Source organism: Staurois parvus, unplaced genomic scaffold, assembly GCF_062004578.1.
Source record: "Staurois parvus isolate SC_StPar_1 unplaced genomic scaffold, SC_StPar_1.0 ptg000120l, whole genome shotgun sequence".
Lineage (NCBI taxonomy): Eukaryota > Metazoa > Chordata > Amphibia > Anura > Ranidae > Staurois > Staurois parvus.
The window spans coordinates 8,107,565-8,236,008 of NW_028317916.1; the positions used below are offsets into that span (position 1 = coordinate 8,107,565).

Genomic DNA, 128,444 nt, shown 5'->3' on the forward strand with positions numbered 1-128,444 from the left:
CCCAGTGAGCCTAGCTGGGATATCAATGAGTAGCAACCACATGGCAGGTCTTCTTAGATGGGCAGCAGCCCTCCAGGCTGAGATCTCCTCCTCTAGGACACAAATCCCTCTGTTCCAAACAACAGGCTATTTATGGTCCCTCTCAGCCACCTTCTGAGTGCCTCTCTCCAGGGATTGGCCAGGGCTGCATAATTATTCAGCTTCTGATTTGACTCTCCCAGCCCACTATCTTCTAGAACTCTTCCAGACAGAGGGGGGAAGCAGTTAACCTTGCAGCCAGTGAAACAAATAATCACAAGCATCTCAACTGACTACAGTGAGCCAGTAACTAAATGTACCTAACATAGCACCTATCTAGAAGTGTGCTACATATACAGTGTGTATATATATATATATATCTGGTAGTTATATAGCGCTGTCAGTTTATGCATCGCTTTACATACATATATTGTACATTCACATCAGTCCCTAACCCTCAAGGGGCATACAATCTAAGGTCCCTAACTCACATTCATACATACACATATTAGGGCCAATTTAGACAGGAGCCAAATAACCTACCAGCGTGTCTTTGGAGTGTGGGAGGAAACTGGAGTACCCAGAGGAAACCCACTCCAGCACAGGGAAAACATGCAAACCCCAGGCAGGTGGTGCTGTAGTTGAGATTCAGAGCAACGACCCTAGTACTTCCAGGCAGAAGTGCTAACCATTAAGCCACTGTGCTGCCCAATACAGCTGAGTCTATGCTGTGTCTTGCTGCTAAACACTGAATAGTGTAGCCTCACTCGTACCTCCTGATAGATTTTCTGCTTCTACTACAGAGAAAGATAAGCTACATTCTTGGTCTTCCCTGCATCTAAGCTGCACCTAGAATATATCAAGGTCAAAGAACCTATTTAATAGGCAGGATCCTAGCATTTCTGGAAGAAAGCTAACAGTGGAACAAGGTCTTAGTTTTTAGACCAAGCTAGACCACAGTGTTGTATATAAAAAGCTCCTGTGGTGAGCTTTTTTCCTCCAGTTCGATCATACCTGTGCTGGCCATATGCCAAAGTGAACACCTTGGATGCTATTATTGGAGAGCTGTAATCCTTAAAGGGACCTTTCCATCCAGACAGAGGCGATGCTCTGTGTCTTGAGGAATACATATAATTTGGTTATACTGCCTGTAATATAAGCAGCCATACTCTCTGGTGAGTGCAGTGTGTTTGGTGGTGGCTCATATGGTGGATTTGCATATCACTTGATCAGAATTCACTTGGACTCACAAGATAATGAAGTCATAAGATCTTTTGTTATAGTTTACCCTGTGGTTATAGAATATAAAATAATACCTACTTTTAGGGCTTATTGCTCTATCTTGATATTTAAAGAGACAGTGATCACAGCTGTGGTAATATTTTTATTTAAAGGGATAGTAATAGTTTTTTTCAGTTTATATTGAACATGGTGTATATTTGTTTCTAGATGTATATTAGGTCATTGATGTAGCCCTATTGATGTTTACACTGGGGATTTCACACTTAACAATTTTTCACTGTGTTAGAGAACAATGTTTCATTGTTTCTATATATGCATTTTAAAGGTTTTGTCTATTGACATTTTGTGCTAGCTGCTTTGTTTCTGGCACCAAGTGCTGATCTTTTATCTCACTTTTGGCAACCTTTTGAAGTTGTACTGGTATCCATAGGACTGGATATTATGATTTGTACAGCCTAGTGAAGCTGTAGAGGGAACATAATCGGGGGGTTGAGGTTGGAGGTTAAGAATCTCTCTTTTAATGCCTAAGTTTGGAAGTACCCTACATCTATAGTTTCAGATCCCATGCAGCCATGTTTTAAGTTGGCACTGGAACAACTTAAACAATTAAACATCTTCTCTTCTCAGTGTACAGGAGATCCTGCTGCTCCTTAGATCATACCTTACCCATGAAGACAACTTGGCATGGATGAACATTTTCAAATGGTCCCCTACTTTTGTATCCTGATATCCAAATAAGCCCCTTTGGAATAATCTCAATATTCCTTACTTTTCTAGTATCCCTGATGCCTTGATTTGGAAGAGAGCAGGTATCTATACTCTTGGTGACATTTTCTCAGCAGGATAATTTTACTCCTTTGATTTATTAAAGATTGAATTTGATCTTCCTAATCACTACTTTTTAGGCATCTCCAACTACAGCATGCCACTAAGGCCCTATTCCTTCAAGCATCTCTCCTCCATGACAGCTGTCTGGAGTCTCTCCTGATGACCTCCAATCTTAACAAGCCCATTTCCTCAACCTATGACTACCTCCAGAGGTGTAATCAGAACCTTCAGGGTCCCAGTGCAAGAAACCATCAAGGGCCCCCCTTACCCCTGACCGGGGCTCTTCCCACTGATCCCAGGACCTGTGGGCAGCAGGACCTGGATAGCTGGAGTGGCTGAGCAGCATATAGATGAAATTGGTTCTTCTATATTCTGCCTCTGCTGCCCCTCCTATCCAGGTGTACAGGAGTGCTGCATGGGCCCCCTGGAACATAGGGCATGGTTGCATTTGCAACCCCTGTAGTTATGCCCCTTGTCACATATACAGTAAACTCTATTGTCATATGTGGGGGTCATATACAGAGTAATATTGGGTATTAATACCCAAGTCAGTCATAGATTGTGGGGACCATAATTTATATGGCTCAGGAAGGGAGGGAAGGGCAGGCACAGTGACAGGGGGCAGAATTACCAGTCTCTAATCCCCTCCCCCATTTCAGGTCCTCTTTAACCCTCCCACTGACAGTTGTTAGGCTCAGGAAAAGGAGGCCAGGGTTTGCTCAGTGACAGGGGGCGGAATTACCAGTTTCTAATCCTCTCCCCAATGACACCTCCTCCTTTCCCCCTCCCACTAACCATATATGGCTCAGGATCCGGAGGGCAGTTGTGGGCTTAGGAAAGTGGGGTTACTATGGCTGCCGTCAGCTTCTCTTCTGCACTACCGGATCGTCACGTCCTGCTTCCCCCCCCCGCCCCAACCCCTCCAGAGCTCCTTCCAACAGTGCATCAGTCAGTAGATGAATATGGAGTTCCTAAGGCACACGTACAAGCTGGACATCGCAGACAGATCTGGCAGCAGAACCTGAATAGAAGGAGTGATGGGGGCAGACTACATAGGAACCGATACCCTCCACTTTCCTCTTGCAGCTGCTGCTGAATGCCTGCTTCTCCTCCTCTCCCTCCCTCAGGCATTCAGCGCTGCAAGAGGAAAGTGGAGGGCATCAGTTCCTCTTTTTGCCACCACCATTCCTATCCAGGTGTACAGGGGGCTGCACGGACCCCCTGAAGCATGGGGCCAGGTTGCAATTGCAACCTGGTGCCCCCCTGTAGTTACACCGCTGTCTACCTCATATCTCACCATGGTGTTAAGACCCAGTAGCTTTTCCAGAAATGGCAACACAACATCTCTGCTCCTTCTGGTGAGGAGTGGGAGGATGTGGTGGCCCAATAAACAAAACTGATGATCTCTGCTAGGGATAAATTAGTTCACTTGACGTTTTTATATAGAATATATTATACCTCCCAGAGGATGCATCACATCAGTCCCACTCTACTATGTCTCCACTATGTAACAAATTTAAGAATACCAATGGTGCATTCTATCATATGGTGTGGAGCTGACATAAGATTTTTGGGTATTGGAAATAAGTAACAACCAGATTGACCAAGGTACTAAAGGTATCCTTGACCCTGGATCCTTTGGTTCTGTCGTTGGGTCTTTATGACTGCATCTCTATCTCAAAACATGCTAAACTACTGTTGTTCTATGCATCCTACCATGCCAGGAGGGAAATCTTACTCATATGGAACCTCATTGCTTCACCCTTCTACATTTATTGGTGTTCAGCCATTAGATCTGTGCTTCCACTATACCAATTGACCTATATGAATAGAGGTTGCCCAGCTAAATATGAAACAATCTGGTCTGCCTGCTTAGATTTTGTTTGACCCCCCTTCTACTTGCTGTGCTCAGCATACATTCCTGGCAGACTCTGGCTGGGCTGGAGTGATTAACTCCCTTGTACATGCGTGGCATGATGTCATCACCCACTAGCCTACCAAGAGTTTGAAAACCCAACAATAGCTCAAAAGAAGGTGACAGCAGCTGATAAGGGTGTTACCATCACATCCCTGTAAGATGGAAGTGAATGTTTTTAGGAGTTTTGTTCTACTTTAATAAAAAAATCTTTATTGAACTGAGCTTGACCTGGAACATTTGTATGGTTTGTACAATACCAAAAGCTTTCTACAGATTTCCATGGACCAATGCAAGAAGATTACTTATCCCAACATAAGCCATATTCTAGGTTTTTACTTTGATCTTCTATCTCATCATTATAACTGTTAAGCATTACAGTGCTTGCAAAAGTATAATACCATAGCATAATAAAATTGTAATCTGCTTTAACAAATAGCAACAAATGTACTTTGACTTACCTTTTTTCTTTAATGTGTACATTAAGTAGACAAATATAACCAATAGATTAATGTAAAGAAAAAATGCAATAATATCTGTTCTCATTGGGTAAACCATTACAACATTTATTTAGTATTGCTTTACAATTTAGGGCTAATGTGTTCAAAATGGCCAGCACATTTGGTTAGATTGAAACAATTGTATTGTATTCTTTTTATTTATTTATTTATTTTTATTAATTGTGGGTTTAGATATGGTGTCTGTTCACAAGAACCTGTGCATAGATCACTGGACAATGCCACACCATGGTCACCTACACAAGGTCTAAGGAATATCAATTATGAACAGAAATGGTACACTTTTGAGTTACTTTTATGCTCAGAATTTATTTAACTAAAGCATTTCATTCTAGTAAAATGTTACTATATTGTTTACACAGTAACACAATCCCATTGTTTACACAGTAACATAATCCCAATTCTAAAGCAAGGCATTTTTTCTTATGTTCTAGGGCTTTTTTCTCACATCTACACACTGAAAAAGTAGGACATGTTGCATTTTTGTGCCATGCATTCTGACACTATATAAAGCCTTGCATCTGGCTGCGGTACATAAAAATAGCTTTAAAGTTTAGAGAGAAAAAAAATTTAAAAGGGAAGCATGATAACGTACGTGTTGTGGTATGAATGGGCCCTTATATGTATGCTTATTTTTTAAATTGGATGATTATTTTGTAAAGTGAATGCTTGCTTAGTTTAGTGAATAAGGCAAAGAGTTCAATCATGTGCAAGTGAAAACTGTGTTGTTTTTTTAAATTCCCTCTTACATTATTGGGTATTCATAGTCAATATAACTTCACTTTTATTTTTATTAAGCTAAGTGAACATTTGCTCTAAGTGTTAACAGTTTTTTTTTCCTTTGGTAATTCCCTTTGGATTCTTGCTACAAGAACTTCTCATCCAGTCCTTGGCCATAAGTGCTATAGACCTCCGGATCTGAGTTTTACATGAACATGGGAAAACATAACATGGAAAACTGTGTGAATTTGTGCTTAGAAATAATCACCTAGTTGTTATGATTAGTTTATAAAGGAAAAGCATTTCAAATAACAGACAAGAAGATAAGATAGGAAACATTTATCAAGGAAATGACAGTCCCTCAACAATAGCTCAACATTATTTTTTTCTTTATTATTTTCTATGTGGAGAAACATGTTGGATGTTTATTAAACACAAGTCAGTCATGATTTGAATAATTACAGCTCTCAGTGTTCATTTGATTGTTCAATGTGCAGGACTGGCACATTCAATGTAATAGAACAAGCCGAAAACTCTATTCTCCTAGAGGAACAGACAATGCTGGGCCTTTAGGGTCATCAAATTTATCATTTGTTGTTAGTTGCATAATCATAAAAATTCCATATACCAAAATCCACAACAGGACAATGCAGGACACAAGACCCATCCAAATGCCTGGAGAAAAAAATGACGAGCAGTCACTTGCATAGGAGAAAAGGTTGTTTTTGATGTTGAATCCTTGAATCTGTAATGGATAAAATAGATGTTACTATTACCAACTTTAGTTCCTATTTTCTCTATACCTTTGGAAGGTCAATCACATGATCTAAATCGCTAGCAGAAATTGCCCAAAAAACTAATACAGTGAAACACACACTAGTGTTGGGGGGTTGGGGGTGTCAGCGGGCTGGTGTTATCCCCCTCAGCTCCTCTTCCTCTCTTTGGGAGGGGGGTGATAGGGCGGGTGATTTTTCCATCTTGTGGTGGTGCATTGGTGGGTATTTTGGGGGGTTCGGTGGATGGTTGGGAGTGGGTAACAGGGTGGGAGGTGGTGGGGGGGTGGGCTTATAGGGGTATTAACATCGGGGTAGGTTTGGCCCAGTGGATACACTCCATCTTGATGTCTCACTTGGAGGGTTCCCTCCTACCCCGGGGTGGCGTCCCTTGTGATGTTGGATTGTATGTCGTATCTTCGATGCTATTTTATGTGATTATTGTACAATAAACCTTTTTGAGGTTAGCCTTTTTGGTGTGCAACCTATTTTCTTGTTTTCTTTGTTTTTGGAATAGCTGGTTAGGTGGCACCCTTCCAGATACTCTGGTGGCACCTCATTTTCATATATATATATATATATATATATATATATATATATATATATATATATATACATACACATATACATACACATACATACACACACAGTATAGGGATGCTTTTGTGGCTTCAAATTAAATACTAATGGACCTGTCACTGCCCAAATGTAGAAAAGCAAAAAGAAATTCAATAAAATAAATAACTATAGTTAAAACATTTTTAAATCACTCTCGCTCTCACATACTCATACGCAAATGCAAATGCACACATCAGCCGAAGAGCTTTCAGAAAATATATAATGTTTGAAATGTTGATTTTAACATGTATGTAAAACATGTCAGAATTGCCCCAGTAGACAAGCAGTTAAAATTGTTGCTCTCAGACAAACAGAATTTTTTTTACTTTTTTTTTGGTGCATATCCCCCAGGGCAATGCCCAATCCACCATGTCATGGACACTTGTCCACTTGGTAGATAAATGGTTAAGACCATGGAAAACAGCTTTTCTGTGAAACCAGGAGGGACTTGGATCCCTCCTGTCACTAATGACCCCAGAAGCAACAAGTATTACAACACTTTCTGGGTCACAGCTGTCATTCCTTGGCTAATGTGGCCAAGGATGCAGCTATTCAAACACATTTTTCTTTGATAGACCCCCAATGTCTCCATAAGGGGTTATCTGTCACCTGCCCATGCTATCACATAGGGTGCTTGTTGTCCCCCTTGTTAAAACAATAAAGTTAAAAAAGAGCAAAAAAAAGAAAATTACATAAAATAAATTTTAAAAATATTAAAATTAAAAAATACAATTTTAAAGCACCCCTGTCACTCTCGCACACATCCCATATAAAAAGTGCACCTTAGAGGGAGCACATGTATGTAAACATCAATTGCACCACATAAGTGAGGTATCGCCATGAATGTCCAAAGCAAGGGTATTAATTCTGGGGCTATAGTTAATGGGTTAACCTAATAACTTGTAAAGGCCTTTAAAGCACCACCTATAGCAGTGATGGCGAACCCGTGGCACGCGTGCCACAGCCGGCACGCCGAGCCTTATCTGTGGGCACTCCAGGAGAATCCAGCGGCGCGCTGTCTTCCCGGCTGTAGTGTGCGTGACAGCCGGGTCCCAAGTGCGCATGCACAAGAAGCAATGCTCTTTGTGAATGGTAAGGCGGTACCTGGGACACATGACAGATCCCAGAAGCCGCCGGACCAATCACAAAGCGCAGCGCTTCTCGCGCATGCGCACTGGGCATCCGGCTGTCCGACGAGCGCCTACACTACAGAAGCCGGGAAGACAACGCGCGGCTGGATAAAGGAACAGGTAAGATAAAAAAAAAAACTCTGCGGAAGTAAGAGCGGGTACCTGTCAAATTCAGGTACCCGCTCCCCCTCCCTCCCCAAAGGTCAGCAGTCATCTCTGTACTGTCCGCAGTCTCTGGTCATCCCTGTACTGTCCGCAGTCTCTGGTCATCCCTGTGCTGTCCGCAGTCTCTGGTCATCCCTGTGCTGTCCGCAGTCTCTGGTCATCCCTGTGCTGTCCGCAGTCTCTGGTCATCCCTGTGCTGTCCGCAGTCTCTGGTCATCCCTGTGCTGTCCGCAGTCTCTGGTCATCCCTGTGCTGTCCGCAGTCTCTGGTCATCCCCTGTACTGTCCGCAGTCTCTGGTCATCCCCTGTACTGTCCGCAGTCTCTGGTCATCCCTGTGCTGTCCGCAGTCTCTGGTCATCCCTGTACTGTGTCCGCAGTCTCTGGTCATCCCTGTGCTGTCCGCAGTCTCTGGTCATCTCCTGTACTGTGTCCGCAGTCTCTGGTCATCTCCTGTACTGTGTCCGCAGTCTCTGGTCATCTCCTGTACTGTGTCCGCAGTCTCTGGTCATCCCTGTACTGTGTCCGCAGTCTCTGGTCATCCCTGTACTGTGTCCGCAGTCTCTGGTCATCCCTGTACTGTGTCCGCAGTCTCTGGTCATCCCTGTACTGTGTCCGCAGTCTCTGGTCATCCCTGTACTGTCCGCAGTCTCTGGTCATCCCTGTACTGTGTCCGCAGTCTCTGGTCATCCCTGTACTGTCCGCAGTCTCTGGTCATCCCTGTACTGTCCGCAGTCACTGGTCATCCCTGTACTATGTCCGCAGTCTCTGGTCATCCCTGTACTGTCCGCAGTCTCTGGTCATCTCCTGTACTTTCCGCAGTCTCTGGTCATCCCTGTACTGTCCGCAGTCACTGGTCATCCCTGTACTGTGTCCGCAGTCTCTGGTCATCTCCTGTACTGTGTCCGCAGTCTCTGGTCATCCCTGTACTGTCCGCAGTCTCTGGTCATCCCTGTACTGTGTCCGCAGTCTCTGGTCATCCCTGTACTGTCCGCAGTCTCTGGTCATCTCCTGTACTGTCCGCAGTCTCTGGTCATCTTCTGTACTGTTCGCAGTCTCTGGTCATCTCCTGTACTGTGTCCGCAGTCTCTGGTCATCTCCTGTACTGTGTCCGCAGTCTCTGGTCATCTCCTGTACTGTGTCCGCAGTCTCTGGTCATCTCCTGTACTGTGTCCGCAGTCTCTGGTCATCTCCTGTACTGTCCGCAGTCTCTGGTCATCTCCTGTACTGTCCGCAGTCTCTGGTCATCCCTGTACTGTGTCCGCAGTCTCTGGTCATCCCTGTACTCTGTCCGCAGTCTCTGGTCATCTCCTGTACTGTGTCCGCAGTCTCTGGTCATCCCAGTACTGTGTCCGCAGTCTCTGGTCATCCCTGTACTGTCCGCAGTCTCTGGTCATCCCTGTACTGTCCGCAGTCTCTGGTCATCTCCTGTACTGTTCGCAGTCTCTGGTCATCTCCTGTACTGTGTCCGCAGTCTCTGGTCATCTCCTGTACTGTGTCCGCAGTCTCTGGTCATCTCCTGTACTGTGTCCGCAGTCTCTGGTCATCTCCTGTACTGTGTCCGCAGTCTCTGGTCATCTCCTGTACTGTCCGCAGTCTCTGGTCATCTCCTGTACTGTGTCCGCAGTCTCTGGTCATCTCCTGTACTGTCCGCAGTCTCTGGTCATCTCCTGTACTGTCCGCAGTCTCTGGTCATCTCCTGTACTGTGTCCGCAGTCTCTGGTCATCCCTGTACTGTGTCCGCAGTCTCTGGTCATCCCTGTACTGTGTCCGCAGTCTCTGGTCATCTCCTGTACTGTGTCCGCAGTCTCTGGTCATCCCTGTACTGTCCGCAGTCTCTGGTCATCTCCTGTACTGTGTCCGCAGTCTCTGGTCATCTCCTGTACTGTGTCCGCAGTCTCTGGTCATCCCTGTACTGTGTCCGCAGTCTCTGGTCATCCCTGTACTGTGTCCGCAGTCTCTGGTCATCCCTGTACTGTGTCCGCAGTCTCTGGTCATCCCTGTACTGTGTCTGCAGTCTCTGGTCATCCCTGTACTGTGTCTGCAGTCTCTGGTCATCCCTGTACTGTGTCCGCAGTCTCTGGTCATCCCTGTACTGTGTCCGCAGTCTCTGGTCATCCCTGTACTGTCCGCAGTCTCTGGTCATCCCTGTACTGTCCGCAGTCTCTGGTCATCTCCTGTACTGTTCGCAGTCTCTGGTCATCTCCTGTACTGTGTCCGCAGTCTCTGGTCATCTCCTGTACTGTGTCCGCAGTCTCTGGTCATCTCCTGTACTGTGTCCGCAGTCTCTGGTCATCTCCTGTACTGTGTCCGCAGTCTCTGGTCATCTCCTGTACTGTGTCCGCAGTCTCTGGTCATCTCCTGTACTGTGTCCGCAGTCTCTGGTCATCTCCTGTACTGTGTCCGCAGTCTCTGGTCATCTCCTGTACTGTGTCCGCAGTCTCTGGTCATCTCCTGTACTGTGTCCGCAGTCTCTGGTCATCTCCTGTACTGTGTCCGCAGTCTCTGGTCATCTCCTGTACTGTGTCCGCAGTCTCTGGTCATCTCCTGTACTGTGTCCGCAGTCTCTGGTCATCTCCTGTACTGTGTCCGCAGTCTCTGGTCATCTCCTGTACTGTGTCCGCAGTCTCTGGTCATCCCTGTACTGTGTCCGTAGTCTCTGGTCATCCCTGTACTGTCCACAGTCTCTGGTCATCCCTGTACTGTGTCTGCAGTCTCTGGTCATCCCTGTACTGTGTCCGCAGTCTCTGGTCATCCCTGTACTGTCCGCAGTCTCTGGTCATCCCTGTACTGTCCGCAGTCTCTGGTCATCTCCTGTACTGTGTCCGCAGTCTCTGGTCATCCCTGTACTGTGTCCGCAGTCTCTGGGCATCCCTGTACTGTGTCCGCAGTCTCTGGTCATCCCTGTACTGTCCGCAGTCTCTGGTCATCCCTGTACTGTCCGCAGTCTCTGGTCATCCCTGTACTGTGTCCGCAGTCTCTGGTCATCCCTGGACTGTGTCCGCAGTCTCTGGTCATCCCTGTACTGTGTCCGCAGTCTCTGGTCATCCCTGTACTGTGTCCGCAGTCTCTGGTCATCCCTGTACTGTTAATTAGTTTGCACTACTGTACGAGTTGTTTTTTCTAAACCAAAAGCTCGATATTCAGGTTTCATTGCAGTGTTGGCACTTTGAAAGAAATAAGTTGGTTTTGGGTTGCAGTTTGGGCACTCGGGCTCAAAAAGGTTCGCCATCACTGACCTATAGAGAACTTTGAATATCATAGTTTTTTGCAGTTCCATTGTTTTGTGCAAGTTTAAAACTTTAGATGTGTGATATCTATTAATTCAATGCAATCCAATCTTTTATATTTTACCAAACATTGGGTACAAATATTGTGTTTGCGCTAAAATCCAATTTAGTGTATTTTTCTTAAAAATACATGTTTAATAAACAACTAAAAAATGTGGAATTACCAGTATGTTATTCTATATGCTGTTTTCAGAAAATATATACTTTTTGGGCATTCAAAGTCATTTCTAGCAAATAAAATGCAGATTTTATCATGTTTGCAAAATTTAAAAAAGTGATTACAAATCTGCCTAGAGTTCAAATAAATTTACAAGGATTAACTCTGCTAGGAAGTTTAGTTACAGTACACTAATCCAATGCAAGACATACAGTCAGGTCCATAAATATTGGGACATCGACACAATTCTAACATTTTTGGCTCTATACACCACCACAATGGATTTGAAATGAAATGAACAAGATATGCTTTAACTGCAGACTGTCAGCTTTAATTTGAGGGTATTTACATCCAAATCAGGTGAACGGTGTAGGAATTACAACAGTTTGCATATGTGCCTCCCACTTGTTAAGGGACCAAACGTAATGGGACAATTGGCTTCTCAGCTGTTCCATGGCCAGGTGTGTGTTATTCCCTCATTATCCCAATTACAATGAGCAGATAAAAGGTCCAGAGTTCATTTCAAGTGTGCTATTTGCATTTGGAATCTGTTGCTGTCAACTCTCAAGATGAGATCCAAAGAGCTGTCACTATCAGTGAAGCAAGCCATCATTAGGCTGAAAAAACAAAACAAACCCATCAGAGAGATAGCAAAAACATTAGATGTGGCCAAAACAACTGTTTGGAACATTCTTAAAAAGAAAGAACGCACCGGTGAGCTCAGCAACACCAAAAGACACAGAAGACCACAGAAATCAACTGTGGTGGATGACCGAAGAATTCTTTCCCTGGTGAAGAAAACACCCTTCACAACAGTTGGCCAGATCAAGAACACTCTCCAGGAGGTAGGTGTATGTGTGTCAAAGTCAACAATCAAGAGAAGACTTCACCAGAGTGAATACAGAGGGTTCACCACAAGATGTAAACCATTGGTGAGCCTCAAAAACAGGAAGGCCAGATTAGAGTTTGCCAAACGACATCTAAAAAAGCCTTCACAGTTCTGGAACAACATCCTATGGACAGATGAGACCAAGATCAACTTGTACCAGAGTGATGGGAAGAGAAGAGTATGGAGAAGGAAAGGAACTGCTCATGATCCTAAGCATACCACCTCATCAGTGAAGCATGGTGGTGGTAGTGTCATGGCGTGGGCATGTATGGCTACCAATGGAACTGGTTCTCTTGTATTTATTGATGATGTGACTGCTGACAAAAGCAGCAGGATGAATTCTGAAGTGTTTCAGGCAATATTATCTGCTCATATTCAGCCAAATGCTTCAGAACTCATTGGACGCCGCTTCACAGTGCAGATGGACAATGACCCAAAGCATACTGCAAAAGAAACCAAAGAGTTTTTTAAGGGAAAGAAGTGGAATGTTATGCAATGGCCAAGTCAATCACCTGACGACCTGAATCCGATTGAGCATGCATTTCACTTGCTGAAGACAAAACTGAAGGGAAAATGCCCCAAGAACAAGCAGGAACTGAAGACAGCTGCAGTAGAGGCCTGGCAGAGCATCACCAGGGATGAAACCCAACATCTGGTGATGTCTATGCGTTCCAGACTTCAGGCTGTAATTGACTGCAAAGGATTTGCAACCAAGTATGAAAAAGTGAAAGTTTGATTTATGATTATTATTCTGTCCCATTACTTTTGGTCCCTTAACAAGTGGGAGGCACATATTCAAACTGTTGTAATTCCTACACCATTCACCTGATTTGGATGTAAATACCCTCAAATTAAAGCTGACAGTCTGCAGTTAAAGCACATCTTGTTCATTTTATTTCAAATCCATTGTGGTGGTGTATAGAGCCAAAAATGTTAGAATTGTGTCGATGTCCCAATATTAATGGACCTGACTGTACATATGCGTTAAAGTACATTTTGTGCAGAGGGGATAATCTTACTAATAATAAATGGAATTCATGTCTCTGTATAGTGACAATTGAGGTTAATCTAGGATATGTGTACACTTTTCTAACAGCGTAGTTTTATTTAAAAATATATATATATAATTAAACATTTTCAACTATAATTGGTTATATTCTACATATTCTAAACTCTACGAGTAGTGTTATTGTTATTTTGTAAGATCAAGATGCAACTATTTGTTGATTAACTCTTTAACCAAGGCTATGGAAACAATTCAAAAATTTTATCAAATCTATATTATCAAGCATGCCATGTTTTTGAAAAGTATTCTCAAGATCAACAATAGAATGAATAAATTATGTTTATAGGTTTATTCTACTAAAGGAACATGATTATGCTGGCAGAGAAAATCTATGCCTGCTTCAAACTTTCAATTTAGCTTTAACGGGGTAATTCATTGATGTTTTTTTATTCCTGTACACATTTATTGCATCTTTATAAAAATTGAATAAATATATATAATAAATCAATCCTTTATCATCAATTTTAAAGTTTTTGTGAGGAATCTGTAAAATACAGAAAATTCTGTTTGGAGCTGTTTTTCTAATATTAAATATATTTTAGGTGAACAATCTTGTTTTCCTGTTCATGGGGAAGATGAACCAGATCATTCATAGCACTATCATAAAAATAAGTCTTAGAAAATCAGCTAATCAAATAATCTCCAGCAGCGTTGCAGGACAGATAATGACATACAAAATACATATCACAACTGATACATCTCTTTCACTTAATCCAATTCATAGCAGGCCAAAACCACAAGGGTTTTTTTTTTTTAAGAAAATACAATAAATAAAGTATATTATCTCAGCAAACTATACAGCAAAACAGAATTGTTAGAGCCAACAATTCACCCTTCTATCACAAAAATGCAAGACAATATACAACAATATATACATATAATATTAAATAAAATTGTATATAATTGTACATATATAATATATACAATGTATAATGTACAACAGCTATGCACGTTCTTACCAAGCTCTTCCCCTCATTCCAATATATTTTGGTGCTATACTTTGAGGTATGTTGTAAACTTTGGAAAATTACAAAGCAGAGTCAGTGCAGGCTGAAGCGCACAGTGCACAGAAGTCGCCAACTGTCTGCAGAGTCAATAGCTAAAGACCCCCAAACTTCGTGTGGCCAGACTAGCACAGAAACAGTGCATAGAAAACTTTATGGAATGGGTTTCCATGGCCGAGCAGCTGCATCCAAGCCTTACATCACCAAATGCAATGCAAAGCACTGGATGCAGTGGTGTAAAGCACTCCGCCACTGGACTCTACAGCAGTAGAGACATGTTCTTTGGAGTGATGAATCATGCTTCTCTGTCTGGCAATCCGATTGATGTGCCTAGGTTTGGTGGTTGCCAGGAGAACAGTACTTGCCTGACTGCATTGTGCCTAGTGTAATGTTTGATGGAGGGTGGATTATGGTGTAGGGTTGTTTTTTAGGGTTGGGCTTGGCCCCTTAGTTCCAGTGAAGGGAAGCCTTAAAGCATCGTCAAACCAAGACATTTTGTACAATTTCATGCTCCTAACTTTGTAGAAACAGTTTGGGGATGTCCCCTTCCTGTACCAACATAAAGACATGGATGAGTGAGTTTGGAGTGGAGGAACTTGACTGGCCTACACAGAATCCTGGCCTCAACCCAATAGAACACCTTTGGGATGAATTAGAGTGGAGACTGCAAGCCAGGCCTTTTCGTCCGACATCAGTGCCTGACCTCACAAATGTGCTTCTGGAAGAATCATCATAAAATTCCATAAACACACTCCTAAACCTTGTGGACAGCCTTCCCAGAAGAGTTGAAGCTGTTATAGCTGCAAAGGGTGGGCCAACTCAATATTGAATCCCATGGACTAAGACTGGGCTGCCATTAAAGTTCATGTGTGTGTAAAGGCATGCATCCCAATACTTTTGGCAATATAGTGTAGTCACTTCAGTCTATATTTATTAATGCAGATCCAAAATGTGTGGTTCTCCTACCTATGGAATTCCATATTAGCTGCAGTTAGTTTTTTAGTTTAATTTGCAGCTCAGTAATGAGGTCTCATTGTTTAAAGCCTCATTGCATAATTCTAAAATACTAACTATAAAAATAAATGAACATGCCAAGTGTTAGCTGGCACATTTAATAACCATATACACACACTTTAAGCAAAAGTCTTACCAGCTACACAAATTCATCCATTTCAAATTGCAGTAGCCACAAATGATAGGAATCTGATCTCCCAATGAAGCAGTGCAAACAAATAATAAATATCAGAATAATTTGGATATAACACATGAAAATAATGCCAAATGAGTTGGTGATAAGTTAAGAACTATATACTCTGACGTTTTCCTGTTACTGCCCAGGGCTTTCACTGCAGTTGGAATGCTGACTAGGTTTTTTTTTTACTTGTTAATGAAAAATCTGAGTTTCCATAGACCAACAGATTGTTATACATAGCCCATAGGTAAGGATAAAATACAAATCTATCCTGACATTTTTTTAATAAAACAAAACCATGTACATGACTGCATTTCACAAAACATTTAAAGGGTAAGAGTAAAAAGTTGTCAACATTTTCATTATCGGGTTAGAAACTTTTTATAATTTGGAGATACTGTATATTTACTAAAGGCAAATAGACTGTGCACTCTGCAAGGAAATTTGGGCTAGAGCTTAGTAAATGAGGGGAAGCTCTGCTGACTTCCATCATCCAATCATATGCAAGCAAAAATTTCTTTTTTACATTTTTCTCGTATGTGATTGGGTAAAGCTCATTTACTAAGCTCTGGAGGAAATTTCCTTGCAGAGTGCAACTGCACTTGCAAAGTGCACAGTCTACAGTATTTGTATTTACTAAATCAACCCCATAAATTACAACTTTCATTTCAACTGGTTTGTATTTTGATTCTGTTGATTCACATTTTAATTGACCTGCTTAAGGCTAGGGTTAAACAGGTGATTAAATCTCTTGGCTACAATGCCACAGTTGACTCATTTACAGCACAGTGACATCAATGGGATGCTAACAAGATAATTGTCAATAAGCAGCTAGAACGCTCAGTACTGGAGAGATTTAATCACCCAGAGAAGCAATTTATCTGAAAGTACTGTATTTTTGTAAGTGTGAGTTTCATGTGTTAAATGCTTATGCTTTTATAATTTAATAACTAAATTTAGGTCATCTGCACTTGTTCTGTAATTTTAAAAATGTACCACTCATCCAAAGGGCTTCCTTAGTTCACAACATACTCCATTAATCACACACACATGGACAACTCAGTTACTTTATTCCAGGGGTAGGCAACCTTTCACAGATCTACCTGGACAACATGGAGTAAAGCAAAGATCCCTTGGGGGGGGGGGGGGTTAAAAGGCGGTGTCCTTAAAAAACAAATCACCCCCCATTGCAGTATCCTGTACTCCCAATGCAGTGACCCTTTCAAATCACTGCCACCACTGTAGTGTCCTCTGCCCCCTCCTCCCACAGTAATGTCATGTACCCCCCAATGTTGTGTCCTCTGCCCCCTTCACATTACCCCCCCACTGTGGTGTCCCCTACCCCCCCCCCACAGTAGTGTCCTGTACCCCCCAAAGTAGTTTCCTCTGCCCCCCTTTCACAACACATACCCCCCCACTGTCATATCCTCTGCTCCCTTCCCCCCCATAGTGTCCTGTACCCCCAAACCAGTGTCCTCTAGCCCCTTCACATCAACCCCCCACTGTGTAATGTCCTCCACCCTGCCCCATAGCAGTGTCTTCAGGATCCCCATCACCCAAAGCAGTGTCCTAGGTCCTTTTCTCATAAGAACCCCCCACTTCCACTATAGTTTCCTCTGTCCCCCCTTCAGCAGTGTCTCCTCTGCCCCCTCCCACATAGTTTACTCTGCCCCTCCCCACACAGTGTCTCCTGTGTCCCCCTCCCACAGTGTCTCCTCCCCCCTCCCCAAGTGTCTCCTCCCCCCTCCCCACAGTGTCTCCTGTATTCCCCCTCCCACAGTGTCTCCTGTGTCCCCCCTCCCCACAGTGTCTCCTGTGTTCCCCCTCCACAGTGTCTCCTGTGTTCCCCCTCCACAGTGTCTCCTCTGCCAGCTCCTCCCACAGTGTCTCCTGTGTCCCCCCTCCCACTGTATCACCTCTGCCCCCCCCTCCCACTGTATCACCTCTGCCCCCCCCACACAGTATCTCCTGTGTCCACCCCCTCCCACAATGTCTCCTCTGCCCCCCCTCCCACAGTGTCTCCTCTTCCCTCCCCTTCTACAGGGTCTCCTCTGCCCCCCCCCCAAAGTATCTCCTCTGTCCCCGTCACAAAACACACACACACACTGGTGGCACTTCCTACCTGCCAGTGTGTGTAGAGCAGAGCGGAGATCAGAAGAAAGCTAGGTGGAAGGTGGGATCAGGGGTTCATCAGGGGATTGGGGTTCCTAAAAAAGAGGCTGGTGCTTGGTTGCTAGGACCGCCTAGCAACCAGTCACTGAGTAGCTCCCGCTCTCGCCCCCCACCCTCCATCCAGCATTATGTTGCCTCCTGCTCTCCCTACAGGTAACATGAGAGCCACTGAGGCTAGAGGGAGGCAGAGTTGCAGTCACGATTGACCTGTCAGCTCCCCACAGTCGACCGATCGATCGCGATTGAGGGCTTGCTGACCCCCACCTTATTCCAAGTACTATAGTGTCACCAGATATATTTCAGACACTCATTTGAACTGAGAAAGCAGCATGGATGAATGGTAAATTGTCGACATTACAGCAATACAGATGCCCAGTTGAATGTGACCAACTATTACTACTAGCTAACGCTGCTAAACTGACACATTAAACAGAGTCTGTTGCTTCCAGTCACTCTGAACAGATTACGTTTTAAGAGTACAACTTATTCACTATAAAAATGATCTCTTGGAAAATAGGCCATACTGCCGGGACAAAAATTTTAAGATATTTTGATCCATAAGCATGTCATATTGTCAGCACCAGTAGTGGTGAGCTCTTAATCCACAGCTTGGGGTTCCCCAGGGTGCGGAGTCTAAGCCCCAGTCTGCTTGTTCACCAGAGCCCCTGATGGTGGGGATGGACTTGGAGCAGGCTGGAACCAGGTCGCGGCCCCCAGGTACACCCAGCTGTGGTAGAAGAGACCGCTAGCGGGTGCAGGGTGCAATGGGAGTAGACTAGGAGATCCAGAAGACAAGCCGAAGTCAGGACAGGCAGAAGACGAGCAAAGTCAGGAATGAAGCCGGGGTCGGTACACAAGTAGACAATGTAGGAGAGACGTCAGAGACAAAGCCGGGGTCGGTACACAGAAACACTAGAACAGATACTTGGAAGAACACTGGGGAGCACAGACAACAAACGTTGCTCAGGCAATGTGGGACAGATTGAGCAGGTCTTAAATAGACAGGCAGACAAGGAGGCAGGCCAGGAAGTGATGAAAGGGAAGAACATAAAACCCAGGGGATAGCAGACGATGCCCATAGGTGAGCACAGAGAAACACACATGTGAAGGAAACATGAACAGCAAGGAGGTAAGACAGAGCAACAGGAGGCTGCAGGCTAACTTGTGACACATATTAAGCCCAAGGCTTACTACAAGTATGTCACTGCTGACTGCAGGGACTTCCCTGCTGTCAGAATACACTGATCAGCGCTGCAACCATTGGCTGCAGTGAATGGTCAAATGCTGCTAATATGACAATTCAGCAAAAGCCAGTCTAGTGACAGGCTTCTGTTCAACAGAGAGGAGTATACACAGCCCAATATTTGGCTGGTTCCTGGTGAACTGGCTACTCTTCTATCCCTGAGACTTTAGCACTTCTCACTGTGTTTGGACAGTAGTAAGCTGTGTATGAGCTGGATCCAAATGTTTGACTGCTGAAATACAAGGTTTGGTGTAGTGGTATGCCACAAAGAACTTGGTCTTCTTATATAAAATAAGTATTTTGAGGGATAAAGTGAATTTATGGAAATATTTTAAGATATTGTGCTTCCAGGAAGTGTTGTGTATTAATATTTTAAGAAGTGTTTTGAGGGATAATGTGAACTGACTGAAAGATTTTAAGACATTGTGCTTCCAGAAAGTGTTGTGTATTAATCTTTTAAGAAGTATTTTGAGGGATAACGTGAATTGATTGAAATATTTTTAGTTATTGTGTTGCTAGGAAGTCCTGTGCAGTAAACTTTTAATTATCAGTTCCTTTCTGCTGAGTTTGTCTTGGGTCACTATGCCAGATTAAATGAGCCTGTATCAAAACTACTGCACCAGAGCAAAAGAAGTATAGAAGATCACTAACTTGTGTTTGCAAAGTGCGTAAATAATGAGCTCTGCAGAGTTAATGAAAAAAATGATTGTGCTGTTACAAGAAATAGACTTTGTACATTAGCTCCCCATCGTATTCTAAAAAGGACATTGTTTTATCTACTAGATATAGCCAGGTGCTGGCTCTATAAATATGCAATTCAGGGACATTTACAGATAAGACTATGGTTAATCCCTTTTCCCCCTGGTGCCCAGTACTGGGTATGCTACATCACTACCTGTTAGCACAGTGGAGTCAGTTTTTCTACAGCAGGGGATTTTGGGACCTGTAGTTCTATAACCAATACATCCTGTATTCCTGAGTGCTAATTTAACTACAAATACCAGAGAGCTTGGGAAGGAGAAGGTGGCTGGGATAGCAGATATATTCTACAGCAAAGGACTGGCATGCTCTCCTGGCATGGGATTCAGAGCTGAACACAGGGGGACTGCCTTTCTCCTCCAGAGACAAATTGTCTGTCTACTTCTGTGGGACTCTGCACATCAGTTTAGCACAGCATTGACACCAAATGCCACATCCTATGAACGTCTCTGCATCAGGACTGTCATTATCCAGTCTTCACACAGACATCTCTGCACGCTGCACTGACAGGCCATCAGGCAGCAACTCTGCACATCCCTGCAAACAGTCAAGAGCCCATAAAAGAACTCTTGTTCCTAGGAGGCCATGTTAAATGTGGGATTGGTGAGCAGGAAAATGCCCAATCTCTTTCTGTCATCACTCTAGAGACACTGCTTGAAGACATCTTTAAACCTTAGTACCAGGAGATCTTTGCTTTGAGCATTAACACAACCTATCTGTTTAGCTGTTTAATTGAACTACCAGTATTCACTACTATTTATTGGCCCCACCATGGCTAGCAGCAGTCAACAGACACCACTACATCAAGAACTTTAAACATCATATGACTCAAGTTTCAATCTCTAGTTATAAGGCCATTATTATTCAAGTTAGGATACTTATATCTATTTATGTCAGAGCAGGGGCGGACTGACCATTTGGAAACTGGGGCACTGCCCGAGGGCCCAGGGTCAGTAGGGGGCCCCATGAGATGCCCCTGGTACCTTTTTCATAGGCTTTTTTGAGTTTTGGCAAGGACACAGGGGCCCCATGATCACCTGTTGCCCGTGGGCCCCATGAGTTGTCAGTCCGCCCCTGTATCAGAGTATACATTTACATAATTTTCTGCGTCCACCATTGTGGCGCCAGTGGCCTAGAGGGAGATAATATGTCAACAAGCCTTTTCTTTCCCCTCTTACTGCTGGTGTTACAGTTTAATACTAGATAAAAGTTGAGGCTTACTACTCATGACTGTAAAATTTGTTAAAGGTTGGTAACTGATTATTCCTATTTTATCAGTGTTCTGGGGTTGTATATCCTAAACCCATTTTTCTTGTGGTCTACTCTTTTGTTACTAAAGAATTGTGTCTCTTGTATTATTATCCTATACTGTTGAAGTATGCCCGAACCTAGAGTGTCAGAGGTGTCAGGAGGCTTGCAAGCTCAGGGCAATCCATGGGGGGCAAGCATTATCAAGCAGCCCCTGGGGGGGTAGTGCTACATATAAATTTGTATTTGAAAATTAGAAAAAACTTTCTTACCTGAAACTCAGTAATATGTATTATCCAGTTCTGAGCTTCCCTGTTAGTGGGAACAAATTTTTCTGCATACAATGAACTTGTCCCTACTTCCTGGCAGTGGAAAGAGTACTCTGCTGGTGCAGAGGAATAAGTAGTTTTGAATGAAGCATTCCTTAGAATATCTCCATCGGGGATTATTAGAATGGAATCTATGGTGAACCAGTTTCTAGCAGAGCCAGGGTAGAACATATTAGACATTAGCAATCTAGAAAAAAACATAATAATAATAATATAAGAACATTACACAATAATATACGTAGTTCATTTAAAGTAGAACTGCAAAATATCTTAAGGGACTGAGATGCTCTAACAGAAAGTCACCTCATTCTGCGGCTGCAAAGCCAAATGTAAGAGACATAAAGAGCTTTATTCACCTATCTTTTATTTGGACAAGAGTGAAAGAACTACTACTCTTAAACAATGTAAAGCAATTATAACTGGGTCTGCTTAATTGTGATGATATTTGCTTGTAATTATTTCTATCACAGATCTAAAAACAATGTTTTTTTTCACTTTAGGATAATTGATAAAGCTATACCAATTATTCCTAAAGAAGAATTCCAGGTATGGCACTTTTTTCATAGTTACATTGATCTGGGTTTGGACCAATGTAATTATGCATATACCATACCTGTGGAATCCCTTTAGAATATCTGTAGTAGCCTCCACTAGTGCAGTGATCTCCACTAGCTTCCAAGTTCGATGCTGATTGGCTGCCTACTGCATTTTGAACACAGGAGGGTGGCTGCTGAGCATTGGTCCCATTCAGATAATGCTTTACATTTTCACAGTAAATTCTGAGCCTTCTCTGATTGGATGGGGTGGAGAGCATGATGCCACCGACCCATAGCCCTACCTCTCAACCTTGTCCAATCAGAAACGTGGTGCATTTAATGTGAAAATGCAAAGCATTCTATGAATGGCACCCATGCCGAGAGCCCGACCTTTTGTTTTGAGATGGTAGCAGGGCAGCCACTCAACATGGGACCCAGAAGTTAGTGGAGAACATCACAGTAGCGGTGTCTACTACAGTGACTTCCAGCATCCAGAGGTCTTCCCATAGGAATTGTATATGCCTAGTTACATTGGTCCAAGTTGGATCAATGTAACTATTTGAAAAATGCCATACCAGGAATTTCTCCTTAAGGTGTATTTATAGCCAGTTTTGTTTTAGATAGAGCACAGAAAGGTTTGAACCTTTAAGAACAGGTCTTGGTGATCATTTCCCCCAGAACAGACAAAGATGGGAATTCAAAAATCTAGCAGTTGCATTGTTTTCACTGTTTACTTGGCTGTATAATTCATCCATACACATGTAGTATTAAAGAGTGTGACGGGGATGGGTTGTTGTAAACAAAATCTGCTGCATTTTACCACTAGCCTAGCAGTCCAACAGAAATCTTAGATGGCTCCATCTGTTATCAGTTAATGTTTTTTAGGTGAAATATATGTAAGGCTCTATGCAGCCACTCTTGTGATTCATGCATAATGACAGCACACAGTCTGCACGTCTTCAGCCTTCACTACCTACCTGCTCATTTGATTGTGAATGAGTATCATTATTTGCACACTTCTTTTTCCTCTCCACCTACACAGCTCCCCTTTAAGGCCCAAAGCCTAAAACACGGTAAAAGTACAACACTGTACCAGGGGCGGACTGACAACTCATGGGGCCCCGAGCAATAGGGAATCATGGGGCCCCTGTGTCCTTGCCCAAACTCAAAAAAGCCTATGAAAAAGGTACCAGGGGAATCTCATGGGGCCCCCTACTGACCCTGGGCTCTCGGGCAGTGCCCAAGTTTCCAAATGGTCAGCCTGCCCCTGCACTGTACAATGCATAAAAGCCTTCTAGATAACCACCTCCATGTCAGAGCATTCATTTGCACTTTCTGTTTAACTGTACAAACCTTTTTTGATGTTTTCTGTTACTTTCTTCTTCTGCACAATGAATTGTAAATGATGTGCAAGAAACTTCTGCAGATTAGAGACAGAAGAGTTTGAAAGCTTAACTGCTTCCTTTCCTGACCAGTCATTTTCAGAATGTGTGGAATAGATAGTTCTACTGCCTCTTTCTCTGATAATATACTAATTAGTCGGCCATACAGGAAATTCAATCCTTGCTGAATGTGCCGAAATGTGAGCCATGGGTGGCTTTGTTGGCATCACCCAGCTTGACAAACTTTGATTTTAAAGTCAAAGAAGTCAAGTGGAAAATTCTTGTTCTGACAGCTGTTAAAATGCAATAGCAGGCAGGAGAGATTCCGCCATCTATACAGTTTAGCATGGATGGGGGAATCTATTGATTTCTCTTGTTCAGCTGAGAGAAAGAAATCATAATGTGAATGTCTAGACATGGTAATAGTGTGAGCTCTTTATGTGTACATTTATGTGCTCTTTCTAGTGCAAATTTATAGTAGGATCATCAACTATTAAAACTTGATTTGCTTTGATATAAGCACACAAGGGATGTTTGAGTCACTCTCCTGCCTTTGTGGCTATGTGCTTGTATTTGTACTATCTCCATCAGAAAGATCATTGGACCATTCCGGAAAACATAATTTCTCCCACTGGAGAAATTTACCCAGTCTACTTTACAATATGGCTAATAATGGAACTTTGAAGGACCTTAACCAAATAGGTCGTTCACTTTCTAAAACAAAATGAGAAGGGAATATTGTGGCTCCTTGAAACATATATTACATTAATACATAATATAACCAATAGGGTTATCTGAAGATGCTAGTCCACTGGTAAAAATGTCAGACTTCATCTACATCAACTGAGCCATGTCACTCTGCATATTTTTACACCTGTATGGATGCACTATACAGCAATATAATTGCAATGTAGTAGAAGCAATGCTCACTGCAAATGATATGAATACATAGAAAAGGATTAGGGGGTCCAACTTTAGTTAAGAGAGTAAACCTTTATTAATTCTTGAATAAACAGTTCATGCCGAGCTCTCTTTAATGTGTTTAACATATTTTCCTGGAATAATGTATCTAGTAGTATTATTTGGTAAATGTATTTAACTGTAGACATCTGTCTGGTTGACAGTTGGTTGAACTCAGTGCAGATGTTAAAAAAACCTGATTAATGCAGCTACATATACAAAACAATTTTAATAATTTTTAATAAACCGGTATAAATACACAAATGTGTCTGTACCTGCTTCCTTCCATTCAGGGTGAATTTCCAATGTGAAAAAATTATGTAATGTTTTCATTGCATAGTGCTGTCATCTCAACCCTATACCAAAGAATATGCTTACAAGGGCAGCTTTTAATTGTCCAGGTAGTGGGTTGGGAGCAGGGACGTGACAACCCTGTATTCCTTAGCTGTGTGGGATCACCCTCCTTGCTATATAGTGTAGAAGAAGGGTGTGCATTGCAACGGTAGCTGAATAGCATCACATATAATAAAATATAATATACATTAATAAAATATAAGTCAACCTGTTTATTGAGTGTTGCTAGTCTAGGGTTTCTAGCTTTATGTGAAATCATGTTTAGGACACACCTTACTTCCAGGCTTGTAAGTCCATTTCCAGGAGAAGAGTATACCAGGGATAAGCTAAAAAAAGAAAAAAATAGCTTTGAGCAATAACCACAATTAACTGTGTTCTAGGCAAAAGAAAAAAGGAAGCTGTTATTTTACATAATACAGTACCTGACCTAATAATATAGCACATATGAGCTGTTTCGTAAAAGAGAAATATTCACACATATGTATCTGTATAGCATTATGTAGGAGTGTTAATAAAGAGGAATTTGGTAAACCACAATTACAGAGCTCACGAAAAACAAAATAGATATTACATCGGACTTTTTCAAAGTAGTGCTTTAACAATGCCTTCATATGTTTAAGAAGTGATGGGCTTTATGTTCGAGTCGAATATTAGTTTAACTTGAGCATTGGCCATTCTTGTGTTTGGCGAACACACGAACGGTAAGAGCATTCGGTGGGCTGTTTGCCCACTGTGCCCCACAATGCAGTGCACCCTAACAGTGCTTTGTGATTGGCCAAAGCAGTGCACCTGACAACAGGTCAGGTGCAATGCTTTGGCCAATTACAGTGCATAATGTCACCCAGACCCCTTGTGTGACATCATCAAAGTATTTAAGAACTGTCATCCTGACTCCCCAGACGGTGCTAGCGTTGAGAGCTGTTTTTTTTTTTACTTTTTCCAGGTCAGCAGTGGTGGCACGCGTCATGATTGATGTTGGATCTACTTCAGGGGACATTTTAAAAATTTGTGTTTTTAATAAAGGACTTGTCAAAGACTGTCTACTGTCATTTTTTACACTACACTTTTTTTGTGAATGAGTAGAAGTACCATACTCGTTCACATGGGGGCGTGGGATATGGGTGCCTCCTTATTAAAGGGGGCTTCCAGATTCCAATAAGCCCTCCACCCGCAAACCCCTAAAACCATCGGCCATGGTTGTGGGGAAGAGGCCCTTGTCCCCATCAACGTGGGGAAGAGGCCCTTGTCCCCATCAATATGGGGACATGGTGCTTTGGGGGGTCTCCCTGTCCCAAAGCACCCCCCATTTAGGGCGCCTGCTCACCCACCCCCCTTTCCTGACCTGCTGGGCTTCATGCTCGGATAAAAGTCTGGTATGGATTTTGGGGGGACCCCCACGCCATTTTTTCTTAAATTTTGGCATGGGGTTCCCTTCAAAACCCATGCCAGACCCGAAGGCACACGCGGCTGTGCACTCTCTGTGTGCCTGTGTCCCATGGACACAGCGCAACACTGCTCAGCAGAAGGGCTCTCTGATTAGCCCTTCTTATCACAGCATGGCTGTGTCCAATTACAGCCATCATGTAATGTAACTCTTTGATTGGCCCTTCTGATTACATGATGGCTGTGTCCAATCACTGTGGCTGTGTCTGTTGATCAGCTCTGCCTCTCCTCACACAGAACCCGCCAGTGAGGAGAAGCAGAACCTATCCCTGTTGCCACAGTGAGTTTTGAAGCACAACACACACTGATTCACTCCATAGTGTCCCCCACACATCTGTCAGTATCAAAAACATCTGTCAGTGCACCAGTGATCCACATCTGTCACAGTGTACCAATGGTCATCCACATATGTACCAGTGATCAATATCTGTCACAGTATACCAGTGTCAAATCCACATCTGTCACAGCGTACCTGAGATCAACATCTGTCACATGGTACCAGTTTCAAATCCACATCTGTACCAGTGATCAACATCTGTCACATTGTACTAGTGGTCATCCACATCTGTACCAGTGATCAACATCTCACACATTGTACCAGTGGTCATTCACATCTGTACCAGTGATCAACATCTCTCATAGTGTACCAGTGGTCATCCACATCTGTACCAGTGATCAACATCTGTCACAGCATACCAGTGTCAATCCACATCTGTCACAGCGTACAAGTGATCATCATCTATCACATAGTACCAGTGTAAAAACCACATCTGTACCAGTGATCAATATCTTTCCCAGTGTACCAGTGTCAAATCCACATCTGTACCAGTGATCAATATATGTCACAGAGTACCAGTATCAAATCCACATCTGTACCAGTGATCAATATCTGTCAGAGTACCAGTGTCAAATCCACATCTGTACCAGTGATCAATATCTGCCACAGAGTACCAGTGTCAAATCAACATCTGTACCAGTGATCAGCATCTGCCACAGTGTACCAGTGGTCATCCACATGTGTACTGGACCTACTGATCTACCAAACCTATACATCATATGCCAGTCTATTCATCGTGTATGTCCAGAACACACTATGAGATGATAATGAGGTTTTTACATTTCAAAAATAATACCCAGTGCCCTCTCCAAAATCAACCTGATTAGGACAATCTATTCAAAATTCAGCCACTAATCAACTTTTTTTGCTGCACCTTTAAGGAAATATTTACCCCTGACAAAAATATTTGTGTGGATGAATCCCTAGTCCACTTCACTGGAAAGCTTGGCATTAAACAGTACATCTAGGGATCTCAGTACTACAGGTTTGATCAAGTGATCAAGTGTGATCAATTTTCAGTGATTGGTGCCATAGCTTGTAGACTCTATAACTTTAACACAGATCAAATAATATACACTGATTGGGGTTATTTTTACCAAAAAATAAAATGTAGCAGTATAAATTTTGGCCAAAATGTATGAAGAAAAATTACTGATTTGCAAAATTTTATAACAGAAATGAAGAAAAATTCATTTTTATATAGCAAAAAAAAGCACAGTGCTGATTAAATACCACCAAAAGAAAGCTATTTGTGTGAAAAAAGGACAAAATTTTCATTTGGGTACAGTGTTGCATGACTGAGTAATTATCATTCAAAGTGTGAGAGCGCTGAAAGCTGAGAATTGGTCTGGGCATGAAGGGGATACAAGTGCCTGGTATTGAGGTGGTTAAAGGGTGTTAACTGGAGTTTGGCTTTAGTTTGTTAGTCTAGTGCATCTAACCCTATCCTTTTCCCAGATTGACAATGTTGTTATTCAGTTGTGTCTCCATTGCTCCTCCATCTACAGTAAAGACACATTAAGACAAGAAGTGTGTTACTGGCCACATCGCCAGATGAATAAAAAGAGAAAACACCTGAAAAAAGAAAGCTAATACAGTTACCACATTTAAGAATTGATAAACTGCAATATATATATATATATTTTTTTTTTTTTTCGGCTTATTACCACTTAAAGTTTGTGTGGAGGAGATGGTTTTTGGTTAGAGAATGCCATAAACCTTTAGTCAACGCTTCTTACAAAAGAACCTATTTTTACAAGACCCCATTATCTTGCTGACAGACATCCTTCTATGTATAATTTTTAAAAAATCACTTTTCTGATGTGTTATTTTATTATCACCTCAAACAATTTCATTTTCTGTTCTTCTCCATAGACAGGTATTACCACCCCGAGGCTGGTGTTATTGTAAGTAGTGATAACCTGTGAGGTAATCTTTGTGACTTGACCTTTACATTGAATTTTTCATAAGGACCAAAAAATTTAAATTGACAGTGATACTGTATAATAACACTAGTAGTAGTACTGGTCAGCATGGTGGCATAGTGGTTAGCACATATGTCTTTCAATAATAGGGTACTCCTCCACCTTACGAACCATTCCATATCTGCCACCCCTCTCTGCCAATCCCTCTACTGGCGTCCCATTGCCCAACGGATAAAATTCAAAACATTAACAATAACATATAAAGCCATTTATAACTCTGCCCCAAATTACATCAACAATCTTTTCTCTAAATATCACTTAAACCGTACTCTTCGCTCCTCGCACGGCCTCTAGGACTTCTCCAGAGCTTTCCCCATCCTCTGGAACTCTCTACCCCAATTTATCAGACTATCGCCTACTCTGCTCACTTTTAGGCGACCTCTGAAAACCTATCTCTTCAGGGAAGAAGATAGCTAATAATGGAATCTTATATTCCTCCTATCAGTCCATCCCCCACAGTTATTACATTTTGTACCACTAGACCCTCCCTCTTAGATTGTAAGCTCCAAGGAGCAGGATCCTCCTAACTTAAATTGTAAAGCACTGAGCAAACTGTTGGCGCTATATAAATCCTGTATAATATAATAATAATACTCGATTCAAATCCCAACCATGACACTGCCTGCATGGAGTTTGCTTATTCTCCCAGTGCTTATGTGAGTTTCCTCTCATACTCCAAAGACATGCTGGAATGTTAGTCTGCTCCTGTCTAAATTGGTCCTAGTATGTGTATGTATGCATTTTATTTGGGAACCTAAGATCGCAAGCTCCATAAGAGTAGGAACTGATGTGAATTTACAATATGTAAAGCACAGCATTAATTGTCGGTGTTACATCAATATCATATTTCAGAGCTGACTAAGCATAGCATGTTTAAGATATAAGATTTACAAGGTGTGTTATCAAGCAAAAAAAACCAAAAGAAACATAAGTTTGTTAACTGAACCCACTTCATAAATATAAATACTGTACATCACTGGTTCAATATTTCATATATTCTCTCATAAGTTACTTACGTGGTATTGTCATTAGAACATTTCGATAGGCTAGTGTTTGCTGAACGTGCTATGAATGTCCTATTTGTCAAATCAAATACTACTGTTCTATTAGTGATCACAAATTGGGTTGCGTATATCAGAATACAAGTGTCTGATCCATTTGTCACATTAAATGGTGGGTATGGAACTGTTGTAGCAGTGGCCAGCAGCTGTCGCCCTTGTTTTTGCACCATGTCAAAACTTTTTTCAACCTTTAACAAAAACAAAAAAATGTATAAGTAGCTTGCCAACATTTATAGTCGCAAATCAACTGTACTAGTATAATAATCTAAATTAACCACTTGCTGACCACCTGCCCACATTTTACTGAGGGTGGGTAGCTCGTACTTGCACAATCGCATACCTGAGCTTTGGCAATGTCAGTTGCCGGTTCAGGACGTGAGCGTGCCCCCCCATTGGGATTTTATCAGCATATTTCAGCCAATGATTTACAGCTGAGACCTGCTGATTGGCTGTGTCCAATAACTGCCCAGAGCCCTGTGTTGACAAACACAGGACTCTGTACAGAGGGGACGATCTGATTGCTTCTTCAAGGAGAAGAAACAAACAGATATTTTGTAAAAAGCAGCGCACATTACATGCACTGACACTTGTTGGACACACACTTAACCCCTCGATTACCCTGAGATGTTAACCCTTTCCCAGCCAATGTAATTAGTACAGTGTTTAGTATTATCACTGATCACTGTGTTAGTGTCAATTGTGATGTCAGTGTCAGTTAGTGTACATCCCAGCCTGCATCAGTTAGTACCAGATTGCCTTCCGCATTATCACAGCCCCACTATAAGTCGCTGAACACTGCCATTGCAAGTATGAAAAAAATCCTATATATATACCATTTTGCAGATGCTATATCTTTCACACAAACCAATCAATATACACTTGTTTTAATCAATATACACTTGTACATTTTTACCTAAATTTATGCAGAATGTTTTTTTTTTTATATGTTTTATACCAGAAAGTTAAAAAAAAATTTGTTTTTTTATTTAAAAAATGTCAGTCTTTTTTTATTCATATAATAAAAAATAAAAAACCCAGTGGTGATAAAATACCACCAAAAGAAAGCTCAATTTGTGTGTAAAATTATAGATAAACTTCATTTGGGCACAGCATTGCATGTCTGTGCCATTACTAGTTAAAGAAGCGTAGTGCTAAATAGCAAAAAATGGCCTGGTCATGAAGGGGGTAAAACCTTTGCAGATCTCAAGTGGTTAACCAGTGTACTATAGGATGTATTACCTTGATATTCTTTACTGCCTTTAAAGCAGATCTTTACTGTTGATGATGTGCTCAAAAAAAGTCAAAAGGGGCCAAGGACCAGTCACTAGTTTCACCTCTAGGCACCCTTCAGCTGATCTTTTCCCTCTGATGCCATATTCTGTGTCTCTGTGCGGAAGTGGGAAGTGGTCATCTTGGTAGAGTAGCAGAACACTGCTTTCTCAAGTCAGATCTGCCCCCTAATGATTGCTAATCTAATGAGCTGATGGGCAGTGAATTGATTTCATTATGTTGCATCCACATTATCAAGTTTGTGTGACATTCTCTGTCCTGAATCTCAGTTTCATTGCTATTGGATTTTGCATTTTGTACTTATTTTGTATCTTTAGAATAACATTTTATACAGCTTTATTTACTATGATCTAAGCGATTCTGAATCATTTGCGTAACAATCTGACCATGAGGAACACCAGATGAGTATCAAGCAGTGGGACACAAACTGGACAGGTTAGTAAATTTTCTCTTGGACCTCTTCTCGTTAAAGGAGAAGAAGGCCCAAAGCTCTTTTGGCCCTACCCTCCTGTGCATCACAGGAGTGTACTTCATTCTGCACTCTTTTGGCCCATAATAGTTAACAGTGGGCTAAAGTCTGCTGTCAGCTGATGTCACAAAACTGATCCAGACCATGGAGGGATCCCAACTTTAATTAAGTTAAGTAGGGGAATTATATAATCTCTGTTAGCTTTTCATTGTTTTCTTTTTCCATGTTTCAGATTTTTCCTTACTGTCAGTTTGTTAAAACATTGTCCCCAGAAATTTTCCTAAAAGAGCTCTAATAGTAGTAAAACCTGACAGTGGTTCCATCCTTTCATTATTCTATCCAAAATGAATCGAAAAAAAGTTCTGGGTATATTTACATTTTAGTGCAGCTTTAGGATATCCACCTGATCCTGCATCAACAACTGCTGGGCCAAGCACTCAGTGCTAAGAATTAATGTACCATACAGCAAGACTTATGTTGTATGTGTCATAACGTTGAAAGAAATGCTCATGGATGACGAGATCTATTACTATTTTTCGTGTGTGTAAGATTACATAAGCATAATTTTTATTTTCACATTTCTCTATTTTCTAAAGGAAAGAGGAATTTCTAATGAACTCTTACATAACTTGCCTTTAGACTATTTAGTTTATATTTAATTAAAACCTCAAGGTACCCATGACCAGACAAAACACTGTAGTAGTTTCTTCAATCAACTATGACACAAATTTCCCAATGGAAGTTTCCAAGGAATGTTACCAGGTTATAAAGAAAAAACTTTCTAAACAGAAGTTGATAATACAGAAATTCTTGAAGTACATGATTAAGGGTCAGTTTCAGTTTTTGGCACATACTGAAGAGTTAAAATATTTTTTTTATATTAATTGGAAACTTCAGTATTGGGATCTCTGCATTTGTGTTCTCAGGGCTTCACATCTAACACATCAACAAGGAAGCATTCCTGTCCCTGGTGGAGTTTCCACATAATTCTTAGTTTGGAGAGTGCAAACAGTAAGGGCTCGTTCACACTTGACTTTATTTCTAACTCTAGCCAAACTCCCCTATAGCGTTTAACAGGCGTTAGACAGGAGTTTGGGAAGCATTTTAAACACTCCACAAATCTCCCCAAACGCCCCATTCGCGGTTTTGAGGCAGTTGATAGGCGTTTGCCAAGTGTTAAAACCGCACCACAAACACCTATAATGAAGTTAAATGGTATTAACACTCCGCAACCGCCTCGCAACCGCCTTGCAACTGCACTGCAAAGGGCTGCCAGGCGTTTGCAGAGCAGCACCATAGACTTGAATGGGAGGCTTCAACTCCTCCTGACTCAGCACGAGGCGTCCGTTTTGCCACGACACAATGCAACGCTAATGCTTCAGTGTGAACAGCACTGTGTGCTGCCATGTGCAGAATTTTCATAGGTGTTTGAGAAATGTTAAAAACGCTTCCCAAACGCCTGTCTGACAAAGCTAGTGTGAACTGAGCCTAAGAGTAGAGGAATCCAAAACATCAGTGTGGATAGGAAAAGTGCCTGGAACCATATCAGAGTTATCTTACCTGTGTAGTCTCCAAGTCATATATGAACCTAAGGTGGCTCAAACCACTAAATTCTGTCCATACCTGGAATATCATTTTTGGGTGGACAGGCCCTTTTAATTCAGAATTTTCTACACACTACTTGCATTACTCTGAGGACAAAAAATCGTAATGAAGAGGGTGAGAATAGTTTGAGTCCTAAGACAGAAGGCTTAGTTGCCATGACGCAAATGGTGTTCTTGATTCTGCATTTGTTCAGCAGTTGTACAGTATCTGCTGAATGATGCTTCAAACCCTAAGCTATAATGCGTGTGCTACTTTAACAATTATTATTTTCAGCTCTCAATGCCTGTCATTGCTGAAATTACTAGTGTTTTGGCAAATAAAAGTTGGTTTGTGACAAAAATGACAGGCATAGAAATCCCGACCCCCCAATATTATGTTGTGAAATGTACAGTATTTACTATTTAATTTGTAATCTATAACTGAGAAAATGCATTATAGGGAATCCCTTGACCAATTCCATGACAGCATTTATAACTTTTACAAATATTTTTCTTGTAATTAAATAAGTATTTCTTTGCACATCTCTGTGCAAATTAGGGTGAAGGTGACCCTCTCTTGATAAAGTGCATTGCTTGAAAAATAGTCTCTTATAAATGTTTTGGACAGTGAGGGATGCACTATTATAGGTCTGCGGATATCATTTCTTTATTTTATGACTTGTCTGATAAATTTTCACACTTCCAATAGAAGAGTATTCCAATAGAAGATAGGGGGGATTTGTAAATAACAATAACATTGGATTAAAAAAACAGGATATATTGTACATAAAAACTTTTTTTTTTAATATCTAAGGGACAAAAAAACCTTTACTATTTTACTGCTTTAGTTGTATGTTAAACATCTCTACTGCTGTAACTATGAGGCAGATTAGGTAACGTGTTCACAAAACTTCGTTAACTATTAAGAAAATAATGTTATGTAAAGGTACACATTGTCCAGATGAAGGAATTTCTTTGGGAGAATGAAATTTGACACAGCAGAAATTTGCTAACAAGAAATTCTTAACTTTATCTGTACAATGATTGCTGAAACCTGAGTATATGCACTGCCAGCCTGTTAAAACTTTAATCAAGGTCTCATACAAATCTGCCAAACTGTAAATGTTCTACTTTATTGGAGAACTGGTGCACAGAATAAGACAAGATGGAATACATAAACTGTCACCTCATTACATGTATCTGTTGTCCTAACAACAGAGGAAGCTGAGAAAAAAAGAAGCTAAGAATATAATTAATGGCATTGCTTCATCATTACAAAACCAAAAAGTTTGCAAGCTAAAATATCATAAGCTCTATTTCTGCAGAAATTGTTAAGTTGTTATTTTAATGTGGAAATTTAATATTTTTGTCCCAATGTGTTACATCACACACACATTACTCATTTTAGCCAATTAAAGTATTTAAAATTGTTTATACCTTACATAAAAGCAAAACTGATCGAATTTAGTCTCTGCCAATCAAAAAGAAACTTTAGCCAAACAATTACAATGTCTTTAAAAGCATTTAAAATTGCCAATGCGTACTTGTACGATTTTTTACTTATCTTGGTTTTGTTCCTCCTTAATGAAATAGCTGCTTTAACTGGAAACATAAAATTACATTTAGTGACCATTTAGGATCTGGACTGCTTCTTGGCACCTGTCTGAAGGCTTCTGAATTCTGCCTGAAGCATTGGAACTGCCTAATCACCTACCTAAAACATTTAAATGTTAATATTGGCCATGCACTTCTAGATTTTTATTGTTCCATTAAACCTGTGGGCTGAACAAAAAAATTATAACAAATTCCTCCATCCATACTATTTAGTGTGAATGGATGAATCTCTTGCGTGCCTAATACAATCTGACAGCCACCACCAATTTTCCTTCCAACTCCTTCAATTGTATTAATTAAAAGATGTCAGATGAGAGGAAGCCGACAGGACCACTCATAAAGCGTTTTTTTTTCTGTTTTAAAAAGCATGGCTCCCTCTCCTAGAGCTAAACAGCCTAACATGCAATGGCATGCAGTAGAGAGCTTGATGGAATGGGTTTCCATGGGCGAGTAGCTGCATCCAAGCCTTACATCACCAAGTGCAATGCAAAGCGTTGGATGCAGTGGTGTAAAGCACGTCACCACTGGACTCTAGAGCAGTAGAGATGTGTTCTCTGGAGTGACGAATCACGCTTTTCTGTCTGCCAATCCGATGGACGTGTCTGGGTTTGGTGGTTGGCAGTTGGCAGGAGAACAGTACTTGTCTGACTGTATTGTTCCAATTGTAAAGTTTGGTGGAAGGGGGATTATGGTGCGGGGTTGTTTTTCAGATGTTGGTCTTGGCCCCTAAGTTCCAGTGAAGGGAACTCTTAAGGCATCAGCATACCAACACATTTTGGAAAATTTCATGCTACCAACTTTGTGGAACAGTTTGGTGATGGCCCCATCCTATTCCAACCAGTGCACAAAGCAAGGTCCATAAAGACATGGATGAGGAAGTCTGGATTGGAGGAACTTGACTGGCCTGCACAGAGTCCTGACCTCAATCCAGGCCTTTGGGATGAATTAGAGCGGAGACAGCAAGCCAGGCCTTCTTGTTCGACATCTGCCTGACCTCACAAATGTGCTTCTGGAAGAATGGTCAAATGTTCCCATAGGCACACTCCTAAACCTTGTGCACAGCTTTCCCAGAAGAGTTGAAGCTGTTATAGCTGCAAAGGGTGGGCCAACTCAATATTGAACCCTACGGACTAAGACTGGGATGCCATGAAAGTTCATGTATGTGTAAAGGCAGGCATCCCAATACTTTTGGCAATATAGTGTATCTTTCCAGGTTCCAGTGTTGCCTAAAAGTGTCCTATGGTGTCCTGTGTTGGCATGTCAGCAGGAGCAACACAGGGTTTGAACAGTGAGAAAAGGGGATCTGTGTTCCCCCTGTCACTGACCTGACAATGCTGGAACACCTTTGAATATGATGGCTGGAACCTGTAAAGTTAAATATTAGTTAAAATTAGAATACTTAAAATGTTTCTAAATTATATATTCTTTAAAATCTTTTATTTACCCACACAGTGACCCCGGGTTTCCCCAAAAAAATGGCGTCCCCCCACCATAGAGGATCAAGGGAACCACCCTCTCATGACGGCAAGTAGCTGGATGTCCTCTTCCCAGCAAACTAGTTAGAGGTCCCAGGACCATTTTTGGGGGGAATCCTGCAAAAGCACACCTCCCAATACTAAAAATCATGCAAGCTGCTATCAGCATACCAGGGGGAATATAATACAAGCCTGCATGTCTTTTATATGGGACTGGTTAGTTTGGGGAGGGGGAACACAGATTTTTTTAAATAAAAAATAAATAAATTCACTCCTTCTAGTGCCCTCCTAGTGTGTCTATTTTGGGTGCTTATTCACTGGGCAAAATGAAGATTGAAAGCAGTAGAGATAATCAAGATTTTTAAAACAAATTTCTGTGATTTGCAAGTTTCACACCCAAAACAAACATTTCAAGTTGGCAAACATGCAGAATAAGTTATTTGAAGGGATTTATATAGAGGTTAAGATGTTCTGTCACTTTAGACAATGTTTTCTTAATGGGTGTGTTCAATTTTTATTTTATATGGGCGGTTGATAGAGGACAGCTGAGCACATCAGTAGCAGGGATGATGGTGAATAGTCCTTCAAAACAGAAAAAAATCTGTTGAATAGAAATGTACATAGGTTTACAAGACCTCACTGTGTCTTTGAAGACAAATAAGTAATTTACTTAAATTCTTATGGATTATTTGGGCTTCTTATTTTTTAAACCAAGGAAATAACTGCTGTTTTTTCACTGTTGCTACTGCCCCCATATTCTTAATTTAGTTTAGGAGGTGACACTGATATTATCAAAAACCTTCTTTTTTTGGTGGCATCTTGAGTAGCACTGATCAGTGCTATAAATCTGAAATACACTTTTCAATAATGGCACAGTATTTAGTACAGGTTACACATAGTTACATAGTTAGTCTGACTGAAAAAACACAAAAGTCCATCTAATTCAACCAAAAAAAAGCTATATTCCTAAACCCACAGTTGATCCAGAGGAAGGAAAAAAACCCAGCAAAGAATGATCTAATTTGCTCCTGCAGGGGAAATATTCCGTGCTGATCCCCTGAGAGGAAATCGGATATATTCTCTGGATCAACTTTACCTATAAATGTTAGTATCCAGTTATATTCTGTGTATCCAAGAAATAATCCAGGCCTTTTTAAAGCAATCCACTGAGCTGGCCAGAACCAACTCTTGAGGGAGTCTATTCCACATTTTCACAGCTCTTACTTTCCATGTTTGGAGAATAAATCTATTTTCCTTCAGATGTAAAGAGTGCCCCCTTGTCCTCTGTGATGACCTCAGGGTGAATAACTCTACACCAGGGGCAGACTGACAACTCATGGGGCCCCCGGGCAATAGGGGATCATGGGGCCCCTGTGTCCTTGCCCAAACTCAAAAAAGTATATGAAAAAGGTACTAGGGAGATCTCATGGGGCCCCCTACTGACCCCGGGCCCTCGGGCAGTGCCCGAGTTTCCAAATGGTCAGTCCGCCCCTGCTCTACACCGAGTTCACTATATGAACCACTGATGTATTTATACATGTTAATCATATCCCCCCTTAATCTCCTCTTCTCAAGAGAGAATACATTCATTTCCTCTAATCTTTCCTCGTAGCTGAGCTCCTCCATGCCTCTTATCAGTTTGGTTGCCCTTCTCTGTACTTTCTCCAGTTCCCCAATGTTCTTTTTGTGAATTGGTGCCCAAAACTGAACTGCATATTCCAGATGAGGTCTTACTAATGATTAGTAAAGGGGTAAAATGATATCTCTCTCTCTGGAGTCTATACCTCTTTTAATACAAGAGAGGATGTTGCTCGCTTTAGAAACCGCAGTTTGGCATTGTATGCCATTATTAAGCTTGTGATCTACCGGAACCCCCAGATCCTTCTCCAACATTGATTCTCCCAGTTGTAACCCCCCCCCCCAGTATGCATGATGCATGCATATTCTTAGCTCCCAAGTGCATAACCTTACATTTATCAACATTAAACCTCATTTGCCACATAGTTGCCCAATTAAACAGTGCATTGCGGTCAGCTTGTAAGTTGGAGACATCCTGTAAGGACGTTATTCCACTGCACAGCTTGTTGTCATTTGTAAAGACTGAAATTATATTTTTAATTCCAGACCCTATATCGTTTATAAATAAATTCAAAAGCAAGGGTATCATCCAATCTCAGTATCTACGTGCTGGTATGCAGGAAAAACCTAAACAATCAATTTTGGTATAATCAGCCCATAAGGCCCTTATTTGACATTAGCCTTTCTCAACCTTTTTACCCCCGAGGAACCCTTGAAATCATTTTTAGTACCTGGGAACTCCTGCTAAAACCAAATGATTGGGAGTCACTCTGAAAATACACCTTGCATAGGTGGCTAGTGCTAAGAAAGCCCCCCTTATAGTGGTGCTAAGAATGGCACCCTTACAAATACAGAAAAAAAACACTGATGTCTTGCAGATAGCTTTGCCAAGTGGTCTGGCCCTGGAACTATACAGGCACCCTCAATGGGGGGGGGTTAATTAGCCACTGCTCAAGGAATCCCTAGCAACCTCCAAAGTAACCCTAGGGTCCCTGCTCTACATAGCTGATGGTAGATGTAAATGTGATTGTACAACTAGATTATAACATGTATGGCTAGCTTTAGAGTTATTACAATGTAATATAACAACCTAACAACCTATTCAGGCAGACTCTTGTATCACTTTTGGTACACTTGTTTTGCAACATGTGTGGTTAGCTTTTTTCACAGAGACTTGTAAAGTTAATTATGATTACTTTATTACTTTACATATACTACATATACTTTACTGTATATATTACTTTAACATTAAAAAAGGAGGTCCACCTTAAAGTGGTTGTAAACTTCAGATATGAAGATGCAGCACTGTACTTTCATAGATTACTTTGAGTACATTTGGTGTATAGGGTGTACATCTGGGTGCAGCTGCTGGATACTGGGTGTTCAATAGAGTGTGCAGATGTTTTTTATTATGTTACCATACCTTCTTTCTAAAATAGACTTTAAAAATAAATATCATGCTTCTTTAATTATTACAAAAGAGTAAATTTAAAGACTGCTATTCTTCTAAATTCTGACCCTACTCAGTTCACTGAAACCAAAACAGTAGACAGTCTGTCATCTGTATATGATAATAAAAAAACTGAGCTAATATATCACCAATCACTATAAAATTGTTAAATGATTATTCAGACAGTGTCGAAACGTTTTTCTCAAGTTACTTTCTCATAGTAGACAGTAATGTTAGAAAATGTGTCACACAGTAGCAAATAAGTATCTGGTTAGAACCAGTTTGATGCAGTTTTTCCAAAGAAAACAAATTCACTTGTAAATAAATGTAAACATCACATACTCCTCGCTTTTTAAAAAAAAATTTTAACCACTTGACCTCCAGGCCTTTTTCTAATACTTTTGTTTACATGTAAAAATCTAATTTTTTTTGTTAAAGAATTAGTTAGAACCCCCAAAAATTAAAATTAAAAATTTAAAGCAGAGAATCTAGAGAATAAAATGGTGGGTTTTGCAATTTTTTATGTCACATGGCATTTGCGCAGCAGTTTTGCAAATGCAATGTTTTGTGAAATAAATACAATTTTTTTTAATTTTAATGCAAAAAAGCAATACATAACCCAATTTTTTGTAAAATATAAAAGATGATGTTATGTTGAGTAAATAGATACCAAACATGTCATGCTTTCAAATTTTGCACGCCCGTGCAACAGTGACAAACGGTGTACATTTTACTATCCATAGTCAATGCTTTAAAAGGGGAGGGCTAGTGCTAGAATTACTGCCCATGATCTGACATTTGTGTTGATACCTCACATGTGTAGGATAACTGCTGCTTGTGTGCGTGTGGGACATATGTGTTCGCCTTTGTGTGTGAAAGGGGGAAATTTAAATTTTTTTACAATTAATTAATTAATTTTTTTATTATATTTTTACACTGTTGCTTTAATTTTTTTTATCATGTTTATTGCTGTTACAAGGAATGTACACATCCCTTGTGACAGCAATAGGCACATGATGGGTACTCTTTATGGAGGGATATGGGGTCTATAATTTTTTTTTTTAGTAACAAACATGTCATACTTACCTGCTCTGTGCAATGGTTTTGCACAGAGCATCCCCATTCCACCTCTTCTCAGGTCCCCTGTCAGAGCACCTGGCCCCCCCTTCGCCAAGTGCCCACCATAGCAAGCCGCTTGCTATGGGGGCACTCGTGCAAGCTTGCTCCTGAGCCAGCTCTGTGTCCATAGACATTCAGAGCATAGCTCAGCCCTGCCCCCCCGCTCCCTCTTCCCTGGCTGTGATTGACAGGAATGGGAGCCAATGGCTCCCGCTGCTGTCTCTGAGCCTATAAGGAGGGAGAGAGCCAAGAGAGCCACTGCTCTCATGCACATTGCTGGATCAAGATTGGGCTCAGGTAAACATAAGGGAAGGCTGGAAAGGGGAGCTGCACTCAGAAGGTTTTTTACTTTAATGCAGAGAGTGCATTAAAGTAAAAAAAAAAAAACCTTCAGCCATTGGCCCCACTTGATTCTAGAGCATTTTTTAAATGTATGAATAGGTTTTATCTGCAATCCCACGATATAGCTATGGGCATAATTTTCTCACTTACTTATGCAAATCTTGTAATAATATTCTGTTACACAATTTGTCATATATTGTAATTATAATAACCTGTTAACATAAAAAGTGCAGCACAAACCAACACACATTTGAGATACTGCAATGGATGTAATTTAACAATGAACTCAATAAAACCTCATAGTATCTCACTGTAAGTAAACCAGTGTAACTACACCAACAGATACACTTACTGAATGAATAATAGTGCATCAACAAAACTTTTAAACTCTAATATACATCAATGCATGTAGTGATTCCATGGAAACTTGTCCATATATAAACACCAAGGAAACTATGAGAAATTATGAAATATTGTACTGCATTCAGTTAACCATTAAAAAGTCATCATAGGAGAGGGTCGCACCACCATTTGCTTTTCAATCGCACCTGGATATGCACAACCAGGCACATCCACTCAAGACAAAGATAAATCTCCACATAGTGTAATATAATTACAAAACGTGAACACTTTATTAAAACCATAAGATAAAACCACTCACAAGTATAGAGTATCAAGGGAGCAGTGCACAACTTCAAATGCTTAATGGAAATCAATCACAGGTCATGTTAAAAACCTCAGAATCTGGGGGCATGGTCTGGCCATGGGAGAGTAAGGACACGCAGCCTGAGAGCTCCTGTCCCCCCGGAGCCATTTACCACTTCACAGAGCATGGACGCCAACATACACATAACCCACAATGCCAGGGAAGCAGCGGGCATATTTTATACCTGCCCGGGCCCCACAGACTCCTACTTTACCGGGACCCCGGGACCGCGCCATGAGGAATCCAAGATGGTGCCGGATCGCCCAGCATCCTCTGCCTCCTCTCCAGCTGCTGCCTCTGACCATGGGGATGCTGCCAGCTCTGCTCAGGTATGCTGTACTATATAGCCCTACTCCTTCCCATACTTCTACACAGCCCTCAATAGCGGGCTCCATTTTAGAAGACCTTACAGGAGACTGGGACATTAAGGAACACATTTGGGCCGTAAAGCTGATATGGTGAAGCTGATTGCATCCATGGAATCTTCCTTTAAAGAGGCCTTGGATAAAGTGCAAGCTGATATGACGGGTATAGGTCATCGAGCAGAATCTCTAGAAATAGATTATGATGACGTATCCGGTGTGGTGAAAAAACTGGGGGAAGCCTCTTGTATGCACGATACCATGATTGAATCCCTTTTATTATTATTATTATTATTATACAGGATTTATATAGCGCCAACAGTTTGTGAAGCGCTTTACAAATTTATTACAACTGGATGGCTATGAAAACCGTGAGCGACGGCAGAACATACAGATTTGTGGTTTACCTGAGGCTACTCATGTGCAAGACTTAGAACCCACACTCCAGGGGATCTTCAGTCTTATGATAAGACGGCGGTTCTTTGACAGGAGGGGATGACATATCAATGGGGCTTCCCCTTTCGCCTTACCACACATAGAAATGGGAAATCTGCCACCCTACGCAACAAAGATGATCTGCCTAAATTCCTAGAGACACTGGAACTCCCGCAAGTTGACTTCCACGATTGGCACTTTACAAGTGATGTGTACATCCGTCAGCGGCGAGGGGGTGGGGTTTTTTGGGCACCTGTATCGGTGCTTTTTTTCATATCGGCGTGTTTTCGTCTGAAACGTTTCAGCCACCGAAAATTTTGATGCACCCCTTGTTTTAAAGCTCTTAAACATTTCTGGAAACGTCTACAGGTTCTTCACTTAGTGGATAGTTGGAGAGTAGTTCACCCTTCTGTTAAAGATTATAGCTATTTTTCCCATGTCCAGAACTCCTATTCGCAGATTGACCTTCTCTGTGTTGATCAGTATTGCCTTTGCTGACTTCACGGTTCGGATATTGGCCCAATAACTATTTCTGATCACGCCCGTCTCTTTGAATCTGACTATGTATGCTTCCCATAGACCCGCTTTGACATGGTGTTTGAACAAATCCTTGCTGGTTGACGAAACCACCCATACCGCCATTAAATCCTCCATTACCACATATTTCCAACTCAGTTCCAATGATGAGGTGTCCATGGGGGCGTGGTGAGAGGGACTTAAGGTGGTGATAAGAGGAGTCCTGATAACCCATGGATTGAGACTCAAAAAAGTTAAAGGTACAGAAATTGATGTACATACAGTGCAGCACTTTCTTTGAATATGTGATTGCTGATAAATTATATTAAACATATGTGAAAAAAAGTGTCTAAATATAATGTTTTTCTTGAACTTGAAAAGACTTCACAATTTCATATCTTCATGCAATGTTAATCCTCCATCACAAACACCAGATGCGCCCTCACCTGGAGTTTTTTTTACCTCACTATATAGTTTGGTCAAAAACTGCATGTGTCCCTGGAGATGGACATGAATTGGCAGGTGTATCCTGGAATTGGACTCTTTCTCCAAAGATCACCGATCTCTTTACTCCTTCCTCCTCCACTCAACAAACATGTCAAAAAACAATTAAAACACAATAGTGCTTTATCCTTTAAAACGTATTACTTTATTAAAAACATGAAACAGTGGCCACTCACATGGTATGGGTGCTAAATCGCACCGAATATACGCGCCTTTTGTAACCTGCAATCCCTTTGTATGTGCAAGCAAAGGAAACTCCACTCATCAGATGTCACGTGGCGGATATCCCCCTGAGGAAGCCACATGACCCTGTGGCGTAACACGTAGGGGAGGGGCTTGGTGACATCACGATGCTCGCTATTCATCGTTACATCCGCACTGTCTTAGGATATCACTCAAGACTAATTTCCAATTTACCAGGCAAACACTGCCCTATCTGGGCACTCATATGTGTTTGGATCCCAAATTATTCTACTCTGCAAATTATGGGGCACTCTTACAAGGGGTAGAATAAGATTGAAGTGCTTGGCAAAATACTACCCTCACGTGGATGGGTCGAATTAGGACTCTTATAATGATGATCCTGCCAAAAATGTTGTACCTGCTCTCCACAATCCCCATACACCTGCCACCTTTGTTTTTTCCGTTGTTTACGCCGGTTATTTACGACTTTAATTTGGTAGGGGAAATTACCTAGGTTGGAGTACTAGCTTCTTAGTCAACTCAAAGAGGATGGGTGCCTTGGAGTGTCTGATGTATCTCTATACTTGAAATACTTGCCTTGAAAAGTCTATCACCGGTAGGAACTAAACAGGGACCCCTTGGATCCCACGTATGGCCAGTTGGATGAGCCTATTTATATTGAACACTCAGAGTTTGGGATCAAGTCAATGGAAAGGGATCTCTTTCCCCTCCAACCTCACCCCTAGCACTGCTGGGGGGTTTTCCTTGGTTTCCTCCTGGGGAAGATGTCTCCTTTTTTAATGCCTGGGGCAGAGAAGGAAACACTACTGTATGAAATTGGCCCAAACGACTCATTAACTTCTTTCGAATCTGTATGCATGAACCTTGTGGAATCCAAACATTTACTCTCCCAAATGTATAGGGGTCTACCAGGGGTGGACTGACCATTGGGGAACTCGGGCATCCATTGGGATCCCCTATTGCCCAGGGGCCCCATGAGTTGTCAGTCTACCCCTGGGGTCTACTATCCATTTCCTCCCAGACTACTCCCTACTATATTAGGGAATGGGAACTGGAGCTAGACTTGACTTCATGCCTCACCAACTACAGAAAATAATCAAATTATCACGTCTCCTCCATCAGCTCTAAGACCCAAGAGTCGTGCTATAAATTCCTGTCTCGCTGGTATAGGACACTCTCACGGTTGGCTAAGATCTTCCCTGGGGTTGATCGTGGCTGTTGGAAAGGCTGCTCTCATGAAGGCACCTTTCTGCATATATGGTGGTATTGCCTCAAGATCCGAAAATTTTGGAGAGATATTTCCCCTTGGATTCAGAGAACAACCCTAAACCTATTAAATTTACTCCCCTTCATTACCTGTTCCATGTTACCCCCTTCTCTATCACTCTATCAAATCATATAAACATAGTGTCACCCCTCATCTTTTGAATGCAGCCGAATACTGACATTTTGGAAACAATCTCGGTGCCCTACCATGCAGGACTGGAGAAGGGAGGTGGAAAAGATACTAGAAGCTGAATGCTGGGTTTATACAGTTAGAAATGATCTTGAGAAATTCCATGACATCTGGTCCGGCTGGATATATTATTCTATGGAACTGGATAGCCCAGATGACCTTACCCCTGGCGATATACCGCTATAATCCCGAAAGCTTTTCTTAAGTACCTTTGGTTGGCGATACCCCTCCGCTGATGATTGTTGTCGCATGCCTGACAGATTTGCTCTCCTTAACCACTGGATGATACATAACTTCATGGTATACTGCTCTCTTACCTGCACACTTACCCACCTGCCTCACATTTTAAAAGGTGCCATGCCCTGTGATCATAGTTATCTTGCAGTTGCCTACTGTGGCTCCTGCTGCTTCTCAATTTATTGTGTCCTATTTATTTATCGCTATCAAATATGTTAGTTCATGTCTTTGTTATGATACAATGGATTTATTGCGATGCAACCAACTTACCGCCTTGGAGATCACTGGCCATGTGCACAGATGTAGCTTCTGCATGGCCACTGGGTCCCTTGGTGGTGAAGAATATACCTACTGCCCTAGCAGCGGGCAGGTGGTTGTATGGCATGAAGATATATGCTTACAATATATCTGTTCTTATGTTCTTATATTTTTGTTTCTTTTTATGTTATGTGTTTTTCTGTATTTTGTCTTGAAAATTATTTTCAATAAAATAGAGATTAAAAAGAAAAAACCTCAGACTCCCACCTCCATTCACCGGCTGAGTGGCCAGGCTTCCTGGCAACGTGATAATATCACTATGCTCTGCCTTGATGCATTTCACCACATCCACATGGCTGCTTCTCAAAGACTTGGTTTGAGCTGCACTTTTTATGTTAATGGTTTGTTTGGTTTGTGGTGAATCCAAAATCAGCGTCAGCAGCTTGTTTTACACCTGTAGGTACCACAGAGAACCTTTCATGCGTTGAATTATAATAACCTGAACATTCAAGTCACATTTGTCTCAGATTCAAAACTGTCAACATTTTTAGATTTAGAATTATTTTATAAGGAAAAAGGTATAATTTTATTTAGGACTCATTTAAAGAGAAATTAGATCATTGTTATGTACACAATGCGAGCAGCCATCATCCCAGGACAGTATGTGAATGTGACCAGGTAGAATAGGCTAAAATAAGGAAAAATGGGTGTTTTCCTACACTAGAAATTCAAGTGTATCCTCTCAAGAGACATTAAAGTGGAAGTCCAGTCAAACACTAACTATACCTAATACCTGCTCCCATTCTAAGCACTATTCTAAACACCCCGCGAAAGGAAAAATGTCTATACTTACCAATTCTAATGTCGCTCCAGTCCTGTCACATGATTGGTTCCCAGTGCCAGCTTCAGTGTAGAGGAGGGAAAGCCAACAATGAAAGCCACACAGTAAGCCCATGGGTGATGTAACCACCCATACTGTGAAGTGGTTGTTGGTGATCTCTCCTCTTCACTGAAGCAGCCACTGAAGAGATAATGTGATCAGACCAAAGTGCCCTCAGAATAGGTAAGTATAGATGTCTTTCCTTTACAGGGCAGTTAGAATAGTACTTAGAATGGGAGTGGGATAGGGTTGCCACCTCATCCCTTCAAAACTGAGCATTACATTAGCCCAGAACCTGTGTAATTAATATGTGTTTGGCTTTAAAGGGATGAGGTGGCAACCCTAGGGTGGGAGCAGGTTTAAGTACAGGTATAGTTAGTATTTGACTGGACGTTTTTTTTTATTTGATGTAAATGACCATTGTTTTGAATGTGCCTGTACACACTGGTGCATAAATATGCTCTGTGTATATATCAGTAAAAAAATAAAAATAAAAAAAGAATCAGAGAATGGCATTGTCAGTTAGTCAGTATTTTTACATGCATATGTGCATATGCACATACGCCATACTTCCTTGATTAAAATAAGCGTTATTATTCATGTGTACGCCTACGCGCGAATACGAGTTCTGGAATACAAGTGCTTTACAGCCCTTCCTCGCATTTTTTTAAAACCGGTATTCCCCCTCCCCACCTGTTTGTGGGTATCTTTTTTACATAGGTGGGCGATCAGAAGATGCCTGTGCATGTGTCGGTGTTGTTTGAGGAAAATGTAGTGACAATGACAGCAGGTAAGTACTTGGGGATGAGGGGGAAGGGGGGGGGGAAGGGTGACACATGTATTGGACCATTTTTACCTTAATGCTGTGAATGCATTGAGGTAAAAAAAAAAAAAAAAAAACATGTTGCCCCTGAAGTTGAACTAAAATGACCCTCTCCCTGCCATATAGCATTTAAAAAAGTTTGGTTTTTAAAATATCCCCAATGGAAATGCAGCTCCCTATGCACTTACTGGCAATGGCTTGACTTTTGGTCTTGAAAATGGCCAGAATTTAGTATGAAGAGTTGGCACCTTAGACTTCAATAGAACTCACAGCTAAGTTCGGGTTTTTAAAATTTCAACAGCCCCCCTCCAAACTGAACCCGGACAGATACACCCATCCCTACTATATATGCATTACTAACATTATGCTCTTAAACAAGTTATTTTGCTAGCATCACTTTCCTTCTACCTAATAAATGTATTATTGAACCCATATTTCAGATTATAGTAAGTGTGCTTACTTACTACTTTAGGATTTTCAGATAAAATAGGTGAATGCTGGTGTATATAAATCATGATTTTAAGATATAATCCTCATTTTCAGGATGTGCAGAATGTTCAGCAAATGTATGCAGAAATATGCAAGCAGGATTTACTTTGTTGAGCCTTCTAAAGCAATAGGGAATTATTAAAAAAACAAAAAAAACAAACGTATACTGAATACTGGATATCCATTGAGGAATGATGAAAACACATGTATGGTGAGTGGGGGAAATAGGTGAATATGGCCAGGTAACTGTATAACAAGAAAAAAAGATTCATATCCCAACTATTTTTATTCTCTGCTATACAAATATCCCCTAAAAAAATAAAATAAAATCAAGCAAACATTCACTTCAGGTGATTCAATCACTTACAGACTGAACAACTATTTGAATTTCCTCCTACTGGTGATCTGGAGCAAAGTGCTCTGGAAATAATTTCCTTGTCCTAACTTGACTGTGCTATAGTCTTTATAGCAGCTAGCTTTGAAGTATTTATTTTAACAACACATACTTTAAAGGATATGTTCACTTTCCCCAAAAAAAAAATAGTAAATGCACATTTTTTTGCAGGTAAAAAAAAATGCAGGTATTATTTTTTTTTCTATTAGGGAACTGTAAAGCACTGCACCCATGATCAGCAGATGTGGGTGTAATGCCATGGTCCTGCAGACTGTCTTTGTATCTATCTGCACCTCTGATATGGGCAGGAAGCTCACTTTGACAGGAAGCTCAATGAACTACTGAGAGTGCTCAACAGCACTGTGGTAGTTCATTGAGAACTACAAGGTGAAAGCTACAAAGGCTGTTGGGACTTGCAAATTATCCCATTAGAACACTGTGAAAGGATGACACAACCAGGTGGGCAGAGCTCCACACTGCCATGTTGTTTTTCAGATTGTGACAGCTAACGGGGGGGGGGGGGGGGGAAGATCGCACACTAGCTTTCACAAAGGGGGATCAGGGAGGTGCTGGGCCAGTGCATTTATAACATGTTTATTTTATTTATTTATTATAGGTACTTGTATAGCGCTGTCAATTTACACAGGCACATTAACTTACATTCATACACATACTAGGGACAATTTGGACAGGAGCCAATTAACCTACCAGCATGTCTTTGGAGTGTGGGAGGAAACCAGAGTACACAGAGGAAACCCACACAGGCACAGGGAGAACATGCAAGCTCCAGGCAGGTGGTGCCGTGGCTTGGACTTGAACCAACGACCCTAGTACTGCCAGGCAGAAGTGCTAACCACTTAGCCACTGTGCTGCCCACCCTGAATATGGGTGTAGCATGTAACATGTTACAAAAGCTGAACTTATCCTTTAATTTTTTTCCTAATCTATTTTTAAAATCTTTTTCCTCAATATAGTCTGTAAAAATACATTTATATTACACAGACATGCTGGCATATTGCTTTGTAGTGCTGCAGAGTGTCTGCAAACCATATAAAAACAATATGATTTAACATACTTTAATTAAAATAATCCTCATGTTTTTATTTTTTTTATTTTTTGGTAAATGTGAATATAATCATTTTAGCATAAATAGTTCCATCTATGTGTACTATTATTTCTATTTTTTTCTAATCTATTTCTATTTTTTTTTCTCTCAATATAGTCTGTAAAAAATAAATGCATGTAGGAGAAAACAGCTTTTTATATTACACAGGCATGCTGGCATATTGCTTGGTAGTGCTGCACTGTGTCTGCAGATCAATTAAAAGCAATGCAGTTTAATATAGGTGGCTTATTGTGTTATCTGTTCAGTCTCCCCATGAGGATGGTAATTGCAGTGCCTAACATAGATTGAGAAACTAGAAGGAGAATCCATAAACCCTTCAAATAAAACATGGAATTGAAAGTAAAACAGTGAAAGTCATAAAAATTACTCTAAGATAAACTATAAATTAGATTTGACAATGTGTACTCACTGAAAATACATTATAGTTTTCCTTTACCTACAGTAACAGAGTTCACTTTGATACCTTACCTAAGCCAACAAATAAGTGATTGACTCCAAATCTCTACAATAAGAATCCAAGCTGAGCTTCTTTGTATGTAAAGGTATTAATACAGTAGCTAGACTCATTTCAGTGAATAAAGGAATGTTCCTATATCTAAAAACAAAGTTTTAGCAATGGGGATGCACCAAAATTTCAGTGGCCGAAACGTTTCGGATGATATGAAATTAAGCACCGATACAGGTGTCTAAAATAACCCCGCCCCTCGCTGCCCTCTGCCGCTCGCCTCTGCCTTATGGTTCTCAGCCGCACCTGAGAACCCATCCAACGATGGCAATTTGGCCACTGAGATCAGTGAAGGAAAGATGGCCTCCACTCTTCTATATGCCCTTGGAGGACCGGAGCGACATAATTACATCACGTCTGGTTCCAACACCTGGTAAACAAGGCCATTTTTTTAAAGCACTAGATAAATGCTTTTTTTTATCTAATGCTTTACGTTGTAGAGGAGAGATGTGGGGTTCTTATTAACCCCATATCTCTCCATAAAGAGGACCTGTCACTGCTTATTTCTATCACAAGGGATGTTTGTATTCCTTCTGATAGGAATAAAAGTGACCAAAAATTTTTTTTAAAGGGACAGGTGAAAAAAGTAATAAAATAAAATGTTTAAAGTGCCCCGTAGTGCGTAGTGGTGAGTGCATACATAGGCCACGCCCACATATGTAAACGGTGTTCAAACCACACATGTGAGGTATTGCCAGAGCAAGAGCAAGAGCACTAGCACTAGACCTCCTCTGTAACTCCTCTAGCACTAGACCTCCTCTGTAACTCCTCTAGCACTAGACCTCCTCTGTAACTCCCCTAGCACTAGACCTCCTCTGTAACTCCTCTAGCACTAGACCTCCTCTGTAACTCCTCTAGCACTAGACCTCCTCGGTAACTCCCCTAGCACTAGACCTCCTCTGTAACTCCCCTAGCACTAGACCTCCTCTGTAACTCCTCTAGCACTAGACCTCCTCTGTAACTCCTCTAGCACTAGACCTCCTCTGTAACTCCTCTAGCACTAGACCTCCTCTGTAACTTTAAACTGGTAACCTGTAGACATTTTTAAAGCATCACCAATGGAGATTTTTAGGTGAGTTTGGAGCAATTCCACAAACATGCACAATTTTAAAGCATGACATGTTCATTATGTTACTCAGTGTAACATCATCTGTCATATTTTACAAAAAAAATTGGGGTATATAATGTGGCTTTTTTTAAATTCATTAACATATTTTTTTTCAAAAATAATTGTGTTTGAAAATATATTCCTTTTTAAAAACTGTCCGTTTCAGTTTCGGCTTCTGTTTTTGGCCTAGTGCATCCTGAATTTTTGGTTTCGAAACCAGAATTTTAATTTTGCTGCACTACTTGTTAGTGGAAGTAATGCATTTACAGTTATTCTTAATGGTAGCTGTTTATGGATGAGATGCAGGGCCGGATCTAGCCTGTCTGATCTGGGGGTACAAACAATTTAATTGTATCCTTGTGGCTATGTGCTCCGTGATGGTTGGACTAAGATTCAGTGCCTCATATAGAATCTGCCCTGCTGAGACCACTGGTCTTGGGGGGAGGGACCAAAATCTGGGATGCCACCCCAGCATCCCCCTAGATTCAGTCCTGATAAGATGTGTTCAGTAACATGTATAATAATACTAATTGAACTTTATTTTATTTGCTTATCTAAACATCCAGAGTACATGGGCTTTATATTTCCTATTGAACAATGTGGAATTCAGTTGTATGGTGGGTAAAGGCAAATTGTTCTGGTGGGTAAATGGATAAATATGGATGGCTGACTGCAAAACTAAGGAATAGATTCAAGAGGCTGTTGGTAAACCAGTCCCCTATGATTTGCTAAGTCATTATTTGCTATGTAGTTGGAACTACGGAAAACAATTTATGGTTATTGGTAATCTACCTTAAATGTCACAATTACTGTTTGGGTCATGATCCACAGTTCATTAACCCTGAATAAACTCATTTGCCTTGAACTCAGCGAATTTTATTTATTAAGATACAGTCACTAAGAATATCTTTGACACTTAGGACAAAATTATACAGAGCCAAGTAACATTGCAGATTCAAACAAGCTGATATCATCCAGTGGAACTGCCATCATCTAAGGCTGTTACATTATTTTCACATTGCGCTTATCTACTGATATTCCAGGTTCAACAACAACTATTTGAATTTCCTCTTAGATGTGATGTGGAACAAGGTACCATTGAAAAAAGGTAATTGTCCTAACTTGTCTCTGCTATATAAGGCAATCCATAGGATATACGAAGTTACATGGAGAGTAACTACTAAAAAAGGGCTTCTCTGTGCCACGCAGATTTTGTGAGACTTTTTCCATCATTGCCATCTTATATCTCTAGCATTGCAAGTCCCATCAATGTTAAGATGTTTCTTTAGTCCTAGTAGTCCAAACATTGATATCCAGTGTGTGTAGTGCACAAGTTCCAAAACTGCTGTTAGGCATCTGTAGATCTACTGTACATGTCTCAAGAGTGCTATCCAGTGTTTGAAGAACTGTATTGCTACCCACCATCTGCATCATTACCATTAAAATCACTGCCACCCTTTGTCTGTAGTTCTACATGCTCTGAATAGCTAGCTACTATCTGTGGTGCTACGTGTCTCAGCATTATTATCCAACGTCTGCAGAAGTAAGTTAGTCCCAGATTTGTTGTCAGGCAATTATTGAAATCCTAGAAATCTCTGTCTATGGTCCTACAAGTCTGATCAGTCTCTGTAAAACTACCATTTTAGCACTGTTATTCTATATATATTGCAAGGCCCAGCATTTTTATCCAATGTCTCTCATACTATCAGACCTAGTATTGCTATGAAACATCTGTAGGACAGAAAAGTCCTACCATTCCTAAAGATCATCTAAAGAACTACAAATGTTATTTTTACTGTTCAATATTCATGGTGCTGCAGGTCCATTATTGCTGTCCAGCCTCTGTAGATTCATGGTCCCCGTGGGGCTATTCAGTATTTGTTGGAGTGATAGTCCTAGACTGACTACCCAATATGTTTTGATGATGGAGGAAATAAAAGCCAGTTTACTAGTTATAAGCAGGATATGTTTCTTTAAAGAGAAAGATTTTCAGGGATCATCTAAAGGTGGATGGGTTAGGACAGGGCTTGAAAAAGCCGCACGCCAGCTCGCCAAATGCGAGGGTAAATCCTTGTGTGGTTCCGATTTCCAACTTCTTCTTTTGCACCGGCATTACATTGGCAGCGCCACTGAGGGGACAGGTGCAGGAGAAGTCCGCTCTCCTCCTCTGAGAGGAGACAAATAATGATCCATTATGAGAATAGGAGATTAACGGGGGCAATAGTAAAATTAATCTTATATAAAAGATACAAATGTCCCTTGAAAAAAAAAAAAAAGCAAATTAGAGTCAGTCCCTTTAAAGGGACTTTCAGTAAATGAATAAAAGCTGAATTAGAAAGATAAAAACAAATACATATTAATGCAGCTCTGTATTGATTAATTCATAATTCAATGTATTTTTCTTTTTACATGCAAGCACAGTATGAACCTATATTTAACCTGATATCAGCCCCTGTACAGCAGAGTCCAGACTGGGAAAGGAAGAAGCAGCACAAGAAGCCAATCACGTGTGCTGCAGTGCTGATATATCCTGTACATCAGGAGGATGCGGCTCTCCCTGTGTAATCATTGGGCTCTCTGTTCTGTATATCAGGAAAACGCAGCACTCCCTGTGTAATCATTAAATCATCATCAATGAAAAATACAAAATGTTTACTACAGGTTTGAAGCTGTAAAACTTGATATTTTGATTGCACGCTATTGCTATTAAGCTATTGCTGTTATGTTTAAATTGACATAATAAAGCTATCTTATATTTGTAGTTTTTTATATTTTGGACTCTTTATTCTAAAGAAAAATGTAATTTCATAAGCTTTAAGGGGGTGTGGTTGGGGGCAGGGCTGGGGCGGGGTTGGGGGAACGGGCCGGGGGTGGGGTTGGAGGTGGACCTGGGCAAGGTTGGGTGGGGCAACTGGTGGAGAGTAAATAACACAAAAAACAGCGCAAAAATTAAATAAATAAAAATAATCACAAATAAATAAATGTCCGTGCAAAAATATATATATAATATTTCAAACATAAGTCCTTATTTTCCCAAAAGGATTTTCAAGACAATGTTCCAAAATGTGCTTCCACCTAATCAGCACGTGAAAAATAATATTGACCACACTCACCAGATGGAGGTGAGTAATAAGCCTTCATAGGATATAAGGGATCCTATAGCCCCTCAGGAGGAACTCAAATCGCCTTCATCCTGCTTAGATACAGCAATCGACTCCACTCTACTTCTCCATGGAATCCTCAATAATGTGCAAGGAAAGAAAGGCTACATAGTGTAATACTACCACTCAATACCATATAAATCGATAGAATAAGGACACTCACATGTTTCAATAAAATAACAGGCCTTGTTTAATAGCCTCAAAGGCTTCAAAGGAACAAGTTTCCAAATTGTAAATATAGGGATCTCACGCTTTAAGGATCACTGTAGAGGATGACCAGCTTTCCACCTCAAAAATGACTGCTTGAACCGCAAAAGTCGGCGTGAGTTCCAAATACCGGAAGTGACGTAGGCCAAGAAGACGGCAGACCGGAAGTGCATCGACGCTTTTCGCCCCACCCACAGGGCGTTCTCAAGACCAAGGCCATGCGGGGATTGGTTGATAGTGGTACTATTGATCCTGACCGAGAAATCAGGGGAAGAAGCACGTGGGGGAGGAAATATTATGAGTTCAGGTTTGGATAGATTGATTTTTAGGAAGGGGTGTGACTTCCAGTCTGATATGTCTGTTAGTAAATTGGCGATACGTGAGGAAACTGATGGGGTAAGTTGAGGAGTAGAGAGATAGATATTTGTGTCACCAGCATAAAAATGGTATTGGAATGCAACATACTTATAAAGCGTCCTTCTCTTGTATGTTATTCTTACTACAGAAGCCTATTTAACTTGAGTGTTAACATATAAATTATTGTGGCCATTGTTGGATAAATAAAATATCTGACCTATCAACACTGGCAGGTAAATCAATGGCTGCTTATATATGAGGAAAATAAGACCTCGTCATGTAGGGTAACATATAGGAAAACTGCAGGAAGGAAATGGCAGATGCCACTTGATGAATGGGTCCATCTAAGATCTACAATATACCCCATAGCCAGCACCATGTATTACTTTTAAATGTTGTTTTTTTTTCTTCAGAAGCTCAGATTTAGACAAAATGTTTTAGCTTTTTTTATTTAAAAATTTCAGTTCTTAGAAGAAAAATTACCAGTTTACCCAGGTAACATTTGTTTACTAGTGCTACACTTACATCACAGTTACACTACATCACAGCTTTTTATGGGACAGTTTTTAGAAGCCCCAACTAGTGACCATAAAATGATTTAATTTAATGTAAGCTTTAAACAATAAACACATAGTGCAAAGATAAAAACACTTAATTTGAAGAGAGCAAAATTTCCAAAGCTGAGGGCTGCTCTCCACTATTTAAACTGAGAGGGAATGTTCATTAAACAATATGGAACAGAAATGGGAATGTTTCAAATCGATTGTATGCAAACACACTGCAAAATTTGCTAATGTCCACATTTAGAGAAGCTTTAAATAAGGGGAAAAGAGGATTTAAAAATATAAAAATGAAGGAACACTATCGTAATTTAAAATATGTAAAAGAGAAATCGAAGTTGCAGAAATTTAAAATGAGCAATAGGTTGCAGAAGAAAGTAGAGCAAACTCCCCAAAATGCTTCAAATATTTTAATTAATGAATATTATAATATTAATTCATTATTATTATACAGGATTTATATAGCAGCAACAGCTTACAATCTAAATGACAAGAGTACAGTTACAATACAATAAATTAAGAGGGTTAAGAGGGCCCTGCTCATTACATCTTACAATCTAATAAAATAGTAAAAAGGTCAGGTCGGAACATGTAGACACTTTACAAGATAATTTACAGTTGGTGACTGGGGACAAAGAGAAGGCAAATGTATTATACTTTTTTCAACTCTGTGTATACAAAGGAAAATGGGGAAACTCAAGTCCATATTGAGGATAGTATTGAAATAGCCTCAAATGATCCACAATGGCTCAAAACTGATATGGTTCAGAAACATTTAGACAAAGTAAAGGTGAGTAAAGGTGAATAAAGCACCTAGGCTGACTGGTTTACACTCACATGTCCTTCCTCCAAGAGATGAGCTCTGTTATTTTAAAACCATTGTTTATAATTTTTAGAGACGTTTTAATGACTGTTGTGGTATCCATGGATAGGCGTGAGGTGTGGTGCCTATATTTAAAAAGGGATCAAAGTCTTTACCAAATAAATACAGAACACCAAGCTATGTAGTGGAATAAAATCTTTACAGGATGTACACAGCTTACAAACTGACCCCAATGCACTATTTAATTGGGCAGTTATGTGGCAAATGAGGTTTAATGTTGATAAATGCAAAGAAGGATCTGGGTGTTCCGGTAGATCATAAACTTAATAACACAATGCCAAGCTGCAGTTTCTAAAGTTGGCAAAATATTTTCTTGTATTAAAAGAGGTATAGAAGAGAGGGAGAGAGAGAGGGATAGAGAGTGAGAAAAGAGGGGGAAGAGAGGAGAGAAGGGGGAGAAAGAAGGAGAGAGGAATATAATTTTGCCTCTGTACAAAGCATTAGCAAAACCTAATCTAGAATATGCAGTTCAGTTTTGGGCACCAGTTCACTAAAAATTACATTGGAGAACTGAAGAAGATACATAGAAAAAGGCAACCAAACTGATAAGAGGCATGAAGGAGCTCAGCGATAAGGAAGAATTTGCTGAACGGAACGTATTCTATCTTGAAAAGAGGTGATTAAGGGGGATATGAACATCATGTATAGATGCATAGGTGGTCCATATAGTGAATTTGGTGTATAGTTATTCTTTTCAAGTCATTACAGATGACAAGGGGGCACTCTTTACGACTGGAGGAAAAGAGGTTTAACCTCCACATATGATAAGACTTCTTCACAGAGCTGTGAAAACATGTAATAGATGCTCTTGCGAACTAGCTCTGGCCAGCTTAGTAGATTGTTTTTAAGAGCTGAATGCATTCCAAAATGCAAAATATAACTGCATGTTAACATTTATAGGTAACAAAACCAGGGATTGATGATCCAGGGAATATCTGACTGCCTCCTGGGGGATAAGGAAGCAATTTTCCCCCCGCTGGAGCTAATTGGATCAAGAATTAAAGGGTTTTTTTCCATTCCTCAAGATCAAATTTGGGATTGTCCATCCACAACTGTCCTGCCTCTGGTGAAATTTTATCAAGTTTTCATTAATAAAAAAGAGACTGCAGATGATACAACAGTGCAAAACTTGCCAGCCATGGGACTATATTTAATAAAGGAGATTAGACTGACATGTACTAGAGAAAAAGAGCATAGACAGGTGTTTTACTCCAAAAGCTAGGAGACTAAAGATGACAGATCAATGTAAAATTATCCAGCAGTAGGAGAGTTTTAATCAGGGATAATAGCCCTAACTGGTGTATGCCTAACTTATATCAAGCAGGATAGGGCAGTGCAGTGAATGTGTGGTATAATTTTTAGGATGTTTTAGGTGCACACTGTTCTTACACATAAGGGTTGATTTACTAAAACTGGAGAGTGCAAAATCTGGTGCAACTCTGTATAAAAACCAATCAGCTTCGAGGTTTTTTTTTTTGCCAAAGCTTAATTGAAGAAGCTAAAGTTAGAAGCTGATTGGCTACCACCCAGAGCTACCCCAGATTTTGCACTCTCCAGTTTCAGTAAATTGCCTCCTTAGTTTATTTCACCTTTCAAATGATGCAGCCGCATGCTGTAAAAAAAAGAAGCTTGAAGAATATGTGAATGCTTTGCTTTCAGTACCCCAAATTTAAAAAACATTGTATATAAAAAATAACATAAAAAAACAAAGGAAATGAAAAAACTCCAAAATACCACCCCAACAGCCGTTTTTAAAAGGAAGTCTCACAGGAAAACAAAAAGCAGTTTAGCCTCAAAAAAAGGCTCTATTAAAATAAAGTAAAAATAAATTCAAAAAAAAAAATACTACCCTCATTTTCAAAAACCTTCCAGCAAAAACGTTTGCTATAGACAGGAGAGCAACTAAAAATTACAAGTTATCTTGAATCAACCACAAAATAAAATGAAAGATAAAAAAGCCCCCAATAATAAGAACAAAAAGACAGCAAAGTGGTTGAGTGACAAAACAATTAGTTCACAGTCGATGGTTTAAAAAAAAATTATCCCAAGCCAATCTGCACATAAAATCTCAAGGGCTGCCAATTTCGAAACCCACAGGATTTGCCTTAAACCCATGATAGAGATGAACCCCAGCCTCATCCCTGCTCACAATAGAATCTTTACAGCTATTTTCTGCTGCCAAAACAGATGCAATGCGAACAAACATTGGATTAATTGTATCAGCACACTTTGGCACAGATGTCCTGGTACTGGATATGATGTTTTCCCCTAAGCCTTCCTGTAATCTAACACTAACCCTTGCAGTAACGATTCCTGTAAGCTAACACTAACTCTCCCTTTAACCATGGACATACATTTCCTAATAAGATATAAATTCTTTATTTTCATAATTAACTCTTGTGTATGTTATACCCTCCACTAATAGATATATGTGCCAGGATCCCCATGCCAGAAAAATTGGGTAATGGATGTGCATGTTAGTTGATACTTCACCCCTGAATGCACACAAGCCATCATTAGCATTTATAAGTCTTGTTCTGACATGAATGTAAAGGTCACAGTGCATTCTGCACTCCTTTGACCCATTTTCAACTAAAGCCTGCTGTCGGCTGACACACAGAGCTGGTCCAGGCTCTGAAAAGAACCCGAGCACACGGTCAGGACCCACCCAAAGGTCTGGAGCTGGCTCAGCCTCAGTGATCTGCCAAGAGCTTGAGCCAGCTCCTCCAGCAGAGCAGAGAGTTGGAGACTGACAGTCACGTCTCTGTGCTCAGAGCAGAGGAGGAGAACTGAGCAATCAGAGGTGTTAGATTACTCTCATTGCAGAGCGGAGGACAGATGCAACATTGGATTGATGCTGCACAGGGGCGGACTGACAACTCATGGGGCCCCCAGGCAATAGGGGATCATGGGGCCCCTGTGTCCTTGCCCAAACTCAAAAAAGCCTATGATAAAGGTACCAGGGGCATCTCATGGGGCCCCCTATGGACCCCGGGCCCTCGGGCAGTGCCCGAGTTTCCAAATGGTCAGTCCGCCCCTGATGCTGCATCCACCTAGGTGAGTATAAATGTTTTTGTTTCTTTTACAAGTCCATATTTCTATTTTAAGTGAACTGAACAGTCATACGTTCATTTAACACCAACAGAAACTAATGCAGTACATCTTACAATGTTAGAGCAGCCAGCAACCATTCTATAAAAACCTTCAGAACTTTTCAAGATTCACTGCCACTGGCCTTTTATAGCATATGAGGCACTGAAGTTGCACCACAAGTAAATAACATATAACCTAATTAAATAGATTGTAGGATAAGTAAATTAAAATTCTAACTTAAAACTATTTGCCTTCATTAAATCCTTAAAAAAGGAGCATATAGTGTTTTTACCTATATTTTCTTTATAATTTTTTTAATTTTAGGTGTATATCAAATACTGCATAAGTACAGCATATTTAATGTTTACATCCTCAGCCAACAGGTGGATTTGTAGACTCCAACTTGTGTCTTTTTCTATTTTTAGCTGCACAGTAGAAAAAAGCTGGTTATTTATGGAGCCCAATAGTTTAAGCTCCAATCTACACATATAGTGAAAAGGCTTACACTTGTGCGCTGCTATACCCTAAATAAAAATAAACAAAGGCAGATTGCTGCATCCACTCACTAAGTGTACTCTCACTTAAAATGTATGTAAACCAAAAATGTGTAGTGTGCTAACTCCTCATCCAGACATAGAAATGAAATAAAATAATCTTCCAGTAATCCCATGCAAGATAAATCCACACAACAAATAAAAGTCCAACTCCCAAATCACAGAATGCCCAAATTAGTGCGTTTAACAATCACTTTCCAGAAGACGTGCTTATGCTCAAGATACAATCCCTGCTCACCTTTAAGTTTGACCTACAAATTATAATAGGTGAAATACATTTTTACAGAAGTGAATCCTTTCATGTGGCGATGAATCCAGAATGTCTTTATTCAATCACGACTCCAAAAACAATTTTTTTTTTAGTATTCCCATAAAGTTCTTCAACACACATATTCCTACTCACTCTGTTTTAAATGCTTTGTTGTAAAATAAAGAATTTTATAATAAAAAAATGTATTTCTTTTAAAATTGTGGCCAAAGTAAAGTCAGAAGTAGTTTATTATTCACATTTAAAGCAAAACATCATTCAACAGGTAAAGGAATGTGTATATGTGTAAATAAAGGCACAATGACAGCTTAGGACAGCCTTATGACAGCATCAATGCAGGGGGAATGAGAAAAAAAAAGAAACACTCTCTCACCTCTGGCAAAAAGACAAAACTTGTGACCACCTAGGATATTATTTGTCTGGAACTTTGCACAGATTCTACTAATAAAAAATGACAGATGTTCCCTTTGTTTTTGAAATATTTACAGTAGCTTCCCCAAATATTTTCAGTGTCACAGATTTATTAGCCAAAGGGGAATTCCGGTAGGATTTTTCATAAGTTGTTCAGACATTTCAAATGAAAAGAGAGATACTTTAGAGCAACTAGAAATGTGAGAGTTGGTTCCATCCTTTCAAGCCAATATCATCAGGACCAGATTTCTACCAGTGAAGCCCATAGGTTCACAAACAATGGTGTTCATTGCAATGCCTCTCTGTTAGGATCACCAGCTTTCCATAAAATATTTTTTTTTCTTGCCCTTACCTCGCTTGAAATATTGCGACATTGGGATGGATTTACTAGAGACAAATAAGCTATGCACTTTGCAAGTTCAGTTGCACTAATTTTCCCTAGAGCTTAGCAAATGTGGTAAAGGTCTGCTGATTTCCATCACCCAATCAACTGCAAACAAAATGCTTTATGTTATTTTCTTTGCAGCTGATTGGGTACTCTTTACAAGCTTTACCACATTTATGTTTACTAAAGAAAATGAGTGCTACTGCACTATTTGCTTTTAGTAAATATACCCCAATGTGTAAATTAGCTCATATGAGATTGATGTATTTGTATTTCTATTGAGATGAAAAAAACACAATGGGGTTGATTTACTAAACCTGGAGAGTGCAAAATCTGGTGCAGCTGCACATAGAAACCAATCACCTTCCAGTAAATTTTTTTGTCAAAACTTAATTGAACAAGCTGAAGTTAGAAGCTGATTCGCTACCATGCGCATCGGCATCAGATTTTGCACTCTCCGGTTTTAGTAAATCAACCCCAATCTGCATACCATACGTTACTGAAGGTATTTAAAGCATGGTTCTAACTTCTTTTTAAAAATCTTATGATTAATGAGGTACTGGGGGGGATTTACTAAAACTGGAGCACTCAGAATCTGGTGCAGCTGTGCATGGTAGCCAATCAGATTCTAACCTCAGCTTGTCCAATTAGGCTTTGACAATAAGCCCTAATTCACATATGTGCATTCCTGTGGGCTGCGTTTTGCGCAGGCACGAGAGCTCATTCTTTTGAATGGACTCCCATGCTCCGTGATACACAGGGAAGAAGTCCTTGCACTTCTTTGGAAACCGCAGCCTGCACAGGAATCTCTGTTCCCAGGGTGGGTGTGATTTCCAGTGCGGGCGACATGTCATTAGAATTAATGGCACCCAAGCGGGTCCGCATTCTTCTGTGTGGGTGGTACGGCTGCACGGATTTTTGTGCAGATCCACAGCGGCACCACCCGCACATATGTGAACCTAGCCTAAAACCTGGATGCAGATTGGTTTCCATGCAGAGCTGCACCAGATTTTGCACTTTCCAGTTTTAGTAAATAACCCCCACTGTCACCTTACTCATTTAGATCTCAGCGAAAGTGTTTTTGCAAAGGGGTTCCGTGACCCACTGTTACTCACCTTGCCAGTGCTCCCCCCACTACTCTTTTCTCTGTCACTAGCATCGTGTCAGAGCCAACATCACTCCCTCTGTCATGCAATAGTGCTTGGCTGATAGACCAAGGAAGAGGTCACATGCTCCTCCATAATCAGAAACACTAGGTACTGTTACCAGCTGCGACAGAGTAAAGGGCAGCAGGTGATAGATGGCAATGTTAGCTTAGGATAGTCAAGGGGTCCAACTTTGCTTTAAATGTTCAAGGTGACAGTGCCTCTTTATACAATCTTCAGTGTAATAAACTCTCCAAATTCTACATGTGGTTGTGTGGACCATCTTTATTTTTTCTGAATACTAAAGGTTTTTGTTAAACACTCAGCTCACACTTTTAGCCTTACACAGATAGCAAACACAAATTGTTAAATTGGTCTCAATAGACTTCTATGTTGTTGCCGGAGTCTGGAACCTAGCAAGGTTTTCCTTCTGTTTGTGCCTCTTGTGGTTAGTGAATTTCTCCACGTAACAGTAATTTGTAGTGTCAGTAAAAATTGCAGTGTGCCTTTTTTCCAGCAGCAATAAATATATGTCCCTTGCAATCTAATGTCCCTTGAGGTGGGGTTGTAAATCACTGGTGTTCTGCACATCATGGTACCTTGACTGAATGATCTGTATTAATCTGTCACAGGACTCCCTGTAATTTTCAACAAGCATACTACATCATATCATCCTCTCACAAATCCCAAAGTGTAAATTTATTATCAAAATATATTGGCAAGGACAAGATTGTAATATACAACTAATCCCTTGTATCCATCTTCGCCTCATCAACTGCTCTGAACTTATTAGGAAAGGCTTGTTGCTTGATCCCATCAAAGAAACTGTTTCCAACCTGTACTGCTATAGCTTTATAGAAGCTTCAGTAAGCTTTCTGGAAATCTTTAACCCCTCCATGACTAGGGGTCATGAAGACCAGACCATCCACATGGAAGGCACCTCAACAGTAAAAAAGAGTTATACAATCCTTTAGAGTGTAAGCTCCATGAGCAGGGCCCTCATATTCCTTCTGTACTGAAATGTATTGTAATTGTACTATCTCCCTAATATTGTAAAGCACTGTGCAAACTGTTGGTGCTATATAAATCCTGTATAATAATATTACTGGTCCCAGTATGTTTTGGTATTTTTTATCCATTAATTTGTAAATCAAACCCATATTTTTACCTCAGTTGCATAATCATCATCATCCCAAAAACAATTCTCCAGGAGGCAGTGGGGTGGATGGATTTCAACAATTTAACTTTGAGTCCCTGCAACTGCCATGCCATCCATACACTTCTATTTTACTTACTTTTGAAGGCTTCAGTCCAGTGTAAATTCCAGTAAAATTTAATCCACTGTCTTGCAGAATTTTTGTGAACTTTTCAATGTATTTATCTGTAAATGAAAGAACAATGTAATTGTAGTCAGATAAAATATACACTATATTTCAAAAAGTATTGGGACACCCCTCCAAATCATTGGATTCAGGTGTTACAATCACCTCCATGGCCACAGGTGTATAAAATCAAGCACCTAGACATGAAGAATGCTTCTACAAACATTTTTGAAAGAATGGGTCGCTTTCAGGAGCTCAGTGAATTCAAGCGTGGTACCGTGATAGGTTGCCGCCTCTGCAATAAGTCCATCCGTAAAATTCTCTTGCTACTAAATATTCCACGGTCAACTGTTAGTGGTATTATAACAAAGTGGAAGCAACTGGGAGCAACAGCAACTCAGCCACGAAGTGGTAGGCCATGTAAAATGACAGAGTGGGGTCAGCACATGCTGAAGCGCACAGTGCACAAAAGTCACCAACTGTCTGCAGAGTTAATAGCTAACGACCCCCAAACTTTGTGTGACCTTCAAATTAGCATAACAGTGCATAGAGAGCTTGATGGAATGGGTTTTCATGGCCGAGCATGGCCTGCATCCAAGCCTTACATCACCAAATGCAATGCAAAACGTCGGATGCAGTGGTGTAAAGCACACCACCACTGGACTCTAGAGCAGTGGAGATGTGTTCTCTGGAGTGACGAATCACACTTCTCTGTCTGGCAATCCAATGGATGTTTCTGGGTTTAGGGATTGCCAGGAGAACGGTACTTGCCTGACTGCATTGTGCCAAGTGTAAAGTTTGGTGGAGGGGGATTATGGTGTGGAGTTATCAGGGTTTGGGCTTGGCCCCTTAGTTCCAATGAAGGGAACTTTTAAAGCATTAGCATACCAAGACATTTTGGTCAATTTCATGCTCCCAACTTTGTGGGAACAGTTTGGGGATGTCCCCTTCCTGTTCCAACATGACTGCACACCAGTGCACAAAACCTGCACAGTCCTGACCTCAAGAACACCTTTGGGATGAAATAGAGCAGAGACTGCGAGCCAGGCCTTCTTGTCTGACATAAGTGCCTGACCTCACAAAGGCGCTTCTTGAAGAATGGTCATACATTCCCATAGACACACTTCTAAACCTTGTGGACAGCCTTACCAGAAGAGTTGAAGCTGTTATAGCTGCAAAGGGTGGGCCAACTCAATATTGAACCCTGCGGACTAAGACTGGGATGCCATTAAAGTTCATGTGCTTGTGAAAAGGCAGGCGTCCCAATACTTTTGACAATATAGTGTATATTATAGCTGTAGAATTGAAGGGATATTAAAGCCTGATACAAAAAACATTCTATACAATATGTGAAAGACCTACTAATACCAGTTACAACCATGTAGCATGCATATATTTCCTTGCCTGTAGAGAGATGTTGATTTTTTTTTTTGCATATTTTCTGCACAGCCTATTGATCTGTGTACGTTGTCACTAGAGAAAAATGTGGAATTACCACACAGGAAACCAGATGAAGGACAGAAAACATTGTTGCTAGGCAAAATCAGTTTTAATACCTTCAGTCCTGATATTCTCCCAAAATTTCTGCTTAGATATCCATGAATGTCATTCATACTTCTTTTACATAAAAAAGTTATGAAAATAATGTCAGTTACGTAACTTAAATAAAATGCACTGGCAGATCCAAGTTGAAATCTTTTGATTTTCAATAAACCAAGTTTTGTGTAAGAAATGTCTCACTTTCAGTGCATTATGTTGAGTGCTAATGTGCGTTGCCCTCAACCAGTGCATCAATTTGAGTGGGCTGCCTAACACAGCACAACTGACTGAAAATGGCTCCAGCAGCATTTGCAATTTATAGTATTGCACTACCGAGCGTTGCTGCATGTTTCAAAGCAGGTACATTGACAAGGTGTTTTGGAGCACCCTACTACAGTATAGTGGTATAAATGGGACGTCAGTTCTTTTGGATGATTGTGCTATAAATATTATTAGTGTAACCTTCTTAACTTATTGAACGAGCATGGAAACCCACTCTATATTCTCTTTGAATACACATTAGGGTTGATTTACTAAAAAATCAGAGACTGTTCACTTTAGAAAAATGAGTGTTCACCTTGCATTCTAAACGTAAACTGCACTTAGTAAATAGGGGGAAATTGTATTAACCTCAGTGATCCAATCATGTTCACGAAAAACTCCCTTTTTAAAAAAAACTTGCACATGATTTATAGTGAACACGGCTTCACCCTATTTACTAAGCTCAGTGAACGCTCACTTTGAACAAATAAACATTTACTTTGCTTTACTCTTCTAGCAATGTTACTCTCACATTTGTCTTGTTTGATTTGTAGAATTATGACAGTATTTCAAATGCAAAGGCAAAACAAATGCCTGAGGAGGTCATTATTGTCTCCTAAGAGGTTGGTGCTTGGACTCAGACTTGTATTGGCATCTCCTTGTGTGATTTGTAATTAGAGAAAGAAACAGTGCATTCATTATGCCATTGTACAGGAACAAGAGCCTGAACATATGATGAATAAATACAGCTACCCAATCTAATATATTTACATATATATATATATATATATATATATATATATATATATATATTAAAATGTATTTCCCACTGTGGTGTTATAACAAGACATATTACTGTCGTTAATGTTAAATGTTATTTAGGCCACTGCCAAGATTATGGTGCATTGGTTACATACAAGTGTTTATAATGAATGCTGTTGAACTGTGTCTAGGTACAAAGATATTTCAATGGACTATTAATGATCCTCATTTACTGAATATCATCTCTATTTCTGTCCTCATCTTGATAACACTGTTTAAAAATAATGTTACAAGCCAAATATATGTGTCTTTTTCATTATTGCATTCTGATGCCCTTAGAGACAACGATATATTATTTAGCATTGTACAGAAAAAAGGCAACAACTGTAGCTATAGCTACCAAGAATGTCACCAACCTTTGCAGTTCAGCAAAGAGCAGCCTCCGTTTTATTTAAATCCCTGCTAACATGCTGTCATTTGTACACAGTTATGGCTGACAATAGTTTAAATCTCAGTTCTTTTGCTAAAAACAGCAGTTTAGGAATGGAAAATAATTATTTTATCCAGATATACTAATTACTTGCTGTACTGAAAGCAACACATTTTATATAACAAGAAATTGCATTAAAGAAGGTGTTAAGTAATTTAATGTGTACATTTATAAGGAATAAGTTGGTTCTTTACAGCTTCCAGATTCATGGTCTGAAACATTATCATTGCAGAGTTAAAAGTTGTGGAGTCAGGTATCCCAAACCTGATATTTAGGTTCTGGATGTTTTCCACTTGAATATGTTACTGGAGTCTTACAGGAACTGCAACAGAGATATCTCTTCACTGGAGTTTCCAGTTCTGTCATTTATTACCATAGAGTCCCATTCCAGTTCAGCAGAGAAATCTATCTTATGTAAAATAAATGTAGGCTCCCATGGACAGTGTGAAAATTTTTGCAATGGATGTAGCAGATTTGTAGAACTAGACACCCAGAAGTGTTGATCTGCTGTCTTAGACAATGACAGAGTGTGATCCAACCTCCTGATATTTACTGAATTCCAGAAAAAACTATTTTGGTTTGGACTAACTATTTAAGTCCACCCAAACCTAATTATTGCACTTGAACCTGAGCAGGTTGCTCAATGTGCCTCTCAATACCCCCTATGGACAAAATAGTCTGTATCGCTTTGCCTTGTTTTGTTTTCCATACATTCTTATCATTAGCCATGGCCAAGTGCTTGTCAGTGCTGGTCATCTATTCTTTCACTTGGTCCTGGCCTCTTGTGGCTCTTCTGCTGTTTCCTGATTTCAACATCTTCCTATTCATCTTCAAAGTGGAATTCTCTTTCTGATGCTACACATGTGGGTTAGGTTTATACCAGTATCAACCGGCTATTCTATTGCAGTATTCCAGAATACTCCAGTTTGTTCAAGCCATCATCTGTTAGCCAGTATATATTGTGTTTAATGCATTTACACAATGTCTCAATAAAGGTTGTATTCAGATGCCTTTTTGTGCTTCCAAAATTCTTTTATAACTATTTCAGTTTCTGCCATGTTTGTTCATAGATAAGAATTTACTTGGCCTACAATCCTTGCACATGTTTCTCCTAGCTTTTAATCAATGTGACCCCACCTCCTGCTCCAACTCAACTGCCTATTCTTGTTTTCACCACTCTCTGTTATGACTTGGCTTAATCCCTGGCTCTTGTTACTGTTGCTCCTTTGTTATTCAACACGATTCCTGGTTCCTCACTGCTGTCAGTCTGCCCTTGGCCACGTATGGCCACTAGCAGGGCCACAAAATCCAACCCTCCTTGCAGTCAATAACAATGAAGGATGCAGACCACACTCTCCATAGACAAGGCACCTTGGCATGGACCCCAACCACTGGTGACAAAGAGGATCCTGTGAAATAGAGAACATTGCTGGACTAATTCTTCTTGGGGGGGTGGTAGAATTAAATCCAGTTTATACTAAATTATAGTTGTTTTGGATGGATTATGGTGGGTTGAATTACAAGCTTATTATTTCTTCGTGTGACTCTGGTGACAAGACCTTCCAAAAGTTTCCATCTGCATTCCCAGCTAAAGGACTAAAGACCTACAATCCTTGCAGTCCTTGCACATGCTTCTCCTGGCTTTTAATCGGCTTGACCCCCACCTCCTGCTCCAAATCAGCTCCCTAATCCTGTTTTCACCACTCTCTGTTATGACTTGGCTTAACCCCTGACTCTTGTTACTGTTGCTCCTGTATGTAATTCAACACTTTTCCTGGTTCCTTGCTGCTGACAGTCTGCCCTTGGCCACATATGGCCATTAGCAGGGCCACAAAATCCAATCCTTTTTACAGTGGCCAATGATGAAGGCTGCAGAGCACAGTCTCCATAGACAAGGCAGCTTGGCATGGACCCCAACCACAGGTGACAAAGAGGATGCTGTGAAATAGAAAACAATGCTGGACTAATCCCTCTTGGAAGTGGATATAAATTCAGTTAAAACTAATTTATAATTGTTTTGGATGAATTCTGATGGGTTAAATTACTAGCATATTATTTCTTCGTGTGACTCTGGTGACAAGACTTTCCTAAAGTTCCCATCTGCATTCCCAGCTAAAATCATTATTGTGGTGTTGTAGTATAGGAGAAGGATTTCTGTGTATTCAAAATTGAAAAGTGTGGTAGATCTGGAGATATGGAGGCCCATTGAGGTATAAGATGAAGTTTGTAAGTGATGCAAGTTCTAACACAAGACAAGAGCTATTGTTTAATGGTTTAATGAACTACTGCTGTAGACAGAAGCTACCTTTAAATAATTTTAATGAAAGTGCAGATTTAAAAGTATCTTTAACTCACCATTGTCAGAGAAAGTGGATGCAGCAGATATTTGATTGGATCTGCAGAAGGAAACAAAAAATAATAATAATAAAAAAAACCAATTGTGTTTGTTATAACAAATAGTAAGAGTTTTACAGTTTAGCTACTAATGTCTGAAAGTAGTCAGAAACAAATGGTAAGTAAGTTGCGTTTAATAAGTTAAGGAAGCTCCAAAAACTCTATTTCAAGAACTGGATGAGATGAAAGCATTTCCTACACTACACTTCCTGCACTTCTGTTTCTCAAATTTAAATTGCAGGCTTTCTGCTGGAGTCTTGTATCCCACTCTGCCTCAGTTAAGGAGAGCCCATAAAAATATCCTTGTATTCAACAGTCAAGGCTAACAGGATTGCAGGGTGATTGGATACAAAACTGGTCACTGGCCTTTAAACTGGAAGTGCAGCAGAAAAGGAGATTTACTAAAACCAGAGCGCTCAGAATCTGTTACAACTTTGCATGGTAGCAAATCAGCTTCTAACTTCAGCTTTTTAAGATCTGGCAAAAAAAACTGATTGGTTTCTAAGCAGAGCTGCACCAGATTTTGCACTCTCCAGTTTTAGTAAATAACCCCCATATGAAGGTGATATTAAACCCCAAAGCAACCATTTATTATACTGCAGCTTACCAAATCTTAGATGTGGTGGCTGCATTCCTTTTTTTTTTTTTAGGCTTTTTTTCCCTTTTTTTTCACCTGGTGATCTGGCCAGTATGTCTGTTGTTTTTCAACAGAACAAGCTGTCATGCAGATGCAGCAGTTAGAGGGATGAGATAAATAATTTACCACTGATAGGGATGCTTACAATGGTCAGCTTTTATTTATTTATGTAAAACCTTTATGCCAAAAGAAAAAACATTTTGCTGTAACTGCTTAAAAAGTGTTAGCTGGAGTTTTGCTTCAATTTGTTAGTGCCTTTAAATCTGCTAGTACGTATAACACTCCCCTCCCCCCAGATTAACCATGCTGATGTTCAAAGGTGTCTCTGTTGCTCCTTCATTCAGAGTGTGTGTAGGCACTCTAATACAGAAAAGAGGGGGGGTTACTAAAACTGGTGCGCTCAGGATCTGGTGTAGCTGTGCATAGTGACCAATCAGGTTCCAGGTTTTATTGTCAAAGTGTAACTGAACAAGCTGAAATTAGAAGCTGATTGGTTACTATGCACAGCTGCGCCAGATTCGGTTTGCACCAGTTTTAGTAAATCTCCCCCAAAGTGTGTTGCTGGACAGATCACCAGTTGAAAACAATAAATAAAAAAAACAGCCACCACTTCTAAGGATTAATAAGCTGCAATATATGACGTTTTTGCGTCTAATACTATTTGAAGGTAACAACAACTAAAAAACAAACAAAACAAAAACGTTCCTAGCAGCAGCTTTTTTTTTCTCCCTATAGAAGCAAATAGTGTTATGCTATGTGTCTATGCACACCAGGGGGGACTGACCATTCGAGCATTCGGGCACTGCCCGAGGGCCCGGGGTCAGTGGGGGCCCCATGAAATGCCCCTGGTAACTTTTTATAGGCTTTTTTGGGTGTGCTTTGAGTGTGGGCAAGGACACAGGGGCCCCATGATCCCGTATTGCCCGAAGGCCCCATGCGTTGTCAGTCTGCCCCTGATGCACACTATTGTAGTCTAGAGGCATTTTTTAAGCTTCAGTCCTCATGCACACGGGACCTTTTGATAACGTTGGTAACGTTAGCTGTGTAAAGTCACGTTAAAAACGTGAGTTTTTCAGTTTTTTGTTAGCATTTTTGCAGTAGCATTTGGCAGAGTTTTGCCGCATTTAGCTCCACTTTCCTGCATTTGCTTTTTATTTACCCCATAAAGTTATTTTTTGGGGGTAAAAAAGGTCCAAAAACCAGTTTGCGGCGTCTTACTGCGTTTTTCAGCGTTAGAGCATTTTTCCAGCTAAAAAACTCCTCTAGAAACCCATTTTTCCAGCCAAAAAACACTGATTACAGTCTGTGTGCATGGACACATAGGATAACATGCTGGGGAGTTTACTATCTGTAGCGAAAACCGTCAAAAGCCAAAAACAGTCGCTGTAAAAACATCAAGTGTGCACGAGGACTCAGCGTTTTGGAGCAGAAAAAAATCTCTTTTGTTTACATTTTTGGGAGCGATTTGCCAGCAGAACAAAAACGCTGAATGCTCCTAAATATTCCTAAATGTTGCTAACCACTGCTAAGTGCCGTTTTACAGGTTTTTTTTGTTTCTTAGCGTGTGTCCACCAGCATCCTTAACAACAAGTGGATAGCTGTGGAAGGCTGAAATTGAGCTCTACAGTCACTTGTGCAGCAGTTGTTTTCTTATTCCAGGTCATAATCCTGTTCTTTGTCTCTCATGGTCAGTTGACCATGTCGACAGACGTTTTCCCGGAAACAGTATATGCTGTCATAACCTTTGATACTGTACCTCGCAACAATGCAAATAAATTGGCAACTTCAGTAATAGAGGCACCAGCTAAGCGGGCACCAAAAATGTGCCCTCTTTGAAGCTCAGTAAGCTGTGACATGACTCCGTATCACTAGCAGAGCACGCAGTGAATGATGAAAGAGAGGCTTCCCACCTGTTAGATAGGTGTCTCATCACACAGCAGAAGCAAAAGAATGTTACATCACTTCCGCTTTCAACACATGTCCTCACTTTCACACCTGCAAATCAAGTAATGTTAAGCACGTGTAGCAAAATTTAAATATGGTATATACTTCACAGTAAAAGCAGGGACAGGTCAAATTTTGATCCATGTGTACCCACTGCAGTCTATCAATTGACTTCTGTTCATCTGCCCTAACAGATAAAAGCCTCTCAATCAGCACTGCAGGCAATTGGAGCAGAGCTGATCCATGTATTCTGACAGTGGGGATGTCTCCCTGCTATCAGAATACTACAGAGCAGTTGGGAGGATTCCCATATCCACCTCTAATGTGTGAATGTGTGACCATGTGTTGCCAGCCTCACTTGCCTTCCACTGCAGCCCTTGTGTTAGCAATATAATCCTTTTTGTATTTAGCATGTTTGGCTTGCTGAATATCAAGCAATTAAATGCAATGGAGTTGATTTACTAAAGGAATACCGGGTATTCATTTAGCAAAGTAAATGTTCACCTGGAAAAATACACTGCTCAAAAAAATTAAATGGACACTTCTTAATCAGAGTATAGCATCAAGTCAATTAAACTCCTGGGATATTGATCTGGTCGGTTAAGTAGCAGAGCGGGTTTTTAATCAGTTTTAGCTGCATTGGAGTTAAAATTAACAACAGGTGCACTAGATGGGCAAAAATTAGATGATCCCCAAAACAGGGATGGTTTTACAGGTGGAGGCCACTGGCATTTTTTTCCCTACTCATCTTTTCTGACTGTTTTTCACTAGATTTTCATTTGGCTAGGGTCAGTGTCACTACTGGTATGAGGCGATACCTGGACCCTACAGAGGTTACACAGGCAGTCCAACTCCTCCAATACGTGCCATTACCAGAAGGTTTGCTGTGTCTCCAGCATAGTCTCAAGAGCATGGAGGAGATTCCAGGAGACAGGAAGTTACTCTAGGAGAGCTGGACAGAGCTGTAGAAGGTCCTTAACCCATCAGCAGGACCCGTATATGCTCCTTTGTGCAACGAGGAACATGATGAGCACTTCCAGAGCCTTACCAAATGACCTCCAGCAGGTCACTGGTGTGAATGTCTCTGACCAAACAGTCAGAAACAGACTTCATGAGGGTGGCCTGAGGTTCCGACGTCCTCTAGTGGACCCTGTGCTCACTGCCCAGCACCATAGAGCTCGATTGGCATTTGCCATTGAATACCAGAATTGGCATGTCTGCAACTGGTGCCCTGTGCTTTTCACAGATGAGAGCAGGTTCACCCTGAGCACATGTGACAGAAGTGAAAGGGTCTGGAGAAGCTGTGGAAAATGTTATGCTGCCTGTAACATCATTCAGCATGACCGTTTTGGTGGTGGGTCAGTAATGGTCTGGGGAGGCAAATCCATGGAGGGATGCACAGACCTCTACAGGCTAGACAATGGTATCTGGATGAAATCCTTGGACCCATTATCAGACCCTATGCTGGTACAGTGGGTCCTGGGTTCCTCCTGGTGCATGACAATGCCCGGCCTCATGTGGTGAGAGTATGCAGGCAGTTTCTAGAGGATGAAGGAATTGATACCATTGAATGGCCCCAACGCTCGCCTGACCTAAATCCAATAGAACACCTCTAGGATATCATGTTTTGGTCCCTCTGACGCCACCAGGTTGCACCTCAGACTATCCAAGAGCTCAGTGATGCCCTGGTCCAGATCTGGGAGGAAATAAACCAGGACACCACCCGTCGTCTTATTAGGAGCATGCCCCGACGTTGTCAGCCATGCATACAAGCACGTGGAGGGCCACACAAACTACTGAGTACCATTTTGAGTTGCTGCAATGAAATCAGCAAAATGGACTAGCCTGCTGCATCATTATTTCACTTTGATTTTCGGGGTGTCTTTGAATTCAGTCCTCTGCAGGTTGATACTTTTCATTTCCATCAAATGATTGGGCACCCTTACGTTCCTAACACATTACCCAGTCCAAATCAGTGTAGATATCCAGCATGATATTTTTCCCCATTGAGATCTGATGTGTTTTCAAAATGTTCCTTTAATTTTTTTGAGCTCTTTAGCAAGGTAAATGATAATAAACAAGGTGAACACATGATCACTTTGAATACTAATCATGTGCAAGGGGAATGGAGAAAAACAGCATTTTTACGCATTGCAGCTCCAGGAGCACACACAATTATCATTAAATTAGCATGTACTGTACCTTGGTATTGACTGTAGGTTTATTGTAATTAAGTTTGGTTTAGTGTAATCCAGATCTAATAAAGGATCATTTAATTTGTCTACACTGATCAGATTCCAGTCAGCTTGGCTTTTAAGGTATCCATGCAGATTATGAATTGTCTTCCAGTCAACAGCAGGAAGAACCAGGGAGGCTGGTGAAGAATCCATAATGTCCTGTGTTAAATAGTTGAAGGATTTATAATAAACATGATGAATGCATTAAGTGATCATCCAGTAGTAGCAGAATTAAACATAGCAAATGATTTCATGTAAAGATCATCTGTCAAATGAGTCAAAATTCAAGGGTTGAACGTGATTATGGCAAATAAACACACTTATGTTTGTGGATTATTAATTTGCATTGAAAGTGATGATATAATGCTATGATAGCCATTTAAACAGCACTACTAAGCTGGTCAAATGATCTATGCAGGCGTTCCTTTAAAAATATCCAAATGTAAAATATAAGTATAATATATATAAAATATATATAATGTATAATATAATTATTGATAAGTAAAATACTGTAAATTTAAAGGGCCCCTCTGTTTAGTCTAATGGAAGGATCACACCCCCAGCAGGTCCCAGTTTTTTGGGATCAAGGCCTGCAATTAAATCATTGGCTGCCATTTAAATTTACAACTTTCAGGACCACAAAATGTTGCAACACACTCAGGAAATGAAAATAAACATCCGAAGCTTCATTATGCATACTTTTATGTTTATGTGGTGTTGAAATATACTCTTACTACCTGTGCAAAACCAGAAAAGACTTCCAAAATGGTCTTAAACTTCAAGAAGTGAAATTATTATTATTTTTAAATTAATTCTACAAATGTAATGTTTAGCAATGAGGTTTTAGAGTGAAAATTTTCGCCTGGCATTTAGGCCTTGTTCAGACAAGTTGTAAAAAGGATTACTTTGGACACTTTTTAGCCCCCTCTTTTACCCCTGACTGCCTATCGAAAGCCTATCAAGGCAGAAGGAAAGGACTGAGCACATGCTACAGCCACAATGCTTTGCTTAGGGCAACAGGGGATGTGGCGCAGTTTTGGCACACTAGTTCCATGCAAAAACGCCATTTGGCAAAAAAAAGCAAGAATAGTGGCATTTAGGAGGCTGCTGATCAACTACCCTCTGAAAAGCAATCCACCACTGTGACAGTGATTAGGATTTTTAAATGATAAAATGATTGGAAACTACACAAACATTTCCCAGCACTCCATCCAGCTAGTCAGCAGAAAAAGCCTAGCTAAAATATATGTAAACCCTCACTATGTAAAACAACACATTCAGTTTAAAACATAAATGAAAGACAAACATTTGTGTATAGATTAAAAAAAAAGGTATAAATACCTTTTACCATCTATTCTGTTGCATAACGATCTTAGAGAGCTAGGGGAGGAGAAGGAGCAGCACACTGATCTTCCTAGAAAATGACTGTGCAGGGAGGAGGGGCATGTCAGCAGAGGTTTGATAATTGGAGGAGAGCGGGCTCAGTTCTCCGCACTGCTAGAGAAGTGACCACAATGTGTTCTACTGCTTGGTGTGGTCAATTTGTAATTGGAAAACAGAGGGGCAAGCTAGAACACCAGGAATTTCACACACACAAAAGGAACAATACAAAGAGAACAGGATACTTTTTCATACATGTACATGGTACAGCAGGTACAGCAGGCTTTTTTTCAGCAGGAACATGGGGGAACACAGTTCCAGCACTGAATGTATCTAACGGCAAGGGGTTCTGGGGTGTGCTGGAAGGTCTATTGATGCTGGCTGCTGGGGGATCTATTGTTACTAGAGGGGATATATTTTAGCATGGTGGTCTATTGTTGCTGGGGTGGTTTGTTGTTGCTGGTGGGGGATCTATTGTTGCTGGAAAGGATCTACTTTTGAAAGTGGGGTCTATTGTTGTTGGCTGCTGGAGAGTCGTTTGATGCTGGCTGCTGGAAGATCTGTTGTTGCTGCTGGGGTATTTTGTTGCTGGGTGATATTTTGTTGCCAGGGTCCATTTTTGCTGGGGAATCTATTATTGCTGGAGGGGGATATATTGTTACCGGCTGTGGGGGATCTATATTACTGCTTTTCTGTATATCATTAAAACCTGCCATACAAATTACTTAGCATCACAAAATGATAATTGGCTCTGTATTCTCTATAAGGATCTGTACTGGGAGGTGGGTAGGCAGTCGAGACAAGGGACTGTGCTCAAAGATGGATGGGGGTGGAGACAAGAAGTGATTCAGAAGGGGAGCTCCTGCACCTATTCTCTGAGAACCCCCCCTCCCACATATCAGGAATATGAAATGTTGGGTTTACATAACCTTAACTGGCTCAATTTGGAGGTTTGTTGTTGCATAAAATTGCAAACACATGTAAAGCCACACTGCCATACACCTCTGCAAAGTCTACTGAGCGTTTAGGCAGCCCATTCACAATTTATCCACCTGCAGCGTGCCACAACGCAGTATAGTATGTTATCATACATTGCATTGGCATGTGCTGCAACACATGAACAGGTATGTTCCTTTAGTACGTTGGGGTGCCTGTAAATATGACCAGCACCGCAGTGATTTACTAGGTGCATGGTATGCTACAACAATACATAGGTATGTAGCCAGCCTAAAAGTGAGAGTTATATATAGCACAAAAAGAAACCAAAAGCAAGTGTACCTGTTGAAATGTTTAATTTGTCTTTTTTGTGGTCACTAGTTAGATTGCTGGGGAATTGTGTACTTTTCAGTATACTGATGTACCTATGTGTACCTTTCCTCTGCTATTGATATATTTTTCTGTGCTTATTTCAGTGGGCAGGTTACACACTAATTAAAGCATGGGAACTAAAACAGACATAAACTGGTCTAAAAGAGCACATCATAGGAATGTGTGCTTAAAACGGGATGATGTGATCTGTGTTTATATAGACTGTGACACCTAAATAAGATTGTGAGCTCCACGAGCAGGGCCCTCCTATTCCTTCTGTACTGAAATGTATTGTAATTGTATTGCCTCCCTTTATATTGTAAAGCGCTGTGCAAACTGTTGCCGCTATATAAATCCTGTATAATAAGAAGAATTAGTATGTGTAGAAACTTGCCTGCACATTATATAGGGGGTTCTCACTTCCAGACACTGTGCTGTAATATGTGATGTCATCCATGCTTAGCTGAAAATAGAGAAAATAAAAAGTTTTCACAAAGTAATCCTATTACACAAGCGTTTCAACTTGTGTTTGCTTGTAATGTCAGTAAGATACATACTGTGTCCTGGAGGAAAATGACAATAGATCCTTTTCTTGATACAACCTCTTGCAGTAAACTGTATAATTCATCACTTGATGTAATGTGTCCTCCATTTATTGCTGGTGTTGAAGCCCACACAGAGCTGAAACAAGAATAAGCTAAGTACAAGAAATTGTCAAAAAAAACTATCACCCAAACAGACAACTGTCCTCCTGGGCCTTTTACATGATATTATATGCTTTGTTATTACAGGCACAAAAATATATATATATATATAATTTAGAAATATTTTAGGAATTTAGTTATCTATACATTACTTTTATATTGGGGGACTGTTTACTGGATTACAGGTGCTCACTACCTGCTCTGACCTTGGAAACGTCTACTGGATTACGCTTGCTTGCTATCTGCCAAGACCTCAGATCTGTCTACTAAATAATACTTTTCTTCTGCCTGTCCTGAGTTTGGACTGTTCTAGGATTCCTCTAATAGCCATGTTCTTCTGCCTGACCAGCCTTGAAACCACAGGTACCTTTCATTTCTCTTTAGTTGAGTTCCATTGCTGTCTGCCAGGAAACTACTGCATATAGCATTGTGTTCTAAGACCTGAGAGCAACCAATTACCAATAGGCCTCTTTGCCTTAAGGGGACAAGGGTTTCTATAGGCAGAAGAAACACTCACCAACCTAGGCATCAATCACAAGTGGGCATAGCATGCCATCACTACGCTATATCCCATGGCTTCATCTTTTCACATAAATTCAGAACCTCCATTAAGGTTTCTATGTGTAGAATAGCTTCTGATGCTCTCAGTTCCTTATCAAGGAGATGTAAAATCATAGAGGACCCTTGTGCCTGCAGAAGTTTATATATGTCAATTGTTCCATCATAGCTATTGTGAATAGAATTTTCAGCACTATTAACCACTTATTATCTGCAGCCCTACCAGTAAACGCCTAGTGCTGGGCTGTTCCTATTTGTGTCCTAAAGCCCCATTGACTTGAAAAGGACATTACTATTGTAGTGTTTGCCCATCTCAATCATGTCTATGGGTGCAGGTGCAGGTGCAGGTGCAGGTGCAGGTGCAGGCGCAGGTAGCCCCACTCTGAATTGTTACTAGCCAGGCTGCAGATAGCACAGGCCACAGCCTGTAGAGGAAAGAAGTGAAGATCTTCAGGAGGGAAGGGGGAAAATACTGTATGAGACAATTTAGTGTAGGGAGAGAGGCCGAGGGTGATTTATCCAAAAGATGAATTTGCCCTTTAAACAGGGGACCCATGGGTGACCATAGAAATGTGGATATATGCTAAAGACAGTAAGTCATGTACCTGTCCCTAGGTGTCTTCCATACCACCAAGACCCACTGAAAATTTCTTTCAAGTTTTTTAAATTGCACACACAATACAAAATCCAAACAATGTTTCATTCTAATAATCCTTTTGATGTAACAATTACCACTGGCTGTTTAAAAGTGACTGTTACTGCACCTCTACAAGGCCTGATTTTGACAAACGATGCAAGGTTATTATTTTCATCAACTATGTACGGCCAGCCGAGTAATACAATTGCAAGAAAAAGTATGTGAACCCCTTGGGATTACCTGGAGTTTTGCATGAATTGGGCATAAAATGTGCTCTGAACGTCATCTAAGTCACAACAATAGAAGAGCACAGTCTGCTGAACATAATACTACACAAACATTAGATGTTGCCATGGTTTAATTGCACATAACATGTAAACATTCACAGTGCAGGGAGGAAAAAGTATGTGAACCTTTGGACTTAATAACTGGTTGACCCTCCTTTGGCAGCAATAACCTCAACCAAACGTTACCTGTAGTTGCAGGTCAGACCTGCACAACGATCTGGAGTAATTTTGGACCACAGCATTTCAATCGGGTTGAGGTCAGGACTCTGACTGGGCCACTCCAGAAGGCGTATTCTGTGCTGTTGCAGCCATTGTTTTGTTGAATTACTTGTATGCTTTGGGTCATTGTCCTGTTGCATCACCCATCCTCTGCGGAGCTTCAGTTGGCGGACAGATGGTCGTACGGTTTCCTGCAAAATGTCTTGATAAACTCTGGAATTCCTTTTTCCATCAATGACAACAATCCGTCCAGGCCCTGAGGCAGCAAAGCAGCCACAAACCATGATGCTCCCTCCGCCATGTTTTACAGTGGGGATGAGGTTTTGATGTTGGTGTGCTGTGCCTTTTTTTCTCCACACATAGTGTTGTGTGTTCTTCCCAAACAACTCAATCTTGGTTTCATCTGTAAACAGTATGTTTTGCCAGTAGTGCTGTGGAACATCCAGGTGCTCTTTTGCAAACTTCAAATGTGCTGCAATATTCTTTTTGGACAGCAATGGCTTCCTCTGTGGTGTCCTCCCATGTACTCCATTCTTGTTTAATGTTTTCCTTATTGTAGATGTGTCAACAAAAATGTTAGCATGTGCCAGAGATTTCTGTAGGTCTTTAGCTGACACTCTGGGATTCTTCTTTACCTCATGCAGCATTCTGCGCTGTGCTCTTGCAGTCATTTTTACAGGACGGCGATGCCTAGGGAGAGTAGCAACAGTGCTAAACTTTCTCCATTTGTAGACAGTCTGTCTTACCGTGGACACATGAACATCAAGGCTTTTGGAGATACTTTTGTAACCCTTTCCAGCTTCATGCAAGTCAACAATTCTTGATCGTAGGTCTTCTGAGAGGTCTTTTCTGTGAGGCATGGTTCACATCAGACAGTGCTTCTTGAAACCAGTAAACCCAAAACAGGTGTGTGTTTTTTAAGGGCAGAACAACTGTCAGCAACACATCCAATATCATCACACTGATTGGAGTCAAGGTTGGCTCACTCCTGGCTCCAATTAGCTCTGGGAGAAGTCATTAAGCTAGGGCCTCACATACTTTTTCCTCCCTGCACTGTGAATGTTTACATGTTATGTGCAATTAAACCATGGCAACATCTAATGTTTGTGTAGCATTATGTTCAGCAGACTGTGTTCTTCTATTGTTGTGACTTAGATGACGTTCAGAGCACATTTTATGCCCAATTCATGCAAAACTCCACGTAATCCCAAGGGGTTCACATACTTTTTCTTGCAACTGTATGCCTTCAAATTTATTTTTGAGTACTTGCCCTTAGTAACTAAAATGTGATCATTAGTATTCTATGGAGGTCATGCCAATGCCTGTAAGTAGAATTATGCTCTCTGTAAGTAAACTGCTTACTGTATATCTACTTCACATTTTTTCACTACAAGGGGTTGGAATGGATTATACACATATGCTTAGTTTGATATTTTTTATATACCTTAAGGGAAGTGTTAAATGACAAACAGGCAGACAAACAGAAAGTCAGTATTATATATGTTGATATATAAAGACAGGGCAATTGTAAAATTATGCAGTAACCTACAGTAGCCAATCATAGCTCACGAGGCCACTATGGATTACCAAATGTCCAAGCTGCTTGTTGCCCTTTTAAATAAAAGCCATTGGGGCTCATTTACTTAAAAGATTAAGGCTGCTCACCTAGCAAAGTAAATGCTTACTTTGCAAAATGTATGTTAGCAAATAAGGTAGGGCTCTGTTCAATCTGAGATAACCAATCATATGTGATGGGAATTAAAAAAAAAAAACAATTCCGGGACATGGTTGGGAAGTTAGAGTTAATATTAGCTTTATATCAGGGAGCTCATGCAGCAAGTGCTAGTTCCCGTGCAAGTCCCAGGATGCGAACATGGAAGACTAACTAGACCGGCAAGGACAAGAATGCGCTCAAATATGTGGGCGCACACACAAATCATGGCACCCAGCCGCCTATTTAAAGCCAAGGTCTGCCCAGCCTCAGCGCTGGATTGTTGTTAGCTCTAATTCCTGTATCCCGAATTCCTGGAAGCCTGATTACCTTGTTCCTGACCCGGCTACATCTGACACTTCTCTTGGATCAACCCTGCCTGTTATGCCTGCTACTCACTTGTGTTATCGAACACAACTTCTGACCACGATTCCACCTACTGACTTGATACTTCACTGCCAGCATGTTGCCGACTCCTGCCTGTTCCTGACCTTGAACTTGATCCTGACCTTGTACCTGTCTGCCTGGCTGCTGCTGAACATAACTTGCGACCTGGTTTCAAATTGTCACTGGAAGGAATCCTGTGTTTCCAAGCTCAGGTTTACTACTCCAGCTTCCTTGTACCTGTGCCCTTCCACTGCCCTAGCAGTTCTTGTCTCCACTACCAGGGGTGCTTGGACAGGAACTGTGCAAGAGGCCACTCTCATCATCTTGGGCTCCACAGGCAGATACGTGACACTTTTTTAGCTATATTAACTAAGTGAACAGCCTCTTCTCCTTTAGTAAATCAACTCTATTGAGTTGACTCATTAAAATGATACTGCCTGAGCCACACTGCAAAGATCTAATACCCATCATCCCAACTTTTCCACCCACTGCTTTCATTGCTATGTCTGTTAGTGTATTACAAGATTTCCCACAAGTCAGCGAGATCGACACATAATTATAGCAGGCATAGAAAGAGTGCTAGGCTGGGAGAGGAGATTAGTAGAGGGAGTTAATCACAAATTCAATTCTAGGTAACATTATCCCTACCCCAGATATTCTCTGATAGTATAAATCAAAATTGTAATAAAAACATGCTAAAAGTTTGTAAAGCATATACTATACAGTATTCACTTTTGGTCTCTATATTGTGCAGTATATAAATCAGAATATATAATTATACAATTGCAGGAAACTGTGTTGATCCCTGATGTTCCTCACCTATATATCCCTGTGCTTGCCCATGGGAAATCTTACTTTTTACTCCAACAACGTTCAACCACAATTGTATGTATCCAATTGAATTAAAATATTGTATGTGTTATACAGTTACATACTGTATGTATTGTTCTGTATACTGTATGTATTGTACTCAGATGTTGTATGTCTATTTTAGACTAAGCCTCAACCATGCTGTTGATGAAGCTGAGTTTTTGTCCATGAAACGCATAGAAAGAGCTTTATTCTATTGCCTTGTTTAGAAAAAAACACAGTCTTTGGTATCAGTGCGACTTTATCAGTATCAATGTGCCACATACTGTATGTATAGATCGTTAAGAAGGTGTTGGTTGGGGAGATTTAAACAATGAATGTCAATACTGCATAGTACTGTATATGTGATATGAACTTTTAGTATGTCTTAATCTGTCATTAATAAAATTTAGATTTTCTACTATTTGAGAAAGTCCTGTCTAAGTACCTAAACAGTCTCCCTGTTGTACTACAAAATAAAGAAGCAAAACAAAATAAATCAAATTATAATTTAAATAAAAATTTGAAACTAAGTGCAAAGTCCTAGAAACTCCAGATGACCTTATCTGGCCCTGTGCTGTGCTATTTAGAGGATCTGTAAATAATTGTGGTCCAGTGAAGTTACCTCCAATTAAGATTAACTGGAGCTGAATGAAACACACCTAACCAATGCCTGTGAATGCCAAGATCTCACACAACTGGTTCTGAGGACAATTGCAGGAAGTGCTCTAATTAGTATGCATTTTCTCACTGACCCTCCAGACAGATATGGAGGGCTAAAACAAATATTGAGCTTGTCATACCTGTCCTACTCTCCAAGCAGGTCATTGGCATGTAAAGGTCTGCCTGTTGATGTATAAACAGACAAGACAGGAGCTGGGCTGGAGAAAACTGCTTACGTGTTTATAGCATACATGATTCTGTTTTTACTATACCTAGGCAAAAACACAAGGTCTCTAATGAATGATAGAATCTTCAAACCACCTCTCCATCAAGCTTGATGTTTTCAGAAAATACTATTTATTTAAGGAGAAACAATACAAAGTGCACTGAGCTCACACATTTGTTGGAGGTTTTTGCCTGAATACATACACATGGCTTTCTTCTGCAATTCTAAAAACACTACACTTTAGATCTTTATTAAGATGTATCATAATATCTTATATAATATGCAATGTGCCCTTCCATGTGCACCTTACTGCTAAAGCTGGTTATAGGTTGGGACAGTTGCCATTTTTTTTTCTTGTAGCTGTCATAATATCTTTCTGCCTATTTTTGCTGCTAACAGCTCAGGGCCCAAATCAAATAAATCTGGTGCCAATTATTACTTTTCAATAGAAAAGATTGAGAGATTTGTCATTGTGTTTGAAATGTCATTTTACATTTGGCACGTTAGCGTTTTAAAAAAAAAAAGTTGTAAATAGTATTCAAATGTCTCTGTTAATGCTTGAAGAATAAAATGTTGTATGCAAGGGATCACCTTTTTCAGCTCCAGTACCTTTGTATGCAGACAGTGTGGGTAAGTGACAGAACCCGGAGGCTGCCAGCACCCACAGCTGGAGAGGCACAAGATCTCTGAGTGATACCAATTATATGTAAGCTGTAAATATTATTTAAATATAAGTAAAGGCAAAACTTTTTTAAAACTTTTTTTAAACATTTTAGAACCAGTCAGTTTTTTATTGCAATCTTTGTCCCCGTTAGGGAGATTTGCTTTCTTTAATTACCTTGATCACCAATATCACCGGAAATAAAAGTGAGGCTGAATCCACTTGTACACATGACAACTGTCTAGGGGCTCATTTACATGTACACTGCTCTGAAGAATGATCCTTGTTGGATAGCTCTTCAGAAGGTATTGGACAGATGGTGAGGAGGCATTATGTCACCTCCTCACTGTCTGAATTAACCCTGTAAATGCTGCAATACTGTGCCGCAACTGCGTGCCCCCATAGACTTGTATTAGTCAGGTTCGGCATTATATTTTAGTTTTGCTGTGGCCATGAATTGCAACATGTATACAACCCTGAGTGATTGCCCGGTTAAGGTGGGTGGTATAACTGCAGTTCAACCGACTGGTTTTACTAGCCCTAGTCGCACATGTGAACAAAATAACACATGAAAGAAAAGCAAAACCAGAGCTCAGGTCCATGCATGACCTAGGAACACGGTACCAGTCACTTGCTGAGAAGCAGCCCTCTAAAGATCGGGGAATCTTGATAATACTGGAAATAAGCCCATGCACATCCATCCACAGAGACGGCCGTCACACGGCTCGAGCTCCCGACATCTGTAGACATGTGGAGGATGCCATTCCTACCAGTCCTCATTTGCATATGTTAACCCAGCCCTCCATTTTCACAGTAAGTCCACACAGCAAGTCCTTTCTGTTTGTTTTTTTAGCTTCTACACATTTCTACTAACAACATTAATAACATCATGTATAGGTGTGTATACTCATTTATTATATATTATTTAATGTTTTTTTTATTATTATGAACGACAGTCATAATAGTCATACATGACTTGCGCCATGGTCATGGTACTCCTTCCCTCCCATTTGTTTGACCCTTTCTTTCAAGTGGTCACTTGGAGGGGGAGGAGTCTTTTTGGCCTTCCACATGATCCATCCTGTTGGCCTCACGTTTCATCCTGCTCCCTTATATTGGTTTCAAACATGTCTAGCTGTTTCAGCTCTAAGGAAGGGAGCTCGTCTCCCGAAACGCGTTAGCACACCCTGTCTCAAGACCACCATTTGCTGGGACTATCACATTGGTTCCTTGCTTTTATTTATAACTCTTGGTTACGCTTTTGTCATTATCAATAAATTCTTTTTTATCACGGTAATGCACAAGGTGAGTGTGACCTTTTTTGCTTTTTTCCAGCACGTGTGAACAAAGCCTAAGACAGTTTCCCTCCCTTGGTAAAGGTATCCTCCCATTTCCTGTTGAGTTTGCAAGAAGTGAAGGAAAATCTCCATGGTTAGACACAAATGGAGAAAAAAATCTTTTAACTCACCAGTACTCCAAAACAAATAAACAAATCCTTTGATTTTAGGTATACTTGAGTCCCCAGGCCTCTTTCTCTCTACATACCTTAGAGTTCAAGAGAATTTTTTTCATCTTTGGCAATGTCCCATTTACCCACCTTATATGTTTTAGTGTGTGTAGTCTACTTTACTGTTTCATACATCATTTGTTACAGAGAGATAGCTTTAAATTGGTAGAAAATGTGGATATTATTCTTCCAGGTTTAATTTGGAATAATTAGCAAAAAGTTAGAAAAAATGCATTTTTCCAAAAGTGACATTTACGTAATTTGTGTACCCCCAGATACTTATTGCAAAATATAATCAACAACACTTGTTGATTAAAATGATATCACATTAGTGCAAATTTTATGTACCGTAGCAGAATGGTAAAGCTCACAGTGAATGTATGCATTGGAGTGTTGTGTAGTACAATCAGAAGCCCAAGAGCTGATCATTTCAGTCCCTCAGTTTAGCACTGCCACAAACAGACAGTGGTTCTAGCTCTAAAGCTGGGGGCTGCAGGAACCGTTGAGACCGGCTGCAATCCAAAAGTAGAGTTTTTCTAATTCTCAGAGTTCACCTTTAAAATGTAATGTTTGCCTGCAGTTGTATAGTATATAGTCATGCAAACCTATATAAGGGTTTCTACACAAGCACAAAATTACATTGTCATTATTCTTTGCAATATCTAAATACTTCTCAATTTCCATCAAAAATACTTTAATATTCTTATATCATAAGGCAGGTAATTTAAAATGCCATTTGCACAGTTAATCATTCTGCTGTCCTGTCTTATAAAAGCAAATGTGCCAGGAAAATAGATTTGATATTCAGAGGTCTATATGAATAATTGAGATAATTCATCACAAAGGATCGCTCATTCTAGTTTATATGTTAACTTGCCAAAGATGACATTATCATTAGGGATCCTTGTTACCCAAGATATTGCTTAGTGTATGGTCAGCCAAAAATGTCCCTAAAGGCTTTGTTGTTTGTATCATAGTATGAGCTTAGGATGAGCTTATGATAGCCTTTTTATTAGATGCAATGTGATGTAGTCAACTGGCTTTTCTTACATGCAGAGTGTTAGGCAGACTTCCTGTAGTATTGGTAATATTAAGGCCACATGTACACTAAGCTGCCTTGGACGCAGCCAAAACACATGTAAATGCGGTATCGCGTTTACCCGCATTTAGCGTTTGGGCGTTTATTAATTTAATTGGCCGGAGTACTTGCCATTAAAATGAATAAACACCCAAGTGCTAAGCGCGGCTAGCTCATTGGCGCATTTACATTATTATACAGTATTTATAAAGCGCCGATAGTTCGCTCAGCGCTGTACATTGCAAAGGGGGACAGAACATGTGACAGAACAATACCAATACAATGCAAAACATGAGGGGATCGAGGGCCCTGCTCTTTCGAGCTTAAAATGAGTTTTTGCTGCATTTTCTGGCCAAAACGTTCCTCTCCTGAATGCGATTCTTCTGTTTTTAGGAGAGGGACATTTAACTTCCCTTAAGTGCTGCTCCTGCTGCTAAACTCTGATAAAAGCCCATGTGTGCATGGGCACTTAGGGATTTATTTACTAAAGCTATAGAGTGCAAAATCAGGTGCACGTCTGCATGGAAACCAATCAGCTTCCAGGTTTTATTACCAAAGCTTAATTGAACAAGCTGAGGTTAGAAGCTGACTGGCTACCATACAAGTGCACCAGATTCTGTGTGAAGCAATTTTAGTAAATCTCCCCCATAGGCTTTTATTGAGTTGAGTTAAGGGGCTTTGGCAAAAGCAGCAGTGTACATGAAGCCTAAAGCATATCTAAACCTAAAAGCAAATACATTATTTTTGGTAAACTGCAAAAACATCTTTTTTTAATTTTTAGGTTTAGATGTGCTTTCATATTACCAATACTATGGAAAGTCTGCCAATCACTCTGCATATAAGAACAGCCAGTGGAATACATTACATGGCAGCTAATGAAAAAAAAACCTGTCATAACCTTATTCTAAGTTCATACTAAGATACAAAGAACCAACATTATACAATTTTCTTATTCAAATTATTTTAGATTTACCTTCAACTATGTAGTGCAAGGGCCTGCCTGATTGCCTGATACAAATTGAAAGTGTTTAGGTTTGACCTCATATTATATGGCTTGCATAAATCTAAAGGAAAAGTTTACAAGTCCATTGTATAATATATGGCCAGCTTTAGTTTTCTGTTTTTAGGTTTTTTCTTTATCTTCACCTGGCGATTTGGACACTCACCAATATTCTGTGTTATGCAGGCCATACATGGGTCGAATTCCGAATGAATTTTCTTTAGAAAATTGGAAATTCCAAAAATGTTGTGTATTTTGTAAACCGATGGTGCCACCATTGATTTCGAAATTCAACCAACAAAGCCTTCAAAATCTGTATGCTCATATGTTTATGACCTTTTAACCACTTCCAATTTGGCCCATGTAGATAAACAGCCAGACGGGAGGTGTACAGAGCGGGTGGACGTTTCTAAATGTCCCCCTGCATCAACTGCCTGTGCGTGCTCCCTGGGCGCGTGGGGCACCGATTGCTGAACACCGATTGCTGATACGGGACCTCTGTGTGAGGTCCCGATTCATGTGATCACTGATTAGCCAACTTGTGAAATCTGTGAAGTAGTACAGTGTCACTATGGTAACTAGGGTGACAGTATGTTAAAAAAAACATAAATAATAATAAAAAATAAATGTAAAAAATGTTTTTGAAAAATTATAATTTTTGGTTATAAAGTAATTTGGGTTTTTTTTTTTACTAAAAAGATAGCTGAATACATTTTGGCCAAGATTTATGAAGAAAGATTATATATTTGCAAAATTTTATAAGAAAAACACTTTTTTTTCCAAAATGTTTGGACTGTTTCATTTACATAGCAAAAAAATAAAAATCCCAGTGGTGAATAAATACCACCAAAATAAAGTTTTATCCATCTCAAAAAAATTAATATGGGTACAGTGTTGCATGACCGCACAACTGTCACTCAAAGTGTGATAGCACTGAAAGCTGAAAATTCTCCTGAACTGAAAGGGAGTGAAAATGTCCGGACTTGAAGTAGTTAATAGTTCTGTTACACACTTGACAGAGGGTACCTGCCATGACACACTCTGCACTGATCTTTTCAACAGCAGGATGTTATCTTTATAAATGGGTCAGGAAATGGAGAGAAAGTTTTCCCTAAACTTACCATACTTGCCCACTGACATCAGATGGCAAAAACAAATCAACTTTAATGAACAATGTTTTGATTTCATGGCTAGCATACTGTATATCGCTGTGCATATTTATATATCCTACAATGTTGGCAAGCTCTTATCCTGGGGAACAATCTAACCTAGCCAATAGGCTTTTCTCACAGCAGGGGTTCCTTGGACCACATCTCCATAACTTCAACAAGATGGAATTTAATGCCTATTGGTACCTTAAAAAGGACCTATTTTTACTGTTACTGATCTTCATAAAAACAGGACAAATTGCTAGCTGAGAATCAGGCCTAAAGCTGTAGTACGGATAGCCTAAACCGGACACCGTAGGCCAAACAGTTTAATGTCAGCTGTTTAGATTAAAAAAAAAAACTTGCTCTGAAAATAGTATTTTTATGATAAAAAGTAGAAAGAAACTGAATAACTTGCATGAAGCTATGATGAACAAACTAGTGAAGGGGAAGGCGACTAGTTCAGTTTTTATACCTAATCATGTACATAGTCATTCATCATCACAGGCTGTAAAAACACAACAGCATGGAGAAAAATACTTGGGCCCTTATCAGTTCCACAATGATGCATTTTTCTGTTAGGGTACCACTGGTCACATTCAGTGGCCTCTTGTGATAAGGTTTCCACCTGCTACCACTGTACTGCAAACTCTTCTCAAAAGCATCTGGGCTTGTGAATGACTATGTATTGTTGCCAAGAGCACAAGTCCCTGCCCCGCTACTTCTTGCTAGAAAAACAACGCTCCCGCTTGAAGCCTTACACTTCTTCAAACTGTGCTCCCCAAAACATTATCACTCATTAGTTTTCATATTCTGAAGAAAGGAATGTCCACACGAAAATGATAGAGTTGCTGCACTTTACTGATGTTGCTTCAAGATGACATTTCCAGTCACATCACACAGACATACTATCTGGGGTTACTTGACCATACTTTGTCAATCACATATAATGGATGATCCACAGCAGTCATGTGTGAAAGCATTTCTAGTAAGCCATTTTCCCCTACTCAGTCTCTCTTCTTCCCAGAGTTATTACTACTTATTCAGAGGGCTTTGCTTTGCCTTAGGTAGTCTGTGTACAGCTCACAACTCCTTCTATGTAATCTCTTGAGACAGGGTTACTGCAGTTCACTTCTAGCTTGGGTACACATCTCCCAGGTGCTCCAAGGGGATAGTCTCACTTCAGGGAACACTTGGCCAGGCCTAAAGGATCTTTTTCAACCCACTCTCGCCTCCACCATAAGCGACAAGACGACTACAGCCAGTTCTTCTGAGTGCAGGACTACCTTACCATGTCCTCCAGACCTGTTCAGGGCATTCACTTAGCTGACTACATCTGCATGCTGGTGAAATCTCTGGCTTCCATGCCCTGACTTCCCTAAGACTGCTTCCAACCTGGTTGAAATATGGGCACTGACTAACCCATGACATCACTACAGGAGGGCACTAGCTAAGAGGGGGCTAGTACCTGATTACACTATTCTCTGTTACCATACACTATTGTGGGGCAGAGCCATCTAGTGACAGACTAGCTAACTGCACCTTCTCACACATCTTTTATCCTTTTTTTCTGCAATTTGTTACATCTCTACAGAGTTCAGACATCTAGACAGAGAGCACCTAAAGGCAAACAGATTCTGTTGTTCTGTATCTAAGAATCACATAATGCCCCAAGTTAACAGTATTATCAGTACTCCCTCTATTAAAGTGTTACTAAACCCACAACAGTAAAATCAGTCTGTATATGCAGTAAAGCATGCTTGTTATACTCCCTGTGGAATCTAAGGGGTTAATTCTCTGCATTGTGTAAAAAGGATGTTTGATCCTGTCTTCTCCGATCTTCCCCTTCTACTGTCCCTAATCCATCTGCTGATAGAACAGAGCCTTGGGGGCAAGCTGCACATGCTCAGTTTGGTATGTATTGCTAGAGGGTTTTTTTTTTTTCTTTGGAGAGTGCATGTGATCAGCACAGGGCCAATCAGTGCTGTCCAAACAGAGGGTCCAGGTTTATGCAGCCTCATAGGACAATTAGGGGAGAATGAAAACTCCTCCTACAAGCTTTGCTGGACACTGATAGAAGTCACAAGACTGCTCTAACTGCTGATGAGAAAAGGTATTTTCATCACTGTCATCACTGGGTCTTGGGACTTCTCTATGCAATTCAAGCAGATCATGACTGGTATGGGGGGCTATCTGAAAACATCACACACACTGTATCATTACTCCTCTCCTCAGTGCTGATGTAAGCAATGGGTTGGCATTTAGGAGGAGCTATGCAAATATCAAGATGCATTAATGCCTGTCTGGAGGAATGGGCATTTCTAGGTAGACTGCATTTGTGTACTGACTGCCATAGGCAATGTTCAAATTTGATGCTGAACCTCCATGATCATGTGATCATGCTTAAAAGAACTGAAATCCAATTAATGAAACGGCTGGCCAGGGACAGTCAGGGTGTGACTTTTTTTGTTAGTCCTCATGCACAATGAACGTTTTTACAGCGGCTGTTTTTGGCTTTTGACGTTTTTTGTTCTACAGCCAGTAAACTCTCCAGCATGTTATCCTATGTGACCGTGAGCACATAGACTGTAATCAACATTTTTTGGCTGGAAAAAAAAACCCAGGACTAGCGGGTTTCTAGAGGAGTTTTTTAGCTGTAAAAACACGGCAAAACGTGGCAAAACGCCACAAACCGGTGTTTTTGGACTTTCTTTGACCCCCCCAATTTTTTTCTTGGTAAAAATAAACGTTAAAAACGCAAAAAACACAAACACGGAAAAACACGGGGAAATGCCGCTAAATGCGGCAAAACACAGCTAAATGTTAATGCAAAATAGCTAAAAAAGCTGAAAAACTCATGTTTTTAACGTGACTTTACACAGCTAATGTTACCAGTGACATCCCGTGGACTTAGAATGCTATAGAAATGTTACCAAGTGACACCCCATTCAGTTCTACTGGCCGCAGCATGAGGCAATGCATCATAATGTGTCACACCATGCTGCCTGGGAAAAAAAACTGTACTGCATATTGTACTTTTTTCAGCACACACCAATACAGCATGGTGGTATGAACTGCTGTGATTGGGAACCAGATTTTTTGCCTTGTCAGTGCATTGGAACTGCACTGGGCTGTGCTGAGCACAAGGAAAACTGGAGTTCAGCTTTAAAGTGATATTAAAGCAATTAAAAAAAAAAAAATAAAAAATTGCATGCAGTGGTTACAAAGCAGCCCCAATCTTCCTCTTCTTTGGTCCTCCACCTGCGCTCCTGGTCCCTCCATCCTGCCAAGTGCCCCCAAAACAAGCAGCTTGCTATGGGGGCACCTGAGCAGATTCTCTGCCAAGTCGCTGCTCTGTGTGTCCATGCACACACAGAGCACTTCCCGGTCTCTCCTTATTGGCTCGCTGGCTGTGACTGACAGTAGTGGGAGCCAGTTGCTCCCACCGCTATCACAGCCATCGAGGAGGGAGAGCCCCAGGAGAGCCACTGCTCTTGTGCACAGCACTGGATCGTGATGGTGCTCAGGTAATTATAAGGGGGGGGGGGGTGCTGCTGCACACAGAATGTTTTTTACCTTCATGCATTCTATGAAAACCTTGAGACTTTACAACCACTTAATGCAGCTAACACATCTACAGAGCAAGCACGGAGCTTTGCTCTCCTCCCCTATGGCAACACAATCCCTCTTAAATTGCTGTAGGTATGATCCAACCAAGGTCCAGAAGCACATCCAGTAAAGCACTGGCACTGAAAATGTTTATTAACCCCTTGGCACCGATGCCTTTTGGCCCTATAAGGGGTTTGTGATGCCGGGAGGTGGGGAAGGGTGTTACTGTTGGTACACAAATATGCGGCAACTCGGCGTCACGGCCCAGCCACCAAGAGGTCGCATATTTGAGTACTGACGACGTGAACGGGTTAATTTTATTATTTGCAATAAAATAGCTTTTGTGCCTACCATGTATAAACCACACAGAGGATTCATGTCTAACAATGCCCACTAAACTCCATCGTGCAGTGATTATAATCATTTTTCTTTCCTTCCAGGTGAAGAGAAAGAAAATAAAGATCAGACTGTTGCGGCACAGATACGCTAATGCATTCCTAATCAAGTTATACTGCATCACACAATGCCAGTCATTGTCTGAGTCCTTGAGGTAATACTGGAAATCTGAGTTATAACTAATCACATATAGAATATTCTCTGTGTTACCACAGACCGAAGTAAAAAGCTTTATTTCTTTTTTTTTTTTTACCGAATCGGTTAGCATTATCTTGTGAGCATGTGAGTAAAGATCACTAAAATATGCTGAAAAAACTATTTACATAGAAATGGTTTGACTGTATTTCACAACAATATGACAGAAAGCCTCTGTAGGACATAATAGAAAAATACATAAAGGGAAACATATCATCTCTAGCCTATGAAAACTACAAGGGGTGATTGAAAAGTTCTCGGCCTACCCATGAAGCATTTGTCTTAGCCCAATTTTATTTTTGCTACTCACGGTACATATCTTTGCAGGGATCCATACCACATCTCTCACAAATAGCTTTTTCTTTGTTTATTGAAGACTGATGCTCAGAAGGTCATCATTGTCTGAAAGATGGAGAAAGTGAGCAAACACGCTGTTATCCAATACCTGCTGTCTGTCGCGTTTGTTTTCAACAGTCAACTTTCTCAGGACCCACTGACTTTACACCTTGTGCTTGTCCAACACTACTGTTAAAATGTGTCCAACACGTTCCTGGGATATGCCCACTATCTCTGCAATGAAACGTTCTGTCTCACACCTGTCTGCCATTACGAGATCCGGGATTGCTGTGATGTTTTCCTCCAAATAGGCAGTTGCTAGCCTTCCACTGCGAGGGGCATCTTGGACAGAGGGGTTCCCCCTCTTGAATTCCGACACCAACTTTTTAATGGTGGAATAGGAAGAGGCATCCTCCCTGAATGTTTCCATCATGTCCTTGTGGATGTCCTGTCCACTCATTCCCTTTTTCAGCAGATATTGGACAACAGCGCGTTTGCTCGCTTTCTCCATCTTTCAGACAATGATGACCTTCTGCGCTTCAGTCTTCAATAACTGAAACAAAGAAAAAGCTATTTGTGAGAAATGTGGTATGGAACCTTGCAAAGATATGTTCTGCGAGTAGCAAAATTAAATTGGGCTAAGACAAATGCTTCATGGGTAGGTCGAGAACTTTTCAGTTGCCCCTCGTATGTCTGACCACATACTGGAAGTTATTTCTTTTGTAATCATTTGGAGGGATGCACAAGTGTGAAAATAAAAGTCTATAAACTATGTAAAACTTTTTTTTTCTTTTTATGGGAGGGTTGGATAGAGTCCAATCAGGGAGATTTTATTTCACTTCCTGTCTCAAAGGCACAGCAGGAAGTATTAGAAGATCTCTCTAAAGTGAAGGGATATCCTCTCTCGGACAGCAATCACCAGCACAGATTTACCCATTTGAATATCCTTCATCTCCTGTTCCTGTGAACACACAAAAATGTTAGTTTTCTTATCTTTCCATTTCCTTTCAGAGACAGGATTTTTGCTTGCACGTGATTAGATGGAAGTCAGGAGTGCTCCATCTCATTCACTAAGCTGAGGGAAAATTCCTCCGCAAAGTTAACAGTCTATTTGGCTTTAGTAGATCAACCCCATTGCCTCTTTAAGTTATGTTTCATTCTCTATACACTGACTAACCACTTGACCTCAAAAGGATTTACCTCCCTTCCTGACCAGGCCATTTTTTGCGTTATGGCGCTGCTTTACTTTAACAGGGTCAGCAAGCGGTTAATCAATCAATGCAGCTAGAGTCTATTTTCTCCTTTGTTGGGAATGAAATGTCTGAAATGTCTAAAATGAGCCTATGGGTCTCATAAATCAAGGAAATCATAACTATGGAGTAGTGTTGTTAACTACTTTAACCACTTGCCCTCCAGAGGATTTACCCCTCTTCCTGACCAGGCCATTTTTTGCATTACGGCGCTGCGTTACTTTAACTGACAATTACGCAGTCATGCAATACTACACCCAAATAAATTTACATTTTTTTTCCACACAAAAAGAGCTTTCTTTTGGTGGTATTTGATCACCTGTGCATCTTTTATTTTTTGCACTATAAAAAAAAAAAAAAGTATTTTGAGAAAAAAAAACATTTTTGTTTTACTTTTTGCTATTAAACATGTCCAGTAAAAAAATTTAAAAAATCAAATTTCATCATAAATTTAGGCTAAAATGTATTCTGTTACATGTCTTTTATTATCAAATAGTTGTTTGGCTCCTTTTTAAATCATAATGATAACAGAAATCACCCAAATGACCATGATCAAAAGTTTACATACCCTGGAATATTTGGCCTTGGTACAGACACACAAGCTGACATACACAGGTTACAATGCCAAATAGAGGTTAATGTCCCACATCTGTGGCTTTTTAAATTGCAATTAGTGTCAGTGTATAAATAGTCAATGAGTTTGTTAGCTCTTACATGGAAGCACTGACTAGGCTAGATACTGAGCCATGGGGATCAGAAAAGAACTGTCAAAGTCCTGCGTAACAAGGTAATGGAACTTTATAAAAATGGAAAAGGACATAAAAAGATGTCCAAAGCCTTGAATATGCCAATCAGTACTGTTAAATCACCTATTAAGAAGTGGAAAGTTCGGGGATCTCTTGATGCCAAGCCAAGTACAGATAGACCAAGAAAGATTGCAGCCATATTTACTAGTAATGGAGGCAATCAGCAACTTATAGCTGGACTATGGGACTGCGGTGGGCGTTCTGACACTGTGGGGAACTGACTTGGTGTCATTGACATCCCCAGTGACTCCAATACAGTGATCAGTGCTAATAAAAAGCACTGACACTGTACTAATGGCACTGGGCCTGAAGAGGTTAACACGTGGGATGATCAAAGGGTTAACTGTGTGCTGTTTTACATCATGTTCTGTGTTTGTGCTTCACTGTAAGCACACTGCTTTGCATGGCTGTGCTGTGCACAGCCATGCAAACCAGTGTGCAGGAGCTGACAGGGAGGAGAACTGTTTTGTTTACTAACAGTTCTCCCCCCTGTCGGAGATCCTCGGCAATCACCGGGAGCCAGCGAATAATCACCAGCCAGGACCCAGTGATTGACAGCTGCGGGCGCGAATGGTGGCCCAGGTAGGGGCGCGCACGACCCCTACCCTGAAATGCATATATATGTGATTTTGCACACAGCTGCTGCCCTGTAGCAGTATTTCTGCTAAAGTGGTTAATACTGCGTTATAGCCGAAAGATGAGTACAGCACGGTACTCTTGTTCTGCGAGGGCTTCTATAGACATCCTCTCAGAACGCGCCTCGCACGCATTGGGCGTGCTCTGTGACCACTGATGACAGATCGCAGTAAAGGGCCAATCAAAGCTGATCACATGTAAACAGACATGATGGTAATCAGCAGTCTTTACCTCACACGCTGTGTCGGTGTGAGGAAGAGACGGCCAAGGCTGTCAGCATTTTTGTTTACAACTGATAATATGGGCACTGATCATCAGTGCCCTGATCATCAGTGCAGCTCTATCAGTACCCTGATTATCAGTGCAGCCCCATCAGTGCAACTTATCAGTGCACATCAGTGCAGCTTATCAGTACCAATAAGTGGCCATCAGTGCAGCCTATCAATGCCATCAGCCATGACTAAGGACTGACGTGTCCAAAATGCGTTGGCATTTTTATCCTTGTACATGCTTTGATAAAGGAATATACAGTTGGATTTCATCCTGAGTGTCAGCCATTCCTGCGTTTCATGTATTTGTGATAGTTTTGGCTACTCTTGGTACTCTTGGGTCTGAGCAGTGGGCGGAGCAGCTATTAAGGGAGGTGGTAGCGTCCTTACACATGTTTTCTCATCAGTGCCACCTATCAGTGCCTATCAGTGCCGACAGATCGGTGCCTGCTATTTAATGCCCATCAGTGCAGCTTATCAGTGCCCATTAGTGCCGCCTCATCAGTGCCCATCAATGCTGCCTCATCAGTGCAGCCTCATCATTGCCTATCAGTGCAGCCTCATCAGTGCCCATCAGTGCAGCCTATCAGTGTCCATCAGTGCAGGCTATTGGTGCCCATCAGTTCAGCCTCATCAGCACACATCAGTGAAGAAGAAAAATTACTTATTTGCAAAATGTTATAACAAACAAAAACAGTTTGTTTAGTAAAAAAAAAAGACCAGTGGGGATTAAATACCACCAAAAGAAAGCTCCTCTATCTGTCTAAAAAATGATAAAAATTTCATATGAGTACAGTGTTGCAATCTGAAAACTGACCTGGGCAGGAAGGGGTTGAAAATGCTCGGTATTTACGTGGTTAACCTTTGCATTTATCCCTGTTAGGAATAATTTCATAAATGTGTTCTATGGCCTGTTGTGTTACACTATTTGATGTATTATTATTTTTCTGTGACCATCACTTGTTTATTATTGTTCTGTGTCTTTAAGCTGTTTCCTTCTGACCAAGCTAAGCTCTTTCTCTCACCGTACTTGTGTATATCCCACCCCCCTGCCTCCCTCTGTAGTCATTCCACTGTATCCTGTCTACCTGTATGCATATTTCTATAAGGCTTACAACATTAACGTTTTTCTACCTATGATTATCCTCCATTAAACAGAACATTCAAATGGGTTTCTTCATCTGACTTACTCAACATGTGAGTTTATTCATTGAGTTAAACTGTCTGACCCGATGCAAGAGATAGATTCAATACCACATCAAATAGCTGTATACATCGCTGGAGATAAAGTTTATGGTCTTGTAGTTGACTCAGAACATGGCCAGAATTTACTTTCTCTTCAAAATCAGTCTCTCTTTTAGTGCTAAACAACATCACTCTAATTCCTTTCCATGCTAGTCTTGACCTTCAAATATCCTTCCCATCCTCCTTATTCCCATCACTGACTGCCAAAACATAGTCGCTGCATACTCTTGCCCTTTTCCTCCCCTTCCTATGCGGCTTTGCTAGCAGTAGAAATTGCCAAAGTCATACAGAGTGATTTGGAGACTAGAGTTGATTCTTTCACCTTTTATACAGACAGTAAGGTAGTACTTGGTTATATATAACCAAATAAAACAGTTTTACATGTACGTCAGCAACAGGGTAGAACATGTAAAGAGGTTCTCTCTACCAAGTCAATGGCATTACGTTCCCACTGAACTCAACCCAGCTGACTGTGGGACCAGAGTCATGTCATCAGCAGCTCTTCAGAACAGCTTATGGCTTTTGCCTCCAAGGTTTTTGTGTGAGAACTCCTACTCACTCCTTACTGACGACACCTATGGACTAGTCAGTCCTGAATATGATAAGGAAATAAGAACTGTGAACATCTCACTCCACACTTCTGTGAGTACAAAACAGAAACTGCGGTCACACTGTTAGGAGTGTTTTTCTACCTGGTCATCTGCTGTAAGAGCTATTGCTCGCCTAATTCACATTGCTCGCTGGTTTGCGAAGAACTCTACATCAGAGTGTCATGGCTGGCACATTTGCTCTACAGCAGCAGATATTGCACGTGCAGAAGAGGTAATTATCCATTGTGTGCATCAAGAGGTGTATCAGAAGGAATTTGAGAGAATTAGAAATATTTTTATACCAAAAATATTTCACTCAATCTAAATTCTGTAGTTGACGCCAATCAGTTACTGAGAGTTGGTGGACATATAGGGAAATCTGACCTATACAGCAAAGAACAGAATCCTGTAATCATACCATGTCAACATCATGTTGCTACTCTTCTGGTCCGTCACCACCATGAATGGGTGCAACACCAAGGTCGTCACAAGTTAAGAGGAAGACATCAACAGCAACAAATGGCGAGTCTCCACGTTGATCGCCTAAGTACAGATCCAGCCTTCACCTATGTTGGAGATCATAGGTGAAGGCTGGATCTCCAACGACAAACGACAAAGAAGTTTGTTGGAATGAATGGCCTATGGGTTTTATTACTAAAGTTATGCCCAGTAATTATGACAAGGTCCGGAAGGTAGAGGTCAAGGTAACCAAGGGAGGATCAACATGAACATTTGCTCGACCAATTACAGAGTTAGTATTCTTTTTGCAAGGTGACTGACTTATGCAGCCACTCTGCCATGCAATTGGAGTACATTGCTGCTAACCACAGGTTTTTTACTTGGATCTTTCGTACTCTCTGAAGATGTCCCATGTTGGATTACTACATGTTTTTCCATCCAGTTGGACATATGTTTGCTTGTTGCATGTTTCTTGTTACAGGTTCCAAGACATTCATCAGAGTTGGACTTATTGAATATATATATTTTGAAGTTATGAAATCTAAAGATTTAAAATGTGGTGTGTTGTGTTACACTGTTTGATTTATTATTATTTCTCTGTGACCATCACTTGTTTATTATTGCTCTGTGTCTTTAAGCTGTGTCCTTCTAACTAAGATGAGCTCTTTCTCTCACCATACTTGTGTATATCCCTCCCCCCTCCCTCTCTCTGTAGTCATTCCACTGTATCCTGTCCACCTGTATGCATCTTTCCAGAAGGCTTACAACATTAATGTTTTTCTACCTATGAATATCCTCCATTAAACAGAACATTCGAATGGGTTTCCTCCTCTGACTTCCTCAACATGTCTGACCCGATGCAAGAGATAGAGTCAATACCATCTCCTATAGCTGTATACATCGCTGGAGATAAAGTTTATGGTCTTGTAGCTGAGTCAGAACATGGCCAGAATTTACTTTCTCTTCAAATTATCAGTCTCTCTTTTAGTGCTAACCAACTTCGCTCTAATTCCTTTCCAAGCTAGTCTTGACCTTCTTCAATTATCCTTCCCATCCTCCTTATTCCCATCACTGCCTGCCAAAACATAGTCGCTGCATACTCTTGCCCTTCCCCCCCCCCCCCCGCCCCCATTTTCCCTTCCTATCTTTCCCTAGTTCTACCCCCCCCCCCATGTTTTCCCTCTTTTCTCCCCACGCTTTAGTTTTTTTTTTCATTCTTCCTTGCCCCCTCTCATCCACTCTCTCCTCCCTTCTTTTCCTCTTCATTCCCTTCTCCCACTTCTTTGTCCCCTTTATCCCTCTGTGTGCTGAAGACGCTTATGCCCTGTCCAACCCCCTCAGTGTAAAGTTGAAATGGTTCAAATGTGTTGCTGTTTAATCCATTTCCAATATCCAATTGCAAAGTTTTCTGTATTATTCAGATATGCTTAGATTAGATCCTCCTCCTTGTCAAATTTCTTCCATTCTGTGTATCCATATTGAGATTAGACTAGTGGGTGATTCCCCCACCTCAGGAGTATGCATGACTTTGAAAGGTGACTCAGGTTATTTCTTATTTTTTAAAAACAGAGGGAGGGGTCATCTGGGATGGTAAAATCTGTGAATTTTTAGGATGTTTCCCTCACTTCCCGTCAGCATGGATCAGGAATGTTTGATTAACATTTACGGATGACATTCTATACCAGTAGTTCTCAACCTTTTTTTCAGTCAAGGTACCCTTTAAATTTCTAGTCCATCTCAAGGTGCCCCATACTAAAATGTAAAAAAAACCTAAACTAATAGTTTTATATAATAGAAAAATTCACACACTTAGGACACCCAACGTTAGAGATGATCTATTCTTCCAAAACAAACAAACCTCTGCACACTGGTACTGACTAGTAAACCAATGTTTCTCTTCAGTTTCTCTGCCTCACTCAGCTAATGTGATCCCAGTGCTGGTAGAGAAGGGCAATGTAGGGTTAAACAAGGATACTCCGTCTCTACCCCTCTCTACCAGCACTGGGATCACATTAGCCGACGTCCTTCCAATTAACCGGTTACATCATCGGTTGTTAAAGTGGTCGTAAAGGCTTAAGATTTTCTACTTTCATGAATTCTATGCATGAAGGTAAAAAACCTTCTGTGTGCAGCAGCCCCTCCCCCCAGCATCCAATACTTACCTGAGCACACTCTCGATCCAGCAATGTGCACGAGAGCCTCGGCTGTCCCTGGTCTCTCCCTCCTCATTGGCTGAGACAGCAGTGGGAGCTATTGGCTACTGTCAATCACAGCCAGTGAGGCAATGAGGGGAGAGTGGGGGGTGTGGCCAAGCCATGCTCTGTGAGTGAATGGACACACAGAGCAGTGGCTTGGGGGAGAGCCTGCTCAGGTGCCCCCATAGCAAGCTGCTTGCTGTGGGGGCACTTGGCAGGAGGGAGGGGCCAGGAGCGCCGGCAGGGGGACCCAAGAAGAGGAGGATTGGTCTTGTTTTGTGCAAAACTACTGAACAGGTCAGGTAAGTATAGCATGTTTGTTATTTAAAAGAAAATATCTGCCTTTACAATCACTTTAAGATGGCAGCAGCTGGGAGGTTAATATGGTGCACAAAGAAAACCTGTGGCTTTGTGTACTTAAAAGGCAGGCTTGATCCACCCGCGGACTTGTATACAATATTTTGGTGATTTTTAAGCATTTTGCCAAGGCACCCCTTAACCTCCCTGGCCGTATTCCCGAGTGTAGCTCGGGGTTAATTATCAGTGCCAAAAGCGGTAACCTCGAGCTACACTCGGGATTACCCTGCAGGGTTGCTCCGGGATCCCTGTTTCACTTACTTTGTCCTGTGCTCCCACGATGTTCCCCCTGCAGCGTCACCGGCCATCTCCTCCGGCCGATGTCGGCATCCGTCTTCCGGGTTCCGGTCCCTGCGAGCGTCGGGATGTATGGGGGCCGGAACCGGTGGGAAATTTTAAAGTTTTAAAAAGTGACATTCACTAAATACACTAAAATCACATAGTAAAACATTACTGTTTCAAAGCATTTCACATACATTTTGTCCCTACTGCTTTGTCCTGTGCCCTGCCTGCATTTTTACTGTTCTTTCTGCCTTGAAACTGAGAAAAGTCCATGGCATCCAAAAATGTCCCTTTATGTCAAAAGCAGTTTTAGACCAGCTAGAGAACAGCGATAGTACATCAGAACCACTTGCAGAATCGAGTGAATGATTCGTGGGGAAATTCGTCAACAGACACTGAAAACAATTTTGTGACTAAGCTCAGTGATGTGCGAACTTGGCGCTATATTTCAAATTTCAGTGTTTTTGGTTTGATTACATTATTGAATTAAATGTATTATTATTATTTTATTATTTTTTATGATTATTTATTATATTAGAATTTATGATTTTGTGTTTCAAGTTGTATCCTACCTGGGATGTTTACTAGACTCAGATTTCAGTAAGTTATTCTTAAAAATTACAGGCCTACAATAAAAAAATTACATATTTCCATGCAAAAACTGTACCGCTTTGAGCACAGAAATATTGACATAATCATACAGCTAGGGAAGACTAGCTTGAAGACTGTTCTATACCATCTTAAAAATGGTTTCCTGGAATTGGTACAAATGGTAACCTTTCCACATTGAACTTTACATACATTTTCAGTTTACAGTTTTCTAATAGCATGTACTCGTGGTATTTTTTATTGTGAATAATAAAAGTGCAAGTGCTGAATGGTATAAACTAGTTCCAAGCAACAGAGGAGATTTTTCCAAGAACAGTACATGTAGATTTGGGTGTATCAGCTGCTAGGTCAGATTAAACTGCAATGCCTCCATTGTTTTGATAACAAATAGAAGTAGAATGCTGTCAGCATAGGCATGTGTTCTGCTATATACCATAAGAACTCATAAGTACTTCCTTCTTCCAAACTATGCCCCTAAAAATAATATGTAGACACATGTATATACCTATTTACATAGAATGACTCATCACTGAATTCTATTTTTTTATTTTTTCCCCTAGAAATGTGCTTTATAAGATTGAAACCTACCTGTGGCATGTCTACACGCTAGGGCTAAGCCTTTTTTACTTGTTCTTGCTTCAGTCTGACCTTTTCTGAAACCTCATTAACACACTGACACCCTAAGGGAGGTGACTCCCACTGAGCTTATCAAATATGTATGATGTTTTTGTAACATGTCTTTTCCCTGTTCCTTTCAATCAATAGTCTTAGCATTTTTAACAATCGACATGAGTGTGACTTGGTAATGACTGGCACAATGAAGGATGAAAAGCAGATGAGCACTTTAGACTGTTGCATAAACGGACAGTTCTCTATCATATGAAGTTGCTTCTTTGTTGTTGCACAAAGGACCTCATTATGAAGAAGTGGAATTTTTTTTTAATTTACTTTTTGGCATTTTATCAAAGTTAGGCAAGATATGAATTAATTATCAACAGATTAAAGAAGGTCGACATAAAAGGTCTTTCTGCACCCTCCTGTTTTTTAGCACCTCTGGATACATTCAGTTATGTACTCTGTATTAATGAAATACTGATAACTAGTCATCACATTGGTTGGCAAATAATGCAGAATTTACAATTTCTAAATCATTGTTTTAACCTTATGTGACCAGTCTGTGTTTCCTCCAAAATACACTGGTTTAAAGTGGTTTTAAAGGCTGAAGTGTTTTTTCCTATGTATTAAGATAAGAAAACCTCATCTTAATAAGAAAACCTAAAAACTGGGCATACTATAGTATACACCCCTGCATGGCCATGTTTACCTGTTCCATGCAGGCTATCCAACTGATGTCAATTGGGACACAGTGGTTACATGGACACAGGTGCTGGCCCCAATATGACATCTGTGACATCCATCTTGAATGCAAACATGTACAATCAGGATCATGTACCCGCACAGTTGTCAAATTGAGAACAGTGTCTGTGTTCTTGTACAGTGTCGCCAGAGACAGTGTTACCTACCTGCCACCTGTATTGTCCCTGGCCTGTCCTGTGACCCCGTCTCTGCCTGCCACCTGAACTGACCCATCTGCACATCACGCTTTGTTCCTGCAAGACACCAGTATCAGCCATCCCCTGTGGACAGCTGCATTCCTGGAACCACAGGAACTCTTTTTTTATCACTCTTTGTTCAGGCTCCTGTAATTCCTGGCCGGTGGACATGGCATTCCTGTGGGCAGCCATGTACCAGTAGGCTAGGATTTCTTGACTTATAGGAATGGGTGCTGTCATATTTCCTGACTCCGGAATCCGCTCCGTGAGGACGTCAATGACGAAAAGCGTAGGGGGGGTTTTGATCGATGTGGCGTCATTACGTTTCCCAGCGGTCTACGGCGCATGTGCTGAGTGGCTGGGTTCGTCCATTGTATTTTACATGCTGTTAATGCTGGTGTCGGCTGGGACACCTTTTGAGTTAAGTGCGATGAGTGCATAATAAATGAATTTGTTTTAAAAGGTACTGCACTATGAAGCTGTTGTTGTTCTTTTCCGAGTGTCTGGCCTAAAACCCCTTGGATATGGATATGGTGGAGTCTAGAAGAAGTGGATTTTCTTAGTGGTATATTATATTACAGATTATTGCTTCCCTTACATTGTTTTTTTGGAGCTGGCTTCTGCAGAATATCACCCCCTGGAGATCAAGGTTCAAAATCAACTAGTGGCTTATCATGCTACTGACCATCGCTCCCAGAGCAATTAGCGTTTTATGCTGATTTATTATCAGCATTCAGCTCTGGTGAGTTTACTTAGTATATATGGTGGTGGATTGTCACATTTTTCTTATTTATTTTTATATTTATATTTGTTTTTTGGAATATTTATTTGTATTTATTTGCTAGCGCAAATTATTTCTGTTTCTTTGGTTATACACTTTATTAATATAGGGTGGAGTTTGCAGCTGGTAGGTTGGATAGTGATCCATTAATACCTTTTCTATAGGCGCCATTATATTCACTTATTATTACAAGATACAATAACCAGTACATAATCAGTCCAAACATTAAAAAAAGTCTCATTCAGGTATCCCTATAGTTTGGAGGAGTAGCAGATATAGTTTGGGGTGAACTTGTAAATATAATCCCATCCTGTGTGTGAGACATATTTTATTAAATTGAATATATTGTAAAAAAAAAAGTAAATTTTCATTTTCTTTAACCATTTTCCAAAAACTTGTGGCAAAATTAAATCTTCAAAAGACTTTTTATGCCTTTTAGGAAAAAACCTTGGGGTATTTGCTTTCCAAAAGGGGCCATTTTGTGGTTTCCACTGTTCTAGTGCCTCCAAAAATGTAAAAGGTATTCAGGAAATTAAATGCATTATTTTTGCCCCTGAAGGCGCTCCTTGGATTTTAGGCCCTCTATGCAGCTAGGCTCCAAAAAAGTCTCACAAATGTGGTATGCCCATCCTCAGGAGGAGTAGCAAGATGTGTTTTATGGTGTAATTCTAAGTATTCCCATGCTGTGTGATAGAAATATCTTAATAATTTACAAAATTACATTTTCATTTTCTTTCCACATTTTCCAAAAGCATAGGACAGAAAAATTAAATCTTTAAAAGACTCATCATGACTTTTCATTTTTGGGTGTTTCTGCTGTCTGGGCACTCTAGGGCCTTCAAACATGTGATAAGCAATCAGGAAATTAGATGTGTAAGTTATGCCCCTTGAAAGCGTGAGGGTTCTCCTTGGATTTTGAGCCTCTCTATGTGGCTAGGCTGCAAAAAAAGTCTCAGATATGTGGTATCCCTATACTCAAGAGGAATAGCAGAATGTGTTGTGGGGTGTAATTCTAAGTGTGCCCATGCTGGGAGTGAGAAATATCATATTAACTGACAGCTATATGTATGAAAATGTATTGTGTTGTGTACTTTCCAAAAAAGGAGTAATTCTGGATATAACTGCAATGAAATGAGATAGCCAGTCCGAATATCAAGGTTGTTATATTTCAAATATATACAGTATACCATAGTTTGAAGGCTTTATGACTTTTACAGACTAAATAATATACACTGGTTTGGGTTATTTTTTATCAAAGAAATGTAGCAGAGTACATATAGGCCTTAATTTATGAAGAAAGATTATATATTGTAATGTTTTATAGCAAAAACTGAGAAAACTATTCTTTCCAAATTTTCTTTTTTTTTTCTTTATATCATAAAAAAATAAAAAACCCAGTGGTGACTAAGTGTCACTAAAATAAAGCTCTATCTGTCTCAAAAAAATCATATAAAAGTTTTTAGGCTGCAGTGGGGTTGATTTACTACAACGGCAGAGTGCAAAAGCTGGTGGAGCTCTGCATAGAAGGCTGAAGTTAGAAGAGGATTGGCTACCATGCACATCTACACACGATTTTGAGTAAATCTATCCCAGTGTTTTATAACTGAGTAATTCTTAATCAAACTATCACAGTGCTGAAAACTGAAAAATTGCCTGGACTAGAAGGGGGTTTAACATGCTGGTCTTCAAGTGGTTAATTTACTTTAAGCATTTAATTCAGCAGATCTTTAAGGATTATTTCCATGTCAACACATTGGTGTTGTTTATTAGGAGCTGTATAGATTTGATACTACTGGTCTGTACAGGTTAGCTTGCTAATGCTTTCTTCATTTTCTCCTATGCAGTGGAATATACAGTAAGTTAACCCACCCTTCTGTCAAACCAGTTTATGCAATTGGATAAAGGTCAAAGTGTTTCAGCACACATCAACCATCCAAATCTAATAACTGATTGATTGCTTTAGACTAAAGCACTTTGTGACCATTGGTCATTGTACTATGCCTTACTGCAGAAAGAAGATAAGGCCATACTCTAATCCAGTGTTTTTCAACCTTTTTTGTGCAAAGGCACACTTTTTTCATGAAAAAAATCACGAGGCACACCACCATTAGAAAATGTTAAAAAATTTTACCTCTGTGCCTATATTGACTATATATAAAGTAATTCTCTTGAATAGGAATCAAACACAAAGAAATTATTTTATAATTACTTTATTATGAAATAATAAAGTATTTTATAATTGGACCCGGGGGCCGGACCAAGAGCAGATGAATGATGTGTATGTGTCATCCATAGTAAGTATAGTAATATTCCCCCATAGTAAGCATAGTAATTAATCCCCCATATAGTAATTCATCCCCCATAGTAATTAATCCCCCATATAGTAATTCATCCCCCATAGTAATTCATCCCCCATATAGTAATTCATCCCCCATAGTAATTCATCCCCCATAGTAATTAATCCCCCATATAGTAATTCATCCCCCATAGTAATTAATCCCCCATATAGTAATTCATCCCCCATAGTAATTAATCCCCCATATAGTAATTCATCCCCCATATAGTAATTCATCCCCCATAGTAATTCATCCCCCATAGTAATTCATCCCCCATATAGTAATTAATCACCCATAGTAATTCATCCCCCATATAGTAATTCATCCCCCATAGTAATTCATCCCCCATAGTAATTCACCCCCCATATAGTAATTCACCCCCCATATAGTAATTCATCCCCCATATAGTAATTCATCCCCCATATAGTAATTCATCCCCCATAGTAATTCATCCCCCCTATAGTAATTAATCCCCCATATAGTAATTCATCCCCCATAGTAATTCATCCCCCATATAGTAATTCATCCCCCATAGTAATTCATCCCCCCTATAGTAATTCATCCCCCATAGTAATTCATCCCCCATAGTAATTCATCCCCCCTATAGTAATTCATCCCCCATAGTAATTCATCCCCCATAGTAATTCATCCCCCATATAGTAATTCATCCCCCATAGTAATTCATCCCCCATAGTAATTCATCCCCCATATTAATTCATCCCCCATATTAAGTCCCCAAGCCCCCCCTGTGTCAATTCACTTACCTTTGCTCCGCGCGCTCCTCTCGCCGTTCCGGTGTAGCATGAAAATCTGTCTCCTATGAGGATCTGTCCCCCTCGACGTATCTGCGCATGTGCCAGTTTCAGGCATTAGCAGCCGATCGGCGATCTCCGGCACATGCGCAGATACGTCGAGGGGGACAGATCATCCTGACAGTATCACGCTCCGCGGGCCGTAGTTTGCCCATTGCTGTTCTAATGATTAGTCTATTTGTGAGCCGAGGCCACATGTTACTGATGAAATTGCAATTTTTCCCACGGCACACCAGACAATATCTCACGGCACACTAGGGTGCCGCGGCACAGTGGTTGAAAAACGCTGCTCTAATCCATAGGCTCTGCAAGTTCTTGGACAAATAAGAAAAAAATATTCTGTTGATATAAATGTACAGGCTTGTTCATCTGTGCTTCGGTGTGCTTTATATCTGTTCAGGTGTCAATAAAAGTAATACATTAAAATTAATTTAAAAAACAAACATAATAGAGGTGCAACTTTAAATGATTGCTCTGCATTTACTTGGGCATCATGGATGTTGGTTTTCCAAGAACAGACCCCATAGTATGGGGACTGTCCCTAGGTAATGAGCTTGCATAGCAACCTTACTATAGTCAGTGGCAGAGTGTAATGTGTTGCAAGGCTCCAGTCTAAAAAAAAAGTTTTGTTTTCTGTCTTATGCTTAATGAAATTTGTAAAAAAAAGCAACCAACCAGAAGATGAGTTTCTAAAACAGTAAAACATAACCATAAGTAAACATAAAATTAAATTAAATTTTTGCTGTTAAACAAAGAACAGGCTACATCTACAGATGCCAGAGGAACAATAAATACATTTTTCTTCCAATTCCTCCATAGGTCCCCTATGCACATTCATAAATAATTCAGCGTTTATTCACAAATATTTGCTGTTTTAAATTTACTAGCCAGTTGCAAAGGTAGCTGGTGAATTGCACTGGGAAGGTGCAGAAGCCCAGGGGTACAAAAACCAGACTGGTTAAGTTAACTTTTAATAAATATTCACCTAAGAGCTAATGTAAAAGATAGTGGATTGATCACAGGTTCCCTTTTATCATGGCAGATTAGGCATTATAAATATATACACATATATTTATGCTACAATTTAAATTTTTACTATGCCTAACACTTAAGTGGACATAACTGCATTATTTCAAGCACAGCTAACTCTCTGGGGAAAACACATGTAAAATACAGATTGTCCTTTTAGCAAACTAAGATAAGTTTACAAGGGCAACATTTGTCCTTTTTATATTTGTCCTTGATTTACAAAGGAATAGTACAAAACGTATCTGAAAAAAAATAAATAAAAAGATAATACACAGGGGCTCTTTTAATGCAGAAGTCTTATAAAAATTATATCATAGGTTTAACACTGGGCTTCCTTTTAGCTGAAAATGCTTATGAAAAATTATATACGAAGATATAATACAGGGCCTCTTTTAATACAGAATGCTTATGAAAAATTAATTTGAAAGGAATGTTGTGCCATCCATTTTTCATGAGCTTCTTCCATCAAAAGAAAGGCACGACCACATGACCAGATGGTCCCCTCAACTGGGAGTCACATTTATCATCCTGGACACCTTGCCATTTTGGACATGCCAATCAGTCACAACATAAAAAACAGAGTACTCTATATGATATTTAACAATGACTATCCATGACATACGAAAATATGATACACTTGTTAAGCAGATTTCCTTTTGGAAAACAACATCAGAATGGTTGGGAGTCAATTCATCCATGCACTACTCAGAAAACACATATACGTATTATCTCTAGTATGCCATTTACCTCCTCGTACAAGAAATACAAGTGGCAGACTTTGACATATCTTGTCCCTGAACTTGTGCAGGCCCCTCAAGCTTCAGTCCTGTACCTATTGTTTAACATGCTCAGCTATCCTCTCTATGCAGCTGACTTGCCTATCTTATTTCCTTCTATGTGTGAATCCATGAAATCTCATAAGCACTACTTCACACCTAATGCCTCAACAGCTATAACCCTATTCACTTGCACAATAGGAGACATAATTCAGGGAAAAGAGATTAAGCCCCACATTTGCTATTCATGATGATGATGGAGAGGGAGTGTAAATGTGGATAGAAGTACCCTTTGCCCCCCCCCCCCCCCCCCCACATGAGCAAAGTCTCAGCTACAACAGCAACCTTTTTTTTGGTTACTGTACATAAAATAAAATACAGAGAAATTTAATTTTCTTATTCTAAACGTCTTTTCTAACAAACAGTATATCCTACAAAATGCAAGGCATCCAACCTTGTGGCAACAGTTTGTGAAAGGCCATTTCCTGTGTCTGAATGAATGTGCCACTGACTGTGGTTTGACAAGTTTTGTGTGGAGGAATTTGAGCCCTGATCTCAATTCTACTGAATGAAACACAGACTTCAAGCCAGATTTTCTAGTCCAATATCAGTATCAGTAGTGAAAAAACATGCATACATGGAAGGAGTCAAAATGTATTTATTTGGTATTATGCTAAAAGACAGCCAATGAGTTTCGGGGGTAAAAGGAACTCCCCCTTCATCAGGGTTTTAGTTGAAAATGAGAACCATAAATGGAAGCATAGTAAGGATTTCCTGCATTAATCTGTTCAGGGATGCCGATTGCTGGTTTGGAAGAATTACTGGCCAGCAGTATCTGCATGAGCAATCAAGATAAACACTTAAGATAAGGTCTAGCTATAGCCCTGATGAAGGTGAGTTCCTTTGACCCCCCAAAACGTGTTGGCTGTCTTTTAGCACAATACCAATAAATTAATTTGGACTCTTATCTTTTGGTCTGGCCCTCCTTCCATGTACGCATGTTTTTTTTTTTGGTTAACCTGCTGGGTACACACTGGAGGGTAGCCTTGTCTGTAGTGAGCTAGTGGGCTCTTCAAATGTTTCTGACCTCTCACCAGTTTGTATAAACTCCTATCAAAGTCTCAGTGCCCTTTGTGTGCCTTTTTTTTCATTGTACTATCAGTATCTGACCTCACAATCACTCTTTTGGCTGAATGGGCACACACACACAAACTATATATACTGTAGATAGCCTTCTCAGGAGACTGGAGAATGTTATAGCACCAGACGTGGGCAGGAAAATCAGTTCTACCCCTTTACGACCGCCCAACACATATGTGGCGACAAAAGGATGGGCTTTACCTCCCACATGCTGCACATATGCAATGCTGGGCAGGCAATGTTTATTTGCTGAGAGTGAATTCACTGCTCGTTCTCAGCACAAAGACCTAGCTGTAAAAACAACTCTTGGTTGGGGCTAAAGATTGGTAGCCAGAAAGACCAACTTCTGATCATGTGATTTCTGTGACAGTGATCATGTGATCGCCAATCCTTCCCACTCCCTAGTTATTCCAAACTGTTTAAAGGTTCTATAGAGCAAGTGGGAAGGGGTTAATGCCTATGGTTTTGGAACTGGATGCCCAACAAGCTTATATAAATGAGATAATCAGGTGTCTACAAATGTTGTGTCAAATAGTGTAATAGTAATTACAGCACTTTTTATTGAAATAGTCCTTTTTATTGGAATGGGCAAGCTGTGATAATAGGCTTCATAGCTTTCATGCAGGAATAAACAAATTTAGATTGAGCATTGATAAAAACTAATAGAAACTTTTAAGAGAGAAAAAGCTATAGCATGGCATAGCATAGATACTGTGAAACAGAAATAACTGTAATATTGTTCATTTTGTAATGTAAAATAGCATTATTGGTACCACCCAATCATTGATAGATATAACAACGGATTGGAAAATTATTACGATGATGAAAACTATAGCTAAAATATTATTGGGAAATAAGTGCCTAACAATAAATGAACATTGCTGGATACTTGCAATGGCAGGCAGCAATCAGACTGTCAAAATAAATCCTTATAGCTTGTAACTAAATGCAGGTATTAAAATAATCTGAAAATCTTTTCTAAATAGTTAGGCACATAGTCATGCACCTTGGTATTTAGTGAGTGAGCATTTTCAATGCACTACATCAGAGTACCACTCTCATCCCAAGTGAACAATTGCCTAAAATGTCTAAAAATTGCTCCAAAAATTGTATACACGTCAACAAGTCAATCAAGCCTGCCTTTCAGTTACACAAAGCAGGTTTTCATTGTTCACTATTACACCTTTCTAGCTGCCGGCAACATAACAACCAATGATGTCATCCATTGATAAGAAGGACATCTGGCAGCATTCTTGCTTGCCCCTTCCCTGCCCCTCTCCATCAGCACTGGGGTCACACAATAAATCACCTCTAACGTTGGGTGTCCTACATGTGCAGATATTCTGTAAATCTACAGTGCCTTGAAAAAGTATTCATACCCTTGAAATGTTCCACATTTTGTCATGTTACAACTAAAAATGTAAATGTATTTTATTGGGATTTTATGTGATAGATCAACACAAAGTGGCACATAATTGTGAAGGGCAAGGAAAATGATAAATGGTTTTTTTTACAAATAAATCTGTGAAAAGTGTGGCGTGCATTTGTATTCAGCCCCCCTGAGTCAAAACTTTGTTGAACAACCTTTCACTGCAATTACAGATGCAAGTCTTTTTGGGGATGTCTCTACAAGCTTTGCACATCTAGAGAGTGAAATTTTTGCCCATTCTTTTTTGCAAAACAGTTCAAGCTCTGTCAGATTGGATGGAGAGCGTCTGTGAACAGCAATTTTCAAGTCTTGCCACAGATTCTCAATTGGATTTAGGTCTGGACTTTGACTGGACCATCCTAACACATGAATACGCTTTGATCTAAACCGTTCCATTGTAGCTCTGGCTGTATGTTTAGGGTCATTGTCCTGCTGGAAGGTGAACCTCTGCCCCAGTCTCAAGTCTTTTGCAGACTCTAACAGGTTTTATTCTAAGATTGCCCTGTATTTGGCTCCATCCATCTTCTCATCAACTCTGAGCAGCTTCCCTGTCCCTGCTGAAGAAAAGCATCCCCATACCATAATGCTGCCACCACCATGTTTCAAGGTGAGGATGGTGTGTTCAGGGTGATGTGCAGTGTAAGTTTTCCGCCATACAACTTTTTGATTTTAGGCCAAAAAATTTCATTTTGGTCTCATCTGACCAGAGCACCTTCTCTGGTCAGATGTGATGTTTGTTGTGTCCCCACATGGCTTCTCGCAAACTGCAAAAGGGACTTCTTATGAGTTTCTTTCAATGTTGGCTTTCTTCTTGCTACTCTTCAAAGGCCAGATTTGTGGAGTGCATGACTAATAGTTGTCCTATAGACAGATTCTCCCACCTGAGCTGTGTATCTCTGCAGCTCCTCCAGAGTTACCACGGGCTTCTTGGCTGCTTCTCTGATTAATGCTCTCCTTGCCCGGCCTCTCAGTTTAGGTGGACGGCCATGTTTTGGTAGGTTTGCAGTTGTGCCATGCTCTTTCCATTTTCGGATGATGAATTGATAAGTGAGATATTCAAAATTTATGTCTGGTGTGTCCCTTGCCCTTCATGATGCTGTTTGTTCACTAATGTTCTCTTACAAACCTCTGAGGGCTTCACAGAACAGCTGTATTTATACTGAGATTAAATTACACACAGATGGACCCTGTTTACTAATTCGGTGACTTCTAAAGGTGATTGGTTCCACTAGATTTTAGTTAGGGGTATCACAGTTAAGGGGGATGAATACAAATGTACACCACACTTTTCAGATATTTGTAAAAATGTTTGAAAACCATTTATCATTTTCCTTCTACTACACAATTATGTGCCACTTTGTGTTGGTCTATCACATAAAATCCCAATAAAATACATTTACCTTTTTGGTTGTAACATGACAAAATGTGGAAAATTTCAAGGGGTATGAATGATTTTTCAAGGCACTGTATTAGTTTAGTTTTTTACATTTTATAATGGATGCCTCAGGAGTATGCAGAATTTTAAAGGGTGTCTTTAGATTGTCCAGACGTTTAAAGAATGTCTTGACTGAAAATAGGTTCAGAAACACTGCCCTAGAGAACAATGGGTGGTGAGCAACTGTAATCTGAATTCTGAGATCTATGGGTACCAACGTCAAATCTTAGCATTCCCAGATCAAATATTTAACATGAAATGTGAGTACTGTCTAATCAAATGTTTATTGCTCAATAGGGCACATTTTCAGTACTAATGTTTCTATACAAATGTATTCAAAGACACAACAATGAAAACAGGGCTCTGGCATTAGTGAATGCAACTGACTTGCATTACCCAAATTAAAAGTTCATTGTTATCCATTAAATACATAAACACTTTACCAGCCAGTTATGTGTACATTTGGAACCCATTGTCCTGCATGCTACATTTAATACAATCATGTATAATGTGTTACTTACCATTCAGATGACCATAAAAGCACAGGTACGTGACTTACAGATGTCACTCCTGAAACGCAGACACAGGCCAGGAACAGATGTACAAGCACCAGCTGCATGTTTGAAAGTAAAAGCGAACTACAGAATGAACATATACTGTATAGTTATCCTACCCAAGTAGAAGGGAAAACTGGTTATATCTGTAGTATCTGGTTGAGACCAATATTCTGTTCACTGTTTTGTGTAAATAAAATAGAAGGAGTTTCTACCATAAATAAGGCAGTTCTGATGCTGCTTTCAGTTTACAACCTTTGAAGAGCTGCAAGCCTTGAAAAAACAGATATATTTTGCTAATTCTACTTTAAAGTGCTTGCTGGTTAATCACAGCATTACCAATACTAGCAAACGATGTATGCAAGTAAATGATAGGTACAACAGAGCTGCACGGCATGCTGCTCATCAATAACAAAAAAAAACTCTCTTCTGCATACCATACATATAAACAGACCACATAATATAGCTCCAGTACAAATTCTGGAAATAAAGAAAACATTTCTATTTTCAGCACAGGTAGCTGGGTACTGGGGTACTGCTTGGACTTACTGAGTGGCTTTCAGCCCTGAGAATATGTTAAAATCAGATTGTAGTTCTAAAAGTACTTTACATCTAACCTATGCATAGCCCTTAACTGATACTTAAAGAGGTACTGAATTGCATCTCACCAATTCCTAGATCTGGTGGCTGCATTCATTTTCTTTTTTTTTCTTATTCATTCAGCAGGTAAGTCTGGTATTTCTCAACTTCCTTAATAGACCGAGCAGTCCAGGCAAAGTTGGCTTTTATTTATTTAGGTAAAACCTCTATCTCAGAAGGAAAAAACCGTTGCTTTAACTGCTTAAAATGTTCGCAGGAATTCAACTTCAATTTGTTAGTCAAGTCCTTCTAAATCTGCTAGTCTAGAGCAACCCATAGAGCAGTCATTCTGACTCGATTCGAGGTAGTTGGGGGAATCCTCCCCGCTATCAACCAAACAACTTCTGTGAAACCAGCCTGCCCATGCCCACATGTTGGGAGGTGCAGCATGGTTCAGGAAGTGAATACACAGAGTCCTATTTTAGAAAAACCTAAAACTTGTATTAAGCAGAATGCCAAGGTTATAAACACCCAAGCGGGAGATCACTGCTTAGGGAAATAACTCACAGTTCAATGTAGTCACAGATGTGGCTGAGGAGAGTTGCCAACAGCATCTGTTTAGAGGGTGAAGTGCAGCTTAGCCGGCCCATTCCCAAGAGGGGAGATTTCTAACAGAATAGTGAGTCCCTAGCCTTTCCCTCCTCCTCGGGAACCTTTCTACTGCTAGATGCTGTCCCTGACAAGCGGGGTCTCTCTCCCTACACTAGCCACCCGCAAAATGCATGCCAAAATCCAGGGGCAGGGGCTTAAATAGACCTTGCTGACCCAAGATGGCCACCAAGGGTCACATGGCCATAGCATAGCCAACTGGAACTCTGTTCCATTTGACCCAGGAAACCATAGGGAAACCATGTTTTCCTTGGACTTCCTCTCCAGACTGTGGTACCAATGCAGTCGAGCACTACCTACAGTGGAGAAAAACAGACTGCACTTGCCTATACATACATGGATTAAAATTTGGCCAGTCCCTGCAGAACAGGTGAAATCTTTTATGCATGTATGGTCAGCTTAACACTACCCTCTCCCCAGAGTGACAATGCTGCAGTCCAAAAGTATCTGCTTTGCTACTTCTTGCAGAATGTAGACACCGTAAGACAGGATGTGGATTACTGGCCAGATCATTAAGTGAAATAAAAAGACAAAACCTAAAAAACAAAACAAATGCAGCAACCACAACTAAGGATTGGTGTACTGCAATATATTACATTTTCGTTTTTTGGTTTAATACTGCTTTAACCTCCATACAAACCTTAACAAAAAAAAAACATGTCCTACTTACCTACTCTGTGCAGTGTTTTTGCACAGAGCAGCTCCGATACTCCTCTTCTCGGGTCTCCTGGCCCTTCTTCCCTGATGTGTGCCCCCATAGCAAGCAACTTGCTATGGGGGCACCCAAGCAGGCTCGCTCCCAAGCCGCTGCTCTGCATGTCCAATCACCCAGCTCTGATTGACCCAGCTCTCTCCTCATTGGCTCACTGGCTGTGATTGACAGTAGTGGGAGCCCAGGAGAGCCACTGCTCTCGTGCATATCACTAGATCTAGAGGAGGCTCAGGTAAATATTTGGGGGGCTGCTTCACACAGAAGGTGTTTTACCTATATGCATAGAATGCATGAAGGTAAAAAAGCCTTGAGCATTTACAACCACTTTAACTTTTATAAAGCATAAAATGATAAAAAGTGCAGCACTGTAAAAAATAAAAATATGCTCTTCCCTAAAACAGAGAATTAATTTAAAAATTCCAAACATATAATAGAAAGTCCAACAGCAGATAAACAGTGTAGATCCAATGAGTACACAGGAAAACATCAAAGGAAGAAATCCTTCACCAACACCAAGCACACTCTCCCTTATCGGATGGTTTTCACCCCCAAAGGAAAGGTCAATTTAAGCTGCATGTTTCCTGGAAACAACCACTGGACTGAATGTACTTTATAGGGATCTGTTCTTCAATATGAAGCTCATAACGGATACATGTGGAACTAGTGTAGCCCATAGTCTAGCACATCTGTTGAATCGTCCACCCATCTGAGCATAAAGAAGGCAGGACTACCAGGCCAGTGAGCCAATGAGGATAGAGAGGGGGCAGAGCTGATCCACTCTCTGTGTGTGCATGGACATGCAGAGCAGCGGCTCAGGAGCGAGTCTGCTTGGGTGCCCCCGTAGCAAGCTCCTGCTCTGGGAGCATTCAGCAAGAAGGAGGGGCTAGGAGCACCAGCGGAGACCCCAGAAGAACAGGACTGGGGCTGTTCTGTACAAATCCACTGCATACAGCAGGTAACTATAAAATGCTTGTTATTTAAAAAAAGAAAAATGCCTTTAATATCGCTTTAACGCTACAGTATTGGAAAGAATTGTCCAATCTGACTGGATCATTCTGAATGTAAGGTGTTCTTTCTGCATGCTGCATTACTCAATTACACCTCTATTGGAATTTCTTCAGTTTTTTCCAATATCAAGATACATGAATTCATACCTGGCATTTACTATTGCCAGTAAAACAATGCTGAAGAAGCCCTTTTAATTAAAGTAGTAGGATCCCAAATTTGCTGGTGGCATAATCCGAACATGTTTTCCATCTATGGTGCCTCCACAATTTGGGAAATTCCACATACCCTGGAATTCCTTGACGATGGCTTACCATTCCTCTGAATTGATGGGAAACTGGGGGGTACACAGAGAATATTACTGATTTGCAGTGATAGCTCAGTTTTTTTATTCTGTTCTCTCAAGGATACTCCAATCCCAGAGACACAGCAGCTAGGAGTATCAGGTGTGACTACACATAAAGAGAGGGATGCATTCCCTTCAGCATGACATATTTGATCCTTTTCTTCATAAACTGCTTGCCATCGGACTAAGGGAACAACAAACACTAAACACGGACATTATAGGGTACCATGGATGTACATCTCTTCCACCAATACCACCTGCTCATAACTGCAAAAAGAGCATGCTGCCCCACCCGCCTGCACCTACAAACTGGCCAATATAGGAGTATGTCCAACCGTGAGCTCCATCAAACTTCTTGGTTAGAGGACTCACAATACACAAGTCTGTAATACACTATATTTTCTTGTGGTTTAAAATGTTGTTGTTTAGCACCTTGTTTGCAACTTAAACTAGTTTTTGTTTAATAAAGATATTGTTGATGTATTATAAAATGTTTTTGTTGTTATTTTTCTTTTCCCTTTATGCATTATGCATTTCCGCTATGCCAGGAGTCTCCAAACTTTCTAAACAAAGGGCCAGTGTACTGTTCTTCAGACTTTAGTGGGAGCGGACTGTGGCCAGAGGGAGCAGTAAATGTTTTGGAGTTAGTGGGAGTGAACAATGCCTATTTTTTGATATTAGAAAAATAGTGTCCCACCAGTGTCAGTGGGAAGAATGGTGCCACATTGTTGATGCTGGTAGGAGGAATATTGCCCCATCGTTGGTGTCAGTGGGAGGAATAGTGCCCCATTGTTGGTATTAGAAGGAGGAATTATGTCCCATTGTTGGTGTCAGTGGGAGGAATAGGTCTGGATAAAGTCAAGCAAAGGACTAAAACTACATTGAAATCTGAATTGAAAGTGTAAATCAAAATTAACACTGCTCAGAAGTACTTTATATAAACTGCAAGGCGGGAAGATTTGATACCAGCTGTGACTGTCACCAAAGGCAGTAGGGAGCCCAGACAAAATGCCCTAGAGGATTGCTGGTGCAGATGCAGGTTCGGTTGTGGGTGCAAAGAAGGCAGAAGAGGTTGAGTACAGTTCGAACGCATGTCAGAAAATGACACATGCATGCTCAGTGAACCCAACCCAGAAGGAGGTTGTGTGGGATCACTAAGGACTTTTGGGAAGAAGCCTGGTAAATGAAGAAATGGCGCTAGATTAAAAATTGGAAATTATCCTCTCCTGCTGCCCACTTGCTACTGAATGTGCTGCAGCCGACACTCCCAATAGCATGCCTGGGCTCCCATTTCCCTGCATCTGTCCTCCATCCTGTGGCTCCCCCCAGACAGAGACACTTTATTATAAATCACAGCACAATAATACAAGGCAGGAAGTTGTTATGATGGTAAAATTACCAGTCCACTATATAACATCATCCTTGGTGCAGAGGTATAATAATCATAAAAACAATGTATACAAACACCACCAAAACACAGAAACAACATTGTAGTACATCATCCATCAGGCAAGAAAATAGTGAAATAAGCTGAAGTAGTGAAAAAAAATCAGGAGACCATAAAGATAACAGATAATAGATAGGAGGGTACCAGACCGCCATGCAAACATGCCTTTTCCTAGAAATGTGTGAGGTCACATTCAAAATGTAATTCTTTAATGATTGGTGTCTGCAGGTAAAAAATCCAGTAGACCTCCTGTTTGCACAGCAGTCTTTACACATCACCCCTTCTGACCTCCTCACCATCTCTATTCCCTTTATACACAAGGCTTCATGATCGCCTCCATGCTGACCATTAAAATGATTACCTACATTCATAGAATGTGTTTTCTGTATGTCATAAACAAGGTCATGGGGGCAGTTACGCAGCCTCCTGGTTTTCCTGACTACATACTGTCCTGTGACAAATCTTGCATGTGATGAGATACACCAGGTACCTTGTATTACAATTACAACATGTTTTTATTCTATACTCTTTTTTGCTAGCTGTAGAAGCAAACCTGTCTCCTTTCATCAATCAGGGGCAGCAAGGACACCCTCCCACACCACACCGGTAATTACCCCTAAAGCTTAACCAGGTGCCCACCTGTACAGTCTGAGAGGAAAAAAAGTTAGGGGAGAGAAAACTCCTCAAATAGGGAGCACGTCAAGAGATCACCCTAACTCCACCCAAAAGTATACAGGAATATACTATCACTACATAGTACTTAAAGATAGAGTTTTACTATACTTTTGATCTTCCTGAATTCCAACTATATGCTGTGGAAAATATAGGTGGTCCATTCTGCACTTTCTTCTGAACCTTTTCTTCAATAAGTTACTCCTCTGTTTTCCTAGCTATACTCACTGCTCTCTTCAAAACTGAATCTGAATAACCTCATTGCTGAAAGCAGCCACTCATGTGGGCCAGTTCTCCCTGAAAGTCTTCTCTTTACTGCATATTCTCCATAACCTCAGAAATTGGCCCATGGGGATACCTATTACTGTGTGACTGGGATGACCAGAATCAGCTCTCAGGATTCTGTTACCCGATAAAGGTTTTCTATAAAGACTAGTAACTATATGTCTGCCACATCCAACCAACATAACATCCGGAAAGCTGATTGAGTCTGCATCCATCTTTCCAGTGAACCTGAGGTTTAGCTGATTGTCATTGAAATATTGTAAAAAATTCTCAAGTGTCCCCAGCTCAATGGAATAGATAAATATAAGATCATCTATATATCGCTGAAAAAAATCTTATGTGTGGGCAGAAAGGGTTATCATGTCCAAAATCCGCACCCACTCCCGCCAACCCTTAGTTGACAGACTGGTCTACATTCACACACACCTCCCGATCTTGTAGTCATTATGTCTACTATTGGCAGTGACACAGTGGGGGAATGGTTAAGCAGAATATTAAGGACGGTACATGATAATCCCTTGAGATCAGGCACCAGTCAATTGTTGTATGCTGCAGTGGATGAAATGCGGGAAATTTAAAACTGATGTTCCATAAAATAGAGCGTCTTATGATCAAAGAGATGAAGCCCTATTGGGACAATAACACATTTATGGAATATTTAGCTTTGGAACGGATTCAGAGGGGTCTGCCTATAAAAAGTTCCCCTATTTTGAACAGGCTACAGATGATCTTAAGAAAAAGTGAACAGACAAACTGTTGGCGAGCTCATTTGACCTAATGTGGATAATCATATTTCCTAAGAATTGGAAAGAAAAATAAAGAAAAAGGAAAGGAGGCGCCTACCCCTATTTACTTGAATGTGTAACATGTGGTGTGGCTGCCCCTTTAAGTGTCAATCAATACTTATAAACTGTGAAGAAAGTCAGGTGCTACACCCAAATGTTTGAATGGATAACTCAAAATCAAGTGCATAAAAAAGCGGATAAATGTCAATCATTTAAACTCAAAGCTAAAGTCCACCATAAATCCATAGATTACAGTATCCCAACACCGTGCAGGAGTAATATATTTGTGACTCATGGGATAAAACTGGCAGTTCCCCAGCGGTTCTCAGTGGTTCTCAAACTTCATATAGGCTTCTCCTTCCTTTTTTGTCAGCAGTGGGCAACTCTTACTGGAGGGCTGGACTACTTCTTCATCATAGAGTTTAGGCAAAGGTATATTCTTGGAATATCTAAATTGTCACCACTTCTATCCTTGAATCGGTTATTCTACAGGTCTCAGTAGCTGATACCCTACATCCTAATCCCAGCCACAGTGGACTGGTCATTTTATTCTTATTTTGTTTGCAGTGCAGCACTTGAGCTAGGGTTTCATTTCTGCAGGCTCATAGGCGTTAGGCAGTACACCAATCAAGGGTTGATTGATAGCAGCTGTGTAACTACTATCAATCTCTCAGTGCCCCACCATGTTGTCGTTTCTGCCTTACATTAGTGTGCTGAGATTTATAATAAAGTGGATCATTTTGGAGTGTGGGCATCCAAATACTTCTTTTGCTACTATTCATACTTACTCTTTAGAGACTGGGTTCCACCAGATGGATGTACTGAGTCATGCTGGGATTGAAAGGGGTTATACTGGGTTGCTCTTACAGCATTGCTTTTTCACTTTCAGAATACTACCCTGCATCCTGTAAGGAAAGGTGTAGGTGAATATATTCAATCTCATTGGAAGCTGTGAAAAAATGTATTCTTTCTTATTACTCTCTCTTTTTGTCTAGTGTTCTTTCTTTATTTTCTTTTGAATCCCATTCTAATAATTTCCCCCACAGTTCAAGGGCTCTTATTTTTACATACCATTTTCTACAGCATTTTGCCTCCATTTCCTGTCTAACAAGAGACAATTAACTGCAGCTTGGTGCACAATAAAGTGACCCTTTCAAGTGGTTAAAATATTAATATCACTAACTTGTGAAGAAACAAGCATACATGCACACTGAAGCCAATTTAGAATGAAGTTAACTAACCTTTCATTATGGGTTTTTTTTGGTGAGAGTTAAATCCAGAACCCTTACACTGCAAGACAAAAGACTAGACATAAAAGTAAATTTATTAAAACTGGAACAGACAGGATTTGGAGCATGTGTCCATGGCACCAATCAACTTATATGTTTAATTTCCAAAGCTTTAGGCTCCTTTCACATGGGCTTTCCTATCAGATCCACCAGTCAGTTTTTCAAGGTGACCTGGTCGGAAGCTCAATGCAGGTCTATGGGCATGCTGACATAAACAGACTTGTGTCCATTTATATACACCTACCTCCAACTTATTCAAGGTTCAGTTAAAAAATAAGGAAAAGACTTGCTGTTTTTCTGGACCTAAAGGTGATAGACTGCATGTAGCCTGATGTAAATGGACAGAAATCTATTTACATCCACCAACTATGAGCAATCACAGGTCCACCACAATTCACCATCAAACTGTGGACAAAAACTGAATGGGCACAGATGTAACAAAATGTATATCCATCCCATTCAACTCTGATTCAGTGGGTGATCTGCTCACAGTTCCCCCTGCTGAACGGAGTGGACAGCCGGAGTGTGAAAGGACCCTTGGCACCCTTTCATGCTGCATCATCAGTTCAGTCACAGCTTGTGTTAAGAAAAACCTGATGTATACTGATTCGGGTTAGATCAGTTTACATCAGTTTGTATGTCTGTTTTCGGTTCAGTTTACATCAGTTTATGTGTCCGTTTTCAGTTCAGTTTACATCAGTTTATGTGTCCGTTTTCAGTTCAGTTTACATCAGTTTATGTGTCCGTTTTCAGTTCAGTTTACATCAGTTTGCACATCTATCTTCAGATCAGTTCAGTTCAGTTTGCATCTTTTTATGTCCACAAAAATGGAAAAGGATGTAGACCTCTTCCATTTTTTTTATGTGGGCATAAACTGACTTGGATGTAAGGCCTCATGCACGCTGGTTGCACGTCTGTTTACATCCACCTGCTCATAGACATACATTGTGGTTCAGTCTGGATCTGTCTGAAAAACTGACAGACAGATCTGGACTGAATGCTTGTGTACAGTCCTCTATGTACAAGCTGAAGCTATTGCAGATTCTGTCTGCTCCAATTTTGTTAAATTCCTCCACTGCTTTTCCCATCTGCAGGAAGTCAGTTGCCCCTAGAGATTCTGGTTTCAACTTTGTCTTCTGTTTAAATCGAAGACATTCACTTGTATTTTCAATGGTATAATATTGTATTCTGTGTTATTGTAAGTCACACACTTACACTAACACACTGGCTGTGATAGTGAATAGAATATCCACCCTTTATGAGTATTGTCTTGTAGCATTATTTGCAGTAAACATGTATAATAAAAGTGCAGCTAGAGCAATAAAAATATGTCTTAATGTGAGAATAACACTCTATTGTTTTTGTCTAAAAAATCCACTTCCAAGACCACAATATGTATATATATTGCGGTTTTGATGCAGTTTACCAGGGCTATGGCTGGCTGCAGCTGTATGCCATAACCTTAGTATTAAAAATTTTAGGCAGCCGATGTACTATTAGCTAAAAGCAATCCAAGCGGCTGATTAGCTTTTATAAGCGGTGGGATTGGACACTGCCCCCCCCCTCCCCGCCACTTTACGCTGGTTCTTGGGTTAACTCATTTCACCAGGGAGCCCAGGATCTGATCAGGCGGTTGTGGTGGCGGCCGTAAAGGTTCCCAGAGACTAGATCGTCTCTGATGATCTCTATGATCTAGGAGGCCAGAGGCGTCTTCATTAAGTCACTTCCGGTTTAGGGCAGATGTAAACACTGCCATTTGGGGTGGGAGGGAGCATCAGATTACTTTTTTTTTAATCTGATGCTTTGTAGGTAAGAGGAGAGATCTCTATAAATCATGCTTTATTGCTCTCACAAGGGATGTTTACATTTCTTGTGATAGCAATAAAAGTGAATACAAAAATTAAAGGGATAGTATTTACAATTTAAAAGTAATAAAATAATAAATATAAAAAAAATGTAAAGCGCTCCTGTTCCCCTGTGCGCAGTGGCAAAAGCATACGTAGGTCACACCCACATATGTAAACAGTGTTTGCACCACACATGTGAGGTATGGCTGCAAACGTTATAGCAAGAGCAATATTTCTAGTGCTAGATGTCCTCTGTAACTCTAAACTGGTAACCTGTAATTTTATAGCGTCACCTATGGAGATTTTTAAGTACCAAAGTTTGGCGCCATTCCACGAGTGCATGCAGTTTTAAAGTGTAACTGTTAAGTATCTATTTACTCGGTGTAACATCATCTTTTATAGTTTACAAAAAAATGGGTCATATATTGTGTTTGCTTGCATTAAAATTCATTAAAGTGTATTTTTTCCAAAAAGATTGTGTTTGAAAAACCGCTGCGCAAATACTGTATGACCTAAAAAATTGCAAGGGCCACCATTTTATTTTCTAGGGCCTCTGCTGATATATATATATATATATATATATATATATATATACACACACAGTATATTGCCAAAAGTATTGAGATGCATGCCTTTACACGCACATGAACTTTAATGGCATCCCAGTCTTAGTCCATAGGGTTCAATATTGAGTTGACCCATCCTTTGCAGCTATAACAGCTTCAACTCTTCTGGGAAGGCTGTCCACAAGGTTTAGGAGTGTGTCTATGCGAATGTTTGACCATTCTTCCAGAAGCACATTTCTGAGGTCAGGCACTGATGTCGGACAAGAAGGCCTGGTTCGCAGTCTCCGCTCTAATCCATCCCAAAAGTGTTCTATCAGGTTGTGGGCAGGACTCTGTGCAGGCCAGTCAAGTTCCTCCACCCCAAACTCACTCATCCATGTCTTTATGGTTCTTGCTTTGTGCACTGGTGTGCATTTATGTTGGAACAGGAAGGGGCCATCCCCAAACTGTTCCCACAAAGTTGGGAGCGTGAAACTGTCCAAAATGTCTTGGTATGCTGGTGCCTTAAGAGTTCCCTTCACATAAACTAAGGGGCCAAGCCCAACCCCTGAAAAACAACCCCACACCATAATCCCCCCTCCACCAAACTTTACACTTGGCACAATACAGTCAGGCAAGTATCAATGTGCCATTGCCACGAAACGCGTTAGGCATAAGGACACCTCTCATACCATTGATCATCCACTTGTTTCATGCATCTGACTGTCGGCCATCTTCTTGGATTCTATGCATCAGCTTTTGTTGGACATTACCATGTAAGTGTATTACTTACTTTTTACCTTTGAATAAAAATACTACACTATCAAGATTTCTTTCTTTTGGGTCTTATTGCTGAGCCCCTGAGATGATCTCCTGATATGAAAGCACACCAATCCTGGCGATAGAGGATATAAAGTGATTTCGTGTTACTGTAAAGAGGCGCACTCCCCCTGGTGGTAGGAGACGGCAAGAGTGGTGCACTGGTGTTCCTGAGGGCTTCACGCTGAGGACCATCTGGCTGTGACCAGAAGTAGGTCATTATACTCCAATGCGCATTTACTTGCGCTATCTGGTTAGTGCATTATACTGTTATTCCCCTATCACGGAAGTCACGGATTTGTTTGGATACATCACAGAACTTATGACTTTAACATCCCCATCACTATAGGCACCTTGATTAGTCGGATAGATCTTCATTACTTATCTGATTACTGTTTACAACAATTTAAGAGTGTGGGATCTGGTGCATGTCGAAATATGAATGTTTAAATCTGCTATTCATGTTAATTCCCTGTATTATACACTCAAGCGCTGCAATTTTTTGTATATGACTTTTGATGAAGGGGGTATACGAGGTTTACCTTTATGCTAGCAGCTTGAATCCTGTCATATCCAGCGCTCGTTCCTCTCTTCATATATTACATTCATCGGATTGCCAGACAGAGAAGCATGATTCATCACTTCAGAGAACACATCTCCACTGCTCTTTAGCTATTGACTCTGCAGACAGTTGGCGACTTCTGCGCACTGTGCACTTCAGCATGTGCTGACCCCACTCTGTCATTTTACGTGGCCTACCACTTCATGGCTGAGTTGCTGTTGCTCCCAGCTGCTTCCACTTTGTTATAATATCACTAACAGTTGACCGTGGAATATTTATTAGCAAGGAAATTTCAAGGATGGACTTATTGCACAGGTGGCAATTTATCACGATACCACGCTTGAATTCACTGAACGTCTGAGAGCGACTCATTCTTTCACAAATGTTTATAGAAGCAGTCTGCATGCTTAGGTGCTTGATTTTATACACCTGTGGCTATGGAGGTGATTGGAACACCTTAATCCAATGATTTGTAGAAGTGTCTCAATACACTCTTAGATTGTAAGCTCCAAGCAGCAGGGCCCTCCTAACCCTCTTGTATTTAACCATATTGTTACTATATCGTCTCCCGTTATATTGTAAACCGCTGAGCAAACTGTTGGCGCTATATAAATCCTGAATAATAATAATCATTTAGCAAAATAGTGATATATATATATATATATATATATATATATATATATATATATATATATACAGTTGTGTTCAAAATAATAGCGGTCAGACATCACTAACCTGATCAATCACTGTTTTTGGTAGAAATGATATTTCTACATGGCAAATAATTTACTAGCAGGTGTAGTAGAGTAATAGAAATCCAACAGACCCAATAGTCATGACATGCTGCTGATTCTGTGTAATTGAATCACTAATTGAAAGGGGCATGTTCAAAATAATAGCAGTGTGGAGTTCTATTAGTGAGGTCATTCATTCTTTGAAAAACAGGTGGCAATTATTGCCCTTACGTAACCTCCTCGGCGGTATGATTCTTTCCGATTTTTTGTGCTGAAAGCAGTACCATTTTTTTGCATGGAAATATGTAGTTTTTTATTATAGGCTGTAATTTTTAGGAATAACTCACTGAAATCTGTACGAACAAGAGTCTAGTAAACATTCCGGATATAATAAAACTTGAAACACGAAATCATAAATTATAATTTAATAAATATTCATAAAAAATAATAATATAATAATAATAAATTTAATTCAATAATATAATCAAACCAAAAACACTGAAATTTGAAATACAGAGGCAAATTCGCACATCGCTGAGCAAAGTCGCAAAATCGTTTTCAGTGTCTGATGACGAATTTCCCCACGAATCATTATCACTGAATTCTGCAAGTGGTTCTGATTTACTATCGCTGTTCTAAAACCGCTTTTGACATAAAGGGACGCTTTTTGGACGCCATGGACTTTTCTAAGTTTCCAGGCAGAAAGAACAGTCAAAATGCAGGCAGGGCACAAGACAAAGCAGTAGGGACAAAATATATGTGAAATGCATTGAAACAGCAATGACAGCAAAAATGACATTTTTTTAAAATTTCAAATTTCCCACCGGTTCCGGTGCCCGTACGCCCCGACGTCACAGGGACCGGAACACGGAAGCCAGATGCCGGCATCGGCCGGAGGAGATGGCCGGGGACACTGCAGGGGACACATCACGGGAGCGAAGGACAAGGTAAGTGCTGCAGGGACGCCCTGAGCAACGCCGCATGGTAAGCCCGAGTGTAGCTCTGGGTTACCGCTCTTGGTACTCAAATTTTACCCCGAGCTACACTCTGGAAAACCGCTAAGGAGGTTAAGGAAGGAAGACAGCAAATGTTGTACATGCGGGTTACAGTGCATTTCTCTCTGAAATTCTGAGGAAAATGGGTCATTTCAGACATTGGTCAGAAGAACAGCATACCTTGATTAAAAAATTGATTGGAGAGGGGAAAACATATAAAGAAGTGCAGAAAATGATAGGCTGCTCAGCTAAAATGATCGCAAATGCTTTAAAATGGCAACCAAAACCTGAAAGACGTGGAAGAAAGTGAAAAACTACCATTCGAATGGATAGAAGAATAGCCAAAATGGCAAGGACACAGCCAACAATCAGCTCCAGGAAGATCAAAGAAGGTCTAAAGTTACCTGTGAGTACTGTTACAATTAGAAGATGCCTATGTGAAGCCAAGCTATCTGCAAAAAGCCCCCGCAAAGTCCCAATGTTGAAAAAAAGACGTGCTGAAGAGGTTACAATTTGCCAGAGAGCACATTGACTGGCCTAAAGAGAAATGGCGCAACATTTTGTCATTTTGTGGACTGATGAAAGTAAGATTGTTCTTTTTGGGTCTAGTTGCTGGAGACAGTTTGTCAGACGACCCCCAAACACTGAATTCAAGCCACAGTACACTGTGAAGACAGTGAAGCATGGTTGTGCAAGCATCATGATATGGGGATGTTTCTCATACTACGGTGCTGGGCCTATTTATCGCATACCAGGGATCATGGATCAGTTTGAATACATCAGAATACTTGAAGAGGTCATGCTGCCTTATGCTGAAGAGGAAATGCCCTTGAAATGAGTGTTCCAACAAGACAACGACCCCAAACACACCAGTAAACGTGCAACATCTTGGTTCCAGACCTACAAGATTGACGTTATGGAGTGGCCAGCCCAGTCCCCGGATCCTAATCCAATAGAAACCTTGTGGGGTGACATCAAAAATGCAGTTTCTGAGGCAAAACTAAGAAATAGAGAACTGTGGCATGTAGTCCAATCATCCTGGGCTGGAATACCTGTTCACAGGTACCAGAAGTTGGTTGACTCCATGCAACACAGATGTACAGCAGTTCTCAGAAACAGTGCTTATACAACTAAATATTAATTAAGTGATTCAAAGGAAAGCAAAATCTTCAAATATCTTTTAGTTTATATAGTGAATGTTTGAGTTTGTAAAGAAGAATACAAACACTGCTATTTTTTTGAACAGTCTAATATTCACTTTTCTTCAATTTCTTTAGAGAAACAACACAAATTTGATATATTTTTCTTCATGTTTTGATTTGGAATAGAATGTGTAGTGTTCCCAATGCATTTCTGTGTATGGAAATAAAAGCTATTAGAAGGAGTTTGAGCTTTATTCACTTTTTTCAACACACTGCTATTATTTTGAACACAACTGTATATATAGTGAAGGAAATAGGTATTTGATCCCCTTCTGATTTTGAATGTTTGCCCACTCACAAAGAAATGATCAGTCTAAAAATCGAATGGTAGGTGTATTGTAACACTGAGAGACAGAATAGCAACACAAAATTCAAAAGAAATGCATGTCTAACAAATGATACACTGATTTGCATGTTCATGAGGGAAATAATTTTTTGATTCCCTATCATTCAGCAGGATTTCTGGCTACCAGGTGTCTTTCATACAGGTAACAAGCTGAGATTAGAAGCATTCTCTTAAAGGGAGTGCTGTTAATCTCATTTTGTTACCTGTATAAAAGACACCTGTCCACAGGAGCAATCAAACAATCAGATTCCAAACTCTCCACCATGGCAAAGACCAAAGAGCTGTCCAAGGATGTCAGGGACACAATCGTAGACCTACACAAGGCTGGACTGGGCTACCAAACTATCGCCAAGCAGCTTGGTGAGAAAGTGACAACAGTTGGTGCAATCATTCGCAAATGGAAGAAACACAAAACAACTGTCAGTCTCCCAAAGTCTGGTGCACCATGCAAGATCTCATCTCGTGGAGTGTCAATGATCATGAGACCAGTGAGGAATCATCCCAGAATTATACGTGAGGATCTTGTCAATGATCTCCAGGCAGCTGGGACCACAGTCACCAAGAAAACAATTGGTAACACACTACGCCGACAAGGATTGAAATCCTACAGTGCCCACAAGGTTTATCTGCTCAAGTAAGCACATGTCCAGGCCCGTCTGAAGTTTGCCACTACACATCTGAATGATGCAGAGGAGGATTGGTTGAAAGTGTTGTGGTCAGATGAGACCAAAATCAAGCTCTTTGGCATCAATTCAACTCGCCGTGTTTGGAGGAGGAGGAATGCTGCCTATGACCCCAAGAACACCATTCCAACTGTCAAACATGATGGTGGAAACATTCTGCTTTGGGGGTGTTTTTCTGCTAAGGTGACAGGACAACTGCACCGCATCAAAGCGACGATGGAAGGGGCAATGTACCATCAAATCTTGGGTGAGAACCTTCTTCCGTCAGTCAGAGCATTGAAAATGGGTCGTGGCTGGGTGTTCCAGCATGACAATGACCCAGAACACATGGCCAAGGCAACAAAGGAGTGGCTCAAGAAGAAGAACATTAAGGTCCTGGAGTGGCCTAGCCAGTCTCCGGACCTTAATTTGTGGAAAATCTGTGGAGGGAGCTGAAAGTTCGAGTTGCCAAACGTCAGCCACCAAATCTTAATGAGAGGATCTGTCAAGAGGAGTGGGCCAAATTTCCCTCCTGAGATGTGTGCAAATCTGGTGGCCAACTACAGGAAACGTATGATCTCTGTGATTGCCAACAAGGGATTTGCCACCAAGTACTAAGTCATGTTTTGTGAAGGGGATCAAATACTTATTTCCCTCATGAACATGCAAATCAGTA

General features: G+C 40.5%; 1 protein-coding gene across 1 annotated transcript; it reads right to left on the minus strand.

Annotated features, from left to right (window-relative positions):
• Nucleotides 1-4,548: 4,548 nt before the first annotated feature.
• LOC149467187 (V-type proton ATPase subunit S1-like) lies at nucleotides 4,549-112,374 on the minus strand. Its single transcript, XM_089672152.1, has 10 exons — nucleotides 112,235-112,374; nucleotides 76,111-76,234; nucleotides 75,948-76,016; nucleotides 72,831-73,024; nucleotides 68,009-68,049; nucleotides 62,575-62,660; nucleotides 29,288-29,520; nucleotides 24,779-24,832; nucleotides 21,218-21,461; nucleotides 4,549-5,986 (listed from the first exon to the last, which is right to left on the minus strand). The coding sequence occupies exons 1-10, from the start codon at nucleotides 112,330-112,332 to the stop codon at nucleotides 5,777-5,779; spliced, it is 1,353 nt and encodes a 450-aa protein (XP_089528278.1). The 5' UTR covers nucleotides 112,333-112,374; the 3' UTR covers nucleotides 4,549-5,776.
• Nucleotides 112,375-128,444: the final 16,070 nt, after the last annotated feature.

Coding starts and splice junctions, on each gene's coding strand:
- LOC149467187 (XM_089672152.1), bottom strand. CDS start 112,332: ATGCAGCTGGTGCTTGTACATCTGTTCCTGGCCTGTGTCTGCGTTTCA. Junction 76,235..112,234: donor CTTTTATGGTCATCTGAATG/GTAAGTAACACA, acceptor TTCTTGTTTCAG/CTCTGTGTGGGCTTCAACAC. Junction 76,017..76,110: donor TCATTTTCCTCCAGGACACA/GTATGTATCTTA, acceptor CTCTATTTTCAG/CTAAGCATGGATGACATCAC.